We start from the raw sequence: 136955 nt of genomic DNA on the forward strand, positions 1-136955 counted from the left end.
CAACTTCAAATACAAACTTAATAATTTAACACGATGAATAATTCAGTCCCCAGCACCAGCACCACCTGTGTTGCCATTTTCCTGCTGGATTTCATCATTACTTGCCAGGTAATGTAACACGTGAAAAGCAGAAGCAAAGCAAAGCCGGAAAACCATCACTGCCGTTCCTCAGAGCTGGGCCAGAAGTCTCGGCTGTGTGTGGAGGAGACCCTGCGCGCTCCCCGACTCCAAGGCCCCTTCCCTGGCCACGTGGGCTCCCGAGGGCGCAGCTGCAGGTGCTGGCCCGGCCTGGGGTGGCCTGCTCGTTCCTCGGACTCCCGCCCCGTCCTGGGTCAGGGTTGTGTGTCGAGATGCACTCTTCTTCATCCCCACAGAGGCTGCTCCTCGAGTTCCAGAGACAAGGGGGCCCCTCGGTTACCACCCGGGAGCCCTGAGGACCGCCCCCCGCTTTCTGAGGAGCTGGCCCAGGATCTGGGCTCCTGCCCCTCAGTTTGCCCCTGCTCACCCCAGACCCCAGGCCCCTGATCCTTCCACCCCTCCCCATGGGGAGAGTGTTGGAAAGGGGGAGCTGTGACTTCCAGAGAGGGCGGTGACCACGAGGGGCTGTGGCTCCCATGCCCCCCTCTCCTTCCTGACTGCTGCCTGGAGCCACCCCACCCCTGTGCTCCAAGGTGAAACTAGCAGAGTTCACAGGCCTGAAGGTGGGATTCTGCTTCTCACCGCTCTGCTGGGACGGTGGCAGCCGTGGCGGTGCAGGGCTGCACGGAAGCACCAGGGTGGCCTGAGCAACCGGAGGGCCTCGGTCACCAACAGGAGGCAACAGGGGGACGACACGCGAGAGGCCATTCTTCTGAAGGCCTCTGCCTGGTGGGAGCCCAGGCCACCGGATGCCCTTGCCCCAGCCCCGGGGTCGGCTCACCCAAGCCTCACGTCGGGGTGTCCACAGGCGAAAGGAAAGGGGTGTCCAGCGGAACAAGCGTCCATACCCAGGCTCTGGGCCCCTGACTCTCTGTCCAGCGGTCACTCCCTCTAACGCGTCGCGTGACCCTCCTGGGGAGAGTTCCCTGAACTGCAGACCGGGTGTCCCTGCTCTGTGAACGCCCCCCACCCATCAGCTCTGCCATCTCCCCCATCCCACTCCAGAGGCCTCCTCCACCCCCATGGGCTGCCTGGACCAGCCTCGGGGACCTTTCACAGGACACTCGGTCAGAGGCCCGGCTCAGGGCCCGGACAGAGGGCGGCTGGCCTGTGCTGGTACGGGACCGAGGGAGGGTCTAGGGCCCCCGGGGTGTGCACGGGGCTCCCGCCCTGGCCGAGTGAGGTCTGGGCTCTGCCATCAGGCAGCTTCAGGTGGACGCAGTGCTCAGAGCTTCCTGCACCCCGTGTCCCTCGAGGCCCCGAGGTGGCTGCACTGTGTGGGTCAGGCCACGACTCCCTCAGTCAGTGACCCAGACCCAGCAAGGACTGAGCTGGCGGACGACAGAGCTGGCCCTTGGGGGGAGTGGGCTTCAGGCGCAAGAAACCCTTCCCGGAAAGGCAGGCCATAGAGAGAGAACACCGCCCAGGAGTGCCAACCCCCTCCTCCCTCCAGTGGCACCCAGAGTGAGGCCAGGCCTGTGTGGGTCCCACTGGAGGGTTTCACACCCAGGAGGCACGGGGAGATGCCTGTCTGCTCAGTTGGGGAAGGGTCTTCCTTTGGTCCCGGGTCGTGGCCGTCTCCTGGCTGTGCTTGTGTCTGGGGGGCCTGGCAGCCCTGGTCAAGCATCGAGGGGTGGCGGGGAGGGGCGGGCGGCTGAGTCCAGGCCCCGCTCCCCTAGGCCCGGTGTAGGGTGGGGTCCCAGGCCTGCCCCAGGGGGCAGGGAGGCCGCAGCAGCCAGCCCTGTGCAGGCCAGGGGACTGTCCAGCCCGGAGCGTCAGAAGAAGCACCCCATCGGGCTTTCTTTCCTCTTTCCTCAGAAAGCCTGCTGCTAGCTCATCAGCGCACCTGGAGCGGTCAGCCTGCAGCCCCGGGAGGGCAGAGGAGTCCGGGGCCCGGGCCAGCTTCTCTGGATCACGTCCACCACCTCGGAGGGGCCGACGAGGTGATGCAGGACGGCGACCCCTCATCCACTGCAGAGTCCAAGCCCCTGTTGTCCCCGTCACCCACCGGTCCACCGCCGGCCAGGGGGCTGTCCTGGCGCCGCGGGGGCCGCTGAGGAAAGCAGTCGAGGTGGCGCCTCTCAGACGCCACTGGGTAAGCGCCACACAGAGAATCACAGAATCAAAACAGCGGAGCCGGAGAGACCTGGAGCCTGTTAGCGCGGGTGGCCAAGCCGGGCCTCGGGCTGAGTGACCCAGTGTCCCACGCTCCAGGCAGCAGCCCTGCAGGCGGGAAGGAGGTCTTGAGCCAGGTGGGGGAGGGCTCGATCGTGCCTCCCAGGGCCAGGCTGCCCCCCACCCGGCCCCGTACCCAGGGGTTCAGAAGGGCCTGCGTCCCACACTGCCTCTTGGGGGTGAGAAACAGCCGGAAGGTGTGATTTCCACATCTGTGCTACAGGTGCAGATGGCATGGCCCAGACGGGTGAGACCTGTGTCCACCTTACGCGGGTGGGAGCCCTGGAGGCCCCGGGGGCATTCGCCTCCCCGGAAGGAAGAGGCTGGGTAGAATATTCCATCCCTGAAGGACGAGTTAGTGCCAGGCATCACATCGGGATCACAGCATCGCATGCAGAAAAGGAGAAACGATAGGAGTGGAAGGCGTCTCAGACCACAGGGAGGAGTCCCCCGCCCCCCGCCCCCCGAGGAGCCCAGGCAGTCGCTGAATACAGACAACTGTCGCCGGGGAGCCGGGCTGCGCCACTGCGGGATGGTGCTTCTCGGGCCAGATAAGCAGGGGCCCCGGGGCGACCACACATTCGGGGGGATGGGCAGCTCCCCAGACGCCGTGGAAAGGCGAAGGGGGTCTCCCTTGATCCGGGTTGTGCCATAGATGGTCGGCGCCTTGTCTTGGCCAGTGCGATGGCCTGACAGCCTTGGGGCTGGCCCTGGTGCGGGCCGGGAGGCTCTCAAGGCCCTGGGCCTGGTGCCTGGCCTGCTGTCTGCCCAGGCCTCCCCTCCCCCAGGCATCAGGGAGCCAGCCCTCCTACCCCTTCTTCCTGTCCTGGGGGCCTGGGTGTGGGAGATTCTCTGACCCAGGCCCTGCCCGAACCCGAGGCGGCCAGTGGACACAATCCCAGTTCAGGGCCAGGTGCCAGGTGTCCTCCATGAGAAGCAGGACCCTCCACCAGTGGCCCTTTAGCTGCCCAGTGCCCCACCCTATGTCCGGGCTCTGCCCCCCACACCTACGTACCCTCCCCCTGATGAGACTCCTGGAGGACCCCAGCCCAAGTCCCCCCAAATCTACCTGTCCCCCCACATGCTCACCCACAAGCAACACACCTGCTGGCCTCATCGTGCCACCCAAGGGGCCCCTCCTGCCCCCGTAACGTCCCCTTCCTGTCCCTCTCTCCTACTCCTATCCTAATGTCGCTTTCTCCTCCTAACACCCCCCCGCCAGGTTGCCCATGGGGGACCCCCAGGGGTGTCCCCGGACTCTGCTGGTTGGAGCAGGTCTATAACTGTCCACAGCTGTGTCCTTGCTCTCAGGCCAGCTGCTCCCCAGTCTGGCAGACCCAGGCCCGCCCCTCCCTGGTAGCCGTGTTCTTGGGAAAGCCAAGGCTGGCCCCCGGGAGCAGGGGCAGGTTCTGACCCCAAAATTGGCCCATGCGGTCTGAGGGGGGCTTCCTGGTCCTGAAACATCGCTCTCAGGGACGAGGTGCGTCCTGGAGGCACGAAGGCGGGTGGCGGGAGTGGGCAGCGCATCCACGGCAGCCACAGACACGGGTGTTTCTCCAAACCGCGCATGTCACCCGGTGAGTCGTGAGGCAGCTCTGCGTGGATGAGCCTTGAAAACCTCCTGCCAAACGAAAGCAGCACCTCCCCCCGCCCCCCGCCAGCCTCTCCTTCCTCTAGGGACCCCACACCCCCGCCCTGCCCACTGGGTGCTGCCCTGCCCTCACACCAGGCCAGGCAGGGCCCTGCCCAGCGCAAGCAGGCCCCAGGGTTCCCTTCATACGAGACACGGTGCCCAGGTCTCATCCACCGCCCAGCAGGTACTCCGGCTGGACAGGGGCCGTGTCTGTAACAGAGAAAACAGCAGATGCGTGTGTCTGTCTGTCTGTGTCCACTCTGTGCCCTCCTGGCAGCTGCGGGCCCCCCACTCCCACAGCCCGTCACTCTGGCACAGAAACCGCCACACTGGGGAGACATCTGTCACAGCACCGCAGCCCAGACAGCCACCATCACCAAGACAGGCCCGGGCTGGACCACCGGTCACAGGGCGGGGCTTGGCCAGCTCCTGGCAGGGCCCAGAGCACCTGGGGGCTGGGTGGCTGCACAGCAAGGCGCCCGGGGGTCTGCCCAACCCCTCTGGGGGCCTGAGCCGGCTTCATACTGGACAGAGGGTCTCTCTTGGGCCAGGATTCCCAGCCCCGCACTCCACCTTGACCCCCCGACCCTGGGCAGAGGCACATCTCCCAGGATCGTTCACAGGCCTGGTGACCCAGAGCTGGCCCGAGTCCCCTGCACTCACCCCACGGGGCTGGGACAGGGTGATTCCTGAGGGTCTCCGTGGGGACTAGCTCCTGCCCGGCTGCCTGGGGCTCGGCCCTGAAGGGAGCAGGCTTGGCCCCAAACTGGGCAGGAAGGGAGGCCTGGTGGTGGAATCGCCACAGAGCAGGGGTCCCACGTCACTCCAGTGCCCCGCACGGCCTGAGGGGATCTAACCCTGGGTCCCCCAAGGCAGAGCCTGGACTAGGGCCCGGAGCAGCAGTTTGTTTCTAAGGACTCAGAAACAGTGACCTGGGCAGGCGAGAAAGCCCATGGAGGTTCGAGGCCGAGCTGGCCGCTCCTCGGGAGTCTTCCTGGGCCTGCTCAGTGGGCGCCGGGAAACACTCACTGAGCAGATGAGCCCTTCCCACAGAGGGGCCTTGGCCGGGAATCCGGCGGGGGCGGGAGTCCAGTCCGTCTCCGGTGCCGGAGCCAAGTGCACGGGCCTCCTGCGCTGCCCACGCTGCCCGAGGACCCCCAGCCCACGAAGGGGCCCCTGCGGCAGGGAGACGCAGCAGCGTCCTCAGACCCGCGCTGCCCTGGGGTGGGGGTGGGGGACCACCCCCAGGAGCGGCGAGAACCACGCAGCAGGAACACAGCAAGGACCCGCGATCAGAGTGCGTCCTGATTTCAGGGACACGGCTTGATGGGCGAGGACTCACGGAGACACAGGACTCGATACCTCGGCCAGGACTCCAGGGAGGGGCGCACTCACTGCCTCTGGGACCAGGAGGGGAGGGGCGGGGGGCCGAGGGAGGTACTGCTGGGACCAGGGTCATGTCCCTTCGCGACACCAGTCACCCAGGCTGTCCGGCGCGTGCTGGGTGGGGTCCTCTACAGAACAGGGGGCAGCCGGACCAGGGGGTCCTGGGGTGATGGATGGGTGGGCAGCACCGGGAGGCGTGTACTGTGCTGGGTCCCTAATCTGAGCCAGTCTCCAGACCCGACCTCTGCTGAGGAGCAGACCCCCCCAGGACCACGCCCGCTTCGAGCGGGGATGGGGCCAGCAGCGGCCCAGCACAGGGTTAGGGTTATAGGGTCATTCCCTGGGCCCCGAGGGGCTCACTGGAGGGGACACACGTGGTCCTTGGAGCAGCGCTGCTCAGGGTCTGCGGCCTGTAGGGATGGAGCCACTGGGGCCATCACCTCACCAAGACAGTAACTCAGAGCCAGTAGGGACGGCGGAGGGAGCACCACACCAGAGACCCAGGGGCTTCCGGCCCTGAGCCATGACCCAGAGCAACTCTGATGTGCAGTCTTGGGCCTGTTTAGGTCGTTCATTGTTTTGTTTTGCTTTTTAATAAATTTATTTATTTTTGGCTGCATTGGATCTTCACTGTGGCGCGTGGGCTTCCTCTAGTTGCGGCGAGTGGGGGCTACTCTTTGTTGTGGTGCGCGGGCTTCTCATCGCAGTGGCTTCTCTTGTTGCGGAGCACAGGCTCCAGGCGTGTGGGTTCAGTAGTTGCGGCACGCGGGCTCGGTAGTTGCGGCGCTTGGGCCCAGATGCTCCGCAGCATGTGGAATCCTGCCGGACCAGGGTTCGAACCCGTGTCCCCTGCATCGGCAGGCAGATTCTTAACGACTGCACCACCAGGGAAGTCCCACTGTTACTTAAAAGAGTGAGTATTCTTTGAAAAGAGGCCTCAGCCTGGGAAGAGTCGGGTTTAACCCTCCTGCCCTCCTGCAGCAGCAGCCGCAACCCAGGTGGGTGGCTCACCTCAGTGAGGGGACAGTGATAGGTCCAGGCGGCCCTCGGCCTCCTCTCCTGCTCTGGGCTGGGGCGGGGCTGGAGAGCAGCCCTAGGGGCAGAGGCCGTAGGGCCCTGGGGCCTCAGGACACAAAGCCAGAGCCCCTTCCTCCTCTGAACTGTCAGGAGGTGCAGGCCCACCCCCTGCCAGACCAAAGACGTCACTGGAGGTGGAAGGCGGGGCTCCGAGCTTCAAGTCAGAGCGTTCAGCTAAGCGCTGCGCTGCCTCCCAGGTGAGGCCTTGCTGTGAGGATGGGTGCCTAGGAGCCCGGCACAGGGAGGGTCCTGACCCTGGTGACCCAACTCGCAAGCCCACCTGAGAGGCAGGTGGCGCACTCCTGAATCCCTGACTGGGCATCACGTCTGACTCAGTAACTCATTCTGGCTAAAGAAGAGATCGCACAGAGTTCTCAGAGGCCAGCCACGGTGCTGACTGGGCCGAGGGGCAGCTTGGGCCGGGCCTGGCCAAGCCTGCTGTCACCACGGGGACGAGGGTCGAGGGCCGCCCGTCTCCAGGGCCCGGCCAGCAGCGCCAGGCAGCCAGGAGTAGGACGAGCCCTGGGGATGGTGGACTGACCCGCAGGAGGCTGGGAACGTCACTTCCGACCAAAACCTCGAGTCGTGTAACTGCTGTCGTTTGTCCTGACGTGTTGTCCCCCAGAGCATGGGGCGGCTGGGGCTTCTCTAACAGCCCGTTACTCAAGGCCATTGCTTTTGCTTTGAATTCCCGGAACGAGAGAATCCAAAGCCCCCCACACCCTCCCGCTGTGAGGAGGAGGGACCCGGGGGGCCCAGGGGAGGGCCAGCCTCTGTGCACCTGCAGCAAGACCACCTGCCTCCGCCACGCTGCAGGGGCCACAGGGCGTGCCCAGCACCCGACGCGGGCCAGCCCCCAGACCAAAGCCGCAGCTCATCTGATCCCTCCCCACACCTCCCGGCTCGCCTGCCCTCCTGCCACTCCTGACCACCCAGCTTGGGCTGCTGGCCGAGGCCAGGCTGGGGGCCCGCGGGGGCTCAGACCAGCAGTGGAGAGGAGCCCAACTTCGCCGGGCGGGGGTCCCTGCGACTCATCTTCACGGTCAGAGCCAAGGTCAACCAGGTGACAGCAAAAGTGCAGGGAGGTGGTGTGCAGCCCCGGAGGACGGGCGTCAGAAAATAGTTTAATTATGTACAGGCGTCACCAGGCTGATCACGAGGGGAGGCGTGAACGTTCAGGACCGGACTCTGGAGGACAGCTGAGCAGCGCGGTCTCCCCAGTGGGCGCACCACGGATAAAACAAATCACAGACTGTGACACGCGTGGGAGGAGTGCAAATCGTCACCTTTCCTTCAGGACCAGAAGAGAGAAAGAAAGAACTCGGAGGCTTTGGAATGCTTTCTCTTCCTGTGAAGGGAGTGGCGCTGGCTCTGGATCCGCTGAGCGTGGCGGGCGTGACGTGATGCCAGCCGCAGCCGCGCCAGCCCGTGCCGCCCCGGCCCACGTGCAACCCTCCAGGCCAGCCGCCAGCTTCCAGCTCCACGAGCCGCGCGCAGCTGCGACCGTGGGCTCAGAAGAGCGGCCGGGAGCCCTGGCTCTCGAACTCGGCCCAGGCGTCGCTGAGCTCCATGAAGACCATGCGGGCGTGCTGCTCGTAGGGCTGCCCCCGGGCCTGTGGGCAGGCAGGACGGCGGCGGTGAGGGCCCGGCCTGCTCCCAGAGCCCGCGCCGCCCCCGGCCCGGAGCCCACACCCCGTGCCCACCTTGTCCGGGTGGACCACCAGCACGGCGCGGCGGTACTGCTTCTTCACCTGCGCAGGTGTCACCAGGTCGGCCATGCCCACGGGCGTCCAGCGGCTCTCGTCGTCCCACAGCACCGTGTGCAGCGTGGACAGCAGGGCGCGGATGTTCCTCTCCTTGCCCTCCGTCCAGTCCAGGAGCTGAAGGAGACGCCGTACTGCTGAGGGCGTGCCAGGCCCCGGCCTCTACCCACCGGGCAGCCGGCGGTCGCCCCACGGAGCAGGGATCTGACTGTGAGATGTGTGGCCCCGATGTGGACCCCCACCCCAGTTTCTGCACTGACCCCACCCAGGCATGGCTAATTCCATTCCCTAGGTCTGGCAGGACAGGACATGGACTAGACGGTGCGTGGAATCCAGGGACCCTTTCCTCGGTGGGGCATTCACAGATGACCCGCCGTCACAGCCTTGCCCTGTCCATCCCGGGGTCCAGGCACACAGACGTCCTTGTCACCCCGGGGTCTCTGCGGCCCACGCCCCCCGACCGGGGTCCCGCCTGGCTGGTGTGCGGAAGAGCGAGGAGCTTTACGAGCCTGAGGCCACACGTCCCAGCCACGTGGGGACAGTTGATCTTGCACCCCAAAACTTTCAGGGAGCAAATAAGCGTAGATGGAAGCCACTGCCCCTGCAAGCATGTCGGACAGAGGTCCTCGTGCGTGAGTCGGGGCCGCGCGGCTGCGTCCCTCTCCCCACGCTCCTGCCCAGGGTGCCCCCCACCCTGCCCCGGCCCGAGCGCCCTGCACCTTCAGCTTGAGCGGGTCTGAGTCCCGCGCCTGGTCCTGCCTCCTCATCTCGGCGATCGTCCTCGGCCCCTTCCTGTCGGCCCGGGAGGAGAAGCCCTGGTTGGACAACAGGTCTTCGAAATCGTTCTCCGACACCCTTGGCTTTGGACCTGGAGGAGAGCAGAGGCTTCAGGGGCCGCGCTAAGTGCCCGCCCAACAGCCTGCCTGCTGCCTCTGTGCTGCGTGGCCAGCTCGAGAACCCTCGGGGACGGCAGGACGGCCGAGAAGATGGGAAATGTCCAAAAGAGCTGCCCCGAGGCATGAGCGCACGAGTGTGGGCGGGGTCACGGCAGGCATCGGGACCACCACCCCCGTGACAAGCGAGGCAGCCAGGCCTGGGCTGACCACCCAGCTGCCCGGCCAGCAGAGGCCGAGAAGGTTCCCGGACAGTGTGGCCTGGCCCACTGGGGGCAGAGGCTCACCCACAGACATGCATCTGAAATCATTAACTTCCATCCAAAGGGGCTCCCGCTGGGTGGAAACAGACTCTGGGTCTCCTTAAACACCCTTTCCCGGGACTGGGCTCTGAGCTGGACAAGGCAAAACGGGATTTCACTGTGACCACTTCACAGCAAGCTCAGAAACCCACACACGCGGCGAGAGAGGAAGGACTCACCAAAGCTGGGGGCGCGGACGCCCCTCTCCTCCCGGCTGCCAATCACACTGAAGCTAGAGTTGTAGTTTGGCCGTGGCTGTGCACTGGCCGTGGGGGCTGGCTTGGCCTGGGGGGGCCACGGGGCGCCCTGGGCTGGGGGCCGGCTCGTCTGCCAGGAGCCGCTGGCCTTGGGAGGGGGGGCTGCTTTGGGACCGAAGCCCCCAGGAGTAGATGCAGCAGGCGAGCCTGGGGAGACAGTTCACGTGGGGAGTGTCACTGACGGCCTGAGGACCGGGCGCTGCCCCGGCGGGTACTCGGCCCTTGCAGGCAGAGGACACACCCCCGCGAAATGAACGTTTCAGGTCGGCCGCCAGGACGGGCGGCCTCTAGGTAGCCGCACAGCTGGCCCGTCTGCAGGGGCTGGGCCGGGTGGGCTCCCCTCCCCACTCGCTCAAATGCAGGGCTGAGTCCAGGAAGCTCCAAACCAGCACCCAGCGCCCACAGGGCCCCCGAGCAGCACCACGCAGGCTACTGCTCCGTGCACGCAGGCACGTGCCGCGTCACGTGTGCGTGGTTCTGTGCCACTTCACACGCGTGCAGTCACGCAAGCACTGGGCTAAGATGCCCCCGTTCTCTGTCCTGTGACCTTTCACCTCGAGAACATTCTAGACGCAGAATCACAGGGCAGGCGGCCCTTGCGATGGGCTCTTCTCACCCAGGACCCACCCACCTACCCACTCGTCGCCAGCAGCCTGGCAGGTGGACGCGCCACAGAAGGACTCCGGTGGGTTCCAGTCTGTGGAGATTACCAACAGGGTCGCCCTGAGCACTGCTGCGGAGCCTCCCTGCTCAGCCCACGTGCGCCTCTGGGATAGACGGTGGTCGTGGGTTCGGCTCTGTGAGAACCGACGCCCGCCTCGAGTAGCCGTCCTGCACGCCCGCCAGCTCTGCGCCCGGCGCTGCACCCCGTCGAGACCCCCCGCACCTCCAGGGCCGCCAGTGACACTAGACCTCTCCCCAGGCTGCCGTTCTCTTCACCACTCACCCGTTTTCAAGTTGGATGTGTTTTGCTCTGTTTTTACTATTCTTACATATCCTAGATAGTTGTCAGATACGTGGTTCAAAGCTATTTCTCCCACCCTGTAGCTCTTCATCCTGCTGAGAGCCTTTAGCAGGGCACAAGAGGTCTTTTTGATCAAGTCCAATTTATCCATTGTTTGCTGACGGATCGTGGTCCAGGAGACACTAAAGGCGACGTCCCCACAATTTTCTCTTTTCTTCTGAAAGCTTTACAGATCTATGGCCAATTCTGAGTAAAATGGTCATCTACCTGCTGTTTAAGGTGTGCAGTTCAGGTGACGCCACTTTCTTGCCGCCCCAGCACCGTCATGAATGGTTTTGCACCTCTGGCAAAAGTCCGTTGGTCTTACTGGTGTGGGGCTACTTCCAGGTCAGTGATCTACGTGTCTGTCCTGCCCACAGCACGCAGGCATGGAGGAGGCAGGAGGCCTGGTGGTTTGAGTCTTAACCACCCCATTTCCTGACTCTACAAATAGTCTACAACAAGCTCGTCTGTGTCTGCAGGAACCCTCACTGGCATTTCTGGTGAGGACTGTACTGACCCCACTGACCACTGCAAGAGAACCTTCCTGATGTGGGTCACCGGGCTGCGAGCTCATCTGTTTACTGAGGTCTTCCCCGTTTGGTTTTGTAGCTTCGCGAGTCCTGTATGTGCTTCGTAAGAGTAATATGTTATATGTTTCTTTGTTTCTTCTTTTGCAGGGATTGTAAACGGTGCTGTTCTAAATTCTGGGTTCCTTGTGCATGTTGTTAGTAAACAGAAATACCCTTGTGGTGTCTGTTTGTTGATCCTGTGTCCTGTGACCCTCCTGAACTCACTCTGGGACCTGAAATGCTTTCACAGACCCCCTGAGATTTCCCACACAGACAGCACGTCGTCCGCACATGACAACACTGCCTGTGTCCCTTCTGTCCCTTTCTTGCCTGCCTGCACCACCTGGGCTGACCCTGGGGAGTGTGTGGTCTTCTGAAATCCAGCGCAAGCCTGGCGGCAGGACTCTGCAGGTGCTCCCTATCAAGCCCACGGGCTTCGCATTACTGGTCTGTTGAGTGTTTATCACAAGTAGGTGTTGAACTCCGGGGAATGCCTCTTCTGCACCACCGATGTGATCACACGACTTCCCTTCCTAGGCCAGTTAACGCTGTGTATACATATACATATGTATATGTACATATATAATTTTTTAAACAATTATTTATTTATTTTGACTGCGTCGGGTCTTAGTTGCAGCACGAGGAATCTTCTCTAGCTGTGGCGCGTGGGCTCCAGGGCACGTGCGGGCTCAGCAGTTGTGGTGAGCGGGCTTAGTTGCCCCGCGGCACGTGGGATCTTAGCTCCGCGATCAGGGATCGCACCCGCGCCCCCTCCGTCGGAAGGCGAAGTCTTGGCCACTGGGCCGCCAGGGAGGCCCCTGTGCGATGCTTTCATACACTGATGAGCTCTCTGTGCAGCTCTCTGTGCTGATGACTGGCTTTGATCTTTGTGTCTGTGTTCATGAGGGACGCTGCCCTGTGGTCTGTAGTTTCCTTCTGTATCGCTTCCATCTGGTTTTGGTATCAAAGTAATACCAGATTCATAAAATCAACTGGAAAATATTCCCTCCTCTTCCTATTTCTTGGAAAAGACTGTGTGGAATTGGTATGAATTCTTTAAACATTTGGTAAAATTCTCCAGTGAACCCAGATGGGACTGGAGATTTCCTTTATGGGAGGTTTCTAACTATGAATTCATTTTCTTTATGATTACAGACCCACTCAAACGCTCTACCTCACACGGGGCACACCTGAAGAACTTGTCCACCTCACCTCAGTCCCAGAACTGGTGCTGAAGCCGTAAGTCCATTTCCCTTCAGAGCCTCTGGGGTCTGTGGACATCTTGGGTTAACCCCTCTTTCTTAATCCATCTTAGCAGAGATCTGTCAACTTTACCGATCTTCTCAGAGAACTAGCTTTTTGATCAACCCATTTTCTCTAGTTTTCATTTTCTATTTCATTGATTTGGGCTCTTTATCATTTCCTTCCATTTGCTTTGAGCTTATTTTGCTTTTCTTTTCAAATGTCTTCAGGTGATAACTCACAATACTGATGAGACGTTTCCTCTTTTCCAAACTACACGCTTAATGCTATGTGTTTCCCTCTTGGCACTGCTTTAGCTGCATAACCCAAGTTTAGATGTGTCGTGTTTTCATTTTCATTCTCTTCGACACGCTGTTTTATTTTCCTTGAGACTTCCTAAATAACCCGTGTTATTTAAAACTGTGCCATTCAAGACTTCCCTGGTGGCGCAGTAGTTAAGAATCTGCCTGCCAATGCAGGGGACATGGGTTCAAGCCCTGGTCCAGGAAGATCCCACATGCCGCGGAGCAACTAAGCCCATGCGCCACAACTACTAAGCCTGCGCTCTACAGCCCGCGAGCCACAACTACTAAGCCCGCATGCCACAACTACTGAAGCCTGTGCACCTAGAGCCCGTGCTCTGCAACAAGAAGCCACCTCAGTGAGAAGCCCACACACCACAATGAAGAGTAGCCCCCGCTCGCTGCAACCAGAGAAAAGCCCATGTGCAGCCATGAAGACCTAATGCAGCCAAAAATAAATTTTTTAAAAAATTTAAAAAAATAAAAAATAAAAGTGTATCAATTTCCAAGAGTTTGAAGATTTTTCAGTTATCTCGCTGTTACCAATTTCTAGTTTGATTCCATTTGGTCACGGAATGATACGGTCTATATGATTTCAGTTCTTTTAAGTTTGTTGATGACTTTTTATGGCCCAATACATGGCCTTTCTTGGTGGTTGCTTGGGTGCAGGAGGAGGTGTGTCCTGCTGCTGTCAGGCACAGTGTCCTGTGAATGTCCCACAGCTTTGCTGACTTTCTGTCTGGTGGCTCTATCTTTGTTGACAGAGGGATGCTGAGGTCTCCAACTAGAATGTGAGTTTGTCTGTTTCTCCTTTCGGCTCCATCAGCTTCATGCAGGACTCTGTTTTCTGAGGGGGTGTGACGGAGGTCTGGGGTCAGTGCAGAGCTGAGGGCTGGGCTCCATCCTGAGAACAGGCGTCCCAGATCCCGAGAATTCCTTTTCACCACAGGCAGCCCCCGAGAGGCTCCAAGTGACCCCGCCCTGTGCTCAGACAGCCCAAGAGAGAGGCAGAAAGCCCAGGGCAAACCCGAACTTCCAGGAATGCTCTCAGGGAGACACCAAAACCTGAAATGCCAGGAAGCGTCTGGGGGGATGTTATTTTCACCTAAAATTCCACATGCCTCCCGACTGCCAAGGGATGAGAGACACTCCTGGCCTCCAAACAATTAACGTCCCTAAAAGTTTTCTCAGAAAAATTACTGGCAGTGCATTCTGCTCCCTGGGGAGCGGGGCAGGCACTCTCCACGCTCCTGTGCTGAGACCGCTCCTAGATGACCCCCAAGCACCGCTATGCCAGCGGAGGGCCAGACTCCAGCACCAGTTTTGGCAATTCCTGGTGTTATCTTGGTAACAAGCTCCTGGGATGAAGCAGATTGGGCCTTTCCTGGTGTCGCTGTGCCCTGGGCCTTGGTGGACAGGGTGAGGCCCCACCTCAGGTAGGCGGACACAACACCCCAGAGGGAGGCCTGGTGCTTTCCACATGCCCAACACGGCCCTCAGGTTACCTTGGAGGCCGGAACTGAGGTCGCCGAGGTCTGCAAATGGGTCCTGGCTCTGAGACTTGGTCTGGCTGGCTGGGGGGCCAGGAGGTGCCGGCTGGCCTCCAGGAGAGACGAAGGGGCCTGGAGGAGGGCAGGGGCATTAGATCCAGCACACTGGAGTAGATGTGGCTTCTGCCCTCCCATCTCACGCTCCTAAAGGCCTCGCTCGGCGTTGTCACTGCACCTGGGACGTGGCCACACTCGCAGCCCGAGCTGCCCACATGGCTCCGTGTGGGAGGTCACCTGACAGCTCGTATAAACTGTCCTGGGTTTGTCCTACCACCTCCTGAATCCATCTAAAGTGTGAGTGCACTCTACGACATTCGTTCATTCTAAGTGCAAGGTACTGAAACGTCTAAGTAAATCACTGTCCTGCTCCTAATTCCCGTGTCATTCAAGAGTCAACTGTGAGGTCATTGCAAATGACGGTAGCTCATACATAAAGAGCTCTTACAAGTTAATACAAAAAAGGTGAATTTCCCATGCAAAAAAATGATTAGAAAATGTGAAACAGTTCTCAAAAGAAACATAACGAAAAACACACAAAATAATGACCTCACGCATAATGAAGAAAAGCAAATTGAAAGAACTGGTAGCCTATCAAACCGGCAGAGTAGCATGTTTCCAATCACAGCCCGTAAGTTAGTCAACAGGACTTAAGAGAGAAGCACGCCACAGGCGCCGCAAACACCACTGCCTCTGAAAACAACGCACTACCGGAAACTTCCCCACGGGACAGAATCCTGACGTACGGAAAGAAGGACAGACGTGATGAAAGTGAGACACCAGAAGCACTCTTGCCCCCACAGACAGGGGACAGACCAGGACAGCCTGCAGCCTCTCAAGGGCCCCGCAGGGCACAAGGAAGCGCTAAGGAACATTCTGGGTGAGAACTTCAGAACAAGCCGAATGAGCGCCCACAGGAGCCGCACGGGGGGACTCGGGACAGTGGCAGGAGGCCCGGCCAGAGTGCCCCTGGGGCGCTGCTCCTGTCTCCTCCTCTTCTGGGGGCCGGGGTCACAGTTACGCCACGTGCCGTACCTTCTGCAGCTGGTGCGGGGGCCGGGGCCTCAGCCCAGGCGTCCCATCCTCCCAGCAGGTCCGGGTGGCTGGTAGAGGTTGTCATCTTGCTGGGCTCCGCTGGCAGGTCACCTGGGAAGACAGCGGCGCTATCAGGTGTGTCCCCGGTGGGGGCGGGCACATGGCCTTCACATGGCCTCCTGGGGGCCCTAGGGGACAGGCTGGCCACAAGCCCCATCTGCGGCAGTCTCGGGGGCCGCCCTCCGTACCCCCTCCACGTGTGGGCAGGAGGCAGGAGGCACACCTGACGGCCGCCCGTGCGGGAGGTGGGGGGCCGAGGTGCTGGGCAGCAGCCCCCGCGGCGCTCCTGGCCTAGCGAAGCCCCAGGCAGGGCTGTGCTAACGCACCTCTGGGGCCTCCAACCCGTCTCCCTCCACACGGGCGGAGGACACATCACACGGTCACTGCACTGACCGAGTGGATGCAGGGAGGCAGCAAGAGGAGAAGCCCACAGGGTGATGCTCAGACTAGCGTCCGCGGTCCCTCATCTGAAAGGGTCTTCAGAGAGGCCTCCTCCCGCCATGGCTGGCCACATGCCAGTGCCCCAGAGCCTGCCTTCCCACCTCCCCGGGAACCCAGCAGGGCATACAGAGTGGACACTGGCTGCGCCCCCTTTCTGGGGGAGGGAGGAGGGCACGGCCCATCTCCCCCGGCCCTGTGGCCCCGCCCCCAGTGTGGAGACCGCACTTACCCAGATGCAGGAAGTTGGTGCCGTGGGCCAGGGGTGGGGCGCTGTGGGTGGCAGGGAAGGATGCAGGCAGGGTGGCTGGAGAGTCTGAATTAAGAAATTCGCCAAAGAGGTCGGGCTGGGAGTGGGGCTGGGCGTCCGGCTCAGATGGCAGCAGGAGAGGGTCAAACGGGTCCGCTGTGGCAGGACACCAGGAAGCAGGTGCACGTGAGCGCGGGTACCACAGTGCACACCCTCAGCCTAGAGGATCGGCTCCGGGACGGCCCTCCCACGACCCCGTGGCCCCGAGAGGGAGGGGCAAGGCGCTGACCCCGCTGACCCCTGCCTGTCTCAGGAGATCCTCTGGGGGCTCGCGGTCTCCCTGAACGGCAGACTGCCGTGACCTCCAGGCCCACTCCTGTCGGCGGCACCTACCGGCCGGGACCGTGGTCCGTGTGCTCGGGGCAGAGGCCGGGCTGGTGAAGAGCAGCGCCGCGTCCCCGCCGAACAGACCGCCTGCGGCACCCTCTGGAGCAGCTGCCGGGGCCCCCAGGAGGCGGCTGAGCAGGTCCGCGTTGCTGGGGGGGCCCCCGCGGGCCTGCGTGGGGGGCACCGGCCCTGCCTCGGAGTGCAGCCCCAGGAGGTCCACACCGTCCTCCTGCGGCAGGTCCGGGCCTGGCGTGTCCTCGTCGGCCACGTCCCCGCTCTCAGCTGACAGCGTTGGGGCTTCCTCGTCAGACGGCTCGCTCACACGTCCGTCCTCGGCCGCAGCAGACGGACCCTCCTCGGCAAGGTGACCCTCTGGGGCTGTCGCGCAATCCCCGTCCTCTGAAAAGAAGACAACGGTGGGGCGGCTGCGGCTCAGTGCGAAGAGTCAGCACGGGGAGGCCCATGGGGGCAGCGCCAGGCCCGCCTACCCACCCCGCCAGTCCAGCGTGTGCAGAAAGCGGTCGGTGTCCCCGCTGCTGTGCAGTGAGTCCAACTCCGGGGGCTCGGCGTCCGCAGGCCCGGCCTCGGCATCATACTGCGCAGAGGAGCCTGGCTGCCTGGGGAGCTCTGGTTTTCCTGCAGGAAGGGGGATGTCAGGCCACCCGGCCCAGGGCAGCAGCCCGTGTGAGGCTCCGGGGCCCAGGCCCAGAGCCAGGAAGGGCTCACCACCACCAGAAACCCACACAACAACCAACCATCAGTGAATGGATCCCAGCGTTGCCCAGACGCTGCCCCGGGACACGTGTGCACACGCGTACACCGGAAACCATACGTGCATGCACACACGTGCACACACGCTATTCAGGGACACTTAGCTGTCCTCACATAACAGAAAAAAATGCAAACCAAGAACACGAAGAAAATCGTTATGTGGCAAACGAAGTCCCAAGTCCCACCCACCAGCGTGCTTCTGATGCTCCTTTCTGTAAATGCTATGAAATAAGCCGACACAGCCCTGCCGAGTTGCGGGGTGTGGAGGGGGTGGGGGCTGGCCAGGAACAAACTCTGCTGCGGGGGCAGCCCCGCCAGCTGGTCCCCATCGAAGCCTCGACTTCTTCCAGGTCATGTTCAAAGCTGACACATGTCCAGAAAACGCACCCCCCCACAACAGCGTGTGACTCAAACCTGACCCTCCTGGGGGCCCCAGCCCCACCCCGTGAGCCCGGCAGGGCCTGCAGGCCACGTGGCTTGGGATCCAAAAACAGACATTGGGCCACCTGCAGGCGCGCCCAGAAAACAAGGATCTCACCAAATTTCGCCAGCATGTCTTGCTGTTCCTCGCGGCTGGAAAACAGGATCTTGGGGTTCAGCCCCCGCATGCTCGCAGTCTCCCAGGGTGGGGCCTCGTGGCCGGGCCTATCTCTGGGCTCCACCTCCACCTCCAGGTTCACTTGGAATAAATCGGGATATTTCTCCTGAATGTCACAAGCGTCCAGGTCATACCTGCATTGGGGAGGCGAGGAGCAGGTTAGGCGCGACCACGGGCACTGCGGGTGCCACCCCGATGTTCACCGGGGAACGAGCGCGGGGCAGGGCCGCGGGCTCCACAGGCGCCCCAGCCCCTGCACTGCATGCTCGGGACGTTCACGCCGCCACTGAGCCAAGGGTCAGAGGGACCGGCAGGGGTGTGTGTGCAGTGGGGCCCGTCCACACCCGCAGAGCAGGACCCCCGCTCCTCCGTCAGGGGAGCGCTCAGCCCTCACTCCTCAGGCTCTGGAGTTCAAATCAGGTCCTCAGAGCTTAAATGCACGTTCCCATAGAACAATGCCATCCACGCTGGTGAAATCCCCAACTATTAACAGATGCCCAGAAACCAACACCTCTGCAATCTGGCGGCAGGGGTGGAGAGGCACCAACCTGTTCCCACTGGGTGGGACGCGGAGCCGGGGGGCCCGGGCACGGGCGGGAGACTGGTAACAGGGCAGCCTGGCAGTGGGGACTGTGGCTGCCACGTCACTGAACTGCCCTCGTTCTGTGGCTCCGCATGTTTCGAGGGAATTCCTAAGCTCACCTCTGGTGACGATATGGATAAACCCTAGTTCCTCAGCTAGACAACAGGCTCCCAGCTGCTCTTATTTTATGCTAACGTGTTTGCATCACTTACTGCTTTGTGCCTATAAGAAGAGTAAAGCAACAAAGAGAGAAACACAAAAAAGAACGCTGGGGCCCTGAAGGGTGAGGAGTCGAGGGAGGGGCCCTGCCGTCCTCTGCAATGTCCAAGAACGGCCTCCGGGCAGAGGACGGGCCGCAGGAGTGGTCAGGGGTGGTGGTGAGGCCACAGCAAATTTTAGTTCTTACTTCCCTGGATTCAGCAAAATGGGACGAGCGAGCACGCGTGACCCCAAATCCTTCCCACTCCTCACAGACGCAGCCGCCCCTGTGCAAGGAGGGGAATGAGGGGTCTCTGCAGGGGCGAGGCCGGGCCCACGTGGGCACAGGGACAGTGGCCGCACTGCCGTGTGGCCCTCTCAGGCTCCCAGCCTAGAGGCCGCCATGGGCTTCCTTCCTGTCCAGGCCAGGTGCCCACAAGAAGGCGACTGCAAGGGCGACGGCTCAGCCGGGCAGGAACAGCTGGCGCGGGGACGCAGGTGGAAAGCCCGGACAGCGATGTTGGCCAAGGGGATCCGGAGGCCAGGGAGGGCCCCGGGAGGGGCCCATCCACAAGGAGCAGAGGCCAAGAAGCCAAGCAGCGAGAAGGCGCGCGGCCACTACGAGCTCAGCTCCAGGGCAGCAGGGCCTGGGGGGCCACTCCCGGCACCATGCTGGTGGCCACCCACCCCCGCCTCTCTGCCCAGCCCCGCCCCGGGGACAGCCCCACACAGGCTGGGGTCTGCCCACCCGTCCAGCAGGCCAGTGAGGAAACAATGAGGTCTGTGAGCAGAGGCGCAGCCCTGCTGCCCCAAGGGTCCGGGGTCTCAGAGGGCAGAGGGCCAGGCCCCGCTGGACAGGCCCTGAGGGGGAGCCTGCCACGCTCAGCGGGAAACCAACGCATCGGCTTTCGTCCCGGACTGCTCGGCACCCCTCCACACTCACAGGAGGCACCCGAGGGATTTCAGATTGCTTCTGCAAAGTGTCCTCTTTCAGCCGCCCGCGGGGCACCCCTTGCCTTTCTGCTATTAAACCGACGAGTCCACTTCTGGAGGCACGACGTGCACAGCGAAGCACAAGCCTACGCACGCGCCTCATAAAGGTTATCCTCGTGGAACAGTCCATTCAGAATAAAACACTGTCTCTTTCCAGACCCCAAGAAGGGCCACGCCCCCAGAGGCAGCCGCTCCTCGGGCCTCCAGATGGGGCCCCACGGGAGGCCTGAGCAGGCGTTAACAGGGTCACGGACGTGACATCACAGCTCACTCTCCAACCGACTGTCGACGCCACGGGGGCCTCTTCTCAGTCTGGAGCCATCGAGCCTGAGGCCCTGGGTACGTGGCTAATGACGCCACGTGCACGTGGGAAGTGCTGAGGCAGGAGATCTTCCTAGTTCTCGTCACAAGAAAACATCTAACTCCGTGTGGCTCCCACGGGGGCTCCCCCCCCCATTTCCTTGCCCTCGCGGCTCTGACCTGCTTCCCTGGTGATGAGGGACGTGCAGACTGGCTCAGGTGCTCGCTGGCCGTGTGGATCCGCCAGCCGAGTCCCCTGCCTGCTTTTAATGGGCATCTTTCTCTTTTCATTCTGTGCTTCTCTACGTGTCCACGTCTGACACACACACTGCAAACATCTCGTCTGCCTGAAAACATCTTCGATTGGCTTTCGCTTCTGAAGGATGACTTCACAGGAGGCAGAATTTCAAGCTGGCCAACGTTCTCCTCAGGCACTTGCCGAAGATGCCCCCGGCTCCGGCTCCCACCCCTTGGTTAAAAGGCAGCTGCGGTCTCCTTACTTTGAAGGTCCCTCTTCTGGGGGCTCCGAAATGGTCGTCTTTGGTTTTCAGCAATTTGCAACATGCTGAGGAAGGCGTTTCCTTCCTTCTTTTATATAAACTCCTGTTTGCTGTTTTCAGAGTTTTTGATTCCATGGTTTGACGTTTTTCATCAGTGTAAGGAAATTTTTGGCCGGTGATTTTTCCAACATTGTTTCTGGTGTGTCCTCTTCTCCTTGGACTCCGAACAAAGGCACGTCTGACCATTTCCCAGCCCCCAACACCCCTGCGACCCCTCTGTATCCATCTCTCTCTCACCATTGTTCGTTCCTGTGTCTACTCTGCTACCGGGCACACGGCTCAATCCTCAGTTCCAGCTGTGACGTTTCTCAGTCCGAGAGTCACACCTGCCTCCTTTTCACACGTTCCAGCTCTGCGGTGAAATCCCCCTTGTACTTCCCTGAACACACGAGACAGTCAATGCCGTCTCCCGGCTCCAGCATCAGATTCACCTACGGGCCTCTCGCCCAGCTCTTCTGCTTGGTCTTCAGTCATCGGGTCTCTGAAGAGAAATGTCTGAGGACACAAGGACACCTGAAGCTCTGGGACTACCTTCCTCCAAAGGAGAAAAAACCTGAAACCTTAAAGCGTGGCATTCCTCGTCTTTGTCACGTTGGCACGTTAAAAAAACAATACACGAGGTGCCAATGTGGAAAACATACTAAAAGACAAGAACACGGAAACTCTTAAAGGAGCAACACCAGGCAGAAACACAGACATGCCCACGGCCCACGACGCTGGCGCTGTGAGGGCAGCTGGGCGGCTCTCCCTGAGCCCTTACCACAGGCAGCCCTGGCACGGCACTGCCCTGTGTGAGCCCTCCCGGGACCCGGGGCGTCAGAGCTCACGGCCCTCCCGGGACCCCGGGCGTCAGAGCTCACGGCCCTCCCGGGACCCGGGGCGTCAGAGCTCACGGCCCTCCCGGGACCCGGGGCGTCAGAGCTCACGGCCCTCCCGGGACCCCAGGCGTCAGAGCTCACGGCCCTCCCGGGACCCGGGGCATCAGAGCTCACGGCCCTCCCGGGACCCGGGGCGTCAGAGCTCACGGCCCTCCCGGGACCCCGGGCGTCAGAGCTCAGCACTCCCGGGACCCCTGCCAGTATCAATCGCGCTGCACTTGTCTCCACACCAGCCACGGCTGGGGTCCTCTCGTCCGCCCCCCTCAGGGTGACACCAACATACTTTGCAAATTTCACAGTAGCTGCATTCCGAGGCACAAACCCTGTGTGGAACTGGATCTGGAACATCTTCATGGACGCCATCTGCAGGGAGAAAGCGAACAGAAGGTCCTCAGGCCGGGAGGCAACGCCAGGCCCTTCACGGGTGACCAGCTGAGGCCCCACACGGGGCTCCAGGGCCAGGGACACACAGAGGCTGGGGCAGCGCCCTAGCCAACAGGCGGCTCCTTGGGCCCATGGGGAGGCACCAGGGCCACAGCTGGGCAAGCTCAGGCTACAGTCCCTTCTGCCTCTGCCACACAGGTGGGGACACAGAGCTCTCACTGCGCTTAGAGAACCAAGCTCGCCCACGAGCCAGGGGCCGCCCGGCGCCCGCTCACCTTAGCCTGCAGCCTTCCTCCCAGGGTGGACCTCGCGTGATAGATGATGATGAGCACGTCTCCCTGGACCGTTATGCCCAGGGGAATGACCGCTTTGCCGTCCTCGGTTTTAAAATCCCTGGAGAACAGAACCAAGAAAAGCAGTGCACTTAGGTGTAAGGTGCACCGTTCTGATGAACTGCGACCCACAGCGCCAGTTTCTTCTTGCCTCGCGGGTTTTTCTGCCAAATTACGTCAGGCGTGGGGGGAGGATGGTCCAGGAGAGGACTTCCAAGGAGCCACCCAGCACGAAGACCCCGAGAACTCCCCCACAGGCCCTGCCGGCCCCGCCTCCACGCCCACCGCCCAGCCGCAGCCCCAGAGCACAATTCCTTCCTCGACAGCCCCCAGAAGATGAGGCCGCGGGGCGAGGAAGGGCCTGAGCCCCGAGCCCACCTCATCTTGTCGTACTCCTGGGACGTGGTGGTCACACGCTCATCCCCCACATAGACCTCGCAGAAGGGCCGGCAGCCGTTCCGCTGCTTGCTGAATAGGGGCACAGGCGTCATGACCACGGCCTTCACCAGGATGGGCTTGCTGTGGGGCGTGATGGGCTCCTCTGCCACCATGTCGCACATGTACTCGATGTACCTGGAGGGCAGGAGGCACACCATGTCACATGCGTGTTCTGTGCAGGAAAACGGGCCACGTCACATGCGTGCTCCGTGCTCAGCCCACGCACCGCGTCACACACATGCTGTGTGCAGCCCACACACCACACGTGTGCTCCGTATGTGCCCACATGCCACGGCGCACCCGTGCTCCGTGTCTCTGGAGCCCATCAGGTCGTCAGTCTTTTCTCAATCACACGTAAGCATCTCATGCTATAAATTTCCCTGAAAGCAACGTTCCGGTGTCATCTCATGAATCTTATGTTTTAATTTTCATTCAGCTCAAAATATCTTTAAATTTCCCTGAGATTTCCTCTTTGACTCACCAGCTACTCATAGGTAGATTGTTTCACTTTGAAATATTTAAGGCTTTCCAAAGCCACCTGCTGTCACTGATTTCCAGGTTAATTCCACGATGGCCTGGGAACACATCTGGCATGATTTCTATTCTTCCCAATCTGTCGCGGTTTAAGAGCCCGGAACATGACCCTTCTTCCCAAGGGCTCTGCACGCACGTTGCTGTCGTGGGTACACTCCGTGGCTCTGAACCGGCCTGCCGACCTGTTCCACTGCTCACTGAGAGGGACGCTGCAACCGCCCCCGTCCTGCTCTGTGGACCTGGAATCCGCTCCGCTGGCTCCCTTGGTGGTTCCGCAGCTCCTCTTTGTGGCACCGCCGCAGGGCGTCCATCTCCCGCGCTGGTCTAACCCGTCTCCCAGGGAGGGGAAGGAGCCGTGGCTGGCTCCAAACTGACAGCAGGCGACACTCCATCTCGCCACTGCACTCTGGCCGCTCCCGAGGTCCGCAGTGGAGACGGCCACGTGACAGGAGACCCGGGCGCCTCTCGCCGACAGCAAGAAGCCAGGACCACGACCCAGGTCCACAGCCTACAACCTGAGTGACCTTGGGAGCACATTCAAAACTGAAGGAGGAGGAGACTGCCCGAGTCAAGGCTGAACTGGACGCCTGACCCGCAGGGACGGGTGTTTCAGCAGCGGGGCCTGTCGCACGTGCCCTGCACACAACCCTCCTCCGCCCCCGCCGTCACTGCTACGGGGCAGGCCCGCAGGCAGCGTGCGCTCGGCGAGGGGCCCGGCACACAGGTGACGCTGAACCGGCTTCGCAGCCAGCCGGCCGCCCGCCTGCCTCTGCAGCCTCGGCTTCTCCTTCCTGATCTCCTGGGTCACCCGAGCACGTCCCAGGCCGCCACTCGCATCCTCTGCTGACGTAATGACGGCCCTTGAGAAGAACCTTCCCTGCTTGCACCTCCACTCCTGCCGCCCACCTTCCGGAGCGCCTGTGCGTGGCTCTCGGCAGTGTGAACGCCGGAAGCCAAAGTAGGTTTTCCGTGTGTGTGTTTTGTTCTGAATCCCACTTGGTGTCCTCTGAGCTTCTTGGGTTCAACGTCTGCCGTTAATTTGGGGAAATTCTCAGCAACGCCTCCTCCGTGCTCCCCCTTCCTGCTCCGTCTCCCCCGGGGGCCCCCGTGGTGCGTCTGTCCGACCACCTGAGATGGCCTGACGCGTGTTCCGGTGAAGGACATCTACAGACCCCTCCGAGGTCGCGGCCCTCTCCGTTTGGGTCTTCCTTGCTCCCTCCCACCCCCACCCCTGTCATCAGAGTCTTGGACGCACAGACCAGCGACCAGCAACTCCAGACGTCCCATCACGGTTCCGAGTCTCATGCGAAGGCTGCTTCATCCGTATGTCCCCAGGAGATGACCTCGTGCCCCCTGAGCAGCGGCCTCCCCCTCTGACCTGTCCTGCAGGGCACAGACCACCCCCCGCCGAGCGCCCTGTGGGTGGGCGCCTGTCCCTCCTTGGACTGGGAGTGAGCCGATGGCTCTTCTCCAACAGGTTTGAAAAGTCATGCATCTGAAGTGGGCACCGCTCTTCTATAAGCTGTTGGGCCGGGCGGGGGATGACGCTCTCTACATCTGCACGTCTCCAAGGAAGCAGCCTGGGGTCTGCTGGGGGCCCTGGGGCCAGGCACAGACCGGCAACAACGATACTCTGCTGGCTCTGACCCCCGACTCTGAGCGCTCCCGAGCGGCACCCCAAGCTGCAGGCACAGTTTGGGAACCCCGGGTGTGCCCAGATTACGGAAGGTGACATGCTGAAAGGGTCGGCAGCCTGTCACCCATGCTCGGCGGCGCAGCCCTTGCTCTGCCACGCCTTCTGCACGATGGACAGGCCCGCCCCGCCCCGCCCCACCCCGAGCCACACAGAAGACACGACAGCGTGCCAGCTGTCTCGGGGTACACCCTGCCCCTGGGCAGCGAGCCAGTGGGGTGGGTCTCACAAGCAGGAGTGGGTCAACCACCCCACACCGCCATCGAGGCAGTGCAGCCATCCCGAGCGGGAGGAATGACCACAACGGCCCCTCACTGGCCTGGACGCCTTCTCGATCTCCCTGCCAGGGCAGGGGAGGGAGGCAGCAGGGCCCAGGCGGCCCCGGCTCTCCCCACTCTCGGGCCCTGTGTTGTTCACGCCAAGGCCCTCCCCACAGAGGAAGGAGATACTCCCCCAGTACCCGACGGGAGTGAGCAACTCCTCAGGCCTGAGCGTGAGGCTCCCCCCTCACTGCAAGGTGGATGGAAGTGGGGAAGGCGGTCTGGGAGCAGGCAGTGGCCCCAGGGGGCAGGGGGGTGGGCGGTGGCCAGCTGCAGCCCTGGGAAACCATTCCCTGTAAGTCGTCAGCAGAGACAGCCTAGAAGCTGTGTCTCACGGACCCTGACATGGAGGACGCACGGCGGAGGCGGTGCTGCCACACAGCTCCCAGATGCCACCTTCCCTGCCGAATGGAGCCACTGGGCCACGTGTGCAGAGGTGGCACCCAGGGGCTGCCCCATCGCCAGCGAGCAAGTGGCCTCACGCGCTAGGAAGGTTGGCGCCCAGGCCCCGGGCAGAGGCGCAGCCCCGCTGCTCCGGAGCCCCGACAGGGCAGAGGCGCGGCTGCCCCGACTGCGCAGGCGGGCCCGTGCTCCACCCAACACCGAGGTCCACACCCGCGTGAAACCCTGCCGTCTCCCAGCACCCACAGCTACGGCCTGGCCACGGTGACGCCGCACCCAGGCCCCACGGTGGACGCCATACCTTTTGTGGGACGGCCAGATGCCCGGCGGGCAGCGCTTCATACTGAACATGTACACGGCGGCCTCTGCGGTGCTGAAGAGCCGGCAGAAGCACAGGAAGGAGCAGACGGCCACGGCAGAGGCGGCCCTCCCGTCCTAGGGCAGATGCACGGGACAGGCTCAGGCGGCACTCACTCCCCCAGGACAGTCAGGGCCTGCGCCTGGGGCCGGGGCTCATCAGGGAACTTAGGAAAACCCACCTGATGAGGTGAGAACTCAGGGAGCGGAGAGAATACAGGCTCCGCAGCAGAAGGCACGAGGCGGCCGGGCACGAGCTGCTCTGTCAGGGTCCCCACCTGACCTTGGTCCCCACCCGACCTCAGCGCTCGGCACGTCCATGCTCACCCTCGCGAACCCTCTGCAGCGCCACCCTTGGTGTGATGGTCACCCACACCAGGACGGCAGTACTGACGGTCGAGGGTGGGTTCTGGCAGGTGCCCCACTGGGTGTGATACCCACAAACCCTCAGCCCCAGGGTGGGCTCAGAGACGGGGTCCCAGGAGGCAGGCTGGCCTCCGTACGTGGGTGCTGCCACGAGGGGGCCCGCACCTTCCATAAAAGGGGTGGGGGGGACCCTCAGTGAGGACGGTCTTCTGCCAGAAGCCCCTGTTGCCAGGGGCCCGGCCGTGACCCACAGAAGGTGCCAGGAGCCGCCTGCCGCAGACCCCAGGGCAGAACTGCTGCTCCCGGGAGTGGTGGGCGTCGGGGCCACCACTCGGGACACCCGGCCGCCCCCGCCTGACCCTCTGCGCGTCCCCTCCGCCCCGAGTGTGCCAGGGCGGGGCCGCTCGCTCACCACGCAGTGCACCACGCAGACGTTCCCGGGGTCCTGGCGCAGCCAGGCGTGCATGTTCCTGCAGAGGCTGTACAGGCTACGGAGGCTCGGGGCCCGTCGGGCTGCCCAGCCACACTCGGAGACCTGCGAGAGGGCAGCTCGCCAGCCGGGGCGCAGACACACGGGCCCCGCCCGAAGCACCCCACCACCCCCAAACCAAGCGCCGCCCCCCGCCCCCCAGGCGCGCGACAGGACTCGGGAGCCAGGCTCTGGCAGACGTGGCAGAAGGAGCGCAGCACCCGCCCTGTCTGCGCTCAGGGTCAGTATAAATACTGTGAAAAGCATCCACGTCCCGAGCGTTTATCCGCCAAGGAAACTGCGTGGTCTCGCGTTCCCTCTGGAGGCACCTCAGGCTCAGCGATCCTCAAGACCCTGCCCCTTCTGCGCAGTGTCAGGGGAGGACCAGCGCCACACGAGGCTGAGCGAAGCCACAGCCCGTGCTCACCCGGTTGTGGAACTTAGAGGCCCGGTACGTCCTCAGGGACAGGTTGTAGACAGCGTAGCGGCCCGGGTGCTTCGCGTCCAGAAACAACCGCACGTCTTCGATGTTGTTCTTGATGGCCGACTCCACACCTTCCGCCGGGAATGACATCACTGCAAGAGAGGAGCCCCCGCAACCTCTACAACCACAGGCCAGATGCTCGGGCACACGCGGGGCCTGCTCCTCGTGGCCGCTGACCCGAAGGTACAGTTGAGTCCTGAGAAGGGGCGGAGCAGCGGCCTACAAGCCCCACCCCACCGCCCGTCAGATCCTCTGGGATCCCCAGATGGTGCCCCGAGACCCTCCTGAGACGCAGCTTCTGCCGCAGAGCCTGAAGCGCCACAGGAGCTCCCCAAGCGTCTGGACTGTGGTTTCTGCCTGGAGACCCACATTTTAGTATGTGTGGCCTCGCATTATCTCCCTCATGACCTCAGCGTTTCAGAAGGTTCCAGACCAGGGGAGAAGCTGGGTTGACACTGGCGTTATCCACCGCAGGGCCTAGAGGCACACTGGATGCAGGGGTGGACACCCTAGGCCACATCTCGGGCAAGGGAGTGGCTGCCCAAGAGGCCAGAATCCCACGCACCACCCTCACACAGGAGAGCGCCAGAAGTTCATCCTTAGTTAAAGCTGGCAAAAAAACGCACCTGCAATTCTGGACGTGATGTAAGAAAGATCCAAATCTCCCTTCGCATAACTGGAATTAAAAACAAAAGGGCACTTGGTTATTATAGGAAATGTCTACGGTTAACTCACAAGAGCTTAAACAGAAGCAAGTCCCTGAGAGGCCGGGGTGTGTGGGGGGTGGCCCTCACCGCTCAGGCTGCAGCTCCGGGGGACACCGTATGTGCACGTGTCAGTGTGCACGTGTGTACCTGGGTGACTGCGTGCATGCACATGTGGGCACGTGTGGAGCTGACATCTACCTAAGAGGTGGATGAGAAATTATAAACTGCAAGGGGTGGAGAGGCGGGGGTCCCGATCGGAAGGGTCTTTAATTCTCTTACTACCAGAAGGTGGGACATAAGGAGCTGGTTTGGGAGAGAGATGACAACAAAAATGGAAGACAGAGTTTTCTGACCCAGTACAAAATGTCTGGCTAATGAGAAAAAATTACAAGGCACATGGAATGGCAAAAAGCAGAATCTGAAGAGACAGAACACGCATCAGAACCAGATGTGTCAGGATGCTGGGATTATCAGACAGGGACTGAAAACAACAGTGGTCAACGTGCTGAGGGCTCTAATGGGTAAAGTAGACAGCATGCAGGACATGAGGGGAATGTGAGCAGAGAGGTGGAAATCCTAAGGAAGAGCCAAAAAGAAACGCCAGAGATCAGAGCCCTGCAGCAGAAATGAAGGCTGCCTTTGACGGGCCGATTAGAGTGGACACGGCTGAGGAAGGAACCTCTGAGCGAAAGGACATCTCGACAGAGTCCCTGAAAACCCAAAAGCAAAGGGAAAAGCCTGTAAAGAACAGAACAGAACATCTAAGGCCTGTGGGGCAAAGGTGTAACACAATGGGGAATCCAGAAGGAGAAGAGAGGGAAGAACAGAAGAAATACTGAAACATTTTAACTGAGAATTTCCCCAAATCAATGTCAGACACCAAACCACAGATCCAGGAAGCCCAGAGAACACCCAGCAGGACAAATGCCAGAGTAATTACACCTGGGCATGTCGGTTTCAACTTAGAGAGAATCAAAGATAAAGAAAAAAATCCCAAAGGACCTGGGGGGTGGGAGGGGAGGGGGACACTACCTACAGGGGAGCTGAGATAAGAATCACATCTGACCTCTCCTTAGAAACCATGCAAGCAAAGAGTGAAGCGAGATATTTACAGTGTTGAGAGAAAAACCAGCAGCCCAGGATTCTGTACCCTGAGAAATCATCCTCCAGAAGTGAGGAGAAATACTTTCTCAGAGAGAAATTGGGGGAATTTGTTGCCAGTAGATCTACCTTCTAGAAATGTTAAAAAAAAGTTCCTTAGAAAGAAGGAAAACGATAAAGGTCGGAAACTCGGATCTACTAAGGAAAGGAAGAGCATCAAAGAAGAAATAAGTGAAGGTAAAATAAAGACGTTTCTTTTTCTTATTTTTAATTTATCTAATAAGTTTGTTCAAAATAATGATGGCAACGATACACCCGATAGGTACGCCTATGTACATGTTTCACGTGTAGACACACACACTCAAACGTGCCTGTGCACAAGTGAAATGAACAACAGTGACACGAGAGCCAGGAGAAAGGAACTGGGATTTCTGTGGCATTACGAAGCACACCCACTGCCTGGGAAGTGATAATATGCCATTTGAAAGTGACCTTGGGTTAGCTGGTAAATGGGCACACTCTAGGGAGACCACTGAAAACAGCAGAAGAAGTATAACTGATAAGGTCGAAAGGAGAGAAAAGGGATCATATAAAATGCTCAATTGAAACCACAGAAGATAGGAAAAGAGTGGAAGACAAAAAAGCACCAAAGAACAACGGCGAAGACTAGAAAACAGTAACAAATAGGGAGGCTATTAATCCAACCCCAGGTGCCGCAGAGACACTGCGGGCTCGGCTGCAGCCCTGTGCAGTGAAGCAAAGGGGCCATGCGGACGGACGTTTTGGTTCCCAGCGCGTCTAAACGCTACGTTTACGCAACACTGTGGCCTATTAATGCAACAGTGTTATGCCCAAAAGACAGTGCCCATCCCTTCAATTAAAAATGCTTGATTGCTAAGAAATGCTACCCATTGTCTGAGCCTTCAGTGAGTCTCAGCAGTAACATCAAAGAGCACTGATTACAGATCCCATAACAAATACAATAATGAGCAAATGTTTGAAGTACTTCAAGAATTACCAAAACGGGACACAGAGACGCAAGGTGAGCAGACGCTGTTGGAAAAAGGTGCCGACAGACTCGCTTGACGCAGGGCGGCCACAGACCCTCACTGCGTTCTAAGTGCAGTAAAGCGGGGTCGGCCTGTGTACCAATAAACACTTTAAGCACCAATGGTCTAAATACACCAATCAACACAGGGCTTGTCAGAGTGGATCAAAATATATGACCCAACGATGCTATCTACAAAGTAACATGAAGCTGAGCATCTCCTTGTAGTTTATTCATAGTTTGTCCTCTGTTAATTTCCTTTATGCGTTTTTCCGTTTTCCTATTAATTTTCATAATCCACTGTATATAACGGATACTATTCGTTTTGTGAGTTACATAGTTTGAACCTATTTACTCCCAATCAGTGCCGCATCTTTTTGTTAAAGAAGCGTGTTTTTTCAAGGAACAGAGAATTTTTAAGTTAGTTAAATTTATTAACCATTTTCTCCATGGCTTATATATATTTTTTCACATTTAAGATATCTTCCTTACTCTGGTGTTATAAAAATGTTCCTCTATATTTTATTAGTTTTTCCTAAGAAATTGCTTTTCACAACTAGATCTTTTAACAAATCAGAGCTACTGCATTTGGCTGTTATTAGACGGGACCCAATTTTCTCTTCTTCTACACAGCTCCCCATGGTCTCAGCAACACAGACCCGTTGGTCTGTTATTTTCTTTTAGACTGACATTTCGTGTTTCATACTATCCCTACCTAAGTACATGTCAAGCGTGAGTCTAAACGCTTGTAACAACACAACAGATGTTTGAAAAAAATTGGTAAAGAACAGAGTTTGTCTCTTCTTATTTTTAAAAACATCGCCGGCCATTCTGGATAACTTACATGTGCATTTTGAGATTGAAATCTGTGGAAACGACATCAGGACTTTTATTTTTATTGCAAAGAATTCATAGATTAACTGAGGAGCAACACGACCTTCACGATACAAATTCTCCTAAACGTAAAGACGGCGCGCTTCCCCACCTGTCTCATGTTTCGGTCGTCAGTGTCAGCGGGGTGCGGGGGCTGCACGCGGTGCCCTCCGCAGGCCAGGCCGGGCCAGGGGTCAGTCGCGCTGCCGCGGGAACACCCCCCGCCCGCCCCGCACAGCCAGCAGAAGAGTCAGCACCATGGAGACCAACTGTCCCCAAACTGCCCATGAAGTAGATAAAGCACTACACCCTCAACGGCCGCACAGGCAACCGGACAGGTTTACTCCAGAACTCCCGTGCGGGAACAGAGGAGTGAGAACGGCCAGTGCTCCTGGGGGGAGGGAGGAAGGCCTGTCGCCCAGACAGCAGAGCGCGGGGCCGTGAGGGGCTCGCAGGACGAGCCGGGACAGCGCCCAGCTTGGTCGGCAGCAGAGGGGCTGCTCCGGTCGGGGGAAGTGAACAAGAATCGAGAACAGTCCCCAGAAGGACGTCCAGGTGGATTAAAAAGCCAATGTGCGCCAACCAAGCATTAAAAGGTGCATTTACAATACATTCAGACATTTAAAAGGGGTGTGTGTTTTTTCTGCCACGCTGCGTGGCTTGTGGGATCTTGGTTCCCTGACCAGGGATCGAACCCGGGCCCTCAGCAGTGAAAGCACGGAGTCCTAAGCACTGGACCGCCAGGGAAGTCCCTAAGATGTGTTTTAAATCAGGTCTGATCTATTTACAACTTGGGGCACGAAAGGCTTCCTAAACGAGAAGACAAAAGACGGAAAGGGAACTGTGAAAAACTCGTGTTTTAATTAAAACGGGCAACAGACAAGAAGGCATTTGCTGTGTTTACCCTGTATGAAAAAGCTAGTCTCTAGAATGTAACGTAAAATCAGTAAGAAAAACAAACACCCAACAGGAAAAAGAGAGGAGGATAAGAGCAGCAGTTCACAGGGACCCGCGGCCAGAGGTTCGCGTCCCCAGGCCCACAGGCCACAGGCTCCACGTGGGATACCTAGTGCTGGGGAAGCTGGCGGGGCCTGGCCACCCACCCCGCTGTCCCTGAGGAGGGGCCGGAGCACCCGTGGCAGTGGCGGGGGTGGGGCAGGTCAACACTGAGAGTGCAGACACCGCCAGGCTGGGAACCCGGGGAGCCTGGTGGGGGCGTCTGTGAAGACCTGGCACGGGGGCTCTAGGACATGTGGACGTGTAGGGTCTGACCTAAAACTGGTGAGAAACAAATGAGACCACAGACAGGTGAGGGCTCAGGGTCAGGCCCACAAGCCAGCCATGCCTCTTGGAGGCCACGTGGGACAGGCTGCACACGCAGGGACGGTCCTCCTCCGGATAGGCCCTGGGACTCCTGGGCCCACATACCCTGAGATGAAGGTCCTGCCTGCGGCCGAGGGGCTGGCAGTGGCCCTGAAGGGTCTCCATCACCAGGCCCCATCTGGACCTTCCTGTGGCAGGCCTGAAGCCCAGCACACGGGGCTCCGCCTGGAGGACCCCCTCAGGGAGCTCAAGCACCGTGGCCGCTGCGCCTCTGACCCTGCAGGGGGAAGGCCGCTTCCGTGTGGATCTTCTGCTCATTTGTGGATGTGGGGAACAAAGAACAGGAAGCGTTCGCTGCACGTGTGCAAGCCTGTCGCTGCTGGGATGCTCCCCCGCTCCAGCCAGCAGCCTTTGAGAGCAGGACCCCGTGTCTGGGTCCTTCCCCGTGACGGGGATGGCAGTGTGGGGTGGCCTCCCTGCTTTCAGGGAAGACCCGGGGTCCCTTCTGTCGGAAGGGCAGTTACAGGTCACAGTCCTGGGCCGGGGCTGTCACCGTTCCTGGGCCTTCTCATGGGGGAGTCCCAAAACGAATGAGCTCACACTGGTATTTCTAAACCAACTTCACAAACACAGGGCCTCACAGACTTCTTTCACTTCCAGCAGGCGTCCTGGGCGAAAGGCGGTACCCAGGCTGACCCTGGTCCTCAGAGGGGCTGTAGGCAAGGCTAGCCCCGGCAGGCGTCTGGCGAGAGCAGGAGGGCGCTGCCCGTTCTCACGACTGACAGGAGTGGCCATACGCCCCAAATGCCTGGAGAAAACGGGGTCCATGCGGAGACCTGCAGCCTGGGGAGCCGAGGGCTCAAGTGCCCCATGGGCAGCCCCACGTCTCTGGGGCCTGGCCTCGCAGCTCGGCTGGGAATTCAGTGTGTCCATCTGTCTGTCCATGACTCCACGGGGAGCTGAGCTGTGTCCTTTCTTTGAAACAACTCGCAGCTACGAGGACCGCTCGCCAGCGGGTCTCACGTGTCCTCCGGAGATTCGGGACCCTGGGGGTGGTCTTGGGACCCGACGCACGCACCTTTCCTCTTACTCTAGGAAAGCCCCGCCCCTACTCCTACGAGGACCTGCCCTCGGGTGCGTGTGGCCACCGCGTGGCCTGGCTGTACCATCAGCCTGAGGCCCGTCAGGCTCACGAACACGGCTGTGAGTCGAGTCGGGCGTGAAGGCAGCTAAATCCGGGCAGAGCCCCGTCACCCCCACCCTCACAGGCAACTCTCAGGCCCAGCCATTCACCCGAAACTCTGCTTTTCTGAACACGAGCAGGTACGTGATGCCCAGCACGCACCTCCCCAAACCCCAGGTGCCCGTCATCATGGTTCCGGGTGCAGAGGCTGGGGCAGCCTCCCCCGAGGCCAGGGACGCTGGGCCCATTAGAGACCTGGGGGGGTGGGGAGGGTGGGGGAGATGGCGTCTCAGCCGTGTGGGAACTTGGTTTCTTTCCTTGGGCGAGGCCGAGTGGCTTCTCTCACATCCCGTTCGTTGTTGCCGGGTCTGCCATTCCAGCCCGGGTCAGCCCCGAGACCCCATGATGAACCCCGCTGGGAGGAAGATGGGAGGACACGAGTGGGGCCGTGGGACCCGCTGCCCTGACGTCTCCCCAGTCAGCAGAAAGCATGGGGACGGCCGCGGGCCGGGGTGCGGCCACACGCACACAGAGCTGCCTGCTCAGCGCTGTAACACGAGATCACCCCGCCCTGGGAGCGAGGCTGCAGGAACACCACGGGCAGGTGATAGGTAAGCCCGAGCAGTCACCTCCGCCCACCCACGCCCCGTCCGGGACCCTCTGGCCCTCGCACCCAGAGCCTCGGCCCACATGGCTGCTTCCGTCTCCGTGGACAGGGCTCCGGAGAGCCGGGCGCCATGAATGCACAGTTGTGCATCTGACCCTCCGCCAGCCACGAGGTGCAGCCCGGGATGCTGCAAAGGGCCACAGACACAGGTGCGAGCAGGCGCCCTGCACTGTCGGAGCCCTGCGCTCGGTGGGAATTGAGTGTCTTCTCGGCACGCAAGGCCACATCAGAGGCAAAGCACACGGGGGCCCCGGAGCCCACCGACAGCAGAACACACACGTGTGCACGCACACGCTAGCTCTCTCACACAACACACGTGTGCTCCCATGCACACACATGCTCACACGTGGGCACACTAGTGCACAAACACGTGGGCTGTTGCCTGTGTCGCCAACAGTTGCGGACACAAAACAATGATCACGGCACAAAAAAAATGAGGCCAAGGCCCACACGGGGCTCAAAGACACGACGAACACACTGCCCCTGTCGCTGGACGAGGCAGGTGACATGCCAGAGGTAACCCCCAACGCTCCCGGAAACTCCCTGGTAAAAGCCGAGACCGCTCGGAGGACAGCACGAACAGGTCGTGTACTGTGGCCGCGGTCGCCGTGGACGGGGCCCCCCTCGGGGGGGGGGGGGATGTGGCCCGGAGCCAGCGCGTCTGCTTTCCCACCGTGCTCCCTCCACTGAGGGGGCAGAAGCGCAGCCAGGGACCGATGGCTGAGCCCACGCAGGGGGGCCAGGCTGGCGCTGAGCACGGGCCGCTCACCCACGGCCCCACCTGGGGTTCAGCCAGGCGTGCAGGCAGGGCCGCACCCAGGGTTCCGAAAGCTCACTGCGGAGAACCCACGAGCCTGTGCGCCCTCGACTCACTTGGCAACGGACTGGATGACCTTGGAGGAGGTGTCCTTGATGTTGGTGAAGAGGCGCTCGGTGCCGCCCCGCAGGATGTCCAGGAACCCGCCATAGGGCTGGTCGTACTCGGCGACCACCAGGCCTGCAAACAGAGACAAGCCTTAGAATGTGGCAGGGCCCGCCAGAGCCACCAGCACCTGCAGCGGCCACGCGTCCCCGACCCAGCCACCAGCGCTCCGCAACCAGGCACCCCGGGCCCGCTCGCGAGGGCAGGACCTGGACACCATCAGCGGGCCGGAGCCTCTGGGCGCCCGTGGGCGTCCCCGGCTCCAGGACATTCACCCCACTCTGAGCGCTCGCTGGACACCATCAGGGACCTCGTCACTGACAGACACGTGCCAGGGCCCAGCCAGGGCCACCGGCCTGTCCCCGAGGTACGGACACGCCGGCACACACAGAGGCCGCAGACGCACGGCGCAGGTGAGAGCACGGGAGCAGGGCCGTGCAGGTGGCCCCAGCCGGGCACAGAAAGGCCACGGGAGCCGCAGCTCAGTGGGTCTGCGGGGGAGCGGCCTCCTGGCCGCCGCCCTGATGACACCGGAGTGGTGGCCCACGAAGGCCCCGAGACCCCAGGGCCCTGGGGTGCGGGCTGCAGCAGTGGCTGTGGAGGCGCAGACAGCGGGGGCGGTCTGCGGCCTCTCCGCCGCCCAGGCCCTGCCTGAGTGACGCCTTCGCCGGGCGCCCCGCGCGCGTGCGGTGTGGTCTCGTCTCGGCACCCCGAGGTGGCCCCACAGCACTGGTGGGCAAGGGGCCAGGACACGGGCTGGCCTCGAGGTGGCCCCACAGCACTGGTGGGCAAGGGGCCAGGACACGGGCTGGCCAGCTGCCGAGGGACCCCCGGGGCCGAGAGCTGCGGGAGGACCTGGGAGGTGGGCTCCGTGCCCCAACTGTGAGGTGGGCAGTGGCCCCGGGGGCACAGGGCGGAGGCAGGTCCTGGCAGGACTCCTGGAAGCTTCCCGGGCCGGGGTGCTGAGCCCTGGCTGCAGCCCACCTCCGGTACACACCGTGTTGCATCAGCACTGGGCGCCCAGACCCGCCCAGCACGCCGGACGATCGGAGCGCGAACCTCTCAGCAAACACGCCCGAGTCGTGAGAAAAGCACACCAGCCCCACTTCTCCTGCTGCCAGAACTGTCTCCCCATCTGAGTCCCTCTTCTCAACCCGCGGACTCGGACCCTCTGGCCCCCGGCCCCAGGCCCCCCGCACGGCTGCTCTATTTCCTCACATACCCGCTCCCGATGTGCCCACCCTCATGGTCGCTGTGGGCTGGCCGTGGAAGGCGCACCCCCATCCACCTGGGCAGGGGCTGTGCTCACCAGTGACTTGTGGGGGCAGCTGGGTCCCTGAGGGGCCAGAGGCCGAGGCGGCCACACAGGCAGTCACCCCACAGCTCTGTGGGCCAGGGGCCGGGGCTCGGAGGACCCGGGCTGCCCTGACAGCACAGGGAGGGGACAGCCAGCCCTCGGTCTCTGTCCTCCTTCCTTGTTCTAAACTGCAGCCCGAGTGGAAGCCCCGCTGAGTTCTCGGGGCGCTAGGGAGCCGTGAACCTGAGACTGGTCCTGGGGACCCCAGACGTGCAGTCTGCCTCTCGCTGCCGGGCCCCAAGCCCGCAAGACCAAGACCGGGCGCCCAGCGCGCGGCAGGCGCGAGGAGTACTCACCTCCACCGCAGCCGCTGCCTGCGGAGCCCCCAGGAGGGGCCGCGCGCCCGTAGCCTCCGTTCTGCTCCAGGAGCTGTAAGGATCCCAACGCAGGTCAGGCACAGCGCATGGTGCCCGCGTTTGGGGCACATCGCCCCCCAAGTCCACCCTCCTCCACCTATTTACTACAAAAGCCACGAAGGAACCTCCCAGAGTCTCAACCCCAGGGCTGAGCCTCGGGGTCGCCCGGGCGCACGGCTCCATCGCCTTAACAGAGGCGGCAGCCGTGAACGCCCCCAGCCGCCAAGGCCACAGGCTCTGCTGTCGACACAGGAGCCGGCTGGGGCGCCGCCAAGCAGCGGGGCCGCAGGCTGCACAGCGAGGCACCATCTCCCACGGGCCAAGCCCGGGGCCGGCGCCGCCTGCCGCAATGACACCAAACACTTTGCGGAGACTTGTGGCACCCCTGGTGACGGGCTCGGCCGACCCTGGGACGTCGGTGCTGGGCTGAGCCGCATTCGAGTGCCGGCCTCACACTCGTCCCACTTTAGGCACGTGTAGCTGCACGGCCGCTCTGTTCATAAGTTACATAGAAGGCGCTTTGCGGTTTCTCGTGGGGTTTTAAGAAACGTTCTTTTCATCGGGTTAACGTTTTACCACGTTAGGCTCAGCAACGAGATACACGTGGTGTGGATTCTGTGCCCTGTGGTGCACCGGAGGCGGCCAGTGTTAACGGGAACGCTCCATGGAGCCTTACAAGTAACACACACGCTGGCGTGAAGCAGGTGTGTCTGCTAGACCGACCGTGTCTTTTCCTCACAAACCCCCAGCTCTGTGGTTTCATCAGCTACGTGACAGCACACAGCCTCTCCCAAAGCGACTGCAGGCCGCCACACCTCCTCCAAAGTTCCAGGGAACGCGCCCCGAGGCTCGTCGGAGGACGCGTTGCTGCCTCTGGTTCTGCTGAGTCCTTCCCCACACACCCGTTTGTGGATTCAGCCCAGTCTCCTACGCGGTGCTCTCCTGGTTTCAGAGTCTGTCGGGGCCTGTGTGCCCGTGCCGCCCCGTGGGGGACTGGCTTCTCTCCCCGCGAGGCCCCGGGCAGAAGAACCCTACAGAAGGGGTTTAACGTCTGACCCGCGGGCCCTGGGTTCTAGAAGCGCTAAGAGCACAACGTGCTCACGAGCCCCACTGCCCAGCGGCCTGCGCTGTTCCATGGGCATCTCTGCCCACGCCACGGAGCAGGGCCAGCGGCACACGCGCAGACTGGCTGCCCCTGGATTACGGCCCTCGCTGCGCCACCCGAGCCTCTGCCACTGCCAGGGGCACACATTTTCTGTAAAGGCCACTGGGCAGCCCAGGCTGACCTCTGACGGCTTCCAGCCTCTATGAACCGCACATACTGGACATCCGGGTCCGCTCCCATCCCCTGCCCGGCCCCCGGCTCTGCTTCGAACTCCGGAGACCCCACATGGCGGCACACTTCTCCTCAGGCGACCCCGCTGCCTGGGGGCTCCCCCCTGCGTGGGGGCCGTGAGCGCCCGGGGAGCCGGGCTCTATGGCGACGTCGAGACGGTGGGACCACGAGCAGCACGCGGAGGCCTACCTCGGTGATGGGCGACTTGGGGTTCACGTTGCGGGCGGCCGCGATCTCCTGGAGCTGGCTCACCAGCTCCGTGATGGACAGCCGCTCCTCAGGATTGACCCTGAGCGTGGCACCTAGGGCAGAGGCAGCGTGTGCTCGTCCCGCGGGCGCCGAGGCCGGGCTCCTGGGGAGCAAGCACCACCTGCTCTGCAGGGGCTAGGGACCCCGGAGGCCCTGCGTTTTGCTTACGGTACTGATTTTAAAAGCAAGCGAGGGATGACAGCGTGAGGAACAAAATCACCGGAGCAGCCACTCAGGACGTGTGTTCACAGGGGTGCAGGGGACGTCGGCAGGTGGGACTTACGGATGAGGCCGTGGAACACGGAGTAGCGTGTGTCGTCGGCAGGGATCGCGTACTTGCCGTTGACGATGCGGAGCTTCGCCCCGTCCTCAAACGGGTGCTGCCCGAAGCAGAGCAGGTACAGGATGCAGCCCAGGGCCTGCAGGAGATGGGCAAGGCCTGTCGAGTCTCACCTGCGCCCCCGCCCATCTGGTCGCGGTCCACGCTTGCCAGGCACAGAGACCATCCCAGTCAGAGCGGCCAACAAACTCCAACCCTTCACGCTCTGATCAAAAGGTCCTTCCAAGATGCAAAGTTCCTACAGCCCAGTGTGGGGATCTACCGGCCGGCCGGCTGTGCAGAGGGGCATGTGGCCAGGCGACTGCAAGGAGGGTGCCCCCACCATGCTTCTCTGGGCTGACGTGAGCGCCGGGGATGAATCTGGGGGCTGTCGAGGCTCCACGGGGTCGGCACTGAAGCCAAACGTCAGTGTCCCTGCCATGTTTCCACCACAGCTCCAGCCACGGGAACATGATGGGGAACCAAACCCGACCAGTGTGTTGGGGGAGCAGCTCATTCTGGGCCCAGACCAGGCCAAGCCCCAGCGCCAACTCCCGACCTGCCTTCCAACTCCCGCATGTGTGCGTGCACGTGGTTCTTGGGCTGGGACAGGCTGAGGGCGCCCACCTGGGGTTGACCAGCTCATGTGTGTCAAAGAGTCTCCACCTACCCCTAGGACAGGGACTCACATCCACGGCGGGGCTGAGGCCGGACTCGGGCCTGATGGGCCTAGACCATGAGCCTCGAGGCGCGGGGGTTCAGGGCCATCTGTCCCTGCTCTTAGGGACACCGGAGAGGCCGCAGGACACCTGAGACGGGCAGGAGCAGTGCCATGTGCACGGCGCCATGCTCCCCGAGCTCTGTGCCTGACTCTGAACCAAGGCGTCAGCAGATACCTGCTCAGCCAGGCCCCACACTCACCGCATACAGGGACTGCCCTCCATCGATGGGACATGTTCCAGGAGATGTGAAGGGTCACCCCAAGTGTGTGGCCTGACCTCACTTTGAAGCCCCCTGCAAGGCATCGGGCCCGGCCATCGCTCTGGCCACCACCAGGTCAGCATATAGCTGCAAGGCCATCTGGGAGGTCCTCTTTCTGACCACGTGAACTGTGGCTTCGTGAACCCCCGGCCCCGTGAAGGGGCTCCGACCAGGAGAGCTCAGGTCCAAGGGTGCAGGAGCGACCTGTCTCAGGCCCAAAGCCCACGCAGCACCTGCACCCACTCTGCTACCCACCCCCCGACCCCACACCCCCGTCAGCACATCTCCGCTAACAGCATCACAAGGGCCGTTGAAAAAACGGAAGAACAAGCCAAGAGGAAAAGAGAAGGGAGGCTGAGGGGACCAGCAGGCTGGAGCCTGCGCCCCAGGGCCTTGCGCCAGCTGTGGCGGGGCTGCCCATGCACTGCGGGCGAGCGGCCTTACCCAGATGTCCTGCTTCTCGCCAATCGGGAAGTTCGAGTACAAGTCCACGATCTCCGGCGTCCTGTACATGGGAGTCGTGTTCCTGGTGATCTAAATAAAGGACACAAACGTATCAGAGGAAAAGTCACAGGTGAGTGATAGCCGCTACATTGCACGGTGGTCCCTGTGCCGCGGCAGTCGGCGCCCGTCGAGAGCCCTGGCCCAGGGCGGTCCCACGAGCGGCTCTGTGGCTGGGCCCTGCCAGGATGGGGTCAAGGGAACACGGGGGCCAGCACGAAGCATGTCTGGGGCATTTCAGTGCCACAGCAACCATGGACACACAGAACCGTGACCCGTGAAGAGAATGGCGCCCACGAGTCCTCGTCAACAACGAACAGGTGGGGGCTCGGGGCACCAGGTGTGGGAGTGGGGCGGGGGCAGGGCTGCGCAGCTCTGAGGATCCGCCCTGGGAAACGTGACTCAGAGCCCCACCAGGCGGCTCAGCCCGGCCCCAGACCACGCGGCCAAGGCTTTCCTCCCCCTCAATTCTGCCCACCACCGGGCAGGGAATGCGTCTACAGCCCCGAGACGTGGGCGCGCCACTGGGAGCGCAGGTCCCGAGGGACAGCAGGGCGCGGGCAGCCAGGAACAGACACCTGCCCGGCGGAGACTCCACCCAGCACTCTTCTTCGGAACCCGGCTCCATCTCGGATCGCTCTCTTTGCTTGTGCAGCCTCCGTGGGCTGCTTATGTGCGTGGGCCGACGGTGGCACCCTCCCTCCCCTGGCCACGGCCGCAAACGTGGGTGTCTGCGCCCGCCCAGCGCTGCCCCCTGCTCACACGTGTTCGGAGCACGCCCACCCGTCTCCCCTGCGGCTCCCGTGGGAGCTGCCCAATGTCCTGTGAAGGTAGGTTTTTACGTGATTTTTTAAATTGCTGCGTTTGGGATAATGAAAAAGTCCTGGAGAGGACAGAGGTGCCGTGGAGACGTGAAAGCACTGAAGGCCACTGAACCGCGTGCTTAAAAGCGGCTAAGGTGGTACATCTCATGTTACACATTTCGCTGCAACAAGAAAAGGCAAGGAAGAAACAGCAGGTGTGGGGTGCGGTGAGTGAGGGTGTCTCCCGGGCCTCCCGGGCCGCCCGCCCCGGCCCGCGCTCACCTCCTCCTCCACCAGGGCCCGGCGCTGGGCGCTCCAGCTGTAGTCCGGGTAGTGCGATATGGTCGTGGCACTGCCGAAGTCGCACAGCTTAATGGTCCCCTGGTTACTGAGCAGCAAATTTTCAACCTGCAAAGTTCCAAAGACGGTCTTTATGAACTCGGGGTGCAGGCTGGACCGTGGGCACGCATGGGGTGTGGCGCCCGGTGGGGAGACGCTCTGAAGGCAGAGCGGCCAGGAGGCCTTCTGGGCCTGGGGACACTTCTTTCTGACCAAAGTCGGTGCATATACCTCAAAATGGGATGCCCAGAAACACAAACGGAAGTTCAAATCCACCACAAATCAAAGATAACTTGACCTAGTAACGTAGGATGTACAATGAAAGCGCTTAAAAACCTTAGAAGATGAAAAAAAAATGAACATACCATTTAAAAATAATCAAACACATCAATAACTAAAGAAAAAATCTAACAAAAGATACACAAAAGACCTCTTATTCAGAAACTGTGAATACATGCGATGAATTTTAAAATCCAAAACCAACAGGGACCCAGACTGCACTCCTAACGGGAAGGCACAGACCCAGCCACGGCTCCATAAGCCAGGTCCCACCACCAGCCCACATGCTAAGCGGGGCTGTACTTTTCGAATGGTCAAAACAAGTCAGAAGATCAGGATTCCGTGACCCAGGTGAGGGGCAGCTTTACTGACCCAGCCACACCTGCTCGACCCAGTGGCCAGGACGTCTGCAGTCTGCCGGCCCCACTCGGTGTGGGCTCCCGAGATGGACAGCCTCCAAGTCTGGACGCCGAGCAAATGGACTGTGGGACTCCACTCCCAAACGCCCCGAAGAGCGAAAGGTAAATCATACTGAAGAGGACGCAAGTGCACAACTGCTCCCAGCGAGTGACACGCAGCCCTGGGTGTGACACTCGTGTCTGGTACACCCCTGTGTCCTTCCTGCCCCTCCACAGAGCACCGCGTGAGGACTCCCATCCACGGGGAGCACTTGCAGGGAGTCCCCCAGCGGGGCCGGCTGCCGCGGACCCGGGCACTGAGAAGCCCAACCCAGGCTGAGCTCCCGGACACGGGTTCTTTAGTGTCAGCCTTCTAGATCTTCACTTTCCTGAGACAGAGGAGAAACACAGCTGCCCCGCCCCCACTTGAGGACGGCACTCTTCCAGACCAGCAAGGAAACCAGGAAGGCTGGCTACAGATTGGACATGAGGGAAGTGGTACAGAAGTTTCTGGGAGGGAAATGGCACGTCTGGGGTCTGCTTTACAGTTTTTTTAGCAAGTAGGACTGAGGAGGGGCAGGGAAGGGGGGGAAGGGGGTTGGTGTGCTGCTACCCTGAGCCATGGTCAGAGTCGGGGCACTAGCTTTGTGGATGTTGGATTATTGCTAAAATCAGGCCACGGACCAGGAGAAAATACTTGCAGCACATGTAACTTAAAAAAGACTGTTGTAAGAATGTACAAAAACCAACCAACAGGACTTCCCTCGTGGCACAGTGGTTAAGAATCCAGCTGCCAATGCAGGGGACACGGGTTCGAGCCCTGGTCCGGGAAGATCCCACATGCCGCGGAGCAACTAAGCCCGTGCGCCACAACTGCTGAGCCTGCGCTCTAGAGCCCGTGCTCCGCAACAAGAGAAGCCACCGCAGTGAGAAGCCCGCGCACCACAACAAAGAGTAGCCCCACTCGCCGTAACTAGAGAAAGCCCGCGCACAGCAACAACGAAGACCCAACGCAGCCAAACGTAAATAAATAAATAAAACCAACAGACAACAGAAAAACAGCGAGAAAACAGCCACTTAACCGAAGAGTGAGGGGAATAAGAGCACTGATGACTATGAACGTGGCAAAAGCATTCAGCATCATTAATCAGGAAAAGGCAAAATCACTAAGCCCCCGGCCAGGCGGCAAAATGCCAAAGGGCAGCTCCACGCACACACGGATCCCGTGTGTGCATTGGGATGGGCGTGCCAGCACCCCGGCAGGGAAGCACCCCTGCCCCCGCACCAGGCAGCAGGGCTCCTGCCCCAAGGCGGGTGAGGGAAGGGTGGCGGCGCGCGCAGCCCAGGGGAGCGGTCACCTCCTCCTGGCGCCACACTGGGCCCCCGAGCCCATGAGCACACCCACGCAGGCGACGACACCCAGCAGAGCAAGAGGGCTTCATCTGGACGGAGGGCTCCTGTCCCGCAGCGCGAGCGTGAAGGCGGTACCTTGAGGTCTCTGTGGATGATGGGCGGCTTTTGTCTGTGCATGTGCTGCACCGCCCTGCACGTCTGATAGAATATCTTCAGGACGGTATCGCACGAGAGCGGACCTTTAGATTCAATTTTCTTTAAAAATTCCACCAGCTGCCCTAAAAGAGACAATTAAATTCACATCACCACAGAGCTGTAAAGGCTACGCCCGCCCCAGGCCCACTGCCCTCCTAAGCCCACCGCGGGCCGGGGGCGGGGGGGGGGGGCTACCCCGCCCTCCGGCGGTCACCAAGCCCCGCAGAGGAGTGTGCGACCTCCACCAGGGCCACAGTGAGTCACAGAGCCCTGCATGGGAGCGCCTGCCCAGCCACCAGCAGAGTCCTCCTACCCTGGGAGCCCATCATGACGCAGCAAGCTACAAGAAAAACAACCACGAGTGCGTATGTCTTTCCGAATGTCTCTAAGGAGATAATCACCGTGTTTCCTTAGGTAACAATGGTCCTCCGCCGTTAAGGAGAAATCTCCACACTGAACACGCAGACAACAAGGAGTGCGGCGTGGGAAGAGCACAGACTTGGAGAGCGAGGCTCTGGGCCCCCATCCCAGGCCCCAGGACGCCCGCCTCAAGGCTGTGCCTTCCTGTCTCTGAGGCCCAGGCCCCAGTCCTGCTGTAACTGGCCGCAGTCCAGACCAGTGAAGCCGGCCGGTCCCCTCCGCGGCAGCTCCCTCCACGACTGTGTGCCACGTGCCGTCTCTGCCGGGCTGGCCTCCACGGCCGCCCCCTCCCTGGTCCGGGCCTCAGGCTGCCTCGGCTGCCACGCTCCACAGCTCAGCTCCGCACACTAGGGCCTGCGGTCCACTCGATGCAGCTGCAAGGGCGCCACCACATCTACAGGCCCCACAGTCAACCGGCACTCAGCCCCTCGCCCTGCGACCCTGCCTCCTGCCAACCCGCCAGCTCCCAAGCCCCTGCCACACCCTCCTGCAGCTCCCGGCACAGCTGCACAGCCCTTCCCCAGCCTGACTCTGGACTGGGGCTGGGCTCTGTCTGTGCTGTGCCCTAACCCTAACCCTCAGCGGGGGCAGGGGGCCCACAGTAGAGATGGAGCCCCAAGGGCCGATGGGGCCCTCAGGAACAGACCGCCAACCCCCAAGACGCAGACAGGGCACAGGCCCCATGAGGTGTTGCGAGGGGTCTAGAGCAGGGATGACAGTGGCCGCCAGGCTGTCTGGGGCAGCGGGGGCGAGCCGGCGCGTGCACGAGGTCAGGGTTCGCTGGCCTCTGGCGTCCCATGAGAATCAAGAGCGGTCTTTCTAAAGATAAGTTTGTAGGTGGCACGGCGGCTGAGAGGGCACCGCGGAGGACAAAGCTGGGGTCCCAGGAAGGGATGGGGGCTCCTGGGGCATGTATCCAGGGTGGCCACCATCAGACCAACCTTCAGTGGAACTGGTGCCCACGTGCCCCTCCCCCACCACTCCCAAAGACCCTGCGTCGCCGGGAGCTGCCACCGCCATGCCTAGTGCTCAACCTGGGCCTCGCGCGCTGGCCCAGATGGGTAGTCCCGGCAGCACCGCCAAGACTGGTGCACTCGCCGAGGTCGCCGCGTCGGGGCCGCCCCCGCCTCAGGCGCCACCTGCAGGCCCGCACTCGTGAAAGGCGCCCACGGCCTCCAAACCCAAGATCAAAGCAACGCCAAGGCGCAGCGAGCGACTGAACAACAAGCGGGGAGCGCTGTACATGAACCTCGGCTCTCCGGGGACACCAAGGGCCCAGAGAGGGCCCTGTGGGACCCGCGCGGCCCCCACCGCCCCCGCGCATTGGGAGCCTTCCAGAGGGCGCGGGTGAACGTGGGGGCACCACGTGGGCGCGGCAGGCTCGCAGGAGAGGACCCTGCTTCACAAGCTCCCACGTGACGCTGTCTTCAGTGAGCATGAGGCCTCTTGCAGGTAGAACCCAGCGATGCCAACCATCCGCTAAGTGGGAGAACCGGGCGCCAGACCTGGGCTGGGCGGGTCGGCACTCACCAGCTGTGGGAACCGAGGAGCCAGCACGTGGCTGCATCTCAACGCCGCTCCTGGCCGGAGCCCGGCACTCCCACGCCACCCCGTCGGAAAGCGCTGTGCGCTCCAGGTTCTGCCTTATCTGCTCAGGATGGGGACACCCGTCCTCCTCCGCTCGCTCGGGGCGGTGATCCTGTGCACCTTGGCTCCCGGCTGCAGTCCACAGCACCCCCTCCCCAGCAGCCCCGACACCCCGTCTCTGCTCTTCTTTGCAGCATGACTCCTGCACTCACGGCCCCCCACCCCTCCTCCTGGGACACTCCTTGGGGGCAGTGACCCCTGGGGTTGCTTCCCTCCTGGGTAGCCGCCTGCCGCAGTCTCCCTCACTCTCCCCTGGCCTCGTGGCGGCCCCACATGCGCTGCCTGCGACCAATGGACAAGCAGGACGTCTGGCGGCCCCTGCCCCAACTCCGGGCCCCACAGCCAGTCCTCTACGCCTGCCGGACCTCAGGAGTCCTGCCCTGCCCCTTCCATCCACGAGCCCCAGGACGGGCTCCGGCCACCTCGCTCCCGCTCTTTTGCCCACACGGGTCCAGCACGGGGCAGGTGCTCAGTGCGAGGACGAGCCGAGCCCGACCCTCCAGGCGGGGGGCCTGCTTCCGCCACAGACAGAGGCTGAGCCCCTAGAACTCTCTGGAAGGCATGGGCTCTCCGCTGCCTTAAGTGGACACAGGAGTCCTCCTTTCAGAACACAGCAAGTGCAAGTGTGACCACCTCGACGCAGGTGAGGTCGCAGCCTCAGGATGGCGCAGCCGCTCAAGCCCACCTCCCCGGCCTCACCTGACCGCTTCCCGACTGAGGCGGCTTCCTGCTGCCCGAGAGCCCTGACAGCACGCCTCCACCCCTTTCTCAGACCCATCTCTGCCCCCACGCCCAGCGCAGGGACGAGGGGGGATGCAGCCTCTCAAAGAGCTCCCGCCGGACAGCGAGCCATGCTCTCTCCGGGACAGCCACCGTGTCTCCGGGAGAGAAGACCCGGGAGCATCTCTCGACTGCTGGGCGGTCCCGAGCCACTGGAACCTCACCTCGGCAGAGTTCCATGAGCAGCAGGAACTCGGCCTGCCCGGTGTCTGACTCCTCTTTTCCTATCGACGCTGCAGAACAAAACTGGACAATATTTGCGTGGCCTGAAAGTTTTTTCTGCAGGTGTCTTGTTAAAGGAGAATGCGTAAGTCTGCACGTTTAAAACAATATATACATAACATTAAGACACTAAGGTCAGAACAGTGAATGCAATTAGCCTGCAATCTCGCCGCGTCAGAGCCAGAAGAGGACAGCAAGCAGGTAGGGGGCAGCCAGGACTGCAGGAAGACGCAGGCAGGAGGGGGAGCGGGAGGGAAGGTGGGGACAAAGACCCCCACCACGCTGGCCACGCACCTGACCGCAGGCCGGCCAGGACAGCAGGCGGAGGGCGTGGCATGCGCAAGGCTGTGAAGGTGAACGAGGCTACCGGGAACCCAGCAAGGGGAGGACCCCTGGGCCCAGGCGGCCGGCAGGCTCACAGTGGACAGAGCTTTGAGACGGAAGAGAACAGATTCTGACAGCAAAGGGAAGACCCCAGTTCCAGGAGAGCACGTGCGCGAGTGGAGAGCAGAGCAGCGCCAGCCCCACAGACCGACGCGCCATGCATGGACGCCCCGGGGGGGCCCGCGCGCTCTGGGCAGGGCGAGAGGGACTCGGGGGGCTGATCAGAAGTGACACAGAGGCCCATGGGAACCAGGCCTGGCGAGGGGCTGGGGGCACAGCTGCTGGCCGGGCACCGTGGGCCACACCAGGTCACGAAGGACAGGCAGAAGGGCAGAGGCAGGGGGCTGCCCACCCCTGGCCTGGAGACCTCTCAGCAGGAATGACGACGCTCCCAAGGGTACAGATCTCTTATCATCACCCTGAGAGTGAAGAACAAGGAAGAGAACTCCTTCCTACTAGACACGCGCTGCAGCTAAGTCCAGGGAAGCCAACACGGAGAGGGCGTCACTGCGCAGCCTCTCGGCCGTGCTCAACCACAGCTGGACGCAGGCCTCCACGTGACCAGGAAAAGGATACCATGAAACACACTTCCTGAATGATGGCTCTGTTCTTCTCCTCTTCGTTGGACAGTAATCTCTGTATCAGGAAATAGCGTACGAGGGAAGAGTAGAGGCTTTATCTTAGTGCTCTGTACCCAAGAGAACACACACCACGCATCTAAGGGCTCCCCCGCCTGTGCTTTAACATCTGACCCGCAGAGAAACGTGACAGAGGTTACAGACCCTTGGAAATGGGCCTTTATGATCCAAGGACATAAGAAAAACCAAAAGTAGGAGGCTTTTCCCCAAACAGGCTAGAGGAAAGTGAGATGTGGGTGTAGTTCTGGATGCCAGAGTGCAAGTGCACACCGCCAGCTCGGCCGCCCCCGAGACAGGCCCTCTGCGAGCCTCAGGACAAGCTAGCACGCGTGCCCAGCACCCCAAGTGGCCCGGACGCCCCCTCCCACCGCACCCCCGTGGCCCTTATTTATAGATACACTGTGAACGCTGTTTTACACGAGTGGCCTTCAAGCTCCCGGCATTCGTGGAGCCCTTGCTTTGGCAGCTCTGACCCTCCTCCCCTGGCCGCCCGCTGAGTCCCCGCCCCAAAGTCGGAGACCACAGCTCTACAGTCCTCTAAAACTGCTGAGGCTTCACCGGCAGAAGAAACAAGTAAAACAAACAGACACAGACTGCAAAAAAGAAACAAACTAAAGAACAGGGATAAATCTCTGAAAACACTGTCACTTAGACACCTGTTTCTTTTAAAACACACCGACACCCACGAAAGCGTTTGTCCCCCTTTATTACCTTCAACGCATACTCTCTGCCACTCCCCAGATCTTGAGCTTCATACACAAATGCAAACCCTCCTGAAAATTAGAAAAATAGACATCAGTTCAGTGCTGTGATTTTATTTAACATTAAGCTTTAAAAATAACTTTCCCTGTCTCAAATAAAGTTTGAATAAGCATGGGAAAAAAATACCTTTACTAAGTAAAACACAAACTGGACTTGTGGCTAGCAGTTTGCTTTCTGCAACAATGATGGCCCCGATTTATATAATACTGCCTTCTAAATACCCTGCTTCACAGGAAGGAAGGGAATGAACATAGGAGCGAGATCAATGCGGGAAAAATCAACACAACTGAGGCCAGTCCTGTGAAAACAAATAAAAGACTAGTATCACACGTGAATGTGGATGAAAGAATTCTTAACAAATCATTAATTCTAGATAAAATAGAATATTAACAAATCAAACTCAACAACATATAAAAAAGGATAATACAGCACAACTAGGCAGAGTCGGTTTAATCAATGTAATTCAATTATTTTTAGTTTGATTTGCTTACTTTTTTCTAGTTTCCTACAGTGGAAAATTTCATCATGAAATTTAAAACTCTCAGCAAACTAGGAACAGAAGGAAACTTGCTCAACCTGATGAAGGGCATCTCTGAAAGACCCACAGCAAACATCACTCAGCAGTGGAAGACCAGACGCTTCCCTCTAAGATCAGGGATACTGCCATTCAGTATCACACTGGAAGTGCTGGCCAGTGCAATCAGGCAAGAAAAGAAATAAAAGGCATCCAGATTGAAAAGAAGTAAAAATGTTTTTCTTTGCAGACAACATGATCGTCTATGTAGACAAGCTTATACCTACACCCCAAAAGCTACTATCAGTAATAAATGAGTATAGAAAGGTTGTGGGATGCAAGAGCAACATACAAAAAAATCAACTTTATTTCTACAAACCCTAAGTTAGGCAAAGATTTCTCAGATATAAAAAAAAAGTATGATCCATAAGTGAAAAATATGATAAATGCACTTCATTAAAGATGGTTTTACTGATTTCTGGAATACACTGTTGAGAGGGTGAAAGACAAGCCCCTAATTGCTTTGCAAATCACACACCTGCCAAAGGACCTCTATCCAGAAAATATAAAGAAAATCCAAAGTTCAGTTTAACAACATTTTAATGAGCAAAATATATGAAAAGACACTCAACCAAGATAAATAGCTAGCAAGTAAGCATATGGAAAAATGTTGTGTCATTATCCACCAGGGAAATGCACACGTAAATAAGGATACTACTATACACCTATCAGAACATCTAAAAGTTCTTAAACCGACCTACCAAATAGTGATTAAGGTGTGAAGCAACTGCACGCTTATACACCACTCATGGGAATGCAGAATGGTATCATCATTTTGGAAAACAGTTTGGAGATTTCTTTAAAAGTTAAACATATGCCAACTCTACAGCCCTGTCATTACACTGCTAGTATTTACCCGGGAAAAATAAAAGCACACATCCACACAAGGACTTGTGCACGAATGTTCATAGCAGCCCCATTTGTAACTGCCCAAACTGGAAACAACCCACATGTCCATCAACAGTGAATGGATAAACCAATCATCCCTGCACAGAACACGACTCACCAACAAATAGGATGGAACTATTGCTAACATGCAGCAACAGGATGACTCTCAAAACGATTATGCTGAAGAACAAAAATCAGGAAAAAGGAGTACATGTGTATGTACACACAATTTCATTTATAGGAGAGCCTAAAAAATACAGACTACTCCACAGTAACAAAAAGCAGGTCAGCGGCGGCCTGGAGGTCGAGGATGGGAGGAGAGGACTGTGAGGGAAGGGGGAAAATTGTGGAGGTGATGGGTTTGTTCACCACCTTGATGACAATGACAGCTATGCAGACATATACATACACGCACATATACATATGTATATATACACACACGGGACATATTTAAAGTGTTTTGACATATATGCAGAGTTACTGTACGTCACTTTTATCTCAACGTAGCAGTTATAAAATTAAATAGTAAGTCAATATAAAAAAATAGATGAGGGCTTCCCTGGTGGCGCAGTGGTTGAGAGTCCGCCTGCCGATGCAGGGGACACGGGTTCGTGCCCCGGTCTGGGAAGATCCCACATGCTGCGAAGCGGCTGGGCCCGTGAGCCACAACTACTGAGCCTGTGCTCTAGAGTCCACGAGACACAACTACTGAGCCCGCGTGCCACAACTACTGAAGCCTGTGCACCTAGAGCCCATGCTCCGCAACAAGAGAAGCCACACAATGAGAAGCCCGCGCATGGCAACAGAGTAGCCCCCGCTCACTGCAACTAGAGAGAGCCCACGCACAGCAACGAAGACCCAATGCAGCCAAAAATAAATAAATAAAATAAATAAATTTTTAAAATAAACAACAACACAGTCACTTGTATTGTATTTAACACCCCGAAAAGCAGGACTATGCATTGTCTGTGAACACAGCACATGCAGAGGAAACAAGAGATGAGCAGGAAGCACATGCCGTAAATTCATGGTGGCGGCTGCCTCTGAAGAGAAACAGAGAAATGCAACCAGGGGTAGGGGGTCAACAGAACCCTTAACAACATCTGTGATGCTTCACTGTTTAGAAAAAGTCTGGAACCAAACACGACTTTTTAAAAAGCTACCGTTTATTCATTCTGGAGAGCAGGGACAAAGGTGTCTGTTCTGTTGTTATTCTTTCTACTTTTCTGCATTTTTGAAATTTTTCCTATTTAAAAAAAAACCCAATTTCAAATTTTGTGGTATAGCTACAGTAATCAAGACCGTGTGGCACTGGTGGAGGGACAGAGCAACAGAACAAAAGAGAAAAACCCCAGAAATAGAACCCCACGAATATGCCCAAATGATTTCTGACAAAGATGCAAAAGCAATTCCATGTTAGAAGCACTGTTTTTTCAATAAATGGTGCTGGAGCAATTGGACAGCTCCAGGCAAAACAAAGAACTTCAATCTAAACTTTACACCTTACACGACAATCAACTCAGAGCATACAAATGCAAAACCATGAGACAGCACAGGAGAGAAATCCTGGAGACGCAGAGCTTGGCAAAGAGTTCTCAGACTTGACAGCAAAAGCAGGATTCAGGAAGGAAAAGTGATAGAACAGACTTCCTGAAAGTTAAAGCTTTAGATCCACAACAGACCCTGTTCAGAGGCTGGAAGACAAGCTGCAGCCTCAGAGAAAACACTTGCAAACCACATCTGACAGTGGACTCGTACCTACAACATACAACGAGCTCTCAAAACTCAGCAATGAAAGACCATTCGAAAATAGGCAGAAGGCACAGAGACGTTTCTCCTATGAGGGTGGGAGGTGGAAATAAGCACGGCCTTAGCCTTTAGGGAAACACAAATTAAAGCCCCAATGAGCTACCACTACACACCTGCTGAATGATCAAATGAAAACACAACACAAAATACCGGCAAAGACTCAGAGAAACTCATCACGCTTTGTAATGGACTCAGCTGTGTCCCCCCAGAAGTCATGTGTTGAAGCTCTAACCGCCCCCAATGCGACTGTATCTGGAGAGAGGGCATTTAGGGAGATAGATAAAGTTAAAGCCCTGACCCAACAGGACTAGAGTCCTTAGAAGAACAGGAGACACCAGAACAGCCGAGGGAAAAGACCTCACCAGAGACCCTGCCAGCACCCTGGTCTCAGACTCCAAGCCTCCAAAATAATGAAAATGAACATGTTGTTTACACCACCTTGCCTGCAGTTTGTACAGCAGCCCGAGCAGACTAAGACACTCAGCCACTGCTGATGGGAATGTGAAAAGAGCACAGCCGCTCTGGAAAACAGGTTGGTAGTTTTCTAAAAACAAAACATGCAACTGCCATGTGACCCAGCACCTGGGCATTTATTCCAGAAAAATGAAAACACAGCCACACAAAAACCTGTACACGAATGTTTATAGCAGCTTTATTTCAAATAACCAAAAAACCTGGAACAACCCAGATGTGCTTCAGTGGGTGAATGGCTGAGCAAACTACGGCACATCCACACCACGGAGTGCTCTGCAGAAATAAAAACGAACTAGTTACAGACACAACAACCTGGATGGCTCCCCAGACAATCATGCGGAGTGAAAAAAGCCAATTCCAAGAGGCTACACGATGTGTGATTTCGCTTACACAGCATTCTTCAAAGGACAAATTACAGAGGAGGACAGATTAGTGCTTTCCAGGGGTCCAGGAGGGGCATCTGGCTGTGAAAGGTACGAGGGACCCTTGTGGGGATGGACACGTGCAATTCTGGTTGTGATGGCAACTCCAGTTTTTCCAGATGCTGCCACAGCGGGAACGGGCAGTGTATGCAGACCTCTCCGTACCTTTTCTTACAACTGCACATAAGTCTATGATGACCTCAAAATTAAAAGTCTACGTAAAAATAGTAACACTAGCGTATAAAACGCATGAAGGAATGCCATGTTGGGCACTGCTAAGACAGTGCCCTACACAGTCATTACCGTGTATGTTCTGTAATCGGGAAATGGCTGACCTCCTCTTCCCCACATATGGGGGGTGCACGTGCGTGTGTGCGTGTATTATATAAAAACAGGACTCAGATCCAGAATAATAAGAAACTCCCACAACTCCTGCCCAATAAAAAATGGAAAAAAGATTTTAACAAACATTTCACACACAGAAAAGATACACGATTGGCTAATAAGCGGGTGAAAAGGTGTTGGACAGTATCACGGGGAAAATGCAGACTTGACCACTACACCCTCTCGAGAACGGGTGTAACCACAACGACAGGCGCTCACGAGCTGGCGGGGCAGAAGCTGGTGCAGCCACGGTGGAGAGGGTTTGGCCATTTCATCTGAAGCTAACCCTACATCCCACCCAGAAGCCCGCACCCCACTCCTGGGCATTTTACCCAAGAGAAAGGAAAACACACAAAAACTTCATAAAAAATGTCGTTGGCAACTTCATTCACAATAGCCCCAAATGGGAACACCCAAAGGTCCATGGCAGGGGAGGGACAGCAAACTGCAGCAGAAAAGGGAACCGAACTTCAAAACCATGAAGCCGCCGGTGAGAGCACCCGGGCGCGACACCAGAGACATGCTGTCCCAGAAGAGGGGACTCAGAGCCAGCAAGCGCCTGGCCGGGGGGGGACTGGGGCCCAGAGGCTTTCTGGGGTGGCAACTTTCTGTACAGCCATCTGCTGCACAGGTGCGCGCATCTGTCACAGCACCTGCAGTCTGCATCCCCCCGGGTGAAGGACGCAATTCAAATTATTCTTGATAAAAGAAAATAGGCACAGCATGTGGTCATGCAATTCCTGAAGGGGAGCCAGAACGGCTAACAGGCACTGAAATAAGCTCAATCTCACCCATCAGAGAAGCGCAGACCAACAGAACCAGATACCACTTTTATCCACTACAATGAGGAGGATGTGGGGAGGCTGGAGTCCGGCAGGGCCTCCGAGGAGGCCGGTGACTGTCCCTCCCACAGCGCAGGGTCACAGACAGGGGCAGGCGAGGCGGGGCACTGCTGGCAGGACAGCAAGCACCAGGCCAGGTGGGGCAGCAGCATGGGAAGCAGGCCGGGTGATCTTAACACGTTTTCCCTCAGCATTGCTGGTAAGAAGCAGACACTCCTACAGAGCAGAATTCCAGGAGCTCCACTGCACACACGTGATCACTACCTACCCTACAGAGACGCCTGCTCACGCAGACGGCAGGCGGTGTCTCTGGAGACGAGCAGGCCTGGCAGAGGCAGGAAGGAGAGCACCGCCCCGCAGGGAGACGTCCCCATCCCAGGACCCTCCCCGGAAGACACCCCGAAGTGTCCGGCCTCAGGGCCACCTCCCCAGTGTCCCGCTCCAGGCACCCACGCGCCAGCAGACAGACACGCACTGGAGAAGTACCGCAGGCCTGGCACCACAGGCGCCCAGCGGGCAGGGCAAAGCCAGTGGCCGCCTCCGCGCTCGGCTCCCACCTGGCCCTCCAGTGGCACCACTCCAGCAGCTTCTCTTACCTTCATTTCCTCTGGACACTTAACCCTCCGGGACACACCTAAGACGACCCAGGCTTTTCCTGGGACCAGAGCCTCCCCTGAGCTGCCGCCCGACTCCACCATCACCCCCCGGGGGCACTGGCAAGCTCCCGACGGCCCCGACCTCAGCACCACCACGATCACACTCCACATGAAGCACCAGGGACTGTGCCCCCCAAGTAGCCAGGACCCCATAAGTACTGTTCTGGTGATTATTACTGCTTTATGCTGGGTGCTATCACCACGGTTAAAGGCTGACCTTAAAGCTGCCAATGGGCCAGTGAAGGGTCGGGTGGGCCAGCTGAGAGGGCGATCACTCAGGCACAAGACGTGGGCCGCCTCGTCCCGATGGCCACAACCGGCCACCGAGCCTAAGTCCCTGCTGCAAAGATCCTGGCTATCTGTGCTCTGCAGTGTCCGAAGAGGAAACGTCCCCTCGGAACCCTCCCTGGCAGAGACGAGCCCATCTCACGGGAGTGAGTCCACAGAGCAAAGCAGCCCTACAGAGCTGGGCTGCCCGAGGGACCAAATGCTCCCAAGCAGTAGCGATCCATCCCCGTTATCCTTTCTGGCAGAAGGAAGCATGAGCATGCAGAATCCGAAACAAGAAGACACGCAGGACGTATCCTGAAGCCCACTTGGACTAGGCATCTCTGACGTTGTGGGAACTCCCAGTCATTTGCTTTAAGAAAGTGAAAATTTAGAACAAATTTTGAAAAGGTTAGAAAGCTATCTGGATCACCCAACCCACCGTTCTGCCCAATAACCCATTTCAGACAAGTGCAAATTCCAAAAAGCTATGAAAACCAATGTTTTTTCCCTAAATCATTTGATAGCAAAACCTGATCTATTATAAACTCACCTGGGGCAACACCTGACTTGAACTGATGTGAGGCTATTTGAAGACTTAATTATCCCACAGTGAGGATGCTTACTTATTTAATTACAGATACAGTAACACACTTGATTATGTGACACTTTCCCAACTCCCGCAGCAGTGTCCCAGGACATACAGGATACACACTATCTTTCTAAAACCCGAAGAATTCTGGAATTGTCAACATAGGTACCCAAGGGTTTTGGGTTCGGGACCTTCCCCATATTTATGCAAGGCAGCCTGATTTCCCGCAGCTTATGTTCTAAGGTTGCTGTTTTGCGTGAACGACTTCATACGGGTTTCTTACCATCCCAGTTCAGAAAGCTGGAGCTGCCAGTTCAGGTTAAGGGAGGGAATCTACAGTTGCTAATCGCAGTGGTGACTTTCAGCCCCTGACATGCCCAGAGAGCAAAGGGAACAGGTGCTCTGCACAGCCACAGTGGCTGCTCCCCTACCCTTGTTCTTCATCCTGGGTGTTAAGCCACAGGCAAGAGCTTCCTTCTCTCCGTGACCCACCTCCCATCCCACCCCTCCTCCCCCTGGCCCTGCCACTGCACCCAGCAGGGGTGCATCCTTACCCTCCCACCTCAGCTGCGCCCACTGTCTATCCACCCAGAGGATCCCCTGCACTGCGCTGTCCTTTGGTCATCAAAGCCTGTGTCTTACTTGAACTTCCACAAGGCAGAAACCATGTACCGTCCACTGTGAATTTCTTAAAAGAATCAAAATACTTGCCTGGTATTTTCAGAATAAGTGAATTGATCTGGGGGAACTCTCATTGCTAGAGATACTGGCCCCTACCTCTGAAAGAAGAGCCTGATGTTTTCTCACTAAATCACACCCAAAATCTCTTCGTTTCTGACAGTGGAGAAAAAGTGTGTTCTGATGCTAAGGCCAGAACATCACCTCAGGCCTTTAGGAATGAGGGCACCAGAACAGTCAGCCAGTTTCCCACCTCAAATGCAGCACAAGTAGAAGCAAGAGTGCTAACGCAGGGGATACAGTTCTGCTTCAGCACCGGCCCCAAAGCCAACTGTGTTTAGCTGGTGAGCACCAGGGCCAGGGAAATCTGCCATGCCAGACAGAACAGAAAAACCCAGATGAGGAACTAGGACTGCGCCAACATTGGTGATAAATTCTGGGTGAAGAAGGGAGAGGACGTTCAGGAAGCTAGAGAGAGCACGCGGAAACACAGCCGACTAAAGATGGACCAGCCCACCCTGCAAGGTTCTGTTCCGATCACACCTGTTGGCTCAGCTTGCAGTAACTTCCGTGGGATCTCACACAGAGGTCGGGGAGCGGGACGCTCAGGTCGTAAGAGAGGAAGCCCGGCTACCGGACACTGCGCTGCTGTCTGTCCCAACACCCAAGCAGGGTAGGACTGCGGTCACCCACGCCGGAGTTCCTGTCACCCGAGGAGGGCCAGCCCTACGTCCACTGCCCCACTACCGCCCTCCATGCGAGGGAAGGACCACGACTTAGACCCACGCCGCCGCACCGCCCGCCTCCGGACTCCAGCCTTCAGCCGTGCGGGGCCCCCTCGCTCCGCCTCTACTGTGGCCACTCGCTCCAGGCCCCGCCTGCCCACCATTCCTTCCCGCCGCCACAGCCTCCGCTCCGGCCGCGGGTCAGCCCACACCTGCCGCCAAGACTACCTTGCCCCGGCCTGACCCCAAGCCTCCGACAAGGAAGTGCCCAACCCTAGGCCGGCCTCACCCTCAGCAGTGGCCTCCCGGCCGGCCGTGACCCTCCCCGCCGCGGCCATTCTCCCCCGGCCCTGACCCTCCCCCGGCCGGGCCCATGCCACCGGCCCCGGCTTCACCTTCGGCCAGGACCCGCCGCACCCGCAGCCGCAGCTCGCCCATCTCCACCGTCTGCCCCACGAAATCAGTCTGGTCGCGGCCGGCAGCACCACCCAGGGAGCCAGGGCCGGCCAGGAAGTCGAGCGCAGACTGCAGCAGCGACATGGTGGCGGCCCGCGGCGGGCGCCGGACAGAGGGCTCGGCGTCCAGCCGCGTCCGGGTCCACTCGGCAACCGCCGGCCGCGAACCGCACCAGCTTCCGCCCGACGCCGCGACGCAGGGGCGGGAGCGCGTCGCCGCCCGGAAGAGCGCCGGCGCCTCACTTCCGCCGCGCCAGCGGCCGTGCATGCGCAGGGCGGGGTGCCGGCTGGGGGAGGGGCGGTGCGCGTGCGCGGTGCCGCAGGCCTCGGAACGGATTTCGGTTGTCGCGCTAACAGAGGGCTGGCGGCGGCGGCAGTGCCTGTCCCTGGGTGGTCTGGACCCCGGCGCGGCGCTCAGCCGTCCCCACGTGGCCGTTTCCGCGGAGGCTGGTGCTCGGGGGCTCCCGGGGCTGGACCGCACGGCGGGAGGAGCGGGTCGTGTGCTCGGAGCGCCGGGGGGCCCGCAGTGTCCGTCTTTTTAACGAGTTGGTTGTTACTGAAAGACTGAAGAGGTTAATTGTAGAAACCGAGTTTTGTAGCTTCTGTAGAAAAGTCAGATCTGTCAGCATTGGACCCAGAATACCGCGTGTCACCCATCACCTAGAGCTGCTCCCTCAGGTAAGACACCACCACTCGCCTGATCCCTTGGCTCGTTTGTGTGCCCGGCTGCTTCCTGTAGGTCCTGGTGTGGAGTGTTCATCCCCAAACTGAGGACTGGAGCCGAAAGCCCCAGACAGCATCTTAACCCGCCTAGAATTTCAAGCTACTAAAAATATTTTTCCAGACGGGCTAACGTGCGTTATCCTTATACTAAAGCAGCTTCGTTCATGCAGTGCTTTACTGCTTGCAGTATCTTTTTATGTATTCGCCTTAATGAGCCTAGATTATTTTGGAGAACGCACAGTATAGTTAATCCCGCACCCCACACCCCGCCTTTGGGTGCAAAATGTGCTCAGCAGTGTCATTACCTGGCCAGGTGGCCAGGGTCTTGTTGCTACAGCTAGTGGTACAGCTAGAAGTCCACACAAGTTACGTGGCTTTTTCAGCCGGTGTGTTCGTCTGGTAAATGGAATACAAGGATTGGGGGCTCAGGAAAGAGCCCAGGCTGTATTTGGTTGTCCCTAGCATGTAGGTGGTAGTTGACTTGGAAGAGCGCACCAAGGGGACACCGCAGTTAGAAAGAGGGTACAGTCTTCAGAGGGGAGGAGCAGCCAGGGAAGCAGGAATAAAACGTAAGAGAGGGCTTCCCTGGTGGCGCAGTGGTGGAGAGTCCGCCTGACGATGCAGGGGACGCGGGTTCGTGCCCCGGTCCGGGAGGATCCCACATGCCACGGAGCGGCTAGCCCCATGAGCCATGGCCGCTGAGCCTGCGTGCCCAGAGCCTGTGCTCCGCAACGGGAGAGGCCACAGCAGTGAGAGGCCCGCGTACTGCAAAAAAAAAACAACTAAGAGAGCTTTATGTCACCGGGCCAAAGAAAGATGTTGGGGAGGGTGGTGGTAATTAAAAGTGTCAAATGTCATTTAAAAGTAGGAAAAGTAGGAAAAGATGTGTGTTGGATTTAGCAACAATGAGATCTTTGGTGACCTTGCCAAGAATAAATTGTTTCATTGGAAACTCTCCATTACCCTGAGTGGAAGAGTAAAGAAGTGGAGAGAGAGATGGTAAGTGGAGGTAACTCAGTGAGTTTGGCTATGGAGAAGAAAGTGTGGGAGCTAGAGTTATGATGGATGTTGAGAGGTTATAGGATAGGAGATCGCTGAGCAGCCTCCAGCTGATGGAAGGGGGCCAGTCAGTGTCTGTTGGGAAAGAAGGGACAGGTGCAAAGTGGTCCCCTAGACGGTAGGAGGGAATGCCATCCAGAGCATAGGAAGTGTTCACTTTGGATGTAAGAAAATCGCTTTTCATCGTAAAAGGAAGGGAGGAAGGTGGGTTGTAGTTGCAGGTAACTTTATGTGTTTATTGGACTGAAAGCAAAGGAATTCTCTGTTTTCTTCTGTTTTCACTGTGAATAAGGAGAAGAAAACGTCTCCCGAAAATGGGAAGGGAGGTAAGAAAACTAAGATTTGAGCAGTGTGGGAAAGATCTAAAATAGCTTTTGTGGAAAACCTAGTGAATAACTCACTAGAAAGCATGATGTAGTCCAGGGCTCGTCTGACTTTGGAGGTTGTGGGTTTATTCTGGTATGACCTACATTTGCGTGGAGGTTTTTAATAGTGTAATTACTTTGGAGACGAGAGTCTATTCAGGCTTTGTGTTTCATACTGATGGAGCACTTTTTATACTGACACTGCACTAGGTGCTATAGTAACACCATCTTAATCCAGATCTGTGTCTCCAGATCACACTTCCCTCCTGAACTCTTAGACATTTGTTCTTAGGTATCTCTCATATACATGAGATAGCCCATGTATACGTGTCATATATATATATATATATATATATATATATGTCTAAAACTGAATTTATAGTCTTCATCGCCAAACCTGTCCCTTTGTAGTAAATTTCATAACAAAAGACTATAATCAGAAGTTAAGAAGATTATTTTATAATGATGAAAGGGTGAATTCATGAAAAGACATAACAATCCTAAACAGTTCTGCCCCTGATAATAAAGCTTTTAAATACATGAAGCAAAAACTAGTAGTAGTGCAGGAGAGAGAGACAAACCCACAACTGTAGTTGGAGATTTCAATACTTCTTTCTCAGATGATGATAGAACAAATACCCAGAAAATGACCAAGCGTATGGTAGAGTTGAATGACACCAGCAACTTGATTTAATGGACATTTGCAGAATACACGTTATCAAATATATAAACAACATTTACCAAGATGGATCATATTCTGGGCAAATAGGTTTTCTGACCACAGTGGAATTAAGCTAGATATCAATAGCATATCTCTGGAAAATCATCCAAATGTTTGAGAACTGACTGACTCACTTTTAAATTACCCATAGGTCAAAGGAGAAATCAAAAGGGAAATTAAAATTTTGAACTAAATGAAAATGCAGCATTTCAAAATTTGTGGCTAAAACACTACTAGAAGATAGGTCTCAAATCATTCATCTTAATAAACTAGAAAAATAAGAGCAAATGAAACTCAAAGTAAGTACAAAAAGGGAAATAATAAATACCAGCAGAAATCAATGAAATAGAAGACAAAAACAATAGAGAAAATCAATGAAACCAAAAGCTGAGTCTTTGAGAAGATAAATAAAAAAGAGAAATTTCTGGCCAGGTTGAACAAAGAAAAAAGGGTTAACAATATCATAAATGAAGGTGATGACATCATTGCCAAAAGGGTAATCGGTGAACATGAACAACTTTATGCCAATAAATTCAACGACTTGCACTAAAGGAACAAATTCCTTGGAAGACAATACCAAAACTCACTCCAGAAGAAATAGATAACCTAGATAGCTCTATAACTATTAAAGCATTGAATTTGTAGTTAAAAACTTTTCCTAAAAGAAAATTCCATACCTAGATGGCTTTACTGGGAATTCTACCAAACTAAAGAAGAAATAATACCAATTCTATATAGATTCTTAAAATTGAAAGAAGGAAATATGAATGCCAGCTCATTCTATAAGGATAGCATTATTCTAATGCCGAAGTTTGACACAGGCATTACAAGAAAAGAAAACTGCAGACTAATGTTCCTCATGACAAAGATATAAAAATTCTTTTAAAACATTTTTTAGCAAACTGAATCCAATACTATATAAAAAGGATAATACAACATAACCAAGTGAGGTTCATCTTAGGATTGCAAAGTTGGCTTTGTATTAAAAAATGGATCAATGTAATTTACAGTATTACAGTGAAGAAGAAAACCAAATCAGTCATCTCAGTAGACATAGAAAAAGCATTTGACGGGGACGTCCCTGGTGGTCCAGTGGTTGACTCCACACTACCACTCCAGGGAGCACGGGTTTGATCCCTGATGGGGGAACTAAGATCCCACATGCTGACCGGCACAGACGAAAAAAAATTCAAAAAAAGAAAAAGCATTTGACAAAATCCAGCATCGATTTCCTGATTTAAAAAAAAAAAAAATCTTTCAGCAAACTAGGAATAAAATGAAAACTTCCTCAACATAATAAGGGCATCTATGAAAAGCCTATAGCTGACCTATGGAATGATGAAAGACTGGATTTTTTTTTCCCTCCAAGATTGGGAACAAGTCTCTGGTCTCACCATTTCTATTCAACATTGTACTAGAAATTCTAGCCAATGTAATGAGGCAAGAAAAAGAAATTAGGGGCTTCCCTGGTGGCGCAGTGGTTGAGAATCTGCCAGCTAATGCAGGGGACACAGGTTCGAGCCCTGGTCTGGGAGGATCCCACATGCCGTGGAGCAGCTAGGCCCATGAGCCACAGCTACTGAGCCTGCACGTCTGGAGCCTGTGCTCCGCAACGAGAGGCTGCGACAGTGAGAGGCCTGCGCACCGCCATGAAGAGTGGCACCCGCTCGCTGCAACTAGAGAAAGCCCTTGCACACAAACAAAGACCCAACACAGCCAAAAATAAATAAATAAATAAATAAATGTATTTTTTTAAAAAAGATGAGCTAGTTAATTTCCATCCCACTACCTTCACTCACTGAGTCCTCTGCCTTTAAAAAAAAAAAAGAAAGAAATGAAAAGCTTACGTATTGAAAAGGAATAAGGAAGATTGTTTATTTGAAGATCACATGATCTTCGGGGAGCTAAGATCCCACATGACTCGCAGCCAAAACACCAAAACATAAAACAGAAGCAATATTGGAACAAATTTAATAAAGACTTTAAAAATGGTCCACATCAAAAAAAATCTTAGGAAAAAAAATGTCTCCAGGCATTGCAAATGTCCCTTGAGGGGCAAAATTGCCCTCAGTTGAGAATCATTGTTCTAGGTTAAAAAATGCATGGAAACTACAGAAAGAGCTACTAGAACTAGTGACTTTAGCAGGGTTGCAGGATACAAGGTTAATATGCAAAATAAATAAAAAGTTATTGCATATTTCTAAATAACTAGCAACAAATATTGGAAGCTGAAATTAGGAAAAAAACCACTATTTACAGGAGCATCAAAAGATACCAAATCTTTGGGATAAATCTGAAATAGATGTGCAAGACTTACAACTGAAAACTAAAAAGGTTTGCTCAGAGACACTAAAGACCTTAATAAGTGGAAAGGTACACAGTATTCATTAATTTAGAAAATTCAGGATCGTTAGGACATCAAATTAATCTATAGATTCAATGCCATTCCAATTAAAATCCCAGCAGACTTTTTTTAAATTGACACACTGATTTTAAAATTCATTTGGAACTGCGAAAGAGCTAGAATAGCCAAAGCAAGTTTGAACAAGGACAGATTTTTATGACTTATACTACCTAATTTCAGTACTCCAAATAGTGCTCCAAATAGTGTGGTGTTGGCATAAAGGTGTAAGGAGATCAGTGGAACAGAATAAAAAGTCCAGAAATTGGCCCATGAGTATAAATATGTTCAATTGATTGTGAATAAGGAATAAAGGTAATTGGAGAAAGGATAGTCTTTTCAACAAACGGTGCTGGAAGAATTGGATATCCATATGTTTAAAAAAAGAATGTTAATCCATACATTGCATCATATATGAAAAAACTCATAAAACTTCTAGAAAACAATCTGTGAGAGTTTCTGATATGACACCAAAGTACAATCCATAAAAAATAGATAAACAGGCTTCCCTGGTGGCGCAGTGGTTGAGAATCCGCCTGCCAATGCAGGGGACCTGAGTTCCAGCCCTGGTCCAGGAAGATCCCACATGCCGTGGAGCAGCTAAGACTGTGAGCCACAACTACTGAGCCTGCATGCTGCAACTACGGAAGCCTGCGTGCCCGTGGTCTGCAGCAAGAGAAGCCACTGCAACGAGAAGCCTGCGCACTGCAATGAAGAGTAGCCCCCGCTCGCCGCAACTAGAGAAAGCCTGCGCACAGCAACAAAGACCCAACACAGCCAAAAATAAATAAATAAAATAAATAAATTTTAAAAAATAGATAAACAGGACTTCATCAAACTTAAGAACTTCAAAATACATTGTTGCAGGTGTGCTTCAGTAGGTGAATGGATAAACTGTGGTGCATCTATAAAATGGAGTATTATACAATAATAAATAGAAATGAGCTACAAGCCACAAAAAGACATGGAGGACCTTAGAAGCATGTCACCAAGTGAGAGAAGCCAGTCTGAAAATGACACATACTGTTAGATTCCAACTGCATGACATTCTGGAAAAGGCAAAACTGGAGACAGTGGAAAGGTCCATGGTTGCTAGGCGTTTCGGGGGGAGGGAGGGATGAATAGGGGGAGCACAGGGGATTCTTAGGGCTGTGAAATCGTTCCGTATGGTACTACAGTGGTGAATACAAGTCATGCATTTGTCAGCACCCATAGAACTACAACACGATGTGTCAGTGTGTCGGTGTTGGCTCACTAACTGCCACACTAATGTAAGATGTTAATGGTGGGGAAGAGGGCGGGGGGAATGAACAGGTATATGGGAGTTCTCTGTACTTTCCCTTCGATTATTCTGCAGACCTAAAACTGCTAAAAGAAAAATAGTCTGTTGATTTAAATATATATATGTGTGTATATATATATACACATAAATATATAAATATATATATACACACATAAATATATATACACACATAAATATATAAATATATATACACACATAAATATATAAATATATATATGTACACACATAAATATATAAATATATACACACATAAATATATAAATATATATACACACACATAAATATATAAATATATACACACATAAATATATACACACATAAATAAATATATACACACATAAATATATATATACACACACATAAATATATAAATATATACACACATAAATATATATACATATATATATTTTTTACATGTTGAGAGAATGAAAAGACAGCCCATACTTGGAGAAAATATCTGCTAATGGACTTGTATACGGAATATAATACATATATATGTTTATATGTATGTATGTAAAGAAAAGTACACAATCGCTGCATAATCTTCCCAATAATTTCCCCGCTCCTGAAGGAGCTTACAAGGCTCTTTGTGATTTAGTCCCGCCTTATACTTCAGGTACACCTCCCAGTTTGAGCCTGTGCTCCAGCCTTATCAAACTCCTTGCACTTCGATGCACACCGAGCTCTCACTATTAGACACACACACGTACACACAGAGTCATTATTTGTCTTTCAATCATTCTCACAGCATTATTTGCGAATTAGAAGAAACAGGACATATAAAGTACTTGGAACAATGCTTGGTACTTAGTAAATGTTGGACAGATGTCACATGTTGTTCTCATTGTCATTTGTCATAAATATCTCCAGACAGCACTCGGGCATTTCCCATTCTGAGCTTTCCCAGACTGAGCCTGCCCAGGACACCTCTGCCCCACCACACCCTGAGGCGTAGCCAGCACCCTGCGTGGCTCTGCAGGGTCAGGAGCCTTCAGTTACCTCCTCTCTGTTATAGGAATTTTCAACTCCCTCTTCCTGCCATCGGAATTTAACAATTCTTCAGTCTCTTCCATCTTAAGAAAAATTATTTCTCAACTCCACTCCTCGACCTTCAGTCTTGTGTTCTTTCATTCATCACCATGAGTCTTAAAAACTCGTGTGTGATGAAGGTTAGGTGTAGCTGACATGTTTTTGAACACTTATGTGCCAGGTGCTTTTTTTTTAGCCATGTAAAATGCACGTAACAAAATTTACCATCTTAACCCTTTTTGAGAGCACAGTTCAGTGGCATTAAGTACATTCACGTTGCTGTGCAGCTGTCACCATCATCCGTCCACAGAACTCTTCATCTTGCAAAGCTGAAACTCTGGTCCTATTAAGCAGTAACTCCCACCTCTCCCCCCAGCTCCTGCCAACCACCCTTCTACTTTCTTTCCTTATGAACTTGACTCCTAGGGACCTCATATAAGTGGGATCAGACAGTATTTATCCTTTTGTGCCTGGCTTATTTCACTTAGCATAGTGTCCTCAAGATTCAACCATGTCATAACATGTGAGAATGTCTTTCCTTTTTAAGGTTGGATAATATTTCATTGTAGATGGAGATGCCACATTTTCGTTAGATGTTCATCTGTAGATGAACACTGGCGTTGCTTCCACCTCTTGGCTATTGCAAACAATGCTGCTGTGATCATTGGTGTACAAATATCTCTTCGAGTTTCTGCTTTCCATTCCTTTGAGTATATACCGAGAAGTGGAATTGCTGGATCCTATGTTAATTCTCTGCTTAATTTTTTGAGGACCCTCCATACTGTTTTGCACAGCAGCCGCACCATTTACATTCCCGCCCGGCAGTGCACAGGGGCTCCGTTTTCTCCACGGTCTCACCAAGAGTTGCTGTTGTCCATCATTTACTTGTATTATGGCCACATCCTGGAGGGTGACTGTCTCGTGGTTTTGATTTGCTTTTCCCTAACGCAACCCAGTAATGCTGAACATCTTTTCATGTGCTTATTGGCTACTAGGATATCTTCTGTGGAGAAATGTCTTTTCACATCCTTTGCCCATTTTTTGAATCGGGTTGTCTTTTTACTGTTGCGTTGTAAGAGTTCTGTATGTATTTCGGATGCTAGAGTCTTACTAGATACATGACTTGCAAATATTTTCTCCCATTCTATGGATTGTCTTTCACTTTCTTAATAGTGTCCTTTGAAGCACAAAAGGTAAAATTTCGATGAACTCCAATTTATTTTTTGTCGTTGCTTGTGCTTTTGGTGTTGTATTTAAGAACTCTTTGCCAAATATGAGGCCATGAAGATTTTCTCCAATGTTTTAGCTCTTACATTTAGGTCTTTGATCCATTTTTAGTTAATTTTTGTATGTGGCATGAGGTAGTATCTAAATTCATTCTTTTGCATGTGGATATCCAGTTGTCCCAGCAATATTTGTTGAAAAGACTATTCTTTCCCCATTGAATGGCTTTGACACCCTATTGCAAATCAGTTAAGCATAAATGTAGTGGTTTACTTCTGAACTGTCAGTTCTCTTCCCTTGATCTGTATGTCTGTCTGTATGCCGATACTGCAGTGACTTGATTACCATAGCTTTTGCACTAAGTTTTGAAATTGAGAAGTGTGAGTCCTCGGGTTTGTTCTTTTTCAAGATTGCTTTGGCTACTCCTTAAATAGCCAGGGGTTCCTTAAATTTCCATATGAATTTTAGGGTCAGCTTGTAAATTTCTACATGGAAGGCAGCTGGAATTTTGATAGGGATTGCGTTGACTCTGTAGGTCAATTTGGGAAGTGTTGCCATGTTAACAATATTAAATTTTCTAATCCATGAATAGAGGATGTCTTTTCACTCATTGAGGTCTTCTTTAATCTCTTTCAACAATGTTTTGTACTCCTTTTTTTTAAAAGATTATTTACTATCTATTTATTTAATTAATTTATTTTTGGCTGCATCAGGTCTTAGTTGCGGCACGCAGGATCTTCATTGAGGCATGCAGGATCTTTCCTTGCAGTGCGCGGGCTCTTTGTTGTGGTGCACGGGCTTCTCTCTAGTTGTGGCGTGCAGGTTTTCTCCTCTCTATTTGTGGTGCGCAGGCTCCAGGGCACGTGGGCTCTGTAGTTGTGGCACGTGGGCTCCAGAGCGTGTGAGCTCTGTAGTTTGTGGCACGCGGGCTCTAGTTGAGGCACGTGAGCTCAGTAGTTGTGGTGCGCAAGCTTAGTTGCCCCGTGGCATGTGGGATCTTAGTTCCCTGACCAGGGATTGAACCCGTGTTCCCTGCATTGTAAGGCGGATTCTTTTTCACTGGACCACCAGGGGAGTCCCTGTACTCCTTTGTTAAATTTGTTCCTAAGTATTTTTGATACTATTGTAAATGTAATTGTTTTGTTAAATTTATTCTCAGATTGGTTATTGCTAGTGAATAGCAATGCACTTATTTTATATATTGATCTCATTTCCTGCAAACTTGCTGAACTCATTTATTAGTTCTAATAGTTTTCTTGTGTGGATTCCTTAGGATTTTCTATATACAGAATCACATCATCTGCAAATAGAGACAGTTTTACTTCTTTCTTTCCAGGCTCTATGCCTTCTGTTTCATTGTCTTGCATAGTTGCCATGGTTAGAACCCCGAGCAGTGTTGCATAGATGTGCTGAGAGCAGACATCCTCGTCTTGTCACTGATCTGAGGCGGGTAGTTTTCAGTCTTTCACCATTGAGTGTGATATTAGCCCTGTATCAGGTTGAGGAAATTTCCTTCCATTCCTATTTTGTTGAATAGTTTTTATCATGAAGAGGTGTTATATTTTGTCAAATGCTTTTTCTGCATTTATTAAGATGATAGTTTTTGTCTTTTTTCTACTGATATGGTGTGTTCCAGTAATTGATTTTTAAATTTTAAACCAACCTTACGTTCCTGGAATAAAACTTAGCATGGTATATAATTCTTTTTATATGTTGCAGAATCTATTTGTCAACATTTTGTTGAGGATTTTTGTGTCTATATTTGATATTTACTGACTTATTAAAACTAAAATTTAATTGAAAGAAACTTAAACATACAAAAAGTATAGAAAGCAATGTGATGGACATCTGCTTCCCCAAATTAACCCGTGCCTAAAGAAACACATTAGCTTTTGTCTTATTTTTGTCCGGATGGTCTTCTTTTCCCTTCACCCCTCTGCCTGCTCTTCTCAGCTCCTCTCTCTCCCTCCCTTCTGTAAAGTAAAGTATTAAGTTTAAGGACTTCCCTGGTGCTCCAGTGGTTAAGAATCTGCCTTCCAGTGCAGGGGATGCGGGTCCCATCCCCAGTCAGGGAACTAAGATCCCACATGCCACGGGGCAATGAAGCTGGTGCACTCTAGAGCCTGTGTGCCACAACTACTGAGCCCATGTGCCACAACTAGAGAGCCTGTGCACTGCAACGAGAGATCCCTCATGCTGCAGCTAAGACCTGATGCAGCCCAATAAATAAATATTTTTTAAAAAATTAAAAGAAAAAAGTATTAAGTTTAGTGCTGGCGAAGATGAGGAAGTCCCCTTCAGGCTGCCTCTCCCGCTGATTACAGGTAAAAACTCTGGACAAAATATTAAAAGAAAAAGTATGCAAAAGGCAATAGCTTGGAAAGGGCAGTTGGAACTTGAATCAGTGACCACAGGTATGAGTTTTCCATTTTTTCACTCTTCCTCCTCGTGGCTTTGACCCTAGGCCAGTTCCCAGTTGTGGGCCTGGGCAGTGAGGGCTGCTGTACCCCATCTTTCTGCCTGTAGCAACTATGAAAGGGGCCCAACAAGCAGGGGCATGTGAGAGAGAGGCAAAGGAACTAGAATAATCCAAACAGTTTTGGAAAAAAAAAGAGTTGGAGGACTCTAGCAGATATCAAGACTTACTATGAAGCTATAATCAAGGCACTGTGAAACTGGCAAAGGATAAATGCATAGTCAGTGGGACAGAATGGACACTCCCCAGATGGGCCCACACAAATGTGGTCTGTTAGTTTTTGACCAGGGTGTGTGCAAAGGCAATTCAGTGGAGAAGGGACAGTTTTTTCAACAAGAAGTGTTGGAAAAACCAGACGTCCATCTGCAAGAAAGGGAAACTTGACGATACTTTGTATGTTATATAAAAATTAACTCAAAATTGATCGTAGATCAAAAGTAAAACCTCAAACTTTAAAACTTCTAAAAGAAACCAGAAAATCTTTGTGCTCTTGGGTTAAGCAAAGCATTGTTAGATATGACATCAAGGGAATGATCCGTAAATGAAAAGGTGGCGAGTTGGAATTCATCCAGATATAAAGATTGTTGTTGTTTTTTAATGTGGACCATCTCCAAGGTCTCTGCTGAATTTGTCACAATGCTGCCCCTGCTTTACGTCTGGTTTCTTGGCCTTGAGTCACATGGGATCCCAGCTCCCCAACCAGGGACTGAACCCGCACCCCGCGCGTTGGAAGGTGAAGTCTCAACCACTGGACTACCAGGGAAGTCCCGTCAGAGTTTAAAACTGCCACTCTTCTGAAGAGGTAAGAGAAGGAAAGACAAGCCGCAAAACTGGGAGGGAATGCCTGCGAATTACATATCTGACACCGAACTTCTAACCACGGTGTGGAAGGAACTCTCAAAATTCAGTAAGAATGCCAATAACTCCTCAAAAAAGTGAACAAAAGGTTCTAGCAGACACTTTGCCACAAAAGACGTGCAGTTTAAAAGTAGGCACGTGAGAATACCCAGCTGGTCGATACGAAAGTGCAAATTAAACTACAGTGAGGTAGCACATCTCTCGGCACAGCTATAATTAGAAATTCATTAAATAGGGGCTTCCCTGGTGGCGCAGTGGTTGAGAGTCCGCCTGCCGATGCAGGGGACACGGGTTCGTGCCCCGGTCCGGGAAGATCCCACATGCCGCGGAGCGGCTGGGCCCGTGAGCCATGGCCGCTGAGCCTGCGCGTCCGGAGCCCGTGCCCCGTAACGGGAGAGGCCACAACAGTGAGAGGCCTGCGTACTGCAAAAAAAAAAAAAAAAAAATCATTAAATTTTGAAAAGACCCTCCAAGCCAAGTGCTGTCGAGGGTAGGAGCAGATGCGGCTCTCACACACTGCTGGTGGGAACGCAGAGTGCTGCGGCTGCTTTGGTAAATGGTTTGGCAGATAAAGTCGACCCGTACTTACTAAATGACCCAGCAGACCCCTTCTGAGGTATTCGCCCAAGAGAACTAAAACACGTTTACACAAATACCTGTGTGTATATCTTTATAGTGTCTTTATTCTTAACTGCTAAAACCGTGAATGACCTGTTTCCCAGCTGGTGGGTGGATAAACAGGTACGTTCATGCAGTACAATTAACTACACAGCAGTAAAAGACATGTTCCTGATACTCCCGAGACATGGGCACATCTCAGATGCACTGTGCTGAGTAGAGGAAGCCAGGCTCCAGAGGTTCTCTGGGTACAAGGCCATTTACAGGACGATCGGGACAGTGACAGAAGACACAAGCGGTGGCCAGGGTTTGGGTCGAGGAAGGCCTGCCCACAAAGGCACTGCTCGGGGACAGAACTGCTTTGTGATGGGGCCATGGTTACACGCCTCGTGCATTTGTCTAAATCTCAGCGCTGGCACCAGAAGGAGTGATTCTTCCTGTGTGTAAACTTTAGAAAGTGGGTCCGGTGAGAGAGAAATTAGAGCTACAGATGAGAGCTAGAGCCGCATCCGCACCCGCCCTCCACCCCTCCCGCCTGGGTCACCGCAGTGCTCTCGCTGGTGTGTGTACGTCGGTGGTGCGACACGACGTGCGTCTTTCTGTGCTCGATCCATCCCTCAGCGTTGTGCCTCTGCGTGTATGCATGTAGGTGGTTTCTTCTGTGGGCATTTGCTGTCTCAGCTGCTCTGGCTGCCACGACAGAATGCCACGGGCTGGGACCTTAGACAACAGGACTTCATTTCTCACAGTTCTGGAGGCTGGAAGTCCCAGATCAGGGTGGCAGCCAGTTCAGTTTCCCGGGAGGCCACGTCCCGGCCTGCCGACACACAGCAGAGGGAGGGAGCACGCCGGTCCCCTCCTGTCAGGGCACCGATCCCATCCTGGGACCCACCCTCCCGGCCTCCTCTAACCTAGTCACCTCCAGAGGCCCCACCTTCTATCCCATCCCCCAGGGTGGGGCTCGACACGCGACACGTGCATATTCGGGACACAGACAGTCCACAGCCCTTGGTAGCCGCTCCCTTAGTGGTTAATAATGTGCCGCCTGTCAGTCAGAACGTGTGTGGCTTTCAGTGTCGAGGTGAACTGCTCCGCGAGGCCCGCAGTCCCCACCTCGTGTGCACCCTGGGGCTGGCCGCCTAGGGGTGGGCGCCGCAGCCCTGACCAGCTGCTGAGTGGTCTCCCGGTGGCTGAGGTGCCCTGCGCCCCCTGCCAGCTTCTGCATCCCCCACGCCCTTGCCGCCTGTGCAAAGCTGACCTCTCATCGGCGCCCTTTGCGCCTCCCGGGCTGCTGCGTATCTTGTACGTGTATCGGCACTTTGTCCTTCCTGTCCGGAAGTCCCCGTGAGCCTCCCTTCTGCACTCTGGGGGCGGGGTTCTGGGTTTTGTCTTGTCCTGGGAGGCTCAGCTGTTAGTTTTGACATCCAGCCGCCCCTCGGAGCGCCCCCGCCTCACTCTCCCCCGCCCTCAGGCTCCTGGCGCTTTGCCAGGGTCGGCAGCGTCCTCTTCAGGGTGAAGACCAGGGCGCCTTTTCGTTTCCAGTCTTCCCTCTCAGGGGGTTTACCACTCGGGCCACCCGTCCGAGGGAGCCCTGGCGTCCTGCGCTCCGGACCCCCTCCAGCTCTGTCCCGGGCACCTCGGCGCAGTGCTTCCCGCACGCCACCGCGGGGCATCCCGTCCTCTCTGATAGCATTTGCGGGTGACTCCAGCCCCGACCTCTCTCCCGACCTCTCGATGCTGGCCCTCTGCCCAGGCAAGCTCCGTGGCAGAGGACGCGTGCTGCCCTTCAGCAAGGAGCCTGGTGCCTCCCAGCGGCCATGGCCTGCCCCCCTGGGGTTCCCGCTGCGGGGCCCCGACTCCATTCCCAGGAGGCACTGGCATCTCTTCTGCCCGGAGCCCCGTCAGCCGGCACCTCGCTTGTCTTCCCAGCCCACCTCTGATACTGAGTTGTCCAGGGAGCTCTGCCGTGGGGGCTTCGCTGGCGGGTGCCCGACCAGTCCCCCAGGCCGCCTGCCAACAGGAGGAGCGAGAGCGCCCTCCAGTGGGGCAGCAGCCGGGGCAGCTGGCTTTCCACGCAGAACCTTGATTCCCCCAAAGGTCGCATCATGGCTGGGATGCAGGGTGCAGTGGGAGCAGGGACACGGTGGTGTCTGGTTGGGGTCGAGGGTGTCACGCCCGGAGCACCCACCATACGTGCCGTGTGCCTCCGCTTGCCTCTCCTGTCCCTAGAGGGGACACGGTCGCAGGGTGTGTCTCCCAGGTCACAGGCCCCTCTTCTAGAAGGCTGGCTGGGAGAGGAGAACAGGGCAGAGGAAGCAGCGGCAGGGCCCCTCTGCCCAGCCCCGCCCAGCCTGTGTCACGGCCCCCAGGAGCATCCCACGGGCTCAGACCTGTGCTTCTTCCCAGGCACCACGATGTCTGGGCCCCAGACCCCAGAGCCGGCCCTAGGTGGGCGGGGAGCCTCCTCCACGGGCTCACAGGACGAGGACACGGCTGACGGGATCCAGAGCTCGCATCGCATGCTCAGCTTCAGCGACGCGCTTCTGTCCATCATTGCCACCGTAATGGTCCGTGCGGGCCCCGCGGCCACTGGGGGTGTGGGGAGGAGCCGCCCAGCACTGGCCTGCGCCCCCGGCACGTGGCGTCCAGGGAGCAGTCGGTGCCCAGCCCAAGAAGTGTTCCCGGGTTCGTGTTGTGTCTGTTCTCCTAGATCCTGCCTGTGACCCACACGGAGATCTCCCCGGAACAGGTACTTGGGAACAGTCTGCAGTGTCTGGTGTGCGGGCGAGGGTCCAGGAGGCTCAGGCCCTGAGCTCGAGGCCGGGCTCCACTCGGGCGTACCCGGCTGGGAGGGCCAGGCCATCCGCCACGTCCCCCAGTGATGCCATCCAGCCCCGGTGCCCTCGCGCTGAGCCCTGAGCAATGCAGGAGCGCCTGGAGGCTGGCGCGGACTGTGCCGGCAGGCGTCGCGGGGAAGCTCCCTGGGCTCTCTGTCTGTCGCGCTGGCGTGCCTCTCAGAGCAGGTGCTCGGGGGCAGAGGGCGGCCGGCCTGCTGGGCGTGGGCCTGCGCCACGAGCAGGGAGGTGAGTGGGAAACGAGGTTTCTGTAAAGCAGAGTTTCCATGGCTAGTCAATTTGGAATATTTCCATTTTATAAGTAAAATGGCCACACGTCGCAGCACCTCAGAAACCGGACGTGATTCCGGGAGACGTTCGGAGTTCGCGGGCGTGTGTGCGCGCGAGCACGGCTCTCTGGGCCCCTCACGTCGAGTGGGTGTCACCTCTGGGCTCCAGGATGCGCAGTGCTGGCCCAGGACGTGTGGCCGTGGTCTGGCTGCAGCCCAACCAGCACACTTAGCCTGGACACTGCCGGGAGTCATCTGCGGGAGGTGATATCGCTACTTCTCGTAGCGTTTGGATGAGAATTAAACAGAAATGATGGTCGAGCCTGACCTTGGCAACTGGCACCTGGCACGGTGAGCAAAGGGCCCCGTGCGGCTTCCTCTGCTCCGGGGCACCCCCCCCCCAAAGGGGGCCTGGGGGCTGCGCTCCGGCCAAGCTCAGGAAAGCCGTGTGCCCACCGGGGGCCTCGACGCTCTCCTGGCTGTGCCTGCCCCAGAGCCTTCTGGGGACCTCGGTGCCACCAGTCTCAGAACAGGGTGGTGGGTGTGCACGTGAGATGCGGGAGGGGATGGGATGCGCGGGCCTGGAGCTCCTTGCCTCTCTGCGGTCGGGGTCGTGACCTCTGTTGACCCACGAGAGGGCTCTGAGCCAGAAGGTTCCGCGGAGGCGGGGAGACCCCTTCAGGGAAGGCGCTGAGGATGGTCCTGACATGAAGGAGAAGGTTCATCAAGGCCAGAGGGACCCAGGGATCTGGAAGCGGTGCTGCCCATGTGGTCTCAGAGGAGCAGCAGACACGGGCAAGGTTGCATTTGGAGTTTTTGCTGACGAAGCGTAAACCCTCTCCCGGCCTGGGGCCAGCTTCCTGCGCAGCCCACACCTGGCGTCCAGACACCGCGGCCCTCTCGCCAGGCCTCGCAGTTGCTTCGGGATCGCTTACCCGGCGACGCCGTGACTTCATGCGGCCGCACGGCCTGTGGCCACCCTGCCAGGATCCCAGGAGAGGCTCGACGGAGACCTCTCTGCCTCCAGAGCTGGCATTTCTGGGGGCCTGCCATGTTGGGAAGAGGGGGGGCCTCCGCAGGGGCCTCAGGGACAGCCCGGGACTGAGGCTGAGCCTTGGTGGGGGGAGGCGAGGGCTCCCAGGTACTTCTCCGGCCCCCCAGGGCCTGCCGCCCGGGGGCGGGGCCGCCGGCTGCCGTGGGTGAATCTGCGTCTGATGGTGACGCTCTTCTGTTCCAGGAGTTTGACAAGAGTGTCCAGAAACTTCTAGCGACGAGGATCGCTGTGTACCTGATGACCTTCCTCATCGTGACCGTGGCCTGGGCGGCACACACGAGGTACGGGCAGGCTGGGGCCTGTTTCTGGGCTGGCAGCCACATCTTTGTGGCTGGCTGGGTGTGTGCCCAACAGGTGTGGCCTCGCCCTGGCCGAGGGTCAGGGTGGCAGTGGGGGTGCACTCGGCGCTGATGAGCTGTCCTCGGGGTAGATGGCGGCCCCGCCCTCTGGGGCTGAGTCACGAGGGGTCACGTTAGTGGGCTGCCCCTCCCCTCCCCTCCCCCGGCCCCCCCTGCTGGGTCAAGCCTCTGCTTTCTCCTCTGCACACAGCAGCAACAGGGCTTACACCCCAGGCCCCGGACGATGAACGGGGTGCCGGGTGCAGCGCTGCTCGGGCCGCCGTGAGCCCGGGCAGGGCAAGGGCAGGGCTGTGGGCTGCCCACCTCTGCTGCACTGTGACACACGTGCTGTGCACGGCCCCTCCGTCCTGATCCCTGGACTCTGGTGAGGAGGCTGGGGCCTCGGGACACACGCTCCAGGGCCCGAGCTCTCTGTTAAGGAGGAAAAGGTTCCTTAGGACCCAAGGGGGACAGGGGCCCAGAGCTGTGGGCGTCACCTGAGCCCCCGACGGGGCGCAAGGACCAGGAGGACCCCCGGAGGTGGGTGGGGATGGGCTGGGTGCTGGCGTCTCGGTTACAGAACGCCCCCCAGCAGTGCAGACCTCCCCAGTTGGGGGAGAAGGCCACATCCTCGTGGGTCAGAACCCTGGGGGGGACCGTGTGGGGGCCGGGGAGGGGCCGGGGCCTCGGGAGCTCTGCCTGCTTCCGGCCTCCGTTTTCAGGCTTCTGTCCGCGTCTTTCCGTCTCGGTGTGAGACCGTCTCTGTCGTATGAGTGTCTGTGTTTGATGCCGTTAGAACCATGTTTACTGACAGCGTGACTTTTCCTGTTTTCCTTAAATTGTTGAGATTGTTCCAGGTTGTTGGGAAGATAGACGATACGCTTGCCCTGCTTAACCTGGTGAGTTTGTCCTTTGGTTTCTGCCTTGCTCAGCTCCCCGGGGGGTGCCCCGGGTGTGCGGGCTGGGCCGCGCCCACTCCCAGGGCCCCGAACGCCGCCCTCAGCACCCCTCCCCCCTCCCTCCCTCCCCCCAGGCCTGCATGATGAGCATCACCTTCCTGCCGTTCACGGTGAGTCCCAGGGACTTCCGCCCCCTCCTCCACCTGGGGGTCCAGCCTGCCCTCCTGCACAGGAGGGCTCTGCCCCTAAGGTGCTCCCTTCTCAGAAGCTCTCAGGCCACTGGGAGGCCCGGGGCCTGGACCACGGGGTTGCAGAGAGGAGAGAATTTTCCTGGGGAAGGGCCGACCCTGGGTTTCCAGGCTGGACGGAGTGGGGAGGCTTCCAGGGCCCCAGGCGGGGCTGTCGGGGGCAGAGACCAGCCTGGCCTCCAGGGGCGCAGTGAGGGGCGCCCTCTCCATGCTCCCTGAGGCTCTCGGCTCCCGCCTGAGAACCCCGGAGCCCACGGCCTCCTGGCCGACCTGGGCTCGTCCCCAGCACGTGACCCCTCCGTCTCCTCACCCCGCAGCTCCCTCTGGTTCTGACAGAGAGCGGGGCTCTGGGTACGTAGCCCATCGCGGAGAACTGGGGTCTGGGGAGTCTATGAATCTGATAAGCGCACAGCTTTAAAGGCTTCCAGCGCTGGGCGGGATGGCTCTGTGAGAGAGACGCCTCCAGGGCTCGGGCCGTCCCACCCAAGACGGCTCTGCTGCTGAGCGGCGGAGCCCAGCTGATGCACGGGGCTCACGGGCCCTGGGGCCCTGCGGTCCTGATTCTGGGGTTTTTTCTGGCTGCAGTTTTCCTTGATGGTGGCCTTCCCCGAGGTGCCTTTGGGCATCCTCCTGTTTTGTGTGTGTGTGATGGCCGTCGGGGCCGTGCAGGTAGGACACCGGCGCCCTGCCCCCACACCCCGTCCTCGTGGAGCAGAAGATGTAGCGCGTGTGGGGCCGCCCGTGGCGGGAGCCGTGCAGACGCCACCTGCCACGCAGCGCCTGCCACGGGGCACCCGCGTGGGCCGCGGCAGGGCAAAGCCAGAGACGCTCGGGGCCTGGGCTTCCTGTGCTGACGGGGAGAGAGAGTGAAATGGGGCCGCCGGCACCCTCAGGCGGGGCTCTGTGAGACCCGCACCCGACCCCCAGAGCAGAGCGAGGGCTCCCGTCCACTCTGCGCCCCCAGAACATCCTGCAGCGAGCCCCACCCGAGACCCCGCTCGCACCCTGCAGCCTGCCTCTCCCGCAGGCGCTGATCGTGGTCTACGCCTTCCACTGCCCCCACCTGCTTAGCCCCCAGATCGAGCGCTCGGGCCACCGGGCCCTTTACCGGCAGCACATCCTGGGCATCGTTCTCCGGGGCCCGGCGCTGTGCTTGGCTGCGGCCGGCTTCTCCCTCTTCTTCTACCCAGTGGTGAGTCGGGGTGGGGGCGCCGGGGGGTTGTGCGGGGGGCCCACCGGGGGGCTGCTCTGCGGGGAGGAGCCCGCGTGGGCAAACACGGCGCACGCCCTGTAGGCCCGGGAGGCCGCGTGCCTTCTAAAGACGTGCGTGCATAGGAACGTGAGCCGCCAGAAGAGAGAGAAAGTGGAGAAGGAAACTCCAGAGCAGGAGAGACTGGAGTGGAGAAGAGGGAGGTGCAGGCGAGGGTGGAGCTGGGCGAGGGCCGGGCGGACGCACCCCCAGCGTCCAGGGAGAGACGGCGGCCGCGCGGGCAGAGCCGTGCGGGACTCCGTCCACGGCGCCCTCGAGCCTGCAGGTCGTGCTTTTCTTTTTTAAATTTACTTATTTATTTATTTACTTCTTTTTAGTGGAGCGTAGTTGCCTTACACTGTTGTGTTAGTTTCTGCTGTACAGCAAAGTGAATCAGCTGTACGTACACACACATCTCCTCTGTTTTGGATTTTCTTCCCATTTAGGTCACGGCAGAGCATTGAGTAGGGTTCCCTGTAGGTTCTCGTTAGTTCTGTTTCATACGTGGTAGCAACAGTGAGGGTCCGCCCTGGCCGAGCTGCCGGCGCTGAGCCCACAGCTGACTCGACAGGTATATTGTTCTGGTGCAGGTTCCCTCATCCAGGAAGGGGAAGGGAAACCCTAGCGAGCCGCCGTCCCAGAGCTGCTTGTAGAAGCTGGATGCGCAGCTCCTGCCTTTAATTAACTGAGCTCTAGTGAGGTAAAGTGAATCTCTACACCCAGAGCATCGTAAGACATGTGAAAAAATGAACGGTTAACGTTCCTTTAAACATCTAGTAAGTGTTTTAAGAGAATTCAAGTTTAAAACAAGCAGGATGGCAAGGCCTGCAGAGCCACACCCTGGAGGATGGAGCTGGGGGCTGGGGTCCAGTGTCCAGGGCGCCCCAGGTCAGGCCACGGGTGGGTAAAGGGGAGGGTGGGCGTTGGCGTGTGAGGTGGGGCCGGGCCTCGGGCTTCTACTCGGTCCCCTCGCCGTACAGTGTCTGCGCCTCTTGGGTGGGCCCCGCTCCTCTCGGGCAGGAGGGATGCTGCGGGGGCCCTCGGGGTCAGGCGGGGTGTCCCAGGGTGGGGCTGGCGATGGGGAGGCACAGAGAGACAGCAGGGCAGGACTGAGGGGCCCACTGCGTCCGGGCTTCCGGTGGGACAGCCCCTCCTGGCTCTGGGGACAAGGTCAGGGGCTGAGGGGCGGTGAGGGGCAGTGAGGGTCGTCGCGTGGAGGACGGAGGGCACAGCTGGGATGTGGTACGTGTGGCCTGGGTCAGGAGAAGCAGGCAGAGCTGAGGCCCACGGGGGCCGTGCCCACTGGTCGGGCCTGGACACTGGCCCCGGGAAGCCCTGGGGCAGGCAGACAGGGCCCCGCGCGCTGCCGGGGACCGCGATGAGCCTGCGCAGTGGCCACACCCTCACGGGACGACAGTGGTGGGAGGCAGGCGCTGGGCCGCCACACTGGGGAGAGGAGAGTCCTCGGTGGGGCTGGGGGGTCTGCGGCCTCGGAGGGAGCGGTCGGTCGTTTCTCTGTGCTGCGTTTTTTGCCCCTTCCTCTCCATCCCTCCCACTCCTTCCCCACAGTGGGGGTCTGACCCCTCGTCCCCTGTGAGACGAGGCATGTCAGAGCCTCCTGGCCCCCAGGCCCACCCCCTGCAGCCTCCCCACGAGCCCACGGCCATCCTTCCAGGCGTCCTCACCAGCCCCTTCCCTCACGTGGGACGCTGTGCGGGGTCCACCTTCCAGGGCCAGCCACTGGTCACTGCCCTGGCCCAGGTCGTCCTGACCTCCCTCTGGACCACCTCCTCCACTGGTGACACTCGGGGCCCAGGGCCTCCCATGCCAGCTTCCTGTGCCGGCTGCTCCCAGGACTCGCGCTCCTCCAGACCTGGGCAGGTCCCCGTGGCCATTTAGATCTCCCCCCGCCCCGGAACTCAGGCTCCCCCTCGGGCTGTTCTGTTCCCTCCTGCCCCGCAGCGCACGTGCACACACACAACACACGCCGATCCTGCGTGGCCACCGTCGCCCCCCGGGGCCTCTGCACTCACCTGCCAGGCACCTGGGACACTCCACCCCCTCGGTGTGTGTGTGTTGAGTGACGTGTATGGTGTGGTCTTCTGATGTGTGGAGACTGGAGGTCGTAAGCAGAGCTGTGATGCCGGCCGCCCCCCCTCTGTCCCCGAGGTGCCCGTCGTCTCCTGAGTCCCCTCACCAGGCCAGGTGCCAGGTGACCTTGAAGCATGACTGTGAAGGACGGGGTGGAAGCCCTTCGCTGAGAGGGGCCACCGGCCAAGGCGACAGGGCTGGGCGAGGAGCTTTCTGCGGCCACCTGGGGCCCGGGAGCACGCCTGTCCCGTCAGCCTCCCTGTTTAAAATAACTGGGTGTCCGCGTAGCAAAAAATTGACCACTGTGACCATTTTATCTGCGGCGTGCAGCTCGGCGGCATTGACCGCCGACGTCGCCGTGCCTCACCTCCCTCTGGTTCTGGGACTTTTCATTCCCCCGAGACAGAAACCCTGAGCCCGTGAGCAGCCACTCCCTGTCTCCCCACCCTCAGTCCCGGGAAACTCGAGTCTGCTTTCTGTGTGTAGGGGTTTGCTTATCCTGGTTCCTTCATATAAGTGGAATTATGAAACAGGGGGCTTCTACGTCTGGCTTCTTTCACTCGGCATGTTTTCAAGTGCATCCACGTCGCCGGTGTCAGGATTCCCTTCCTCTTCATTAGCCGGCGGTACCCCACTGTGTGGATGGGCCCCGTCACCCACCCACGGACACTCGGTGGCTGCTGTGAGCATGGGTGTGCCCAGAAGTGGACTTGCCGGGTCCTGTGGCGATTCCCTGTTTAGTTTCTGAGGAACCTCCCGACAGTTCTCCAGCAGCTGCGCCATTTCCGTTCCCACCGACGGCGCACAGGGCTCCAGCCCCACCCCACCCCAGCACGGCTGCTCCCTGTTCCCGCTGGGAGCGTCCCGAGGTGTGCGCTGCTCTCCTCGTGGTTGTGACTGGCGTTTCCCCGAGTGTTAGTGGTGCTGAGCGCCTCCCCACACGTGTCGGGGCCGCGTCTCTTCTTCGGAGAAATGTCAGTTCAAGTCCGTGGCCCATTTCTCAGTTGGGTTATTTGTCTCTCCGTCGTGGAGCTGTCGGGGTTCCTTATGAAGCCTGGATAGTAACCCTTACCAGGCGTGTGGTCTGCAAACATCTCCTGTTCTGTGCGATGTCTCTTCACCCCCCGGTAATGCTCTTCTACGCCCAGAAGCTTGCTGTCTTGATGGCGGCTGACTCACCTGTTTTGCCTCCTGTTGCTCGGGCTGCAGTCCCTTCCGGGCGGGCAGCTTTGGGCTGGGATTCCTGGCTGGGCCCCCCAGTGGAGGCGCCGCGCGCCCTGACGTGCCCTGTGCCCTGACGTGCCCTGTGCCCTGTCTCGTGCAGTCGTACCTGCTGATGGCGACAGTCATCTTCCTGCCCTACGTCAGCAAGGTCGCCGGCTGGTGCAGAGCCAGGCTTGTGGGTAGGTGCCAGGCGGGGCTGGAGTGTGGGGTGCTGGGGCTGCCGCCGGGGCGCGCAGAACACGGGCCGGGCAGGCGGCGTCCCTGCGGGGCCTCCTAGCTGGCCCGAGGCCCTGAGGGCTTGGCTGCCCCTCCCACAGGCCCCAGGGAGCCCCCGGCTCACAGCCTGGAGATCTTCACCTTTGACCTGCACGAGCCGCTCAGCAAGGAAAGGGTGGAGGCCTTCAGCGACGGGGTCTACGCCATTGTGGCCACGCTGCTCATCCTGGACATCTGGTGAGGACCCGCCGGGCCAAGACTCCTCTGCCAGCCCCACAAAGGCGCCGAGGTCTCCCGGCCCACCCTCCCCAAGGGGCTCCCACCTGAGAAGGGCCCGGTCCTCGTCCTTCCCAGAGCTGCGCACGCAGGGCGGGCGGCCCCGGCTCCCCGCGTCCCTCTCCTGCTCCGAGCCCGCCTCTTCCCTTCGCTCCTGCGCTTCTGCTCGGCCAGGCAGCCTCTGCGGTCCGTCACAGTTCCAACCTTAGCTGTTGTCATTTTATTTCTGTTTTATCTGCTGCTTTTTCAAGTCTTCCGTCTTTTCTTTAAAGCCTTTTATTCCTTGGTCGTACTTCAGCACGTTCTTATTTTATTAACGTTAAAATGCTCTGATTTTATGTTCTGTAACTGATCACCTAAGGTCTTTTTTTCCTTAATATAAATTTATTTATTTATTTTTGGCTGCGTTGGGTCTTCGTTGCTGCGTGCGGGCTTTCTCTAGTTGCAGCGAGTGGGGGCCACTCTTCGTTGTGCTGCACGGGCTTCTCATTGCAGTGGCTTCTCTTGTTGCGGAGCACGGGCTCCAGTCGCGCAGGCTTCAGTAGTTGTGGCACGTGGGCTTCAGTAGTTGTGGCTCGCGGGCTCTAGAGCACAGGTTCAGTAGTGTGGCACACGGGCTTAGTTGCTCTGTGGCATGTGGGATCTTCCCAGACCAGGGCTCAAACCCGTGTCCCCTGCATTGGCAGGCGGATTCTTAACCACTGCGCCACCAGGGAAGTCCCTCACCTAAGGTCTTGATGCTCCTAAATTTCTCTTAGTAGCTTTTCCCTACTGTAATTTGTGAATTTTTAAAAATTGGGAGCAAATGTCCATTGGTACCAATCTCTGAGACCTAGACCTAAGGTTCTGGGGTGATCTGGCTTTGCTTCTGCCCTGCAGCCAGGCCGTGCTGGCTTGGGTCCCCTGCTGGGTGGTAGCAAGGAGCCAGCTGTGGCTGGGAACCCCGGGGGGTGGGGGCGGTCAGGGTTCTTTCCTCCACCCAGAGCCACAGCCCCGAGGACCCAGGTGGGGATCCCCGGGAAGCCCCCAGGCTCTGTCTCCCGCCCCCAGCCCCACCAGCACACGTGGAGCCGCCATCGTGGGCACAGAGGTGTGTCTGGGCTGCGTGGCTGCAGGGCGGCAGCGCCATGACCTCAGTGGGGAGAAGCCTGGGCCGGATGTGCCTTAGAATCACTCCTTAAAATAAAGTTCTGCCCAGGAACCTGAGGACCTCGGAGGCAAAGCCCTTCAGGTCTGTGGGACCGCTCCCGAAGTGGACAGGCCGCTGCAGGACGGTGGGCAGGCCTCAGGAGCACCCACCCGTGGGCGCCAGAGGGGCTGCGGGCTCAGGGCCCCGTGCCGCTCACCAGCCCAGGGTCCGGTGGGCAGGGCTGCGGTCAGCCAAGGAAACACAGGCTGCAGTTGAACTTGAACTTCAGGTGAACGGCGCTGCGTGTGTGAACACAGGTGCGCGCAGTCTTAGTGTATGCCGTCCGTTCATCTGAAGTTCAAGTGTGCGGGGGGCCGGCAGGCCGTGCAGGGGCTGGGACGGGGTGGGGGCAGGCAGCCCGGAACGGACGCCCGAGGTGGGGCCGCTGCAGATGCTGTGTATCTCACCCCTCAGTGAGGACAACGTCCCGGACTCCAAGGACGTGAAGGCGAAGTTCCACGGCAGCCTAGTGGCGGCACTGGGCGCGTCTGGGCCGCACTTCCTGGCCTACTTCGGCTCCTTCGCCACGGTGGGCCTGCTCTGGTTCGCCCACCACTCGCTCTTCCTGCACATCCGCAAGGCCACGCAGCCCATGGGCCTGCTCAACACGCTCTCGCTGGCCTTCGTGGGTGGGCTGCCCCTGGCCTATCAGCAGACGTCGGCCTTCGCGAGGCGACCCCACGACGAGCTGGAGAGCGTACGAGTCAGCTGCGCCATCATCTTCTTCGCCAGCATCTTCCAGTTCGCCATCTGGACCACGGCGCTGCTGCAGGGGGGGGAGACGCTGCAGCCCTCGGTGCGGTTCGGGGGCCGGGAGCACGCGTTCATGTTCGCCAAGCTCGTGCTCTACCCCTGTGCCAGCCTGCTGGCCTTCGCCTGCACCTGCGTGCTCAGCAGCTTCAGCACGGCCATCTTCCACGCCATGCAGATCGCCGTGCCCTTCACCTTCCTCCTGCTGCGGCTTCTGGTGCGCTTGGCACTGGCCGGCCTGCGGGGCCTGCGGGGTCTGGCCCGGCCCACACACACCCGGCCGGTGCCTGGGGCCACGGACGATGCGCAGTCCCCGCTCCTCCCTGCTCCCTGCTAGTGCGGCCCCGGTCCCCTGCCTGAGGTCCAAGTGTCCGGCTGGTGGCCCGGCCTCGGGTTTTGTTTTCCTTGTGAAGTTTCATGCTCTACCTCAGCCCCTCAGATTGTCTTCCACTGTTGCAGACAAGAGTCTCGCAGGAGTGTCACTGTGTCCCACGTGCCTGTTGTCTGCCTTGACCGAGTGGAGATGAGCCGCGGGGGGGCCGCAGGCAGCGGGTGGTTCCGGGGCAGCTGGGGCCGCAGCCCCGTGGTGGGTGTGGGTATGCGATGTGGCCTGGTCCTCAACAGGCAGCACGTCCCGCGGGCAGAGGGCCCTGGCAGCTGCTCGGCTCTCCAACCGGCCCCCACATCCCAGGCCTCCTCCCCCAGCACACTGGCCTCAGGCACACACGCTCCCCCAGCACGCTGGCCTCAGGCACAGACACAGGACACGGCAGCAGGCTATCCAACCGGCCCCCACATCCCAGGCCTCCTCCCCCGACACGCTGGCCTCGGGCACAGACGCAGGACACGGCAGCAGGACAGGACGCCCAGACTGTATTTGTCCCACATATAAATTACGGTCACCTTTAGGTGATAAGTTACAAATGAGGGGGGGGGCGGTGCAGAGCCCACGCAGCCCCTCCGGGCACACAGAGTCACTCACGCACGCACAGAGGACACGTTCACCTGAACCAAAATTTACAAGACGGTCCACATTGACCAACGGGGCCCGCAAAGCAGAAGCTGATGCCATCCCCGGGGACGCAGACCTGGGGACACACAGCGGCTACCAGAGGCACGTGGCGAGGATGGGCCGCCACCCACGGCTGTTCCGATGCACGTGTCTGGACAGTTTTGGCACGAGCTTGGCGGGTACGGGGCTGGGCAGGCCATGTCCGAGGTTGGGGCCGAATGTCAGGGTGAGGCCACCACCCAGGGTGCGAGGGCCCAGCGGCAAGACAGCGCCAAAGGCAAAGAGACCAGGCCATCAGGAGAGGGGCTCGTGGACCCTTCTCTGGGGCTTTGGGGGCTCCCAGGCAGCTGGGGTCGGGCTCTTCTGGGGACCAGGTCGAGACTCTGGGCCGGCTAAACTCTGGGGCTCTGTGGTAGGGGCTCTGCGAGTGGCCCGCCAGACAGCCACGTTTGCATCCTGTTTCGCCAGGTCTCCGCGTGGAGACGCACGGAGATCATACGAGTCCCGTCTGCCCAGCAGCGGGCACGGCACCCGTGTGCTGACTGTCGGCAAATGGGAGGCCGAGCGCCGCGATGGTCATGTGCCGCGTCGGCCTTGCTGATTGAAGCCGCCCCCGCTCTTCCGCACGCTCTCCGCACTTCCTCTGGGCCCCCAGCCAGGCTCCTGCTACCTCCTGGGCACCACCTGGCCTCCTCGGGGCCCTCCCATCCCAGCCCTGTCACTCCGGGGCCACCAGCCAGCTTCCGACTGGGCCGGCCAGACACCACCCGGGCCTGGAGAGGCACGTCCCCCAGGACAGCCCTCGGTGGAGAGGTGAGGCCAAAGAGCTAGTGGCCAGGGTGTCCCGTGTCTGTGCTGGGCAACCCCAGGGTCCAGAGAGCCAGTTGCCCTGTAGGAGCCTCCAGGGGGCCAGCCCAAGGGGCATGAGGTGAGGCGCAGCACTGCCTGGCTGAAGGGGTCAGAGGTGGCAGAGGGACCTGGGGAGGAGTGTGTGCCCTCCAGGACAGTGGCCCGGGCCCCAGAGAGCCCCGTGCCCACCCATCACTGGGACGAAGGCCACCCAGCACTTGTGTGTGGCACGGGGACGGGACAAGAGGGAAACACCCAAGGGCAGGGCTGTGGGCGAGCACATCCACCAGCGAGCGCTGCTCCAGGAGCCGCCTCTACTTGGAGTCCCCCTCAGGGGCAGGCGCCCCATCTGCTCGCACATCCTTGGGGGTCCCCGCCTTCCTGGGCTTCTGCTTGGCCTTCCTGAGCATGTGGACCTGTCCCGAGACAGGCAAGGTCTGAGGGCTGTGCAACACTGCAGGCCACCTGGTGCCGGGTCCCAGGACGGCCGCTGCCATCTCAGCCCATCTTACAGAAGGGGAAAGAGCGGAGCGCGGTGTGACCGCGGCTTGTGGGGAGGGGCTCCCTAGGGGCTGGCCGGCCTCATCCAGCCTCACGACCTCCCCGCGTCAGGGAAGAACCAGCCGCAGCAGGACCGCCGGGCGCCCAGGCCATGCCGGCCACTCCGCGCAGCCGAGGCCTGCGGGCAGCGATCCCCCTGCCCAGCCCGCGCCGGGCGTACCTTCGGGCCTGCGGCCGAGATGATCATGTGCCCGGGAGCCTGGACCCAGGGCTCACCGTCCACCTGCACAGGTGCGGCCTTGAGGAGGGTGACACGGAAGTAGGACCCCTGGGCGATGCGGATGCCGGAGCGCAGCCCACCCTGGACCTGACCCTGGTGGGGGAGAGGGGGAGCCATGCTCAGAGGGCCGCAGCGCCGCAGCCCGGCCCCCCGGTCCCCCGCCCCCGCGCTCACCATGTGCACGACGCCCGTCACCCCCACCACCTCCAGCAGCCCGTCGTCCATGCGTGGCTTCTCGAATCTCGAGTCACTCTCGGAGCCCCACAGGTCGGCCCCCGAGCCCCAGCTGCACCAAGAAGGAGGGGCACACAGGTCAGAGGGAGGCCGGAGGGAGGCCGGGGGGGGCCGGAGCCCGGGCGCCCCGCGTGCGGGCACCTGGGGATGTTGATGAAGATGAGCCCCTCGATGCTGGGCAGCTGCACCTCCTGCCGCCCCGCCTGCAGCCGCAGGGCCCTGTGCAGGCCGCGGGAGCGGTTCATCTTCTGCAGCCCAGCCCGCACGTACACGCCCTTGTTGTGGAACCTGGCGGGGGACCTACAGTCACGGGGCGAGCCCCCAGGAAGTACATGGTCGCCAGGGCAGCCCCGCGCCCACCCCTGCCCTGCGGCACCTGCTCGTGAACTTGCCGGGCTCTTCCTCTCGTGCCTGGTGGAAGTCCAGGCTTAGCTCTGCGTCGATGCCAATCCCACAGTAGTTACTCATGTGCACGATCTGAGAACAAGACGCGTTGTCCCTTGGCCCCGGTCGGCCCCCACCATGTGCTCCCCGCTGCCCCTGCGGTGGGTCCGGCCTCCTGTCACAGAGCTGCTCTGTCCGGTGACTGCCCCACACTCAGGTTCTGAGCCGGCCATCCCCAGGCCCGGCACCCGTGTCCACGAGGGGACAGCGCTGGCGCCAACGCCAAGGCGTGGCTGGGACAAGGACGAACACCTGGACAGACGTGGTAGAGAGACGCCAGCCGGGTGCCACACCCCCGCCCGGGCACACCGGTACCTTGGGGGGCTCCGCGTCTGCCACGCTGTTCTCCCCACTGCCGGCCTCATGAGCGTCCAGCAGGATGGTCCAGCGGTCCACGAGCACGGCGTCCGCCTCGTCCACCGACACCAGCACGGAGAACGGGTCCTCTCCACTGTAGCCCGCCCCCCAGCGGAGGACCCGGCCAAGGTCATTCCCTGGACAGCGGCAAGACACACGCTGACTCTCCACACCCACCCCTCGCCCCGCCAAGCCCGGGGCCCCATCCCCCAACGTGCCAGCTGACCCCACCTGTGCCCAGGGGCAGGATGGCCACGGCAGGCTCTGGGCAAGCCAGGCGGTGCCGCATCTCCTCCAGGGCATCAAGCACCCAGCCCACGGTGCCGTCCCCGCCACACACCAGCACCCGGAAGCAGGGCACCTGGGAGAACACGTGGAACCTGGCGGCAGGGAGACAGGACGTGTCCCGGCACTGGCCACGGCCGCGAACAAGCAGGGACAGGAGGTCACCCCCGGGGCAGAAGCAGCCACAGCTCGTCCCCACCCAGGGTGCCCTCAAGGGTCCCGACCCACCGAACCCCAACCTGTTCCTGCTGGCCGGGGGGCGGGCATGGGCAGCTACCCCTTCTGGCAGGCTCACCCGGGCAGCGGCCCCCCGTTGGTCAGCTCAAAGACCTGGTGGGGGTTGAGCAGCTTCCGGAAACTGCAGAGCAGGTCGCGGCCCTTGAGGCCTCCGCTTCTGGGGTTCACAAACACCAGCAGGGGGCGGCAGTGTGGGGGCAGCTTCAGGTGCTGACGGATGGGACTGCGTTAGGGCGGGCTGGCCGGACCCCCAGAGACAGAGCCGGGCCTCCCCCAGCACGCGGCCTGGCAGTGGCGGCCCCTGCCCCTCAGCCCACCTGCCTGAGCCAGTCTGGGGCCGGCCCCTCCAGAGGAAGGACACGCGGCCACCCCACCTCACCACTGCCTGCTCGGGCTGCATCCCACAACAGAAGGGGCGCCCACAGACCCCTGGCCAGTGGGGCGGGAAGGCACTGGCCAGCCTGGAGCTCTGAGCACATCGGCCATGCCACAGCTGCCACGCCACGTGTCCTCAGACCATGCCCGCCACCAGACCCACATGGCCCAGAAGCCTAGGCTGGAAGCCCACGCAGGACCCCGCCTGCCCCTCTCAGAGCCAGCCCACTGCCAGGCCCCCGCCCACCCACACGGCAGTCAGGAGGGGCAGCCTGGCTCGCAGGGCGGCCCCAGGCCTCCCCTGGGCCACGGGACAAAGCCCGCCCCCAAACACAACGGCAGAAACAGCGCCCGCAAGAGTGGGCAGGGAGCAGGGGTCCCCACGTGGTGAGGACGGGGGCTGGGGTCCCCGCGACGGGGGTTGCTGGGTGACAGGAGACAAACGGGCGCAGACACAGCGGGCAGCGGCCGCACACGGGCTCGGCCGTGGCTCAAGGCCGAGGACACACTGGGGTGACGTGTGAGCCACCGGGCCGAGCTGCCTGCGGTCACCACTTACCTGCTCAGCCCAGGGCAGGCAGCTGCCGGGAGAGAGAAAGTGCGTGTCGGCATCACCCACCCGTCTCTGCCCGTGGAGCCGGCGGAGGGGGACCCTGACCTGCAGTGGCCGCCTCCTTGTCTGGATGGTAGGACAGGGCGGCAGAAACCTGCAGACGTGGCTCACCCAGTCACAGACCCTGAACTCGTTCTGCTCTAATCCTGCTCGGCCTGAACTGGGGGGGGGGTCCGGTCACCACGGGGGGTCCTTGGGGGCCAGCAGGGCCAAGGACCAGAAGCTACTACCAGGGCACACAGCGCAGGGCGGGGTCTGGGGCACTGCTGGGGCTTTGGGACAGCCTCCAGGGTCAGGGAGCATCACCTACTGGCCAGAGGAGGCCCAGGGTGCGAGCAGGGCTGCAGAGGCCTCCAGGGCAGGAAAAGCGGGGCCAGGGCCCACGACCCTGCGAGGGCCGCACACACAGTCACAAACACAGGCCAGCCCTGAAGAGGTGTCCGCTGCAGGGCCAGTCACGTGGCGTGCCGGCCTCTCTCCATCGGACCTCGGGCCCCTCCCTCGGAGTGAATCAGCCGTGCACACAGACCCGGACTTTGCTCCAACTGACCGGGTATTAGACAAACTGGCCGTGGAAGCTATGGCCCCAGGCCCCGCCCCGGCGCCACTCACCAGCACGTCCGGGAGCACCAGAGCGGTCAGCGGCCGGCCGTGCACAGCCGTGTCCCTGACCAGCATGTACAGCCGCTCGGCCTCCGCAAAGCAGGCCACGTCCAGCACCACGGCACCTGTGGCAGGTGGGCCGTGAGCTCGGTTACTTGTCCTGCCGCCACCCACACGGTGTCTGGGCTGGGGCCTCGCCTCCTCCCGCGGCCGAATGGCCCCAGTTCTGGCCACGGCCCACCTCAGGCCAGCCCGTCCCAAGGCGTCCCCGCAGTGCGTGACTCCCTCCCCTGGGGGAAGCCTCCAAGGACAGCCGGGCCCAGAGACAGGAGATGCTGGGTGGCCAGAGAAGGCCACCTGGAGGCAGGGTGGAGCAGACCCGCACACCCCCCCCCAGGACCCGCGAGAGGCATGGAGGACGTTGGTAACTGCTATGGACCCACAGAGGGGAGACGGGCCTCACGGTACTGTCCTCCCACTGCGGAGATCTGAAGTTTCCCGCCATGAAAGATGGAACCCATGAGCACAAGAGGTTGTGGAGAAAACATTCTCTGCACCTCAGTCACGTTTTAGCAAAAGCATCGCGGCCGTGAGCCAGGAAATGAAACAGCACCGTCTCCCCGGCCCACGGGCCCCAAACAAGGTGAAACAAGAGGGCAAGACTGCTCCAGCTACTCCAGGGAGTGACCTCGGACCCAACCTGACCACAACCCGCGGGGGCTCACCTTGTGCGGAGTAGACGTGGCTCACGGACACCAGGCCAGCTGCAAAGATGGGGGCGGGGGGGGGGGGGGACGGGGCGGCACGCTGCCGTCAGACGCCAGGGGCCTGCCCCCCAGGCCCCCGACCCAGGGCTGCCACCCCAGGCAGCCCCACCCGGCCCCCCAGGCCAGGAATAAGTTCACACCACCCAACAGCGCAGCTCTCCCAGGAAGCGCCCCCCCCACTCCAGGCACAGGGCACCCCCCCAGGGCCCAGAGCAGGAAACCTCCTCAGAGGAGGTGATGGGGTCTGGGCCCCAGAGGTGAGGACGGAGACCCTCTGGGCCAGGAACCAGCTCGGGAAAGGCTCAGCCAGTGCTTGGGGGGAGCAGGGCAGCAGGGGGACGCAGCCTCGGCCCGGCAGCCCGCACACCTGCTCTCAGGACTCCAGCCCTGCCCCCACCTGGCCAAGCGCCCCGGACCAGCCCAGGCAGTCGCACCTTTGCTGGCCACAGCCTCGTCCAGCAGACTGCTATACTCCTGGGGGGACCGGCCAGGGGGCAGGCCACCCACGAACAGAGAGACGCGCGGGGCCACCACTCTGCTCTCAGCCACATAGAACCGCGTCTGGCTCATCTGCCGCAGGGACGTCTGCGGGGAGGGGGGAACGCCGAGCAGAGCACTAGGGGACGGGCCTCCCCACCCCCCGTCCACCAAGGGGGCCGAAGGGAAGACGCCCCAGGCTGAAGGCCGCCAAGATGGGAAAGGAGAGGAGAGAAAGGACACACGGGGAACTTGCGAAGGGGAGGCACTGCTGGCCGGGATGCTTAGCTGCCCGCCAGCGTGGCCTTGTGTCCTAAGGGCAGACAGACTCCCTCTCTACAAGGTAGAAGCCATGGCCAAAGGCCAGCCATTCCCCAGGGGCCAGTGTCCACACCCACTGACCTGCCGGATCTCACGAAGCCGGTCGAGCAAAGGCTCCTCGTCCGCCAGCACCGTGCGCTGGACTGCAGAGTTGAGAGACACCACTATTAGCCCCAGGCCCCGCGGCCACCTCCAAAAGCACCTGCCCTGGGCTGCCGGCGCCTGGGGGCAGGACTGGTCAGGGCTTTGACGACAGGCTGCCCGCTCACCTTGCCTGCTGCCCATGAGTACCTCCACCAGCTGGAAGCTCTTCAACCCCTCGGCCTGTTGGGGTGGAGTTCAGGGCATCAGGCCTGGACCAACCCTAACGCCCCCCCCACCCCGCCTCCCGAAGACCCACACGGGGCCACCACGCCAGGCAGGGCGGGCCCAGCACACATACCTGGCGTCCGAGCAGTGGGAGGACCTCCAGCACCACAGTCCGGGCAGTGCTCTGCGGGGTCACACGCAGGGACACGTAGGCCACACCCACCCTGCAGGGGACAAGCTCAGGAGCTGGGGTCACACAGCCCCCACGCCTCCCTCCCTCCGCGGACCCTACCGGGGACCTGGGTCTCACTTGAGCCAGGCAGGGTAGATCTTCAGGACCTCCTGGGTGCGGGGCAGAGCGCGAATGATCCAGGCCTCGGGAACACGAGTGATGCTGGGAGCGTCTCGGGCCCCTGGGCCTCTACTGCCCTCCTCCTCGGTGGTCCCACCGCTCCAGGCCTTTCCTGAGGCCCCGGTGTTGCCAGCCAGAGCAGGTGCAGGGAGCGCCTGCAGCTGGAAGCCCTGAGGGTCCTCCGTGATGTAGTAGGCCCGCAGCGCCACCTCCTTGGAGGGGGGTGGGGGTGGGCGTGAGCGGAGCCAGGCCACGCTGGGTCCCCGCAGCCCCCCAGGGACGGGCCTGCAAGGCGGCTGCGGGGTCCCTCTTACCAGCACCTCCTGACTCTTGGCCAGGCGGGGGACGGTGATGGCACGAAAGTGGTTTCGCTGCACTGCGTCGTTGCCGTCAAAGATCTTCAGAGTCTGCTTGCCTGGGCCACAGGGAAGTGGGTGCAAATCCGTGGAACGAGGCACGGGATGGGGGAACGGGGCATGGGATGCGGGGCTGGACACTGCTAAGGGGCACTTACTGGACTCTAGCGTCATCACCTCTCTCCCTGGGCCGGCGGGGGAGCTTCCGTCCGCGCTGTCTTCTCCCTCCCCTGCGGGACGCTCACAGTTGGCCTCGGTCGAGGGCCGGCCCCACCCCAGACGCCCGCTCCCCGCCGCCCTGCTCACCGGGCTCAGGGGCCGGGCTCTCGGAAATGCGAAAGCAGTGCATCTTGCTGAAGTTGCGGGACAGCAGGCGCACGCACGCCGGCGGCAGGACCATGGTGCGCAGGCGCCCGAAAGTGCACTCGGGGGCGAGAGCCGCGGAGCAGACCGAGTGGGCCTGGGCGAGAGGGCACGGGCTCGAGCCTGGGGTCCCGGTACAGGAGAGGGCCTGGGTCCAGGCCGGCCCTCAGTGATTTCCCGGGGGGCCACATTGAGCTCCCACGCAACCCCCAACCTCAGTCTCCCCTGCACAACCGAACCCCCACCCCAAAAGCCGGAAAACACCCCGATCCAAACGAGCTGTCCCCAGGACCCCCGCCCCCCAACCTGCTTTGCCACTGGACGATGCAGCCCGCCCCACTGGTCTTGGCCGCGACATCCATCCCGCCCCGCCCCCAGGACCCCCGCCCCCGCCTCAAGCGCACCCGCGCCTCTCCCGCCCCGCCCCCAGGGCCTCCGCCCCGCCCCACCTGGACGCCGCACCACTCGCAGCGCACGCCGGCCAGCACGTCGGACGAGCAGCAAGTCTTTCGGCAGACGTCGCAGCGCGCGCCCGAGGGCAGATTTCCCTCGCGCCAGTGGTGGAGGTGCGTGTCCTGCGGAGAGGCCTGTCAGCAGGCTCCGCGGAGCCTCCCCCACCTCCCCGGCCCTCCGGCCCCCGGCCCAGCGCACTCACGTGGTCCCGGTGCCCGTCCTGGTGGCACTGGCGGCAGTCGCTGCAGGCGAAGGGCACACAGTCGGGGTGAACGTGCAGCTCACACACTGGGGGACGGGCAGGGTTAGGGCCGCTCGCCGCTGCCCACCGACCCTGCCAGACCCCTTCTCGCCGGCCTCTCTGCTCCTGTCTGGGGCCGCCCCTCCCCTGACCGCACATTCTTTAACCTTTTGGGGTCCGACGTGCGAGACAGGAGCAGTCCCCCCTCCCTCGGCGGGATGGGGACCAGCTTCTCCGCTCCTCTCCCCTCCGGGCCCACCTCAACACGCAGCCTGCGCCCCTGCGGTCCCCTGCACCCGCCTCCCCGCTTCCCCGCCTCCCGGCGCGGGCAGCTCCAGAATCCCCGAACCCCACGCTAGAGCTACCGCCTGACCGCAGGGAAGGCTGGGCGCCCCTGGGCAGCAAAGGCCAGGTCCCTGGTGAGAAGGGAGTTAGACCCCAGAGGAGCCAGGCAGGCTCCTGGCGGTACCTTCGCAGCGAACCCCGGGCGCCTCCAGGCTCTTTCGGCACACGGCGCAGAACCTGCGCTTGTAGAGCCCCCGGGGGCCGAAGCAGTGGGCCACGGGGACCTGGAAGGAGCACAGCTCAGCCTCAGCCTGGGCCCTAAGGCCTGGCAACCGGGTCCCTAAGCCCCACTTCCTCTCTGTCCCAGGGAGCTCCCATCACCAGCCCATGCCACCTGCCTGACCGCCACACACCCCTCGGTCCTCCCGAGCACGATTAACAGGATGCTGTGCCTCTCAGCCCCTCGATGCTCCCAGGGGTCCTGCCGGGGACTGCCCTGCATGCTGACCTCCCCATTCCCTGTGCACGACCAACTCAGGGCTGCCTGGGCCGTGATCTCAGACAACCCCTACTGTAGCTCAGGCCCCGGCTGGTCCTGCCCAGGCCTGATCCAGCTGCACAGGTGCTGGCCACTCCCCCAGGCCTATTCCCCTCCGTGATACACTTCAGGCCACCCGGATAAAGTACAGGTGGAGGAGGCCCACCAACAGGCAGGAGGGGCAGTGCTGGGTATCAGGGACCCTGGAGAAGACAGGGTCAGAACCATCGGGAAGTGACGCCCAGCTGCTGCCCTGGGAGGGGCTCACAGGCAGGGATGCAGTCTGCAGCTCAGGGACCCAGACCAGCACAAGGGAACACTCCCACCCCAGCCCCCCAGTGCTTGGGCCACTGCCCACCCCATCCGACATGCTGGCCTGACTCCCCACCACAAAAGCTGGCCTCCCTGCCCCTCTGCGCACTCCCCCCGCAGGTGCAGTAGCCCATGCTCCATACGCACGCGGACCAGGCTGGGTGCCACGCTCGCGCACGGGGTCTTCACGTGCTTCAGGCACTTCTCGTGGGACATGAAGTTGCAGACTATGGGAATGAGAGCCCCGTGAGTTGCCCCCGTCCTGCCCGGGAATCAAAAGACCCCAGGTCTTGGCACGCGGGAGGACGCCACAGCCAGGGGGACCGCCAAGGGCTGTGTGGTAGGGTGTCAGCATTCTGTGACGGGGCAGATGGCCTATCACGGTGGGCCCACCCTCCCAAAACTTCCTGACCCCCACCCTTGTCATAGGGGTAGGGGGAGGGCATGGAGACAACCTGATCCTCTGTCCCACCCCAGAGAGCCCAGAGCGGGGAGCAGGGCCCTGGTGGCTCTGACCGTCCTGGATGACGGTGTGTTCTGGGGTCCCGAGAGTCCCGCGTCCAGCGCCCTATACACACACGCACACATAGGCCCAGTTCTTTCAAGTCTCTGCTGGGGGTGGGTGGGCAGGCGGGCACTTGGCCAGCTCCTGCACCTCTACCTACCCCCTATACCAGCTTCACCAGGGACACACTTCCCTCACTCCCCACAACTGCATACACCCCTAATTACCCCTCCCACACACGATGTGCCCGCCCAGACCACAGCCAGTCTGTGATAGACCAGGATCCCCCCAGCCCCCCGAGGCAGGCAGGGTGGCTGGCCCAATGAGGGCTGCACCTGCCCCGGCCCAGGGAGTACAGCCCAGAGGCTCCAACAGTGGTGAGCTACGCTCTCAATGCCCACGGGGGCAGCAAGAGGGCACCCTACACATCCTGGGGGGGCACCCAGCCTGGCTCGGCTGCGGGCAGGCGGCCCCCAGCTTCCTCCTCTGGCCCATGCACCTAGTCCCTGCTCCCCCCACATGCTGGGTGCTCCCTGGCAGAAGGGGCTCTTCCTCCCATGCCCTTGTCAGGCCCCTCTGCTTGCTGAGGTCACCGGCTCCTTCTCCAGAGCTGGGGAGAAGGTCCGCACAGCTGCCCAGTGAAGGCCTCCACATCACCCCCATTTCCCTTCCATGGGCTTCTTCGCCCCTCAGACCTAGTGCCCACCTTCAGGAGGCCATACCCGCGAGGGGGACCTGCCACTTGCCCTGGCATTAGGCATCCTGTGTGAGGCGCCCAGTCTCCTCTGCAGGCTCTAGCCTGAATGCTCCCTCTGTCCCCAGAGCCAAAGGCCCGTCTCCCTGAGCAGGGCAGAGGTTCCCCGCCCCGTCCCCTGCGGAAGCGAGCAGGATTAGAAGAGCGGACCCTGGCAGCACACGTGTCAGCTGCCCAGGAGCCAGAGGAGGGAGGGCCTCCTCACCCCGCCAGGCCGGCTTGGCGGCGGCGTGTGAGCCCTGTTGGGGCATGTCACACTCGGGGTGGCAGGCCTGGCCCAGCTCTCTGGGAGTCTGAGCCTGGGCAGCGCCAGCACTCAGGCCCTGTGGGCAGCAGTGTGCACCCAGGAGAGAATGGGCCAGCACCAGCCCAGGGGAGCCAGTGGCCCAGGCCAGCCCTGCCTGGCCGCACTGCTGCCCCTTGCACCTGCTCAGGGTTCGCTGGCCTCATCCGCACTCACTGCACCTGCCCTGCGCTGCCGCGACGTTCTTTCCCCACTGGATCCCAAGCCAGGTGAGGGCGCCTAGGGAGCAGATCTTTCCACCGGCCTGGGGGAGGGGCCGCGGCCACTGGACGCCCCCAGACGCCCGCAGGAGCTGGCCCTCATCACCTCCACGGAGAGGTCTGGGCCTGGCACACTCCTGCCCCGAGGGGCAAGGGACTCTATCCTGGGGAGGCCATTGCTGGAAGTGCAGAGGTCAGAGGTGAGGTGCCCGTTCTGGCCCAGGTACTGGGATCTGCGATGGGGTCGCGGGCGCTCACCGTCACACAGGATGCCGGCCAGCCCCCAGATGAAATCGGAGCAGAGGTGGCAGAAGGTGGGCTTGGTGAGCGTCACCTTCCTGAAGCTGTGACCCGGCGCGGCGGGGCCCAGGGGCCTAGCGCCCGCCCGCTCCGGCCCCGACCCTGGCCCGGACCCCGGCCCCGACCCCGGCCCGGACCCCGGCCCCGACCGCGAGCGGCTTCCGGCGCCCAGCTCCGGGCTGGAGGTCGGGCTGCCCTGGCGCGGGGAGCCGCCGCCAAGCCAGGCGCGGGCCCCGGGCTCGGCCGCCGCCGCCATCCCCGGCCAGGGCGGCCCGAGCCCCAGTGGAGGACGACTGCGGGGTCAGCACTGCGGGAAAGAGGGGCAGCCGTCCCCAGCTGTGCCCCGCGGTCCTCGCCGTGCTTCCGACTGCGCCTGCCGTCACTGCGCAGGCGCGCACCCGCGGGGCGGGGTCTGGGGCGGGGTCCCGGCCCTTGGGCGGGGGCGGGGTGGGGCCTGCGGGATGGGGGCGGGGCACGAGCGGGGCGGGCCTGCGGAGCAGTGGGTGGGCCGAGGTCCGAGCTCCGCGGCCTTTCGGGCAGGTGGGTGGGTCAGGTGGCCCGACGAGGTCCGGTGGCCGGACGAGACAGGCACACGACCTGCAGACACCGACGCGAGAGGTGTTTGCACCTGCGGCGCCCGGGCACGCGCCTGCGCAGACGGACGCCTCCCACGCGGCACCGGGATCCCGCTCGCGGCTGCTCAGGGCGACCCGGCAAACGTGCGGCACTGCCCCAGGTCCCCAGAGTGGGGTCTGGAGGCCAGGCCCTGCCCTAGGGGTCCCCCGTCTGGAGTCAGAGGGCCGGGGAAGGGTTTGCGGTCTCGGGGTGGGGGGTCCCAGGGTGAGGTCCGGGGAGGAGCTAGGCCCTCTGGGCCCCAGTCTGGGCGTCCATGGTGGAGGAGGAAGGCGATGGAGATGGCTCTGGAGCTGGGACGGCCTGTCTGCCCTGTGTGCTCCCACCAGCCGTGCATGGGCGGCTCAGTCTGCGGGGTCTTCGGACGCGTGGACCCTGCCCCGCCGCGAGCAACCCCCGGCGCCCGGCCCCTGTCCTCATCACAGACGGGGTGGTTCCTTTCAGGAGGTGCTCCCTCCCGTCATCTCTCACTTGGGAAGCCCGAGGGGCTGGCATCCTTCCCTCTGGACCCCGACCTCGTGGGCGACCTAAAGCGACCCCACCCCGGGCCTCCCGGACCCTTCCCCGCTGTGAAAGGCCCGCCCCCACCGCACTCCCAGGGAAGGCAGTGAATCCAGCCCTTGCCCTGCCCCCCAGCGTTGTCTCGAGGACGTGTGGGGGTCGCGTCCACGCGGGGCATCCTGCCCCATCGCCTGACAGCGCTCCGGGGTCCCCGCCCCTGTGGGCCTGACCGCGGATTGTAATGCGCGTCGCCGAGCCGGGCGTCGTGGGCCACGGCGCTTCCGGGGGACCTGCCTGATCCCTGCTGCGTCGTTGTGGGCTGCCCTCCCCCGGGACAGGCCCCGGCACGGCAGGGTGAGCAGGGGCTGCAGGGCCCCAGAGGAGGAGGAGAACGGGGCAGGGGACACAACCAGGGGAGGATAGTGTCCGGGGGAGGGCGTAGTAGGGAGGGAATGCCTGGAAGTGCGTTAGGCCTGCTGGGAGGGGCTGCGGAGGCGGGAGAGAGGGAGGGCGGGGCCAGGGACGGGCCCAAAGACCGGGGCCAACCCCTGAGAGTGGGGGGGGCTGGGCTCCCAATCCTGTTGGAGCACCGGCTGTGCACCAGGGCGCTGGGCTGGCACCCCTGCCCACCCTGGGGCTGAGTTCTGGGGCAGACAGACAAGAGCAAACTGAAAAATAAGGCGGGAAACGCCACTTGGTATCTCAGTGCCTGGCCGTGGACGGACGGAAGGAGCCAGGACTGAGCTACCAGGAGGACAAACATACAAACAGGGGAAATGGGTTGCAAAGCCCCGGGGCCGTGATGTTGAAAAGGCAAGGACATCCCTTCGCCTGGGGCTCCCCAGACGGGCCCCTGCGCCCTGGAGCATTTAGCTCACTGCCAGCCCCCTCCCTCCTCCCCACGCCCTGAGGCCACAGGGCCCTGACTGCCCACACTCCTCTCCTCAGCAACCCCCAAGCAGCCCCAGGCCAACCTGCTTCTTGGCCCCAGGAGGGTTATGACCCAGCCATGGTGCCTGTAAGAAGCAGGGGTTTCTATTGAAGCCCACTCCCCATAATTGAAACCAGCTGACTTCTAAGGACGCAGGATTTCAGGACATATCTTTCTCCATTTGCGAGAAAGCGGAGTACAGGAAAAACATCTTGAGAAGAAAAGTCCACGTCTGACCATTTCCGCAGACTTTAACTGCTTTCTGACCCAGCATAGTAACTAAAATGGCAAACATACTTCCACCAAACTGTCCCCTGACCTGCTTGGAATACCTTCCAAAGTAATTAGCAGCTTCTAGATGAAGCTTAAATCTAAACCTCTGCTTGGGACACATAATAAAATTCTAGACAGGCAACTTAAACAACAGACATTTATTTATCTTGGTTCTGGAGGCTGGAAGTTGGAGATCAGGGTGCTAGTGTGGTTGGTTCTGGTGAGGGCCCGCTTCCTGGCCTGCAGACACCATCTTTTGGCTGTGCTGGCACATGGGGGTGGGGACACTAGTCCCATCATGGGGCCCCACCCTCATGACCTCATCCAACCCTAATTATCCTCAAAGGCCCACCTCCAAATGCCATTCCATGGGGGCTAGAGTTTCAGCATATTAATCAGTGGGAGAATCAATGTTGTTTAAGTCACCCAGCTTGTGGTGTTTTGTGTGGGAACCGAGGCAAACTAATGTACGCACAGACCTGCCAGCCTGCCTGGAAGGCCCAGAAACAGCCAGTCCTGCATTGTTTGGTGACTGGCCTGTGTCACCCAACGTTTTGTCTTGAGTTCCACTGAGGGTCTTTTTGTTGCTGCTCACGTCGCGGGCATGTGAGAGTCTGGCCCGCCGTTGGGGTCCTGCCTCTCAGTCCTTCCTCACCAGCGGGCTTGGGTGTTGGTGCCAGACTTTGGCTGTTACGGAAAATGCTTCTGGGAACATCGTCGTCCATGTGTTTGGTTACCACACATACATGTCCTTGTGTCTGCTGAAGTAGGACGTGCTATGTTCACTTGTAGAAAATAATGTCAAACAGCTTTCCAAGACTCCACACAAAAATCAAAGTTCATACTTCCACCAGCCACGTGGGAGACCTTGGCCAGCGCTGGACACTAACAGTGTCACAATTTCAGCCTTTCTGGTCAGGGTGCAGAGGTGTGTGCGGCTTTGGCCCTTGTCCGGTGGCGCTGGTGAGAGAGGCTGCAGCTCGTCCTGGATCTGTCTGTCGTCTGCACCTCCTCCTGCGAGGCTTGCTTAGATGCCTTGGTCACCTTTCCATTGAGCGTCTTTTTCTTATTGATTTGTAGGCGTTCTTTATATATTCTGGAGGTGATTCTTTTATTGGTTACAGTCAATTGTCAGTATTCTCAAAGTCATGCTCTATGTGGTCTCTGCAAACTCTCACCCCCGGCTCCTGGGGAAACACCGGGATGCTTCCTGCCAGCCTCTCGGCACGGCGTTTTCCCCGATGGGTCAACACAAAAGACCACTTAGTGAACAGACACCGTCGTTGGCTCGTTAAGCACTGACCCGGCCGGCAGCGCTGTCCCTCAGCCCGGACGGAGCTTCCCCGGCACACGGGTTCCTCCGCGGGGCACGTCCCGGCCTCCCGCGCTCAGGACTCTGGATGTGAAGAGCCCTCGGCGCTCAGGACTCTGGATGTGAAGAGCCCTCGGCCGGGGGCCGTGGAAGCCGCAGAATCACCACCGAAATCACAGGAGCGGAAACGCGGCCCCGGAGGGGCAGGAAGAGGGCTCGCTCACGGGTGAGCAGAAGCGAGAAGGCAGGGCCCGTCCATCCGCGCACGTCCATCCGCGGACAGCCTCGAAGGCGCCGCGAGCGTTGCCGACGGTGGGACGAGCGGGTCTTCGCCAGCAGGCGGACTCGCAAAGACAGGCTCCGCGAATATTGAGAGGGACCGTGTCTGCATCCCCCCCACACCTGGCAGGTCCTGCCACCCGCTCAGTGGTGGCTCTCAGTGAAGGCCTTCTTTGTTTCCTCTCGGCCAGCTGGGCAGCCTTTTCCCTTCTGGGGAGGGCCTTTGAGTCCTGCGCCACGAGCACCTGCCCGCCCTGAGATGGCGAAGATGCCCGAGTCTCAGGAAGAGGGCGGCGTGTTGTGCAGCCTCGGGCGCGTCTCTACTTGGCCGATGTACCACCAGGTGAATGTGGGGCTGGGCCTGCCCAGGTGTGGGGCAGCCTGAAGTCAATGGGACTCTCTTTAAGAAAAAATGCAGAATTATTTTGGTAAAATTAGAAACACACTTAGTCAGAATGAGAGAAAAAAATCACAACAAATTAAACATGAAAAATATCGATAAATGGCACAAACATCACAGAATCTAGAAAAAGCCCACACCGTTCATTCCTAACTGCCTGCTGCTCCACGGTGATTCTTTCTTCATCCACGTTCTTAAAAAATTGTCCCTGCTGCGTGGCTTGTGGGATCTTAGCTCCACAACCAAGACTCGCACCCGGGCCCTCGACAGGGAAAGCCCAGAGTCCTAACCACTGGGCCGCCAGGGAACTCCCTCGTGTACATTTTTAATTGTCTCTTTTCATAACAATTTTGCAATATCATTGTCCAGGGAGAAAAGAAAAAGATAATTTAGTCCCTCCAGCGTAACTGATTGAAAACAATTGTCACTGCTAATTTACAGGACTTTCCGCATGACAACTCGTTACCGGTTGTATCGTATACATTGTTAGGACCACTGTCACAGCCGGAGAGAACTTCGTCAAGTTTCTTCCATAGTTGGGAAGCCTCAGGGTCGTGTGCTTTTCCTGGGCCATGACTAATCTAAAATGTCCCTGCTGACCTGACGAAACTTCTTACGTCATGTCCTTGTCACATTGGCTGTTAGGGTCCACGTTATCTTGTCAATGTCAGCGCTTCCGGTTAACTCAGCGCATGTTTAATCCTTTTCCAAAAGTTAGGGTGATTCACTCCTTCCTCCCGGTTAGTTGCCACGGGTGTTCCTGGAAGCTGTTTTCTACGCCAGGATGTCTGGCAGTAACTTCCTAACCAAGTGGCTGGGGAGGACGTGTGTTCTCCACTGACCCCCAACCCATGTTCCCACAACTCAACTTCCCCTGGGCCAGATCCCGAGAGTGCCACCCCCAGAGCCACTCCAGCCAGAGGGGAAGTGTGACGAGGGACCTGAGAGAGTGTGGGAACTGCTGTGGTCACGTTGTCCTCATTTAGCAAATGTTACAAAACCTTCTGGGCATATGAAGGCCCTGTGTGAACCCAGGCAACTGCACGGACCCACGGCCTCCCTGTGGTGCCTGTGTCCATCTGTGCCCAGGACCCCACTGTCCCCACCACTCTGGCGTCATGGCCCCTGTCTCCATAGCAGAAGCCCCTGCGCCTGTTCAAGGTGTGGGCGGGACCACATTCCCTCCACTCGGGCTGCTGGCCTCCAGCTGCTGGAGCCACGTTCCTGGCATTCCTGAGCAGGGCTGCACCTTTGCTCTAAAATCTGTGCCCAGGGGGCTTCCCTGGTGGCGCAGGGGTTAAGAATCCGCCTGCCAATGCAGGGGACACGGGTTCGAGCCCTGGTCCGGGAAGATCCCACGTGCTGTGGAGCAACTAAGCCCGTGCGCCACAACTACTGGGACTGTGCTGTAGAGCCCACAAGCCACAACTACTGAACCCGCGTGCCACAACTACTGAAGCCCGTGCGCCTAGAGCCCGTGCTCCGCAACAAGAGAAGCCACCTCGATGAGAAGCCCGCGCACCGCAACGAAGGGTAGCCCCCGCTCGCCGCAACTATAGAAAGCCCGCGCACAGCAACGAAGACCCAACGCGGCCGAAACTAAATAAATAGAATAAAATAAAATAAAATTTGTGCCCAGGATTTGTTTTAATCACCTATGGTAAGGTGACAGAAATGGAGACAACTGCCTTTGAAGGAAGAACTTTTTTTTTTCGGTTTTTATTTATTTATTTTTACATCTTTATTGGAGTATAATTGCTCTACAATGGTGTGTTGGTTTCTGCTGTATAACAAAGTGAATCAGCTATACGTATACATATATCCCCATATCCCCTCCCTCCTGCGTCTCCCTCCCGCCCTCCCCATCCCACCCCTCTAGGTGGTCGCAGAGCACCGAGCTGACCTCCCTGTGCCATGCGGCTGCTTCCCACCAGCTAGCTATTTTACGTTTGGTAGTTTATATATGTCAGCGCTACTCTCTCATTTCATCCCAGCTTCCCCCCGCCCCCCCACCCCCCGTGTCCTCAAGTCCATTCTCTACGTCTGCCTTGAAGGAAGAATTTATTATTCACATTTCTCAAGAGAAGGGGCCACCCCCTTCCATCAGGAGCATAGGTTTGGGTCAGGACGCAGAAGCAGAAGTGAAGAGAACGTGGCCCAGAGCCTTAACTGGGGTTTTCACAGGAAGGAACGGGTGAGGCAGCACAGGTACACGTGGCAGATTTAGAATTGGACAGTTTGAATAATGCTGGCAGGGCTGAGCGCTAGGGGCAGTGCTGCTTGCCCAGTGCCCCGCCCTGAGGGGGCCTCGGGCAGAGGGCACGTGGGCGCGGTGGCTGAGAGTGGCTCACTGTGGGGGGGCTCAGCACTGGGAGGGCTGTGTCTCCAGGACCAAGGCCCCAAATGCCACAGCACCAAGAATACAGAAAAGAAGCGAATGTCGCCAATACAGTCAGAGACACTAAGCGAATGTAGCCAATACAGTCAGAGACAGATACGGGGTCGGGCGGAGGGAAGGAAACCGCTCTGCCCTGCTTAGAGATACAGGCCAGGTTTTTTATTTTATTTTATTTTATTTTATTTTTGCAGTACGCAGGCCTCTCACTGCTGTGGCCTCTCCCGTTGCGGAGCACAGGCTCCGGACGCGCAGGCTCAGCGGCCATGGCTCACGGGCCCAGCCGCTCCGCGGCATGTGGGATCCTCCCGGACCGGGGCACGAACCCGTGTCCCCTGCATCGGTAGGCGGACTCTCAACCACTGCGCCATCAGGGAAGCCCTAGGCCAGGTTTTATTTGAGAAAATACAGGCTTTTGTTTAAGAGAAGGAAGAGGGAGAAAGATTGACGGTGCTGCCAGCAGGCCCCCTGGTCCTCTTACCAATCGGAGACAGGGACGAAAAGCCTAACAGGAAAATAAATGAAGAGGGAGAAAAGGATGAAAGAAAAAACCAATATAAGGGCACAGAGGGGAGAAAATAAGGCCTAGTTCTGCCCATTCTTTTCCCTGTAAAATTCAGGGGTCGCTCACGGTGGAAGAAACACGCCGTGCAGCTGTGGTCCCACTGTTAGGGCTCCACACCAGAAATCCAACACTGCTAACACCACGGTCTCCACCGACCAGCGACCAGACACTGTGCTCAGTGGGTGCCTCTCCCCACCGTTGGCTCCACCCTGAAGGGACAGCCACGCCTCTCCAGGCCACCCTGGCACCTGGCTGCCTTCCAGCACGCACCGTCCTGGCAGGCGAGCCCTTGGCCAACCTTGACCAACGGCAGATGCCTTTCTCCAGGAGCACAGGTGTGGCCTCACCGTGATGACGTCCTCCTCCAAGGACAGCCACGGGACACACAGGTCCAACATCTTCTAGTCCTTGCTGAGTTCTGGTGGCCACATATTCTTCCCCCAGACCCCCTGGCTACCTGGGGAGCCCCTCGGGATGACCTGAGTGGCAGCAGCGGGAGTCTGTGGACTGTGTGAACAGCACTGCCAGCTACCCCATGTGCCGGGGCTCCTCTCGTGCCTCAGCCCTGCAGATGGACGGACCCAGAGCTCAGCACACCGGCTGGACTTCACGCAGCTGTCTTAGCCGCGGGTGCCCTGAACAAGTGGCCCATCTGCACATTGATCATACACTGTCCAACCATCATCTAAAGATCGCCCGCTTCAGAGGTGAGAACTCTAGGAATCTCTTGTCTCACAGACTCCCAAATATATATCAAAATCACACGTTTCCACGTGCACTAAGGCCACGACGTAAGGTGTGGCCAGGACATGCTACACATGTCACTTCTCAAAGTATAGTCCCTGACGGCTCCCAGAGGGCCTGTGTGACTGAGACAAAGACTGGTCTCCTCAAACATCCCTTTTCAAATGCCAGTCCAGCAAGTGGAGCCCTAGATGGGCCTCTGTCTTGTCCCAGCCCTTAATCTCTCTTAATTCAAGGACCGTGGTTAACTCACACCTCACGCCAAGTTTCAAAGCATTTCCACTGCCCGCTCCTCTGTTAAAGGGGACCTGTCCTGCCTTTGGGCACTAAAGACTCTTTGCACTGAGGATACTTTAATAATGCCCATCCCCTCCCTCCGCCTCCCCACGTGGTCCTGCCTCCTATTTCTAGGGATCTGTGTCTGTCTGTCTAAGCACACATGATTAACATGATTAAAGCAAGTCCTGAGTGCAAATTTTAGGACGATCTTCAGATGGCTTTCTTTCTTCTGAAGTCACCACGCAGCCTCCTTCGTGTCAAATCTCCCTCTGCCTCCCCCTTACAAGGACACTCAGAACCTGCTCGGATAATCCAGGGTCATCTCCCTATCTCAAGTCCCTTAACTTAGTCCCACCTGCAAAGTCCCTTCACGGTAGACGCTCCCACTCAGAGGATGTGGGGGGGCCAGCCGCTCACACACCGTGTGCCCCTCATAATCCCTGGGCTACTACTGCTGTCGTGTTTCAGTCTCTGGATATACTTCGAGCCCCACGAGATGTTATTATTGCCGTGTTATGTGTCACTCTTCCCTAGACTTATAGACAATAGACCTTTCTGCTGCCTTTCCTTCCTTCCTGCCCCTCTGGGCTGCAAGGATCACGTTCTTCTGGAAGAACACCAGTTACCGTTTCCGTAAAGGAGGGTCAGCGGTGACAAGCGTTCTCAGAGTTGGATTCTCCAAAGCGTCTTTATTTGACCTCCATTTCAGAGCACGCTTTTTGCTGGATCGAGACGTCCTGGCTAACTGGTTTAGTTTGAAGTTTTCCTTCCCTTGGCTACTGGCTCTGGCCGCTTCCGTTGGAAAGTCAGTGTTCTTTCTTGCTGTTTTGCACTTTGAGGGTAGCGGGTCCTTTCCCCCTCAAGCTGCTTTGGAGGCTTTCCTTTCAGCTTTGGTTTCAGCATTTCACTAGGACCCGCCTGGGTTCTGCTGCCTTTGTACTTTTCCTCGGGCTACGCAGCACGTCTTCATTCTGTGACTGGATGTCGTCCATCACTTTTAGAGCTCCTCTCTCTGCAGCCCAAGGGACTGGTGACACTGGTTGACTCTGGGGCGGGGTTCTGCTGTCCGAGGGAGGGCAGTGCAAGGCCAGAGGCTCTTCCCCGAGTCTTGAGACGTTTGATTGGTGGAGGATGTGATGCTGTGCGACCTACAGTATATGTACGTATACACACACGTAGTGCATGTGCAGTTTGAAGCTTAAACATTCACCGCTGACCCACCTCCCCCAACACCCAGGCCGCGCTGCCCATCTGCCCATAGAAATGTCCACTTGGCTTCTCAAAGGCAGCTTAGCCCCCTGACCACCCCCGTTGCTTTACAACAGCCCTCCTCTCAGAAAACGTCACATCCGCACGCTGCTCCAGCCAAATTCCTAAGAGCCACCAGTCCACCTTCCAAATGTGTCCCACTTCTGACCACCTTCCACCGAGCAGCCGCCTGGCCCGCGCGTTAGGATACTTGCCGGCCCGCGAGCCGACCTTCCGAAGCATTAACAGACGACGGTTTTCACTCGAGCGGCGGAAGGCCGAGCGCTTTCCGAGTGCCGCCCAGTCCCCGCAGTCTGCTCGGCGCGGGAGGGAACGGAGGGGAGCAAACTGCCGGGAAGGGGCTCTAGATTGGGGCGGGGGGTGGCAGCCTGAGGGCAGCTGGGCAGAGCCTACTGCCTTGAGAAGCGCTCCAGATTCCGGGGCTGCGGGAGCTCCCCGCCCCGCCACCCAGCCCCACGCCCACCGCCCACCGCCCCGGGCCCGCCTCCACGGCCGCCTCCCGCCAGACCCCGCCCACGCCTCCTGCTTTCCCCTCCCGGCCGCTCCCCTCCCACAGCCCCGCTCCACGCCCACCGCTCCGGCCCCGCCCACCGCCCGCGGCCCGCCAGACCCCCGCCCGGCCCGCTTCTGCCGAGGCCCCGCCCCGTGCCGGCGGTCACGTGGCGCGCGACCCGGAGGCGGAACCGGCGGGCGGGGCGCGGGGCGCGGGGCGCGGACCGCGGCTCCCGGAGCGCGGAGGGCCGGGTGGGTCTCCTGGGATTGGGGTGCTCCCGTGCCCGGAGCTTGCGTCCCCTGCGCCCCCGCCATGCGCCCACCTCGCCCCCGTGCCGCGCTGCTCGCGCTCCTGGCCGCGTCCCTCGCGGCCGCCGAGGTTCCGCACCTGGTGCGCGTGGACGCGGCCCGCGCGCTGCGTCCCCTGCAGCCCTTCTGGAGGAGCACCGGTTTCTGGTGAGCGCTCCGCGGGGGACACTGAGGTCGGAGCGGCCCAGCACGCCCCTGCTCGCTGCGCGCTCTTCCCAAACCGCGGCCGCGCACCCCGGCCCGGGCCTCCGGGACCCCCGTGTCGCACCTGGAGAGACCTGCAGTAGGCGCTCCGAAGTGAGGAGGGCCGCGGCTCGCTCCTTCCTTTCGGGTCCAGCCTCAGAGTGGGGACCTCCTCTCTGTTCGCTGGCTCTATGCGATGTTTCCGGTGCTGCGGAGGTTTTCTAGCTGAGCGGCTGCCCCGTGTGGTGGGGGCCTGGGGCCAGGTCCTGAGTGTGCCTGGTCACCCCCCAGAGGCTGAAGAGCCTGGTGGCCAACCGCGGCAGCCTAGGCTGCAGGAGGGGCTGTGGCCCAGGACACTACTCTTTGGCGCAGACCGGGACCCCCTCGAGGGGGCAACCCCAGAACGTTCGACGTCCCTGCAGTGGGACCTGTCCCCGTCCCTGGTGTCCCCGATTGCCTCTGTCAGACTTGGAGCTGATATCTCCCGGCCGGTGGGGCAGGGAGCAGGGTGGGAATGTGATCTCTCTGGGAGCCCCCGACCCCCATAAACCTGAGACTTCGTCACAGTCCTGGCACTAGGGGGCAGTTTATTACATCAGGGACAGTAAAACTCACCAGCAGACACGCCCCGGTCCTTGCCCTGAGTTTGTAGGTGTGGGGCCTGTGCTGAGGCCCCTCCGCTAGCCCCACTCAAGGGAACTAATGCCTCTGCTTCCCCTTGTTTTGTGCCCAGTCCCCCACTGCCGCACAGCCAGGCTGACCGGTATGACCTCAGCTGGGACCAGCAGCTCAACCTGGCCTACGTGGGTGCCGTCCCTCATGGTGGCATGGAACAGGTTCGGACCCACTGGCTGCTGGACCTCATCACGGCCAGGTGGGTGATGGAGGGGATGGGCAGCCTGGGGGCAGCTGGGCAGAGCCCAGCGTATGGAGATGCAGACGGAGACTGAGAGAAAGTGGCGTCTGGGTGTGGAGGACAATGAAGTACCAGGCCATGGCGGGGTGACGGGGTGGGGGACGCCTGCTCCAAGAAGCCATTGCCCCTGTGCTTCTCGGCCAAGCATCCTGGGGGCAGGGGAGGATGGAGGGCACCCTCCTGGCAGCACAGGCGCTGTGGCTGCTGGGGCAGCCCCTGGATCGGGCGAGTGGGCACCCTCGCTCTATGCTCAGACTGTGGGGATGCCACGCCAGGGGCCGGGCTGAGGTCGTGTTGGTCACGTCTGCCTTTGGCCCTGCCAGCCCCTGTGGGGGCTGAGGCACAGGGTGTAAGAGACACTTGGGTGTGTGCATTGCGGGGTTTCCTAGACACAGAGACTCTCACCCCTGGCCAGAGCTGCCAGCTCTCACTTGGTGGGGGGGTGCTAGCGGGCCAAGGGACCAACGTCCTTTTGGCACCTTGGAGGCCACGTGACTGCCTCCGGGTCCTTGTTCAAGTAAGACGGGACACCAACTGTCAGGCCGGCTCCACGGACCACAGATGCACAGCACTGGGCCCAGGCTGGTGCCGAGGCAGCGTTTGTCTCCAAGGTGCAGTTGAGGGTTCTCAAGTGTCTGGGTCCTTGTGTGTGTTCACTGCCACTCTCCATCCCATTTGGGGTTCCCTGGGTCCTCTAGATTGGAGGCACCAGGCGACAGCAAGATTGCAGTGATGGGTGGTGGGAGTGGAGGCTGGCGGCAGATACCGGCTCTGTTAGAGGGTGTAGTTGGCGGCAACCGGCTCCTGGCAGCGGGCTCGGGCCGCCTGCACGGCGCAGTGCACGCTGGGGAACAGCTGCCCCTCCTCGGCCGCGTCCCCCGGGTCCTCCCCGAGGAAGCCGCCTCTCCTCAGGGTGTCCCTTACCGAGGGGCCGCAGCAGGCCAGGAGCAGGGTGATGCCCAAGGCCCCGTAGTCTCGGCGCAGGTCCTGCAGCGTGGCCAGGCCGGCAGCATCGAGGAACAGCAGCGGGGCACAGTCAATGACCACTGCGTGGAAGCGGGTCGCCGAGGGCACCAGTGCAGCCGTGCTGCTCCCGGGACCCAGGTCCCTGCCTTCGACAGGCTCTGCCTCGCCAGCCCCCACCCGCGGGCCCCGCTCCTTCCTCCAGGCGGCTGCGTAGCCCGCGTTCAGCCCGGTGAGGCTGTAGAGCGACTGCAGGAAGAAGTCCTTATTGGCGTAGTAGAGGGGCCCCGTGAAGCGGAACACCTGCACACCAGGCTCGGGGACCAGGCCCTCAAATTCTGCTGGGTCCCCGTAGAAGCTGGAATCCCCGGCGCGGGCGAGCAGGGCAGCGTGTGGGTGCCGTGTGCGGCCGGCCAGGCTGAGCAGTGAGAGGAGAATGCCGGCCAGGAGCCCGGCCTCGGTGCTGACCAGCACGCAGGTGGCCGCCGTGGCCACCCAGACCAGAGCATCGGCAGGGCTGAGCCGCCACAGCCGCGGCACGTCCCGCACCTTGCGCAGGGCCCCACGCAGGCTGACGATGATGATGCAGGCCAGCACGCTCCGCTGCAGGTCCCGGAACAGGGGCGCCAGCGCCAGCACCACCAGCAGCACCACAGCGGCGCTCACCGCGCTGGACAGCTGCGTGCGGCACCCGGTGGCTGTCTTCACCAGGCTCTTGGCCAGGGTGGCGCTGGTGGCAAAACAGTGGAAGAAGGCCGGCAGCACGTTGCAGCAGCCCACAGCCAGCAGCTCCTGGTTGGCGCGCACAGAATAGCCATGGCTGCGGGCGAACATCTCCGCCAGCGAGATGGAGAAGGCGGAGCCCACGAGGGCCAGGGACGCGGCGTCCAGCGCCACGCGCCACACCAGCGCCGGGTCTGGCACATGTGGGGCCATGAAGCCAGTGGGGATGTCGCCAGCCACGCTGGAGCCGAAGCGCTCGTGGAACTGCCCGAAGTGGGACACGAGCGTGGCCGCCCCGATGACCAGCAGTTCTGCGGGCAGCGGCACCTTCAAGTGGCGCTGGTAGCGGTCCGAGAGCTCCTTGGCCGCCAGCAGCACGGCCAGGCATGCGGCACTGGTGAGCACGTCGCACAGGTTGGCCTGCCCGGCACTGCGTAGCAGGCTCAGCCACGTGCTGACCACCAGGCCCGGCCCCTGGTGCCGCGGGACCCGCACGCCCAGCAGGTGTCGGAGCTGGGAGGTCAGGATGGTCACTGAGGCCCCCATGGCGAAGCCGTCCAGCAGCGGCTGCGAGAGGTAGGCGGACACAAAGCCCAGCCCGAGGATGCCCATGAGGACCTGCAGACAGAGCGTGGTCAGGGCCGCAGGGCGCGGGCATAGCACAGAGCCGGACCTCCCTTCCTCTCATTGCTTATTTCCCACGTGGACCCCACCCGCAGCCGCCTGCACATACGTGGGCGCGCACAGGCACGGCAGACGCTGGAGTGCACGCTGTGGCCACGACGCTCACCGTGGTCTCACACACGCGGGCTCTGGGCATCGGAAGGCAGCTCCTTCCTCGGCCCTGTCCACAGCACCGCCCCCCTCCCGGGGGACCTGGAGCTGAGAGGAAGAACCTGAGGTGGCTCTTGGGAGGGGGCGACGTTGGGGTGGACAGCCCTGGTCCAGTGAGGGCTGGGTGCGGGGAGGCCGTGGGAAGGCAGGCGGGAAGGCAGTTCCCAGGATCCCACTTGGGACAGGAAGCTGGGGAGGATGTGCAGGCCAAGTGGGGGCACATTTGGGCCCGAGGCCACGCTCTGCAGCTGGCCAGGCAGGCCCCCGACCCCGGGCACCCTCAGCCCCTCTGGTGCCCCGACCTGGGGTGCTGTCACGCACCCACTTCTGCCTATGCCCTGTTCTCTCCTCGCCTTGCGGGTTAAGCCACTGCCCTGACCTCCTGTCTCCCGCGGGCTTGGCCCTTGCAGGGGGGCGACCAGTACCTGGAGGGCTGCTCTGAGTGGCTGAGCCAGCCTGTCTAGGCCCAGGCCCGGCTCCTCACCTGGTAAACCCCGGCCAGCAGCGTGAGGGCGGTGGCCACGCGGATGGCGTAGCAGTCCCGGCTGCAGTCCTGCAGCCCAAGCGCCGGCATGGTGGCCGAGGCGTTGAGGGCGCTGCGGTTGGCCCCGGGCCCCGGGCCGTCCTGGGCGGGGTCGAAGCCGGCCTGCAGGAGCTCGCGGTCTACCACCTGGCCCACCATGAGGCAGAGCAGGCTGAAGATACCCACGGAGACGTGGCGTGAGGTGCCCATGAGGAAGTAGATGAGGTTCGCAAAGAAGGACGTGTAGAGGCTGTAGATGGGCTGCAGCCCGGCCAGCAGTGAGTAGGCGATGGCCTGGGGCACCAAGATGATGCCGATGACCAGCCCGGATATGACGTCACCCGCCAGGTCCTCCCGAGGCTCGTACTGGCGGAGCCAGCGCGTGGCGGGGAGCAGGTTCTGCAGCAGCGCCCAGGCCCCCTGCACGCTGCACGAACAGCTCCGCCACAGCCGGGCCTTCAGAGCCTCTCGCAGGCCTGGGGGTGCGGGGGGCCGCCGGCGAACCAGCGCCAGCCCCCTGCCCTGCTGTGTGCACTCAGGGGACGCTGCCATCGTGGGGCACCGGCCCGCCCCCCGAGAAAACCTGCAGGGTGGGCAGAAGTGGGTGTCATTGCTGGGGTGGCGAGACGTGTCAGAGTCAGGGCGTCACGGAGACCCAGACTCGCGTGGCCAGAACAAGCTCCACTGCTCTCCGTCCGTGCCCGAGGCCCCTCCGCTCCCCCGGAGCCGCCCGGACCACCACAGCCCCCTCTGGCCGTCCCTCCATCACCTCTGCACTGCGGCCCTGCTGGCGGGAAGAGCCTTGCAGATGCCAGGACCCCAAATCTGTGCTGCAGCAGCGCCTGCCACTGCCCGGTCCTTGCGGCAGAATTCCTGGAACGTGCTTTGAGGGGCCGGCTGGGAGGGGAGCGGGGGTGACTGGTGTCCGTCGCCTGCAGGGTGTTCTGGGACAGCAGGCCCCTTTCCCGGTGAGGGTTAACGCTTCTGGGTTTTGGCTGGTGGCTCAGGCCGCACAGGCGCACCGCGGAACACACGTGCCAACCGTCCCTGCTCTCCAGAGGGCAGCCTGCCACCCGGCCGAGGCTGACCTTGCCTCTGTGCTCAGCGAGCACCAGGGCGTCCCGTTCACAGCTGTGCTGAGGTCCGCCAGGACTTCGGCTCTTGCTGTCCCCCTCTTGGTGACATGAAGCAGATGGTCTCTGCTTCCTCAGAGCCTGGTCACCCTGGCGCAGTGTGTGCACTGGCTGGGGATGCGGGGCCTGGGGTGTCCCCGGGTGTGGAGGATGGGCGCTCGTCCCGGCCTGGTGTGAGGTGTGGGCAGGCGGGCGCCGCCCCCAGGGCTCGAGTGGCAGGCCTGCCCTTTGGGGGATGCTAGGGGAGCTGTTTCTTTCCTTTGAAGACCTCACTACACGGGGGTCCCTGGACACCTTGAGCTCAGCCAGCCCCCGAGGTCCAGGTGTGTCGACTGAGTGACTGTTTAAACAACGGGGAGCCCACAAAGGAAACAGTGGAATCGGGCCTCTCCACTCACAGCGTCCTGCCCCTCTGCTCCATCCAGGGGGCTGGCCTCTGCTGTGGCCGAGCTGTCTAGAGCTGTCGCTGTCCTGCCGCAGGGTCCCAGGGGGCCTCTTACCTGAGGGGGCCCCTCGCGGGCTCGGCAGAGAGTGCGGACCTAGCTTGTCTGTCCCCGGGGCCTTGGGCTCAGTTAGCGGGTTGGGCGTGCGGGTGGTGGGCTCAGGCACGGAGCTGGCCTGGCACTGACCGGCGGGCAGTGCCCTGTGCCTAGCATCTGACTGCTCGGCTGTGCTGGGCGTGCGGTTAAATCATTTACTCCGAAGATTGCTGAGTCATAGGTTCCCCCAGATGAGCATTACCTGAGCGGCTAATTCGGGGAGTTGTACTGTAATCAGAGGCTCACAGATAGTTACAATTGTGTGGGGCTCTTACAAGCTTCCAGCCTCCCAGGAGCAGGGCTCCGGGTGCGGGACAGGTGGGCTGGGGCATTGAGTGGCTGGAGCGGGAAGCTTGGACTCTGGGCCCCTGCGGGAGGCAGAAGCTCAGGAGCCTGGCCAGTTGTGTTGGGGGAGGGGCGGGGGAACAGGCAGCGTGCGACCCCTCGGCTCTGGGGCCCAGTGCCATGGCTCCCAGGACCCTGGAGTGTGGGCAAGGATGGGGGTCCGAGGGAGGGGCTGGTCTCCGAGTCCCATCCCGGGACATCCTGTCTGCCAGGAGATGGGTCTGGTCCCCGCGGGAGCCAGCTGGGCGCAGAGTAGCCCATGTTGTGTGGAAAGCAGGCGCAAGGCCGCTGGGGGCGGGGCGGGGGTGTGTGTGGCCGAGGACTGGAGGGCTGCCAGGCATCAGGACACAATTAGCAGCCAGGTGTGCCCTTCCTGCTGCAGGGACGGGGGTCCTGGTTCTGTCCCCTGCAGCCCCACCACCTGGATCCCGGCCAGGTGCTGGCCCGGTGCGGTGGGTGGCCGCCTGGCCTCGCCACGCCTCCATCCACACTCCAGGGCCAGCGGGACCTGCCTCATGGGGCCGGTGTGAAGGTAAACGTTCCCTTTAGATGACTACCCTCGTGTCCCACGTACAGTTAACTAAGAGTGCGCTGCTGTTTTTAAAATTACTCAGAACCTCAGTTCTCACATCTTCAAAATGAACAAGTGGGTGCCTGAGGGGCAACGTGGGGAAAGAACACCGCAGCCCTGAGTGTTCTCCGTCCCGGAGGGGAGGCCTGAGAGGCTGCGAGGGGTCCCTCTGACGGGGCTGCAAGGCTGAGCTGGCCTGGGCCTGCTGTCTCCCAAAGCCTGGGGCAGGGGGTGGGGGGAGCTCCATCCAGGCACCTCCCACGTTCAGTCTCACTTTGGGACTTGCCTCCAGAGCCTCCCTGAAAGTTCTGCCACATCCGTGGCCCGGATGGGAAAGACCAGAGGCCCCATTTGGGGGCAGAGGTGGGAGTGGAACCCCAGGGTGGCTGGGGGGATAGCCAGAGAGTGGGAGGGTCTGCACACCTGCATCAAGGGGGAGGAGTGGTCGGGGCCGAGGCCCCACTGCGATGCCGCGTCCGTCCGATTACTTGTTCTTCAAGAGTCTGTGTTGGGCCCCGAGGTCTCGCCCCGCCCTCCGGAGTCTGAACCCAGCCACCCAGGGCAGAGCCCGGGGCCTCCTGCGCGGTACCCACTCAGTCCTGGGGGTGCTGTTTGCCCAAGGATGTGGTTTACAGGAGCCACCGCCCAGAGCGCTGGCGGGAAAGTCACAGCAGTTCAGGGGCAGATAAGAGTCCTCTCAGGGCTGGAGTGGAGGGGCCACCGAGGGGTCATAACACGCTTATCTCCCAACCCAGCTACTGGCGGGGCGGCATCGTGGGGACTCCCTGCGTGACACGTGTGGGCAGAGGTGGCGGCTGGGCCCACTGCCGGGGAAGGGAGGGGTGAATGGGGGCGGCGGCCCCTCCCCCTCTCAGGAGGTGGGGACAGGGCTTTCAGGGGCTGCCTAGGTTTGGAGCACCTGTGGTGGGATTTTAGGCAGGTGGAGATATTTATGTTTCAGGGAGGGGCTGTTCTCAGCGCTGCAGCACCCGTGTCCCCCATCCAGCTGCACCGCAAGGGGCCTGACCTTGGCTGCCTTGGTGGCAGGGACTGGGCCTCTACTCCCCCAGCCCCTCTAAGCAGGTGAAGAGATACAGCTGAGAGAGAACTGCAGGACCCCGGGGCCTAAGCGCCCCCCCACCCTGCCTGTCCCTCTGTGCTTTGAGGACTGTGGTTTTCATGCTGCCGTCTGACCAGGCACACAGGCGAGCGTCTTGGGTCCTGGGGCCTTGCTGGCCGAGGCCCACTGTCCCCCTTCACCTCCGCAGGCCCACTGCAGACTCCTCCACTGGGGCAGGGGGGCCACAGGACCCTGGCACGGGTTAACCAGCACGGGGCGTGGGGTCTCCAGCACCTCCGCCTGCTGGGACCGCCCTCATCTTGCCTCCTGCCCAGTCCTGTGCCACATGGTTATTTTAATATTGGTCTTTAAATCACCATTTTAAGCCACTGAGTACACTTATTTGGAAAGGAGCCATGTATCCCCGCAAGTGAAAAGAGGCTGGGCTCCAGGGCCCCGAGAACCAGACCCCAGGGCTCCCAGTTCCAGAAGAGCGACTCTCCTGCCTCCCCGGCCGGCCGGCGTCTTCGCAGCCCCGGACCCTGGCTGTGGCTGCTGGTTTCCCGCAGCGGCGGGTCTGTGTCTCCCCCTCTGAGCGCGCTCATGTATTTCCCCACCCTGGCCCCGCGCCCCGCCATCCCTGCCGACCACGCGCGCCCCGGGCTCCCCCCCGTGCATTTCCACACGTACCCCCGCTCTGCGCCTCCTCCCGCGAGTGCTCCCCCAAGCCACGCACGCGCGGCCCGGGCCCCACCCAGCACATTTCCAAACCCCCTGCGCCCCCTCCCACGAGTGCGTCCCTCCCTTTGCCAGACGAGCAAGCGCGGCCCCATCTGCACCCGGCCCGATCCCCACCCTGTGTTCCCCAGATTCCACGCCCGAGCACGCGAGGCCTGGGGCCCCGCCCCGCGCTCCCGAGCACTCACCAGTCCTGGGTGCTGCTGGGTCCTCGCGGCGCACGCGCTCAGGCCCAGGGATGGGGGGTGGGGGGCGTTCCTGGTGCAGGCGTTCCTGACGGCCGCCGGCGTGCAGTGAATAAAGTCGTTGTGCAGCCTCGGCTGCCCCGGCCCAAGTGCCGGGCCAGGAGCGGGAGGCGCCACCGCCTGTGCCTCGCGCCCAGGTTCGGCCCCCTGCGTGGCTCTCGGGCCGGACTGCGTCTGTGACCCGGGCCTCTGCAGGGGTGGGCTGCGCGCTACACCTGGCTCAGCCCCCTCGCTAGCTTTGATCTCTCAAATTCCCCTCCCAACGGAGGCTGAGACGGATGGAGACCTAGGCACCGACAGTGGGGCCTGAGGACTGCTCCCCGGGGTTTCTGGGCCTGGGATCACCCCAAGGTTGGGTCCTCTGGTCCCCGGGGGGCAGGTTACTGACTCCTAGGGCATTTCTGGGTGCCGGCGCTGGGTCAGCGGACACTCAAGTCTACTCAGAGTGACGGGCTGAGATCGGCTCTGCAGCTGGGGCTCCCCTGGTGACACCCCGCTGGCCCAGGACACTGAGCGCCACACAGCATTTACCCGAGGCCTGATGTGCTCCCGCCCCCGCCCCAAGCCGGCCCAGCGCTGCCAGGATCTGCAGAGAAAGCCTGGCACCCGTGCCCGGGCCTCCACTGTGCATGCGTCGCCCATCCCCCACGCCGGCTCCCCCACCCCCATCTGGGGGACTTTGGAGCCCGGCCGCTGCCACGCATTTAAGTTTTACCCGAGCGCTGAAGTTTTTTCCTTTGCTACTGGTTGTGACCTTTGGAAGGGGGAAGGGCGGACCCCCGCTGCGCACGTGCTGTGGGTCTGGGCTCCGGAGGTGGGAAGACGTGGCCTGGCCTGGTGAGAGCCAGAGGCACCCTGTCTGCGTGGTGGCTCGGCCTTGACCTTGTGCAGTGGCGAGTGGGGCAGAGGAGGCCCGGAAGGGACGTGCTGACTTGTCCAGACCCTCGCTGTCCCTCAGGGGGACAGCGCTGGGCTGGCCAGACTGGCGTGGGACTGACTGGGAGACTTAGACCCAGAGCGGTTCAGGGCCAGATTCCACCTTGATCCCTCGTCGCCCCTCCCTCGCCGCCGCGCAGGCGGGACGCACCTGGATGCCACTAGAGGGCGCAGCTGCACGCCCTCTAGAACGTGTCCGCCCTCCCCCTCAGAACTGTGGATGGACCAGGCGTGCCCTAAGGGGAAGCCCTCAGACCCTCTGCCGGCCCACCCATCTGGGCCACCCCAGGCTGCCGCATCAGCCCCAGGCTCGGTGCTCTACTCAGCCTGCCTCGCCCTCCTTGCCTTGGCCTGACGGCTGACCACCAGTTTCCTCACCCAGCCCCCGACCCCAGGTGCACCACTTCCACGCCAGCGCGTTCGAGACCCATCTTACTCCCCCGCCTGCCTCTGCCAACTGCACGCACCCGCAGGCGCTCAAGCGAAACCCACGGTTGTGCAGAACCCCCCCTTCCCAGCTCCCCTCCAGTCCGGCAGAGGACGCTGGCCCCTCGGCCTCCTAAATCCGTCCGCTCCAGCTCCCCCTTGCTGCTGCCACCAACACCACCCAGTCTGGGCACCATACCTCCCTCGGGGAACCGTCTTCCAGCTCCCACTCTGGCTCCAATGGGCCGATGAAGGGATCCTTTCAAAACATGGCAAAGGCAAAACTATGGAGACAGTAAACACGTCAGGGGTTTGGGGTGGGGGAGGATGAAGAGGTGCGGCACAGAGGATTTTTAGGGCAGTAAAAATACTTTGTGTGATACTACAGTGGTAGATACACGCCAGTAGACATTCTTCCAAGCCCACAGAATGTACATCACCAGGTGAGCCCTAATGTGGACTGTGGATTTGGGGTGGCTGTGATGTTAGTGTAGGTCCATCAGTTGTAACAGAAGTCCCACTCTGGGATGTTGAGCATGGGGGAGGCTGTGCACGTGGGGAGAGAGCGTGGCTGGGGGTAAATGGCAAATCTCAGTACCTCCGTCTCAATTTTGCTGTGAATCCAGAACTGTTCTAAAAAATTGTCCTACAAACACATAAAAGAAGTCACGGTACTGCTCTGCTTCGACCCCTGAGAGGACTCCCCATGCCACCCTGGGTCCCATCCCGAGTCAGGATCCCATCCTCACCGTTGTCACGAGGCCCCGTGTGACTGCGTCTCTCACAACCCACACCCCTCTTCTGCCCCAGGCCCGCTAGCTGCTTTCCTGCTGCTTATCACGAATTCATTTCCACCGCAGGGATGAGTGCAGGGTGGGGAGGCTGCCCTTCTCCCTCTCCTGCCTGTCCACATTGCCTCTCAGAGTGTGGAGCCGAGTTTGGGGCCCTGGCCTCCAGGAGGTGCAGGGAAGCAGGATGTGGCACCATGGGGTCCTGCCAGGCTCATCCCACGGCCTCCCGCTTCACTGTCAGCTGTCTTTAGGATGCCTGTTCTCCCCCCTCCATCCTGTTGTACGTTTCCCGAAAGACCCGCCTGCCCCCTCCCTCAGGCTGTTCTGAGCCCCTGAAGGCTCGAGGGTGGGATTCCAGCACAGACACCCTAGTTCATACTAGGCTGTGAGCGACTGATAGGCGTACATAGTTATGCTTTCTGAGGAGAGGGGCCAGCTGAGTCTGGAGCCTAGTCCTGCCCGGCACCTTGCAGGTTTCTTAGCTGCTTGAATGTGGCCACGGTTCCAGTCCCGGGCCCACCTTCCCCCATCCTGACACTGAGTGTCCTTCTACAGGGGGTCAGCCAGGCAGGGCCTGAGCTACAACTTCACCCACCTGGACCGGTACCTGGACCTTCTCAGGGAGAACCAGCTCGTCCCAGGTAAGCTGCCAGCTTCGCCTCTGTACTGCTGGCCCCACCCCCTCCCCTTGGCCTGGCCCTTCTGTCCTCCTGGTTGCCCACTCAGGGCCTCCCTCAGTGCCGGCCTGGTGGAGACAGGCAGGTGAGCACAGCCACCCTCACGTGCTGCAGGCTTTGAGCTGATGGGCAGCCCCTCCGGACGCTTCACTGACTTCGAGGACGAGCGGCAGGTGTTCGAGTGGAAGAACCTGGTTTCCCTCCTGGCCAGGAGATACATCGGTGGGTGGGGCGCGTGCCCTGCGGGGACAGGGTGGGCACTCCTGGGCAGGCTCTCCTCCCACGCCCACCCGGGCCACCTCCTGGTCTTCTCATCATGAACCCCACTGAACCAGGGCCTCCTGATGGGGGAGGGGGGGCAAGTCGGTGGGCGGCGAGCTCGTAGGGAATCAGACACTCCGGTCACATCCAAACCCCCCACCATGGTTGCCCTCCCTGGGGATCCCCATGAGCTCATGACCCTGCCCCAGGGGAGGGGCCCTCTCGCCACAGTAGGGACCCTCTGCAGGTAGGTACGGCCTCAAGCACGTTTCCAAGTGGAATTTCGAGACGTGGAACGAGCCGGACCACCACGACTTTGACAACGTGTCCATGACCTTGCAAGGTGGGCAGGCCGGCCTCCTGGGGTCCTGCGGATCTGAGAGGGGGTGGCAGCCGCCCCTCCGGCGCGGGGGTGTGGACTCGGTGTCCCTCCCGCCCAGGCTTCTTGAACTACTACGACGCCTGCTCCGAGGGTCTGCGAGCCGCCAGCTCGGCTCTGCGCCTGGGCGGCCCCGGAGACTCCTTCCACCCGCTGCCGCGCTCCCCGCTCTGCTGGGGCCTCCTGGAGCACTGCCACAACGGCACCAACTTCTTCACCGGGGAGGTGGGCGTGAGGCTGGACTACATCGCCCTCCACAAGAAGGTCAAGCCCGGGATCCCCGCCCTTCCGTCCGTCCCCGCCCCCAACCCAGCGCCTACGCGGGGGTCCCCCGCACGCGGCAACCCCAGAATGCCCGCCTGCTGCCTGCAGCCCCGCCGCCCCTCCGCGGCGGTCTCGGGGGTTGCTCAGGCGGGGCCTCTGCGCAGGGCGCGGGCAGCTCCATCTACATCCTGGAGCAGGAGGCGGCGGTCGTGCGGCAGATACAGCGGCTCTTCCCCAAGTTCGCGGACACCCCCGTTTACAACGACGAGGCCGACCCGCTGGTGGGCTGGTCCCTGCCGCAGCCCTGGAGGGCCGACGTGACCTACGCTGCCATGGTCGTGAAGGTGGGCCCGCCGCCAGGCCCGCCCCCGGGGGAGGCCTTTCTCCCGGGTGGGAGGGGCAGGCAGGCGGACCCCGCGGTCGCGTTCCCAGCCACCCCGATTCCCGCAGGTCATCGCACAGCACCAGAACCTGCTGGTGGCCAACACCAGCTCCTCCGTCCGCTACGCGCTCCTAAGCAACGACAACGCCTTCCTGAGTTACCACCCGCACCCCTTCTCTCAACGCACGCTCACTGCGCGCTTCCAGGTCAACAACACGCGCCCGCCGCACGTGCAGCTGCTGCGCAAGCCGGTGCTCACGGCGATGGCCCTGCTGGCCCTGCTGGGTGAGCCGCGTGCCGGGTTTCGCGTCACTTCCTGCGAGGGCGGGGCCAGGACGAAGCCTCAGTTGGATGGGGATGTCGTTCTAGGCCAGGAGTAGCTTGTGCAAAGGCCCACGGAAGGATGTGCCTTGCTGGGGAGCCGGGAGCATGTTTCTTGTCCCTCCCCACCCTTCCCCAGCTCAGTGGGTCACAGAGATTGTGGTGTGGCCGGGGACCTCCAGTGGAGGAGGGCAAATGGTGGGAAGCGGGCCCTGGGAAGGTCGAGGGGCGACGACTCTGCGTGGTGACCCCTCTAACCCCCGTAGACGGCGAGCAGCTCTGGGCTGAGGTGTCGCGGGACGGGACGGTGCTGGACAGCAACCACACGGTGGGCGTCCTGGCCAGCACCCACCACCCCGTGGGCCCCGCCGATGCCTGGCGCGCCACGGTGCTGGTCTACGCGAGCGACGACACCCGCGCCCATGCCAACCGCAGCGTACCCTTGACTCTGAGCCTGTACGGGGTGCCCCCGGGTCCGGGTAAGCAGGGCTCCCAGAGAGGGGGCTCCAGCTCCTTGGGTGGGGGTAGCTCTGGCGGGGCGGGGCCTGGAGGAGGCGAGCCCGGCCCCAGCATCCCGCTCCGCAGAGGTCGTCTTTGTCCAGCTGTACATGGACAACCGGCTCTGCAGTCCCTACGGCGAGTGGCGGCGCCTGGGCAGGCCCGTCTACCCCTCTGCTGAGCAGTTCCGGCGCATGCGCGCGGCCGAGGTCCGCGGGGAGCGTGGGGTAAGGGGCGGGGCGGCTCCCGAGGTCCGAGGGCCCTGAGCCCCTGACTCTGTCCCCAGGATCCCGCGGCCGTGATGCCGCTCCCTTTTCCCAGCAGCGGCCGCCTGACGCTGCGCCCAGAGCTTCCTCTGCCCTCGCTCTGGCTGGTGCACGTGTGCGCGCGCCCGGAGGAGCCGCCGGGGCAGGCAAGTGGCAGTCCCCTTCCCGCCGCCGCCCCGGTCGCCCCGCCCCCAACCAGTCCCGGTGCCTCACTCCCGCAGGTGACCCGGCTCCGCGCTCTCCCCTTGACCCGCGGGCAGCTGCTTTTGGTCTGGTCCGATGAGCGTGTGGGCTCCAAGTACGTGAGTGCGGCCACCACCCCTACCCCTGCCCCCCCAACGCGCCCTGGGCCCCCAGATCCTCCGGGCTGCAGCGCCCATGTGGCCACTCTCTGTGGCCCTTTGGTCACCCCACGCGGACTGCGCTCTCCACCGCCCATACAGCTGCCCCCACTGTTGGCACAAATGGCTCATGACTTTGTGCTTCTGTGATGTAGGGTGGGGGCGCCTACACAGGCCAGTTGCCCCTGGCACGTGTTCCAGACCCCTCCTCTCAGCCAGTGTGGCCCTTTGTCATTGCAGGAAGAGTGTCCTGGGCCCCGGGCAGGGGCCAGGAAGGGGGCTGGAGGGGAGTAGGGCTCTGGGCGCCCCCTGCCTGCCAGCCCCCCTGGACCCCAGCCCTGGTCCTGCCTGACCTTCCCCAGGTGCCTGTGGACCTACGAGATCCAGTTCTCCCCGGAGGGTGTGGTGTACCTGCCCATCAACAGGAAGCCTTCGACCTTTAACCTCTTTGTGTTCAGCCCAGGTGTGCCTGCTGCCTCAGCACAGTCCCTGTGGGGCGGGGTCCAGGGCCTTCCGGCACCTGGAGTTTGGGGGGATCAGAGGGGTTCAGGTTCAAGGGCAGGCACGTACCTTTGTATCCTCAGACACGGCTGTTGTCTCCGGCTCCTACCGGGTTCGTGCTGTGGACTACTGGGCCCGACCAGGCCCCTTCTCGAGCCCCGTGTGGTACCTGGGGGTCCCTGCCCCATGAGGGCCACTGCTGCCCCGCGACTGGACCTGTGCTGACCGTAAGCCTGGGTGGCCAGAAGCCATGCTGGGCCAGAGTGCCGTCAGCCGGTCATCCCCTCTGTTTGTCCCCTCCTGCCCCTCATTCACCCCCTTAAAGTGCCTTTCCACGCACAGTAATGGGGACGGCCTTCGTGGTGGGCACTGGGCAGACACGAGGCCTGGCTGGAGTGAGGCCATCCCCGCCTCGCCCCACCCCTGCCTGTGGGAGCCGGGATGGGACTCGGGTCGAGCGCAGACAGGTGTGAGTTGCCCAGCCCTGCGCGCCTGGGGTCTCTGGCGTCACCGCTGGGTGCAGCAGGCCCCATTCCCAGCCCCTGCGCCAGGAGGGCCCAGAGGGTTCCCACTTCCTGAGGCCCAGCCCGGCTGCCCCCTGCACCCTGCCTGGCCCAGACTGTCCCCAGTTGCAGGGGAGGCCGACAGTGTCCACTCCTGCAGTCATCTGGGCTCCTTACCTGGGTCCAGGAGGAAGCAGCACGCCCAGAAGAGGGCGACTTGGGGACTGTGGATGGACATGTGGACGGGGGCAGGGAAGCCACGAGGGGTGGTGTGGAGCCCTGGGGTTCCTCCCCAACCCCCACGCCCAGCCCAGGCCACCTGGTGAGGCCACGTGGCGAGGAGCGGGGGTGCAGCCAGTCTGGAGCGATGCAAGCGGGAGTGGGGGCTCCGACCCACCCTCCTCTCTCTGCTGCCCTCCGAGCCGCCTGGGCTCAGGGATGGGTGAGGCAGGCCTGGCAGGGCACACGCAAGGCAAGGCCCAGTCACCCCCGGCTCCTGTCCGCATGGAAAGGGCGGGGCACCAGGGCCCACCAGCGGCCTCATCCTGGGCTGGGGATGTCAGCGTGAGCGTTCTCCACCTGAACCCCAAAGCCAGCACCTGTCCCCATTGCCCTTGGCCGCTGGGGAGGCTTCAGGGCTTGGTGCCTGGGGCCCCGCTGTTACATACAAGGGGTGCTGGGGTGCCCAGTGGGCCCCCGGTCTCTGGGCGTTGTCTTCCTGCCTCGTCAGGAAGCTCTGGCTGCATGCGGCTACGTGACCAAGCACCACGGTGGGCAGGCGGCCCGTACAGCAGAGGCTCATTCTCTCGCATCCTGGAGGCCGCAGCCTGAGGGCAGGGGTTCCTCCTGAGGGCGCTCTCCTTGCCTTGCGGACGGCCGCCTCCCCCCCGTGTCCTCACAGGGTCGTCCCTTTGTGTGTGTCTGTGTCCTGATCTCCTCTTCTTATAAGGACACCAGCCGTGTGGGATTCAGGCCCACCCACAGGACCTCATTTGAATCACCTCTTTAAAGCTCTCTCTCCAAATAAGGCCACAGTCTGAGGTACTGGGGGTGAGAGCGGCAGTGTATGAACCGGAGGGATCCAGTCCGGTCGGTAGCGGTGGGAGGAATGCATCACTCCGGCGTTAAAGCAGCCTCTTCTTGGGATACAGGCTGCTATATATAAAATATAAGCAATAGGCCCTACTGTATAGCACAGGGAACTGTATTCAATATCGTGTAATAAACCGTAATAGAAAAGAATGTGAAAAGGAATATATAGATTGGCTTGGCCAAAAAGTTCATTTGGATTTTTCCGTCAGATCTTATGGAAAAACCCGAACGAACTTTCTGGCCGACCCTATATATACATGTATATAACTGAATCACTTTGCGGTACACCAGAAACTAATGGAACGTTGTAAATCACCTATACTTCAATTAAAAATTTTTTTAAAGCAGCCTTTTCTCTACCTGCTGGTTCGGTAGCCTGAGGACCCCTGATGGTCAGGGGCCATCTCAGCTCGCAGCTTACTGGGAAGGGTACTGGGTTCCCCGGTTCCTTCCTTGGACACTGCACACTCCACCGCACGCCCCACTGAGCAGAGATCTCAGATGGGCCCCTCCTGTGGAGACAGGTGTGGCTCCAGGGCAGTCAATGGGGGTTTAGCAGCGGCACCTGCGTCTTGGCCAGGACAGCAAAGCCACAGCCGTCTCCAGGGGTAAGTCACCATCTCCACTTTCATTGTGGCTTGTGTGTTGTCAAGCGGCCACCGGGTTGCTGGCGTGTCCCCATCCTCTGACCGCGTTCTGGTCTTTGCTGGTTTGGGCTTGGGCTGGGAGCTGTGGTGGGAGTTCGGGAAGTCCACGTAATTGGCCCGTGCACGTCCTCCGTCCCTGCTGTCATGGCCACTTTGCACCTGGGCCCACGGAGTGGTCACAGATGGCAGAAAGAGGCTGACATCGGCATGCCCCGTTGATGAGCCCCTGCTGTCGAGGACGCTGCCTGGAGCGGTGTAGCTCTCCTGCAGGACACGGAACCCTCTCTGTCCCTGTCCCCAGACCTTTGTCCCCAAGTGTCCTGTCTTCGTGGCTCTGGGTCTGGCCACCGGCTGACCTGTCGGACGCTGCTTGCTTGAGCCGGGCGTGCACCTTGGTTCTGCGTGCCGGGGACGCCGGTGCGCGTGCACACGCGGCTGCGGGAAGCTCTTCGTGCAGCCCTGGCCGTGGGTTGAGGGAGAGGCAGCAGGCAGCTCAGGAGCTGGCGGCTCCGGTCACGTGACTCGCTTTTGGACGCGCCTGGGCCCAGCTCTGATGTTTAAATTCGGGACCGAATGCTGTGTGCACCGTCTTCTCACTGGGCCCTTGGGTCACGTGGCCACTTGGTAAATGAGTTGGACCTGCCCCAGAGCTCAGTGGCAGACCCAGAGCTGCTTTTCAAGTGGAGAATTGTGTTTGACGCAGGAGGAGATGGACTTGCTCCAGGATGCCAGGGCTCTGGGCTGGAGGCGTTTGCCACGGGTGTCTGCCACAGATGCTCCAGGCTGCGTGGGGTCTGATGGGCTACCCACCCAAGGGGCGAGTGTCCTGGGGCCCAGGAGATGGGTGAGAACAGCAGGTGCAGATGTGGCGTGGGCCGCTCCCCCACCCAGAGCCGCACTGAGCGCTGTGCCTCCTAGAAGTGGTCCTGCACACGCCCGCGTTGCCAGACCGTCGTACCCCCAAACTTCCCTGGACTTTCAGCAGGTTTACCTCTCACGCTGCGGGGGGCATGGGCTTTACCGAGGCCTCTAGGGCGCTTGTCATCTCTTGGCCGCCCTGTCTAACAGGCATAATGTCATCAAGGGAACCAAGATCCCTGGACCGTGTTCAGGTGGTGGGAGCGTTGGTACCATCAGGCAGACTCCGAAGGTGGGCTGCCGTGCCTGCCATGTGCGGGAGCCCGCTGGTCTCCTTCCTCGAGGGGGACAGGAAAGCCAGCTGCGCTGCATACTGGCGCCACGGACTGTGGGATTTTGTCCAGTAAAGGTACACGTCCAGACCTCAGCCGGTCGGTGTCGCCCTGGGTTATGCTGTGATCATCTGTCACTCGGCACCCATCTGGCGAGTGATACGGAGAACAGAGAAGGAATCCCCACCCTCACGTCTCCCCAGTTCCTGATGCTGGACCCAACCCCAGAAACATGGTGCTATTTTGGTTTGGCGTGGAGGGCAGGCCTGGGGGCTTCCACCATAGCCCCCATGCGGCAGCCGGGGCCAGTGTGGGGCTGTGGCTGCTCGCTGAGTATGAACGGCGCACTCTCCGTTCTGCGGAGGTGGAAACACCTACAGGAAGGGTCTGCAAAGCCGTGGGCTCCCAGCCTCAGGCCCACGCCCCGTGTGACCAGCGACGGTGGCTTTCCGGTGTGTGCGGATCGGCCTCACTTCAGAGCCATCATCTAGGAATCCCCTCCATAGGGCCGTCACTGAGGCTGCTGCAGGTGCCCCTTACGTAACTGGGGCCACAGGCTAGTGACTGTACAGGCAGTTCTTTGTCAGGGGGGCCAGCCTCCCCTCCATCAGGGGCTCTGGGTCCTGTACACAAGGCCCTAGCCTCGCTATGACAAGGGGCTTCAGGGACCTGCCAGCGGACCTACAATTTTCTGCCTGTGTGTGCCTCAAGCAGCACTTCAGAAGCTGCCCGCCTGTGTCATTTCTCGAGACCCTGCATGTAATCGGCCATCTCGTGTTCGCCAAGTCCCCTGAGGGCCCATGGCTGCAAACACTTGCATGTGTGAGTCGCCTGGGGTCTTGTTAAGATGTGGGTCTGGGGCTTCCCTGGTGGCGCAGTGGTTGAGAGTCCGCCTGCTGATGCAGGGGACGCGGGTTCGTGCCCCGGTCCGGGAAGATCCCATATGCCGCGGAGCGGCTGGGCCCGTGAGCCATGGCCGCTGGGCCTGAGCGTCCGGAGCCTGTGCTCCGCAGCGGGAGAGGCCACAACAGTGAGAGGCCCGCGTACAGAAAAAAAAAAAAAAGACGTGGGTCTGACTCTAGTCTGTCTGGGATGGGGCCTGAGACTGCACTTCCAAGCACCCATGTGCTGCTGGTCCCAGGGGCCAGCGCCAGCCCCGTGGCCCGGTGCCTGCGGTGCACTGCTAGGTGCTTACCAGGCTCCTGCTGGCCGATCCTCGAGGGTGGGGCTCCCTCTTCCCAGAATGTGTCCGACAGGCTGTGCGGGCAGAAGAACAGCCCGCGTGCGCACGTGGACAGGCTGTACGCGGGGCGGTGTGGCTGTCCTGCCCATCTGTCCCCGTTTCCCTTCCTCGCAAATCGCTGCTCCTTAGCAGACAAGGGCCCCGGCGGGTTCTTGGGGTGGGGTGAGCGCGGGTGGTTCGGTCCGGCAGCAACACGTAGAACCGGCCCTGTGGCCACAGGAGCCAAGCCGGGAGGCCCCTGTCCCCGCGTGCCCCTGGCTCTCAGTTCTGCCTCCTCCCTTTCAAGGGAGAAGGAGGGACGCCCAGTCTTTAGAAGCAGGGCTGTTGCCATAGCAACCAGCCTCTTCCTCTGCCGCACTTGCCCAGCTCCAGGCCACCCATCCCTATGGTGTCTGTGACCGAGAGTCGCCGGCAGCACCCCCAGTGTCCCTCGGGGAGGAGGGGTCCCTCCCTCAGTGGTCCCAGCACAGGTGCAGGAGTGGCCAGCCCCATGCGTGGGGGGGCTCCAGTGAGGCCCCAGGAGAGAAGGCGAAACCAAAAAGGGGTCTCGTGCATTTAAAAGTGAGGTCACCCCCGTTCACACTTCGTGTGTTCACTCAGCAGCCAAGGCCGAGCCCATCACCTCAGCGGCCTCCCCAGTCCCTCCACACAGGCCTCTTGTCTGTCTGTCTGTCTGTCTGTCTAGCAGATCAACCTGATTTGTTTGTTGTTTTAAATAACAACTTTATTGAGACATAATTGACACTACTTAGAGCATATGATTTGATACATTTTGACATGTTTCTGTCCATGAAACTCTGACACAATCTAGACAGTGGCTGTTCCCATCACCCCCAGAGGTCGTCTCACGCCCCCTCCCAGCCCCGACCCAGGCAGCCCCACGTCTGCCTCGGTCACTGTAGACCCACTGGCTCTTTCTAGAATGTGGTACGGACGCCGTCACACAGTTCGCACGCCTTTTCCCCCAGCACAGTCACCTTCGGACTCGCCTGCGTCGTTGCCAAGTGTCGACGGATGGTTCACGGCTTTTTATGGCTGATCACGTCCATCGTGTGGACCTAGAACGGTTTGCCCCGTCACTTGTTGACGGACGTTTGGGTAGTTCCCAGTTCGGGGCTGTTACAAATAAAGCCGCTGTGAACACTTGTGTGCAAATTTGTGTGGACATGTACCTCCTTTCCTGTTGGGTAAATACCAGCGAGTGGGACGCTACGTCACGTGACTCGATGACATGTGTGTAATTGGCTCTGGAAACTTGTTGCTTGTGGCTGGCTGTGTCTCGCCACCTCGCTGAGTGCGCTAACACTGCTCATTTCGGTGACGTTTTGTCTTGTAGAGTCCGTAGGATCGTCCAAATAGATGATCTTGTCATTCACAAATCAGGGGCGTTTTACTTCCTTGCAGTCTGAACTGGTTTGACCCTCCAGCACTATGTCAACTAGCAGGGAGAGAGCAAACCCCAGGTCTGGTTCTCATTTAAGGGGTGAGTGTCATTCTTTAACAGTTAAGTATGATGTTAGCTGTAATGTTTTTGTAGATGCCTTTTCTCAGTTGGAGGATGTCCTTTTCTTTGCCAGTTTGCTGAGAGTTTTTTTTTTTTTAACATCAGGAACGGGTGTTGGATTCTGTCCAGTGATCTTTCTGCATCTACTGAGATAATCATATGTTTTTCCTTTCTGTTGATATGGTAAGTTATGTTGATTGATTTTCAAATGTTAAACCAACTTTGCATCCCTGGGATAAACCCCACCTGATCATGATGTATTATCCTTTTTTTGTTGGATTTGATTAACCAAAACTTCAGGTGTTTTGCGTCTGTGGTCATGACCGATACTGTGCTGTAGGCTTCTGTTCTTGTCATTCTGTATTTGCCATCATGGAATGAGTCAAGAGGTAGCCCCTTCTCTTCCCTTTGCTGGGAGTGTTTGCGTAGAATGGGTGTTATTTCCTCCTTAACTGTTTTGTAGAATTTCTCAGTGAAGCCATCTGGGCCTGGTGTTTTCTTTTTTTTTTTCTTATCGGTAAAGAAAATGAATTAATAGCTTAAAATTTATTCACACATAAGCACACATGCGCACAGGCACATACATACATAAATATACCCACAAAAAAATCCGACCTCAAATAATTCCTTGGGTAAGTTCTACCTAATACTGAAGAAACAGATATTTTCAATCTTATTCAAATTGTTTTACAAAGCAGAGAAAGAGGAAATGCCCCCCACTCATTTTATGAGGGTGGCATATCCTTTCTTTTTTGAATTTTTTAAGTTATTTTTTATACAGCAGATTCTTATTAGTTATCTATTTTATACATATTAGTGTATATATGTCAATCCCAGTCTGCCAGTTCATCACACCACCACCACCCTCCCTGGGCCTGGTGTTTTCTCTGTGGAAAGATTTTTAATTAAAAATTCAAATTATTTAATAAATACATTCAGGTTTTCTACTTCTTCTAGAGTGAGCTTTGGTAGTTTTTGTTTTTCAATGAATTTGTCCAGTTCTAAGGTGTCAAATGTATTGGCATAAATTTATTCACAATATTCCGTATTCTTCTTTTTTAAAAAAAATGTATTGGGGTATAGTTGATTTACAATGTTCTGAATTTCAGGTGTACAGCAAGGTGAATCTGTTATCCATATACATAGATCCACTCTTTTTTAGATTCTTTTCCATATAGGCCGTTACAGAGTACTGAGTACAGCTCCCTGTGCGCTACAGTAGGTCCCTATTAGTTATCTGTCTTATATACAGTAGTGTGTATGTGTCAGTCCCAATCTTCCAATTTATCCTTCTCCTCCTTACCCCCACGGTAAGGGGTTTATTTTCTACATCTGTAACTCTATTTCTGTTTTGTAGATAAGTTCATTTGTAGCCTTTTTTTAGATTCCACATACAAGCGATATAATATGGTATGTGTCTTTCTGTCTGACTTACTTCACTCAGTATGACAATCTCTAGGTTCACCCATGTTGCTGCAAATGGCATGATTTCACTCTTTTTTATGGCTGAGTAATATTCCATTGTATATATGCACCACGTCTTCTTTATCCATTCCTCTGTTGATGGACATTTAGGTTGTTTCTGCGTCTTGGCTATTGTAAACAGTGCTGCGGTGAACACGTATCTTTTCAAATTCTGGTCCTATTCTTCTTCTAATGTGTGTAGAATCTGTCGTAACGTTGCGTCTCTTGTTCCTAATATTGATAATCTGTGTCTTGTCTTTTTTTTTTTCCAGATCCACGTATAAAAGATTTATGGATTTCATTGATCTTCTCAAAGAACCAGCTTTTGGTTTCATTAATTTTCTCTACTTTTTTCTTTTTGTTTTGTTTTCTATTTCATTGATTTCTCACGTGATCTTTCCTGTTTGCCTTCTTCTGCTTACGTGGGGTTTCATCTTTTCTCATGTTTTCTAGTTCCTTTGGAAGGAAACTGAGGTCATTGATCTGAGCCCCGTCTTCTCTAATTAGGTGCTTAGTGCCATAAATTTCTAAGTACTGCTTTAACTGTGTTCCACAGTTTTTGATATGTTCTCTTTTCATTTCCATTCAGTTCAAAATAATTCTTAATTTTCCTTTGGTTTCTTCTTCAATGTATGAGAAATTAAGAAGTGGATTACTGGGACTTCCCTGGTGGTCCAGTGGCTAAGACTCTGCACTCCCAATGCAGGGGGCCCGGGTTCGATCCCTGGTCGGGGAACTAGATCCCACACGCCACAACTAAGAGTCTGCATGCTGCAACGAAAGATCCCACATGCTGCAAAAAATAAATAAATTTATTTATTTAATAAATAAAATATTTAAAAAAAGAAGTGGATTATTGGTTTGCAAACATTTGAGGATTTCCCAGATACCTTTTGTTAGTGATTTCTAGTATAATTCCAATGTGGTCAGACAACATTCTTTGAATGACTTGAATTATTTAAAAAATATTGCAACCTGTGGCTCAGGAAATGTTTGACTCTTCTGTAAATATCCATCAGGCCAAGTTAGGTGAGAGTGTTCACGTCTTCTATATTCCTGATGATTTCCTGCCCACTTGTTGAATCACATTTGGGCGAAGAGTGTTGAAATCTCTGAGTATAATTGTGGATTTGCCCATTTCTCCTAACCGGCTTTTGCTTCATGGATTCTTACCGTGGGCCGTAGGTACATGCACATTTAGGGCTGTTACGTCCTTTTGATGATTAGGACTTTGTCATCATGAAATGGCCCAGTTCTTCTCTGGTCATACTCTCGCTCTGAACTTTGCTTTGGTATTAATACATCAGCCACTCAGTTATTCTGTTGAGTGTTAGCCAATTTATCTTTTCCTACCCCTTTACTTTTAACCAATTTGTGTCTATATTTGAAGTGTGCTCTGTGTGGGCAGCATATAGTTGAATCTTGCTTTTTTTTTTTTTAACCCAATCTGGTAACCTCTGCCTTTTATTTGGATGTTTCAATCATATACATTTAATGTGATTATTGATATGATTGGGTTTAAATCTACCATCTTGCTATTTATCTTTTACTCATCTCATCTGTTCTTTTCTCCTATTTTCCTGCCCTTTTTTTTGATTATTATATTTTTAAATTATCCCATTTGTCTCTTTTGTTGCCTTCTTAGCTGTAATTCTTTGTTTGGTTATTTTAGTGGTTGCATTGGGATTTATACTATACGATTATTATTATTTTTATTTTTTTTGCCGTATGCAGGCCTCTCACTGTTGTGGCCTCTCCCATTGCGGAGCACAGGCTCCGTACGCGCAGGCTCAGCAGTCATGGCTCACGGGCCCAGCTGCTCCGCGGCACATGGGATCTTCCCGGAGCGGGGCACGAACCTGCGTCCCCTGCATTGGCAGGCAGACTCTCAACCACTGTGCCACCAGGGAAGCCCCTATACTATACGTTTTTTAACCTGTCAATATCCACTGTTGAGTGAGATCATACCATCTCATGTGTAGTAAGAGAACCTTAAAACACCATTTGATTTTCCCCTCCCAGCCTTTGTACTCCTGTGATCATACATTTTAACTTTTCATATGATAGAGATCACACAATACATAGTTATTTCTTCTGTAAGCGGATGATTGATTATCTTTTAAAGAAATTTAAATCATTAAAAAAGCATTCCTTCCAGCGGCTCACATAGTCTCCCTTTCTGGGGCCCTTCACTTCTCTGTGTGGCTCCTGGTTTCCCTCTGGTCCCATCTTCCTTCTACTTGGAGGATGTCCTTTCACGTTTCTGGTAGTACAGATCTGCCAGTGACTAATTCTTCCAGCTTCTTATGTCTGGAGAAGCCCTGTTTCACCCTTGTTTTCAGAAGACACTTTGGCTGGTAAACAGTGCAGGTTGGTGGGTTTCCTTTTCTTGCATTTTAAAGATACCGCTCCACTGTCTTCTTGGATGCATTGTTTTCATTCAAGACATCAACCAATCACCCTTTTCTTTGTTCCTGTATAAAAATGTGCCTTTTTTCTCTGGATGCTTTTAAGCTATTCTCTTTAGAACTGGTTTTCAGCATTGAGGAGGACGGTCCTTGGTGTAGTTTACTTCATGTTTCTTGTGCTTAAATTTTGTCGAGCTTTGGGGAACTGTGGGTTTATGTTTTTCACTGCATTTTGGAAAATTCTGGCCACTTTTTCTTAAAATATTCTTCCTTTTCCACCTCTGTGTCCTCTCCCTTCGGGCTCCAGTTCCAGGTGTATTTCACTACCTGAAGCTGTCCCCCAACGCACGGATGCTTTGTTCATTTCTTTCAGTCATTTTTCTCTCTCCGTTTCATTTGCAGGGTTTCTGTAGCTCTGCCTTCAAGTTCGCAACCTTTTCTTTCACAGTGTTCTCTTGACCCCGTTCAGTGTATTCTGTATCTGACGTTTTGATTCTCCTCCCTGGAGTTCAGTTGGAGGCCTTAGAAAAGTCTTCCATGTCTCTACTTAACATACTTGCCTTGCCACTGGCATCTTGCGCACGTGGAATATAGTCACAGGAAGCGTGCCTGCTGTTCTCGTCCACTAATTCTATTGTTTTTGTCATTTCTGGGTCCTTTTTGATTATTTTTCTCCCCTCAGTCCAGGTTATCATTTTCTGCTTCTTTTCATGCCTAATAATTTTTGGTTGGATGTCAGACATTGTGTGTTCTACCTTGTTGGGTGCTGGATAGTTTTGTATTCCTGTAAATATTCTTGCATTTGTTTCTGGGACACAGTTAAGTGACTTGGAAACTGTGTGATCCTTTAGGTCTTGTTTTTAAGCTTTGCTGGGCAGGACCAGAAATGCATTTAGTTTAGAGTTGATTTTTCCCTTCTACTGAGGCAAGCCCCTTCTTTCTACTCTGACACCGCTTGAATTACTAGGTTCTCAGCTCTAGCTGTTGAATGCAGGCACTGTGTTCCTGCCCTGTGGACTCCCATCCTTCTCGGTGGTTTTTCCCCAGCCTTGGACGGTTCCTGTTCACGTCTGGACTGATCTGTACTCCGCTGAAGCCTCGAGGGTGACCCTCTGCGGGCCTCTGGGGCTACCTGTCTGCACAGCTCTCTCCAGGACTCTGCCCTGTGAACCCCAGCCGTCTTGCCCTCCCGGGACTCCCCCTCCCTCTGGGCTCTGCCTGGGTCCCCACTGCCGGCACTGCGCCCTGGAAACTGCAGGGGGGAGCAGGGACTATTTGTCTCCCTTCATTTGTTTGCCATCTCGCAAGGATCGCTGTCTCCTGTTGCGTGAAAAAAAAAAAAAAAAAAAGCTGCTGCTTTTCACATGTATTTATCTCTGAATTTTTTAATTTTTTAACATGCGGAGAGCATGTAAATTTGGTCTCTGTCATTTCATCTGGAGCAGAAGCAGAAGCCTGTATGTCAGGGGCTTCAATTCCCTGGCAAGCACTTTCCATCATTAGAGGCGTTTCTCTCAGTCCCTACACCTGCTACTAAGATGCTTCCTCTTTCAGGGCTGCGGACACGCCCTCCTTGCCCACCCTCACCCGTTCCGGTCTCACACAGAGCCAGGGCTCAGCTTCTCGTGGTTGACTGACGATTGTATGAAGAGCAGATAAATACTTCTTGGGGCTCGCTGTGTCCGGCAGGTGGGAGACAGAAACTCTTGCAATCCCCAGGATAATTCCATGGGGTCTGATTGCAGACGGGAGGATTGAGACCGGGAGGTTAAAAGGACAGTGTTTGAACAGGTTGCGTATTCCGGGCCCATTGTCATGAAGGGGAAGTGGGAGCCCGCTGGTGGGAGGGTTTCGTGGAGGAGGCGGCTTTGGAGATGCGCTCAGGCTGGCCTGGCGCCGCCGTGGGGAGCACCGCGTCCTGCACGGAGAAGCGGCCGCGGGTCCCAGGGAGGGAGGGAGGGAGGGCGGGAGGGGAGCCGGGCGGCCTCGGGGGCCGCCACGCTCCGAGCCTCCGCCAGGGGGCAGCGCGTCCCCGCTCAGGGAGGTGAGCCCCGCCCGGGACGCGCCCCTTCCCACGCGCACACCAGGCCACGGCCCCTCGCCCGCCAGCAGGGATTGCCGCCCCCACCTGGCGCTGCTAACCTGGCGGACACCCCTCCCCACGGCCCACCTCATCCTGCACACCGGCGCAGGGCCGCCTCGCCCTCGGCCCGCTTCCTGTTTCCGACCCCCACCCCGCTTCAGAGCCACCTTTCACACAGCTGCCCCTGGCAGCCTCCCACCTGCCGCAGCTCTTCACGCCCCGGTGGCGTCTCCTCATAACCCTGCCCGCGCAGCCCGCCACTAGCCCCGGACCTCTTCCCCCACATGCCCATTTTGTCCCAGAGCACCTGTCTGTGACCCCAGCGCCGCTGGCACAGTCCTTAGGTGGGCACTGAACCCGCTCTCCTGGCTTCCTTCTCGCTGCGGGGCCTGACTCCAAGTGCAGGAGGGCTACTCGGGTCTGCCAACGTCTCGGCCTTCACCCTGCGTGCAGGCAGGATGGGGGGGCGGGCCTGGCTCACCACCACCCTCCCACGAGGTGCCCACCCGGGCCCAGAGACAGGATTTGGGAACCGCCTTCTCACTGGCTTGGAAGAGGTGCGAAGCCGGTGTCTCACCGGGCCCCAAACCCTGATGGCTCACACCCTCACCCAGCTCTCCTCTGCCCTGGCGATTCGGACCTGCAAGGCCTCTCCAGTTCCAGTGTTCCCTGGAAGGCTTCCTGGGAGAGGGAACTCCTGAGAGGAGAGAGGCTGTTCCAGGCAGGGTTCCTGAGGGAGTAGCATGGGCAAAGGTCCAGAGGGGATGGAGGGAGGGCTGCAGGGGGTGGGGGTGGGGTGGGAGCTGGACAGGACCCAGGCATCCAGGGCCTCAAGGGTGGTGGGGTTTGTGTTGAGGGCACTGGGGAGCCAGAGACCTGTCAAGGCTGTGTTTTAAATGATGATTCTCCGTTCCAGAGATGTGACAGTGGAGGGGAAGCCAGAGGAGCCTGGCCCACTGATTCAGGCCAGAGAGGATGGGGGTTGCTCTGCAAGACCCTGATGGATGGGAATAGGGGAGGCACGGGAGCCAGTGTGTGCACGTTGCTGAACAGGAAAGAGAAGGGCAGCGGGGCAGTGTGGAGAAAGGTCCGCAGGAGAGCTGGATTCTGCAGCGTGCGGTTCCAGTCCTGGGCATGCCAAGTGCCGCCTGGGAAATCTTGGGTAAATTACCTGACCTCTCTGTGCCTGCGTTTCTTCATCTGCACAGGACCTCAGTACCCCACATCACCTGCGACTTGGCCCACCCTGGAGTCTCTTGGGGCCAGAGCGGGGTCTTGGATCTCCCCTCCGCTCCCACGACAACCGGGGGCTCAGACCTCGGAGCCCTGACGGCCCAGCTGGGGCTCCATCAGGGCCAGCTCTGGAGGTGCGCGGGGTGTTGGTGGCCTGAAGTTGTGTGCTCCAACACGGGCGCCAACGGGTGCAGCTGTGAGGTGGACGCCGCGGGACCTGGAGGTGCGCAAAGCTGGGCTGGGCCTGGGCGGGGCTAGGCGGATGGCCGTGAGGGGGCGCGGTGTGTTGGACCTGGCTGGGGAGGGTGGGAACAGGCTGGGGGCGGGGCTAGGGGCGGGCCGTGCGGGGGCGTGGCTGGGCCAGGGGCCGGCCGGGGCGGGGCGGGGCGGGGGCGGGGCCGCGCCCCGGGGAGCCGACCCGCCTGCGGGCCGCCCGCACCGCGAGGGTTAAGGCGGGGAGCCAGGAGGGCGGGGAGGGCGCGCACGCCGATTGGCGAAAAGTTCGGGCGCGGGGCGGGGTGAGGGGCGGGGAGATGGGCGGGACAAGGGGGCGGGACGCGGCGGCCTCGGCGTGCCGATTGGCAGGAAGTTGTGTCGGGGCGGGGCGCGCGGCGGGCTCGGCGCTCGCTCCGGGAGAGTTGACAAAGCCCCGCAGGGAAGGACGCCTCGCGGCGCGGCGCCCCGGGCCCCTCGCCCCGCCGCCCCGGGACCCCGGCCCCGGCCCCCGGACCGACCCCGACGCCCGCCCCGCCCCCAGGCCCCAGCCCCCGGCCCCCGCCCCGGCCCCGACCCGAGCCGCCCGCGCCCAGGTAGCGCCGCCCCGTCCCGAGGCCGGGCCCGGGGGCGCGGGGCGGCGGGGTGCGGCGCCCGGGGCGGCGATGACCGCGCAGCGCGCCCCGCGGGCCCGGCCCTGAGCCCCGCCGCCCGCGAGCACCGCCGAGGTGAGCCCCTCCGCGCGCCCGCGATCCCCGGGGCAGACTGGGCGGGCCGACTCGGGAGGGCCGGGGGCCGGGGCCGGGGGCGGGGGCCCGGGCTGAGAGCGTCCGGGTTCCCGCTCTGCGGTGGGGAGCCGCCGGCACCGGCACGCGCCGCCGCCGCTCCCGCCTGGCCCGAGGTCCTGCCAGTGCCCCGCCCCCGCCCCTGTACCCCACGTGGGCCCCCCCCCAACGCAAATTTGTCCGCTAATGGCGCAGGCGATTATCTGCGGGGCCGCCGGTGTTGTGTGTCCCGCGGGCAGGGCCCGAGTTACAAGAGCCAGGAATCCAGACGGTGTTTGGAGGGGGGGGCGGGGGAGGTCGGTAATTAGTGTAAACCCTTTGTCTGCCTTTGATAACCACGGTTCCCCCGCCGCCGCTTCCTCCGCCCGGAGCGCGGCAGGGAAGGCGGGGCGGCCCGCACCCCGGTCCCCGCGACCCAGGGCTGGGGTGCGGGCGGCTCCGGGGCCCAAGGCGGGGGGCGGGGCGACCCCCACCCCCACGCAGTGACCGGCCTCCGAATACACCCCAGGTCCGCACTGGCCGAGATGACGCCGAGCCCCGCGTTAGTGCTGCCGCTGCTGCTGCTCCTGGGGGCCCTCCCGCCGGCCACCGCCGCCCGAGGTGAGTGCTGGCGCCCAGCCCGGCGCCCCGGCCTCCGCCAGCGCCGCCCCTTTCCCTCCGGCCCTGAACCCTGCCACAGTGCCCGCCTGGCGCGCGTGCCTGCGCCCCGCCCCTGCTGGCCCGGCTCTGCCCGCCCTTCACCCGCGGGGAGCCCCAGTGCACCCATGGGACACTGCAGCTCACCCGCGGCCCCCCCTCACTCACGTGGCTCCCCAGCTACCTGTGGGGCACCCCTCACCTATGGGGCATCCCCATCTCATCCATGAGGTCCCTCCAGCTCTCCCACAGGGTTACCCCTCACTCTCAGGGCACCCCCAGCTCATCCGTGGGGCCCCACGCTTGCTGGCCGGGTGGGCTCTGGCCCCAGTTCCCCTCAGGACATACGCACACATCCACACACACATCCCTGCAGTTGCGGGCAGCTGCTCACGGCGGATTCATGAGTGATGGGCTGTTTGGCCACATTGGACCCAATTAGGCCCCTGGGAACCTGTAGAGATCCCCCTGGTGGCCAGGGTTGGGTGTGGGGACAGTGGGGACATTCTTGGCCTCTGGGACTAATGACCCAGCCCTGTGCCCTAGGCCTGCCTATCTCTGGGAAGGTACAGGGTGGGGGCTGGGAGACTGAGTGCCCAGTGCACGGGGTCACTGCATGGTGGAGGGTCGGGGCCTGTCTTAATGCAGACCCTGAGACCACCTACTTCCAGCTACACACTACGTCTCTCGGTGTGCACCACACCAGGGTCTGGACGTGGGCTCACACACCTGCTGTGCAAGCGGGCAGGCCCAGATGCCTCCGGAGGGACCCTTGCCCCCGCAACCAGCCCCAGCAAGGGGCGTCCTTGGCTGACGGGTGATGCGTGCCCGCAGACTCCCACCGCCATGCTCAGTGCTGGCCTCCCTCAGCTAGGCGGGACCTGTGGCCAGGCCAGCCCTTTGGGTGTGTTGACCACTCAGGATCGTCCTTGCCCTGTCTACCAGTCCTCTGAGGCTTCGCACCCCTCCCCCGGCGCCGCTGCCGCCCAGCGGGCGCACTGAGACCAACCCGGCCTTATATGGCCACGTTCGGGTGTGGGGTGGCGGGCGGCGGCCCAGGTGGGCCTCATGCCACAGTACCCACCCCACCCCCGCGGCCCCGCCTGCCCCGCCGGGGACTGGCTGGCTCGCTTGAGGGTGGGGGCTGCCCAGGCGTGGCTGGGACGGGCAGTGTCCAGGGTACTGCGGACACTCAGGTCATGCCCGGCAAGGCCCCCCTCCGCCAGTGGCCAGCGGCCTGGACTCTGATTGCTCTTTTATCTGCTTGCACTCCCCTATCCACGCACCTGCCTGTCCTCCGGCCACTTGGCCAGGGAGGCTCTGGAGGCCACTGGCCTGGCCTGGTCGTTGGCTGGAGCCGGAGGTGGAGTGGCGGGTGGCAGCGGGCCGTGGATGGCAGTGGGCGGTAGGGCCTGCCTCGGCGCCGAGGGGTCCCAGAGGGACCACACCCTGCTCTGTGCCCGTTGGCTGAGGCCTTGGGCTGCATGGTGAGGGCCTTGGCGGCAGTAGAGGGGTGGGAGCCCCTTTCCAAGGGCAAGGGCCTCTGTGGTTTTGGGGGTGCGGGGTCAGTGCTCTTCCTGAATTGTGCTGGCTTCTCCGCCAGGCCTGGACTGGAGGGCAGAGTCGTTGCAGGCCCTTCCCACTTGGCGAGTGAAGAGGCTGAGC

General features: G+C 59.5%; 6 protein-coding genes across 16 annotated transcripts in view; 3 read left to right on the forward strand and 3 right to left on the reverse strand.

Moving 5' to 3' along the window:
• Positions 1-7495: 7495 nt before the first annotated feature.
• Positions 7496-57209, reverse strand: GAK (cyclin G associated kinase). Of its 2 annotated transcripts, none has more exons than XM_030876626.2 (28): positions 56970-57209; positions 48213-48274; positions 47440-47499; positions 46422-46536; positions 43351-43493; positions 41129-41254; positions 39987-40076; positions 38526-38661; positions 38183-38295; positions 36598-36670; positions 34896-35019; positions 27747-27796; positions 27064-27212; positions 26580-26702; positions 25746-25879; positions 22436-22630; positions 22001-22118; positions 21625-21704; positions 17770-17963; positions 16953-17096; positions 16467-16859; positions 16056-16229; positions 15326-15436; positions 14249-14365; positions 9547-9771; positions 8892-9040; positions 8113-8289; positions 7496-8022 (listed from the first exon to the last, which is right to left on the reverse strand). In XM_030876626.2, the coding sequence occupies exons 1-28, from the start codon at positions 57112-57114 to the stop codon at positions 7921-7923; spliced, it is 3822 nt and encodes a 1273-aa protein (XP_030732486.1). In that variant the 5' UTR covers positions 57115-57209; the 3' UTR covers positions 7496-7920. The 2 variants fall into 2 exon arrangements, with proteins under 2 accessions (XP_030732486.1, XP_069901641.1); XM_070045540.1 differs by lacking the exon at positions 56970-57209 and adding an exon at positions 48390-48450.
• Positions 57210-57386: 177 nt separating this feature from the next.
• On the forward strand, positions 57387-82951 carry TMEM175 (transmembrane protein 175). 9 transcript variants are annotated; one of them, XM_060298837.2, is made up of 12 exons: positions 57572-57707; positions 68946-69132; positions 72213-72373; positions 72517-72555; positions 74168-74265; positions 75170-75221; positions 75356-75391; positions 76055-76138; positions 76497-76661; positions 80134-80212; positions 80351-80486; positions 82129-82951. In XM_060298837.2, exons 3-12 carry the CDS (start codon positions 72221-72223, stop codon positions 82799-82801), a joined length of 1515 nt encoding a protein of 504 aa, XP_060154820.1. In that variant the 5' UTR covers positions 57572-57707; positions 68946-69132; positions 72213-72220; the 3' UTR covers positions 82802-82951. The 9 variants fall into 9 exon arrangements, with proteins under 9 accessions (XP_060154823.1, XP_030732497.1, XP_030732498.1 ...); XM_030876637.3 differs by lacking the exon at positions 68946-69132 and having other exon boundaries at positions 57567-57707; XM_030876638.3 differs by lacking the exons at positions 68946-69132; positions 75356-75391 and having other exon boundaries at positions 57567-57707.
• Positions 82952-83320: 369 nt separating this feature from the next.
• On the reverse strand, positions 83321-95453 carry DGKQ (diacylglycerol kinase theta). The gene is made up of 23 exons (XM_030876633.2): positions 95050-95453; positions 93176-93255; positions 92363-92462; positions 91855-91940; positions 91649-91774; positions 91143-91296; positions 90995-91066; positions 90795-90895; positions 90439-90692; positions 90262-90352; positions 90089-90143; positions 89901-89962; positions 89456-89606; positions 88980-89018; positions 88264-88379; positions 86722-86873; positions 86373-86521; positions 86100-86278; positions 85717-85817; positions 85482-85628; positions 85281-85392; positions 85047-85199; positions 83321-84741 (listed from the first exon to the last, which is right to left on the reverse strand). Exons 1-23 carry the CDS (start codon positions 95345-95347, stop codon positions 84640-84642), a joined length of 2880 nt encoding a protein of 959 aa, XP_030732493.1. The 5' UTR covers positions 95348-95453; the 3' UTR covers positions 83321-84639.
• A 9928-nt stretch (positions 95454-105381) lies between these two features.
• Positions 105382-122231, forward strand: IDUA (alpha-L-iduronidase). The gene is given in 14 exon segments (XM_060298843.1): positions 105382-105620; positions 106390-106530; positions 116955-117040; positions 117191-117298; positions 117585-117680; positions 117778-118029; positions 118032-118324; positions 118431-118647; positions 118950-119162; positions 119269-119390; positions 119468-119593; positions 119669-119745; positions 120151-120251; positions 120373-122231. Coding segments are annotated over 14 exon segments (2082 nt in total). The 5' UTR covers positions 105382-105477; the 3' UTR covers positions 120480-122231.
• SLC26A1 (solute carrier family 26 member 1) lies at positions 105969-114785 on the reverse strand. The gene is made up of 3 exons (XM_030876648.2): positions 114190-114785; positions 109577-110198; positions 105969-108876 (listed from the first exon to the last, which is right to left on the reverse strand). The coding sequence occupies exons 2-3, from the start codon at positions 110165-110167 to the stop codon at positions 107347-107349; spliced, it is 2121 nt and encodes a 706-aa protein (XP_030732508.1). The 5' UTR covers positions 110168-110198; positions 114190-114785; the 3' UTR covers positions 105969-107346.
• Positions 122232-134537: 12306 nt separating the features above from the next.
• FGFRL1 (fibroblast growth factor receptor like 1) overlaps positions 134538-136955 on the forward strand; it is a 13213-nt gene continuing 10795 nt past the window's right edge. Inside the window, exons 1-2 of one of the 2 annotated variants that reach the window (XM_030876649.2) lie at positions 134538-134597; positions 135163-135254. In XM_030876649.2, coding sequence (XP_030732509.1) covers positions 135179-135254 — 76 coding nt within the window. In that variant the 5' untranslated portion in view covers positions 134538-134597; positions 135163-135178. Of the gene's footprint in view, positions 134598-135142; positions 135255-136955 lie in introns of those variants that run through there. The other variant, XM_060298720.1, reaches the window with a different exon arrangement.

Source organism: Globicephala melas, chromosome 5, assembly GCF_963455315.2.
Source record: "Globicephala melas chromosome 5, mGloMel1.2, whole genome shotgun sequence".
In the NCBI taxonomy this organism is placed as follows: domain Eukaryota; kingdom Metazoa; phylum Chordata; class Mammalia; order Artiodactyla; family Delphinidae; genus Globicephala; species Globicephala melas.

What these genes read in the sequence shown, in the direction of transcription:
- GAK (XM_030876626.2), bottom strand. Translation starts at nt 57,114, where the DNA reads ATGTCGCTGCTGCAGTCTGCGCTCGACTTCCTGGCCGGCCCTGGCTCC. An exon ending in GCAGAGAGTATGCGTTGAAG is followed by an intron (nt 47,500 to 48,212) that starts GTAATAAAGGGG and finishes TTCCTGATACAG; the next exon opens with AGATTACTGTCCAACGAAGA. An exon ending in ATCTGGCCGTCCCACAAAAG is followed by an intron (nt 22,631 to 25,745) that starts GTATGGCGTCCA and finishes CCTGCCCTCCAG; the next exon opens with GTACATCGAGTACATGTGCG.
- DGKQ (XM_030876633.2), bottom strand. Translation starts at nt 95,347, where the DNA reads ATGGCGGCGGCGGCCGAGCCCGGGGCCCGCGCCTGGCTTGGCGGCGGC. An exon ending in GGCCGGCATCCTGTGTGACG is followed by an intron (nt 93,256 to 95,049) that starts GTGAGCGCCCGC and finishes TCATTCCCATAG; the next exon opens with TCTGCAACTTCATGTCCCAC. An exon ending in GCCCGGGGTTCGCTGCGAAG is followed by an intron (nt 91,941 to 92,362) that starts GTACCGCCAGGA and finishes CCCGTCCCCCAG; the next exon opens with TGTGTGAGCTGCACGTTCAC.
- TMEM175 (XM_030876637.3), top strand. Translation starts at nt 72,221, where the DNA reads ATGTCTGGGCCCCAGACCCCAGAGCCGGCCCTAGGTGGGCGGGGAGCC. An exon ending in TCACCTTCCTGCCGTTCACG is followed by an intron (nt 75,392 to 76,054) that starts GTGAGTCCCAGG and finishes TTCTGGCTGCAG; the next exon opens with TTTTCCTTGATGGTGGCCTT. An exon ending in GTGCAGAGCCAGGCTTGTGG is followed by an intron (nt 80,213 to 80,350) that starts GTAGGTGCCAGG and finishes CCCCTCCCACAG; the next exon opens with GCCCCAGGGAGCCCCCGGCT.
- SLC26A1 (XM_030876648.2), bottom strand. Translation starts at nt 110,167, where the DNA reads ATGGCAGCGTCCCCTGAGTGCACACAGCAGGGCAGGGGGCTGGCGCTG. An exon ending in TGCTGGCCGGGGTTTACCAG is followed by an intron (nt 108,877 to 109,576) that starts GTGAGGAGCCGG and finishes CTCTGTCTGCAG; the next exon opens with GTCCTCATGGGCATCCTCGG.